The 123,510-nt window shown below is 42.9% G+C and overlaps 11 protein-coding genes, 2 long non-coding RNA genes and 1 gene segment (V, D, J or C); 5 read left to right on the top strand and 9 right to left on the bottom strand.

Annotated features, from left to right (window-relative positions):
* The first annotated feature begins 3,156 nt into the window (after nucleotides 1–3,156).
* On the top strand, nucleotides 3,157–7,443 carry LOC143103871 (uncharacterized). The gene is made up of 3 exons (XM_076267728.1): nucleotides 3,157–4,737; nucleotides 5,919–6,251; nucleotides 6,795–7,443. Exons 1-3 carry the CDS (start codon nucleotides 4,600–4,602, stop codon nucleotides 6,957–6,959), a joined length of 636 nt encoding a protein of 211 aa, XP_076123843.1. The 5' UTR covers nucleotides 3,157–4,599; the 3' UTR covers nucleotides 6,960–7,443.
* An 870-nt stretch (nucleotides 7,444–8,313) lies between these two features.
* On the top strand, nucleotides 8,314–18,112 carry serinc3 (serine incorporator 3). The gene is made up of 10 exons (XM_076268186.1): nucleotides 8,314–8,569; nucleotides 9,746–9,907; nucleotides 10,175–10,368; nucleotides 10,992–11,071; nucleotides 11,428–11,565; nucleotides 12,409–12,578; nucleotides 13,674–13,764; nucleotides 14,776–14,977; nucleotides 15,564–15,797; nucleotides 16,133–18,112. The coding sequence occupies exons 1-10, from the start codon at nucleotides 8,531–8,533 to the stop codon at nucleotides 16,275–16,277; spliced, it is 1,455 nt and encodes a 484-aa protein (XP_076124301.1). The 5' UTR covers nucleotides 8,314–8,530; the 3' UTR covers nucleotides 16,278–18,112.
* A 91-nt stretch (nucleotides 18,113–18,203) lies between these two features.
* Nucleotides 18,204–21,415, bottom strand: LOC143104217 (immunoglobulin heavy constant epsilon-like). The segment is given in 6 exon segments: nucleotides 18,204–18,704; nucleotides 19,087–19,407; nucleotides 19,718–20,110; nucleotides 20,228–20,338; nucleotides 20,530–20,850; nucleotides 21,103–21,415. Coding segments are annotated over 5 exon segments (1,302 nt in total).
* A 1,002-nt stretch (nucleotides 21,416–22,417) lies between these two features.
* On the bottom strand, nucleotides 22,418–29,087 carry tp53rk (TP53 regulating kinase). The gene is made up of 2 exons (XM_076268436.1): nucleotides 28,614–29,087; nucleotides 22,418–23,019 (listed from the first exon to the last, which is right to left on the bottom strand). The coding sequence occupies exons 1-2, from the start codon at nucleotides 28,906–28,908 to the stop codon at nucleotides 22,532–22,534; spliced, it is 783 nt and encodes a 260-aa protein (XP_076124551.1). The 5' UTR covers nucleotides 28,909–29,087; the 3' UTR covers nucleotides 22,418–22,531.
* LOC143104385 (uncharacterized) lies at nucleotides 23,864–26,642 on the top strand. Its single transcript, XR_012983062.1, has 3 exons — nucleotides 23,864–25,373; nucleotides 26,023–26,141; nucleotides 26,253–26,642. It is a non-coding gene; the product is annotated as an uncharacterized LOC143104385 (long non-coding RNA).
* A 907-nt stretch (nucleotides 29,088–29,994) lies between the features above and the next one.
* lsm3 (LSM3 homolog, U6 small nuclear RNA and mRNA degradation associated) lies at nucleotides 29,995–32,078 on the bottom strand. Its single transcript, XM_076267592.1, has 4 exons — nucleotides 32,048–32,078; nucleotides 31,472–31,582; nucleotides 31,275–31,370; nucleotides 29,995–30,339 (listed from the first exon to the last, which is right to left on the bottom strand). Exons 1-4 carry the CDS (start codon nucleotides 32,066–32,068, stop codon nucleotides 30,259–30,261), a joined length of 309 nt encoding a protein of 102 aa, XP_076123707.1. The 5' UTR covers nucleotides 32,069–32,078; the 3' UTR covers nucleotides 29,995–30,258.
* Nucleotides 32,079–32,754: 676 nt separating this feature from the next.
* Nucleotides 32,755–34,347, bottom strand: LOC143104478 (uncharacterized). The gene is made up of 3 exons (XR_012983074.1): nucleotides 34,208–34,347; nucleotides 33,412–33,928; nucleotides 32,755–33,146 (listed from the first exon to the last, which is right to left on the bottom strand). It is a non-coding gene; the product is annotated as an uncharacterized LOC143104478 (long non-coding RNA).
* Nucleotides 34,348–41,526: 7,179 nt separating this feature from the next.
* LOC143104127 (gamma-glutamyl hydrolase) lies at nucleotides 41,527–49,312 on the top strand. The gene is made up of 9 exons (XM_076268076.1): nucleotides 41,527–41,835; nucleotides 42,078–42,192; nucleotides 44,411–44,461; nucleotides 44,564–44,648; nucleotides 44,877–45,015; nucleotides 45,164–45,270; nucleotides 45,793–45,883; nucleotides 47,279–47,416; nucleotides 48,719–49,312. Exons 1-9 carry the CDS (start codon nucleotides 41,730–41,732, stop codon nucleotides 48,838–48,840), a joined length of 954 nt encoding a protein of 317 aa, XP_076124191.1. The 5' UTR covers nucleotides 41,527–41,729; the 3' UTR covers nucleotides 48,841–49,312.
* Nucleotides 49,313–52,712: 3,400 nt separating this feature from the next.
* podxl2 (podocalyxin-like 2) lies at nucleotides 52,713–71,692 on the bottom strand. Its single transcript, XM_076269244.1, has 10 exons — nucleotides 71,351–71,692; nucleotides 63,719–64,036; nucleotides 59,513–59,568; nucleotides 59,027–59,458; nucleotides 58,709–58,855; nucleotides 57,893–57,967; nucleotides 55,037–55,193; nucleotides 54,438–54,499; nucleotides 53,754–53,933; nucleotides 52,713–52,961 (listed from the first exon to the last, which is right to left on the bottom strand). Exons 1-10 carry the CDS (start codon nucleotides 71,385–71,387, stop codon nucleotides 52,713–52,715), a joined length of 1,713 nt encoding a protein of 570 aa, XP_076125359.1. The 5' UTR covers nucleotides 71,388–71,692.
* Nucleotides 71,693–72,628: 936 nt separating this feature from the next.
* mcm2 (minichromosome maintenance complex component 2) lies at nucleotides 72,629–82,713 on the bottom strand. The gene is made up of 16 exons (XM_076268203.1): nucleotides 82,614–82,713; nucleotides 81,844–82,013; nucleotides 81,375–81,544; nucleotides 80,767–81,033; nucleotides 79,823–80,042; nucleotides 79,166–79,373; nucleotides 78,743–78,877; nucleotides 78,137–78,328; nucleotides 77,420–77,513; nucleotides 76,678–76,928; nucleotides 76,214–76,340; nucleotides 75,713–75,825; nucleotides 75,218–75,460; nucleotides 74,648–74,830; nucleotides 73,636–73,791; nucleotides 72,629–72,988 (listed from the first exon to the last, which is right to left on the bottom strand). Exons 1-16 carry the CDS (start codon nucleotides 82,617–82,619, stop codon nucleotides 72,878–72,880), a joined length of 2,646 nt encoding a protein of 881 aa, XP_076124318.1. The 5' UTR covers nucleotides 82,620–82,713; the 3' UTR covers nucleotides 72,629–72,877.
* Nucleotides 82,714–83,788: 1,075 nt separating this feature from the next.
* Nucleotides 83,789–86,509, bottom strand: ccdc51 (coiled-coil domain containing 51). The gene is made up of 4 exons (XM_076269281.1): nucleotides 86,401–86,509; nucleotides 85,426–85,789; nucleotides 85,116–85,280; nucleotides 83,789–84,805 (listed from the first exon to the last, which is right to left on the bottom strand). Exons 2-4 carry the CDS (start codon nucleotides 85,741–85,743, stop codon nucleotides 83,975–83,977), a joined length of 1,314 nt encoding a protein of 437 aa, XP_076125396.1. The 5' UTR covers nucleotides 85,744–85,789; nucleotides 86,401–86,509; the 3' UTR covers nucleotides 83,789–83,974.
* Nucleotides 86,510–86,554: 45 nt separating this feature from the next.
* tma7 (translation machinery associated 7 homolog) lies at nucleotides 86,555–88,788 on the top strand. The gene is made up of 4 exons (XM_076269283.1): nucleotides 86,555–86,660; nucleotides 87,369–87,424; nucleotides 87,811–87,898; nucleotides 88,587–88,788. Exons 1-4 carry the CDS (start codon nucleotides 86,645–86,647, stop codon nucleotides 88,619–88,621), a joined length of 195 nt encoding a protein of 64 aa, XP_076125398.1. The 5' UTR covers nucleotides 86,555–86,644; the 3' UTR covers nucleotides 88,622–88,788.
* On the bottom strand, nucleotides 88,640–97,446 carry LOC143104944 (deoxyribonuclease-1-like). Its single transcript, XM_076269282.1, has 10 exons — nucleotides 97,254–97,446; nucleotides 95,377–95,512; nucleotides 95,171–95,259; nucleotides 92,900–92,986; nucleotides 92,590–92,702; nucleotides 92,035–92,147; nucleotides 90,089–90,246; nucleotides 89,773–89,869; nucleotides 89,316–89,382; nucleotides 88,640–89,078 (listed from the first exon to the last, which is right to left on the bottom strand). The coding sequence occupies exons 2-10, from the start codon at nucleotides 95,455–95,457 to the stop codon at nucleotides 88,903–88,905; spliced, it is 981 nt and encodes a 326-aa protein (XP_076125397.1). The 5' UTR covers nucleotides 95,458–95,512; nucleotides 97,254–97,446; the 3' UTR covers nucleotides 88,640–88,902.
* A 3,374-nt stretch (nucleotides 97,447–100,820) lies between these two features.
* LOC143104915 (deoxyribonuclease-1-like) lies at nucleotides 100,821–105,919 on the bottom strand. The gene is made up of 10 exons (XM_076269245.1): nucleotides 105,776–105,919; nucleotides 104,304–104,444; nucleotides 104,097–104,185; nucleotides 103,250–103,336; nucleotides 102,915–103,027; nucleotides 102,358–102,470; nucleotides 102,008–102,165; nucleotides 101,691–101,787; nucleotides 101,234–101,300; nucleotides 100,821–100,996 (listed from the first exon to the last, which is right to left on the bottom strand). Exons 2-10 carry the CDS (start codon nucleotides 104,382–104,384, stop codon nucleotides 100,821–100,823), a joined length of 981 nt encoding a protein of 326 aa, XP_076125360.1. The 5' UTR covers nucleotides 104,385–104,444; nucleotides 105,776–105,919.
* Nucleotides 105,920–123,510: the final 17,591 nt, after the last annotated feature.

The raw sequence follows: 123,510 nt of genomic DNA on the forward strand, positions 1-123,510 counted from the left end.
TTAAACATTGCTTTTTTGATTGAGGTGGTGTATGACATACAGTGATATGTAACATTTATTTGCTCATAACCAAAACCACGTAACCTTCTATTTGAGATAACTATTAGCAAGAGATACATTTTGCCAGACATACCATGGAGTGGCCTAAAATGGTGTAAAATGCTCATCATTGTGTGAATTCATGTGCCTTATTCATCCGGCCAGCCTTTGTAAGCCAGAACGACTGGGTACACGTCCCATCACACCTCAGTTCCGTATATGGCGGTAATGCACTCTGTTTACAAACTGACCCTCTCCAAAAAAACAAAAAAAAAACTCACAGAAGAAGAAGGATTCGCAGGCCTGCCAGGGTGCAGATCTTTTGTCTTTTTGTCCGTCCTCCCTCCCTTCCTTCCTTCAGGATAGGTCTCCGCTCCTTGTTTCGTCTTAATTGTTGATTAGCTGAAGACCATCTTGCTAATTACCAGGTGGCACCTGCCCCCTTATATCTAGGCAGATGACTGCATGTCTCCCAATTCTCCACCTGTTGTGGAGATCCTACTTTGTGGTAGTGGCGTGGGAGCAGCAGGCTGTTTGGGCTGGTGCTGTCCTGTTGGGTGTTTGAGGAACAATTCTGAGTATGTTTGTCTCGTGGTTCAGCAGTGGGTAATTTGCTCTGATTCGAGCTTCTGCTTAAGGCAGCCTCATATCCAATTCAGGTAGGCAACCTCACCCCGAGTGTTTGTTAATGTTTTGTTTGTGCCCCATTGTCTGCTAGCGTCCCTAATTCCCTGCTCGTTTGCCAGTGTACTGTGGCCGTGCCCCTCCTCCACACGCAGGGGACAACTCTACTTCCGCGAACCCAGAACTTGTGGTTGACCATCTTCAAACTTGCTGCTCCCATGCCACACCAAAGTGATTCTTTCTTTTTTTTTCTTTCTTTCTCTCTGCGCAGGACAGGGGCTGTTGGGCCAAAGCGGATGGCATGCTGATCTCCAGGTGGTGGTGTCCTTTCACTGTTCCTTTTAGTTGCTATGCGTCTTGTGTGTTTTCACATTTGGTGTGCTGTGCCCAGATTATTCCCCGTTCTGTCAGCCTCTTGCTGCCGTGGTAAGCCCACAGCCTGCTCCTTGTCTAGGTTATGGTAACTCTAGGCCTATAGGGCCTTGTGCAATATCTGAGTGCAGCTGTGGTTGGATGTTTGTTGAAGTGCAGTCCATGTAGTGTATATGTTATGCGTCAATAAATTATAATTATTATCTTTGTAGAACCATGTCTCTGGTCTCAGTGTTATGAACCTGTGTGCCCAATGGGGTCTAAACTGACCAAAAGGTTTCTAAATTAGTTCCTATTAGGGCCTAACCCTCACAGGTGGAGTAGTCGACTGTTTACATACGAACATCTACCTCCACCCTGCTACACTTCCTCCCTCCCTTACTTCCGCCAAAGATGGTTGATTACGAAGATACTTCATGAGAGGCCATTTCCTGTCCCTGGAAATTTATGCAAATAGGGTAGCAGTACACGCCCCCGCACATTTATGCAGTGATCGGGCTCTCTTTTTAACATTGAGGTCTATGGCAGAATCCAAGAATTTCCCAGAATTTGTCAAAGCCTTATTTTTCTGAGCAATGGATGCACATTTCGGACACGGTATCATGATCTCCAAAGCCTCCTCCCTATTTCAGTAGAATGTCGTGATAGTATGACCCTCCAGTCGGGAGAAAATCAACATTAATGAAGGTGTACACCAAGTTCATTTTGTACTCCGGCTTGTCTGGCGTGGAACTGAGGCGTTCAAACGTAAGTCATACGTCACTGACACGCCCCTGTGCAGGCGGGAACTGAACCAGAGCCCGTCTCTGACTGAACTCCACTTTGCCCTCATAGACATGAATTAGGACGACCCATCTCGCTACGCATTCATTATTTTTGCTTCCGCTCTCCTGTCGTAACCTCCCTGGACCCCTCCTTAATTATTTTTGTGAAGGAAATGAGGTAGGAATGATGGGATGATGGAGGAATGAAGAAGAGACAGATATGAGAAATGAGATGTGCATGCTCACTCATGCATCACTTTTACGAGACATCAATTGCTGATGGTACAGTACAGGAGTTTAAGTCTTTCAGAGATGAGAGGCGAATTACGTGTTTGTTCATACCACAGAGACCGTCCCCGTCATAACGCGTTTCCCCCACTGTGAGTGTTCATGCGCTTTGTCGTCAGAACGTGTGAAAAACATGGATGCCACAACAAAGGTTAAAGCATTCACCCACTAATCTTAAACAACTATTTGCTTAAAGATATGGTGTAAGAAGCTTATGAAAGAAGGATATGCAGCTTTCAAGTGACAAAAACGGCAAATTCTCAAGTTCACATTAAAATTGTTGGACATGCCTAGGGACAAGTCCACATGGACTACAAATGAACTACAATGTGACAACAAAAGTGACGAAGAGCCCCCAACTGGGCAACTCGGGGTAACAAAATCTTCCCCCAGTTTCCCACCACATGTTTATGATAAGGGATTGTTGATATGTCGAAATGGTGACACAATGAATTTAAATATTTTGCTGAATAAAAACAAAATGTGCGATAAAGTCACAAAGCATTGGCTGATTTGGCTGAAACTTAATATTATGGTAATGATGATATTCACATGTCCAAAATGCATGTCAGCACCATCATCTGGCAGCAGATAGAATGGCTAACCCCACCCCCTGCCAAGTAAGATGAAATCAATGGTTCAAATGGACAAATGATTAAATTTGGCAACAATATCATCCCTCACAGTTTCTACTCTCAGAGATTTGGCCCCAAGTGTGGCCCAGGGACTCCATAGCGCCTTCTAATGCCATTGACTCTTGTCAGCAAATAGTTTCACCCACACACACGAGGGATAAGGATATGGACCCCCCCCACCCCTGTAGTGGATAGGCTGAAAGGAGTTTTTAGGATAACTTCAATTGTTGCATTGCATATCACAAAATGTATGTCATAAATTGCTTACTTGGAAGAACATAAGTGTACCCCACATTTCTGTGGTGTAGCACCGCCTGAATATCATCGGTGTAAATTGTCACATCCAACAGGAAGTGAGTAAGTGTTTCCAATGTATAAAACGTGCAAAAACAAATGGCACACACATCAGATACGTGCATTTGATGCATGCACCACATGTGAGTGCATTGTTGTGTTCTGAAATGTCATGCGTCGCGGACCACAGGTTAATGCTTTAAGCTTTGTTGTGGCATCCATGTATTTTACACATTCTGTAGCTATTTTCACTTGTTCCTCAGCTGCTTTCATGTTTGTCACTGCTTTCCTGGTGTATAAGGTTTGTTTTTTAGGTTTTGAAACATTGTGGTGATCTGAAAACAATTGTGGGAAAAAATCTTTATTTTGAAACTTTTGCGGATGTACATGTGTGAGTTTCAACACCATACTTCAGCCACACAGCAGGGATATGGGGCCAGAATGTGGACATGTTTCGAAACTGAACTTCAAAGGTAAGAAAGGTTGAAACTCTATTTAAAAGCTTGAAATGTGTCAAAAGGATGTCCACCTGGGGGCCCAACCAGCTACACCAGCAAAGACCAGCAAGAGCTGGAAGAAAACCAGCAAAGACCAGCTAAAAGCTACCGGCATAATCTGGTAGCTGTTTTTTTTCAGCAGGGCTGTACAATGTTTTGACTGGCTGAAAAAAAATCAAATCTGCAGCACTCATTTTTACAGTGTGTCTGCAACACATTTTCAGACGTTCAAATTTGACACTGCTCTCTTGGTGCATTCACTTTTCTTCTTTGCACTTAAAACTAATACAACACCCACTCACAGCTGCAAGTTTATGGGCTCATAATGCTACTTTGAAACTAGTTTTAATCTGTCACTGTTTTATTGGTGAATTAGGTTTGTTTTTAGGTTTTGAAAACTTTTCAAACTGAAAATGTGTTGATGACACACTGAAAACAGTGTGCTGAGTTTATTTTCAGCTTATCAAAACTTTGTGTGAGGCTGTGTTTCAGTATTAACTTCTAGTTGAACAAAAACGTTTTTTATCAGGCTACATTTCAAACTTTCAAACACTGGGTTTCAACTTTTAAGATATCATCATTCTGGCCCAGGAGTAGCTACCCAGGCCTAGGTCCTCAACAGAATCAGAACTGTGCTTGGTTTACTATGCAAATTATTCTCTCTTCTTTCCATACTATTTGCTGCAGTAGTCTGTTATTGTCCTGTTTTGTGGATGCAGCAGGCTGTTATGGAAATATTATCCTACCATGGAAGAAATAGCTGTCGTGTAAGTTTCTGAAATACCCGCTAGGTGGTGTCTTTTTGTAAAAACTTTTCGTGGGTTCTTCTCAATTCATATTTTCATTATTCGAAGCTTATATTTTATTCTAACCACTTTGGTATAATTGAATATTAAACAATAACAATAATAGGCTTATTTGCTCGATTTGATTCCTAAAAACGTTATTTACTGATCAACTGGGTTTGCTAAGGGGGAGGGCGGAGTATGACTTCACACGTTCAGCTTGCGATGCTGTTGTCACTCATTGCGGTGGCGCGATGTCTCATGTCTCCTTTTAGTTTATTTACTGAGCATACTCGCAGAAATGGATGCAAATCCGGCCTTTTGCTTGTCTCTTCTGTACCGAAATGATCCTATTTACTCACTGTGTGCCTCTGATTTGATGACTGCCTCCCAGACAGTCAACAATAAATTTGTGAAAGAGCAGAGACAACTCATGAAGGTAGGTAACATTTTCACTGTTTTCCCCCCAATGACGTTAAGAGATTAAAACCCACTCACACATAAACCAACGTATTTATGTTCTTGTGATTTAGACACGGTAAAACTTGCTTATTTGTTTGTTTTGTGTGTGTGTACATAGGCCTACATGTGTGACTGTAGTGTGGTTTAGCTCGAACTGTTCCTCAAATAATAATTAGCTAGTTTGTAATTCATTAGGCTACAACCAAGGGTTCTGAATGTGAATTGTGAGGACCTCGCACCTTGACCGTTTTTGTTCATTTGTCTTTGTGCGGGAAGATGTAGTCTGAAAGATAGACAGCTATAGAAGTTTTTCACTCAGATTTTACCGTTAAGGCAGTGAAGCTGTATTATGGTATTGTAACTATACCGTTTGGAAAAAGAAGTATGCTACATGTGTATGTGTGTGTGTGTGTGTGTGTGTTTTGCTTTGTACAGCTTGCTTTCATAAGAATATTCCAATCCCTATAGCCCAAAATTAGTATTGGGAGAGTCACTTCTGTTTGGCAACCCAGTTGAAAGAATTCAGCCGGTCAGAAGCAGGCAGAGGCAACACACCATTGTATTCTAACAAAGGGTGGTGGGTGAATGGTCTTTCCAGGCTCTTGCTTTCTTCAGTGCAGCAAAGAAAGAACAGTCTGAATGCAGTTGTGACCAAAACTGTCACTTTCCTTGAAGTTCAGTTATAGGACTGCTATTCCTGCTGGTTGCCTCATCTCAAGTTGTGTGACATTAAAACATACACTCATATCCTCAATGGCCCAATTCTTGAGACCCCCCAGTGTGTGGCTGCTCTCAGTAAAGGTCAGACTGGGGTCATTTAACACTCAGCAGGGCAGGGTAATCTCTTTTTTACACCACTAGTCTTGCCCCTTGTCCCCCATTTTCTTTTTTGTGTCCTGTCATGTCATCTCTCTTCCTGTTTTTTCTTTTGTGCTGTCCATCTCCTCATGCCCTCTGAAGACCTGCCCTCATTTCCAAGACATTCCTCCACTCCTTCATCCTTTTCATGTTTTTCTTTCTCTCTGTACGTTTTTCTCAGTCTCCGGCTCTGTCTTGTGTTTGTCTAGCTCCCCTCCTCTCCATCTCTACAGTCCTCTTGACTTCTTCCATGGTCTTTATTGACATGATCTGTTTTCTGTGCTGGCGGTTGCACCCTAGACCCTGAGGCAGCTGGAACATGAACGCATCACCCAGAAGCGGCGGCTGGAGGAGGAGCAGAAACAGTTTGCGTTTGTCATGAAGAAGCGGCTGCGCCCACGGAACATCCACGCGCCGGCCAGTAGAGTCTCGTCGGCCAGCGTCTCGTCCGTTCGGCCAGCCAGATCTATCCGCTCGGCCCCGCCAGCGTTGTCCACACAGAGGCAAGGGGCCAGTGGAGGAAACAGCGAGCCAAGACGCACCACCACCTGTGGGCAGTGTGAGATGATGACCCACTTATGCCACTTGACCAGATCTCTCCACATGTACTCAGAAGACCGAGCCAAACCAGCGGTAAACAATGCAAGTCTTTCATTATATTACCCATTCTAGAATTATGAAGCTTGTGGAAGAAAATTTGAAAATCTGAGGGACACAGCCAGATCCTGAAAAATCATGCACCCACATTCTTCACATTTACCACTGCACAAAAAGCCAGAGGCATTCACAGAAATTAAATGCTTCATGTGTAAATACGTTTTTTTTTTTTTTTTAATGAGCACTTGGTGGCACTGTTTAGTCTTATTTGACTAATTATCACACTAGAATCCACCCAGTATTATCTCAGTGTATAATAGTACTCGAGTGACTGCAAATTTAGAGTAAGAGTGTCTGGTTTGAGCATCCAGTAATATAATTTCAATTGCACCATCAATCATAAAAAATGCTGGCAGAAGAAGCAAAATGCTGGCAAAAATACAATTTCTGAATTACGAACCTCATCATAAATGCTGTTGATACTTTCATTGATACTTCATTGTTCTGCTTGCATCACCTGCTGTACCATTCAAGTTATGGAAAAGTGAAAGATCCCCAATTGTATCTCCTCTTCTTTAGGTTTTGAGAGGAGGTGTTGGCAGCTCAGACGGAAGAAACCGGAAGCATGAGAGCCAACATCCACGAGGACGAAATGCCAGAAGCTGTCCCCCATCGCTACAAAGGAGGAGGGCAGAGCACACAGAACCAGTCTGCTTGCACATACACCACCAACAGACTAAATAGTGGGACTTTTTCTTATGTGATTATAAGCCACTCTAGAGAATTGTTGGACATTGTATTCTCATGGGATTAGTTCAAATAGACCAAAACCTACACCTGAAATGTTCAGTGGTAGAGGGAAAGACCAAGGATTTCAGGCATAGATTAGTTTAACTAGTTTAACTCATCAGGAAAATGTCCAAAAGACACTATGTGATCTTCTACTCTATTCGATCTCAATTCAGCGTTTGTCTCTATATAAGTATTGGACTACTCCATGACTTACTGTACATTATTTGAAATGTCACAATAGCAACTAGTAAACAAAAAGTTTAATGAATGAATGAAGGCAAAGATTAACAGAAATAAATATCTAACACAGATGGTCATTTTCCTCTACAAGACAACAATGTATTCATTTCATGTGAATTCACATTGTTTTAATCATACACTTATATAAATGAAAATGTCTCTTTATTCATAATTCTTTGGAGCCAAAGAGCTACTCACTGCCTATTAAATCAAAATATTTTGTTTCATATATCAAATGTGTATGTAAGGTCATTGTCTGTCTTTGTAGTATCTGAAAAAAAGGTATTTGAGTTTGACCACCTTTCCACTTAGAGAAACTTCAGTCATCCCAGGAACTCACCAAACCTCCCTGCGTCGAGAGTTGAGCATCTTTCATTGATTTGCAGAAATGTGCCACCCTGGACAGTAGAATTCTCTTCAATTAGAGTGGTTATTACAAAAACAACCGCTATTCTTTTGCTGACGTGTTACCTTTCATGGCTTAATCCCTTTTAATCACTGACAGGTTCAGGTAAAACTGCTCCTCCTTAGCCTACCTATCAATGTTCAGTTTAAGGTTTCCTATAAAAATAGCAAAAACTTTAAGACAGACCAAGGCAAGCAGGTAGCACTGCCCTAATGCACATTAATCTTTACAGGTACACATCTCATTCACTTCAAGAGTAAGGATGTCTGCCTCATGAACAAGTTTATAGATCTCACAACACAGATTACAAATTGAGCTAAAGTTCCAGTTTTTAAGTGGGGTTGGATGTAAGAGACCTGCTTAGTATCTCACTTCCTGACTGTATGCTTCTCATATCACTGATACACAATGTTAACTGGTCCGATTACTTGTGTCAAACGGTTCAAGAAAAGGCCACAGGAAGAAGCACTGTTAACTCCACTAGGTCATCTAGAAGGCGTGCATTGGCATTTCTAAATTTTCGCGAATGTCTCTCGCCTCGCCCTCTTTCCATTTCTTAGGAGATAACTAGTTCATTACCTTGCAGTGCCTACAATCTCCCAAACCTGAACGTGGTGACATCACCATGTATGACGCACTTGAATAAATCTTTCTCGCAAATGCCAGACAGGCTAGCGTTGCGCATGGTTTGTCAAGAGTGGGAAGTGTCCATTGTAAATCTAGAAAATATGGGTAACACGTTAAGTGGAACTAAATGAGACACTGAGCGAAACAGTTGGCAGCTAAATATTGACAACAGGAGAACTAGATCGACTCTGGTGGTATCGAAGCAATAAAAACAGACTTTGACTTGTGCGCCTTGGCGTAAAGGTGGACGATGGGAGCCGTACTAGGGGCCTTTTCTGTCGCAAGCTGGGTAAGAATTAATATCATTTTGTTTCTAATAATGAATGGTTATTTTATGAGTGTGCTGTCAAGCAGTCGATAACAACACTACATCAACGTCATCTCTGTGCAACAGGTAATGTCGGCTAGACATATCGGGTCAGCCTACTATTCAGATTTATTTAGGCTAACTATAGATTTAGTTTCCTGAGTATTTTGTAAAATGGCAGGTATTTTATTAATGCAATATATTTCGTTTGGCAGTAGGCTGTTACACCTATACCTGACAGATAGCTTCCATTTTCATGGAGAGCGCTAAACCAAAATGGTAACTATCAGTTTATTGAAGTTTTCAGAATCTACATTCAGAATCACATTTCCCTCCGCCAGTTTTAAACGACATAGCCTATTTATAACGTGTACAAGATTTGCTTTGTATTTGCGTCTAACCGTCAACAGATAGCCAAGTTGGTGTATGCTAACTGACAGTTTATTATAGTTAATTCAGAGGGTTGGTCACCAGACTTTGATACCAGCTCCCAGCGTCCTTTGGCTGTGACAGATTTACAACCATGTGACGATACCACAACATCACACCACTGTGTAACAGTTTATTCCATTTCGTGTGTGTGAGGTACCAGGAGAGTTTCATTGTTATTAGCTTGACCTGCTACAGTGTGCCTAGGCTACCTGTGGCGGATCAGACGACCTCGGATTTTATTGGTCCGTCAGGATCGGGCTCTGCCTAAACCGACCTTGTGTGTCTGACGACGGGGATTAAGTTGTTTACAATCTCTTAAAGCTCACGCATTGATTTGATGACTGAAAAAGCGCGTGTCTGTTAGCTAATTGAGTTACTGGAGAAAGACCCACTGCCCTCATTAGTTTTACCGCAGAAATAAAAGTGACATAACAGTGCTAAGCAGTGCTCGACCAGTGTTTTATAAATGACTGACAGAAAACATGTAGGCTATATTACTTGTATTAGGCTATTACACATTAATTCAGGAACATGTGCACACACACACACACACACAGAGACATACAAGACAGAGGCTATGAAGTGTTCATTAGTTGTTATTCAGAATGGCTATTGCAGATGGGATGAAGGATTTGTTGTTATACCGTCATTGTGGGAAAAGGAGAGAGTGTGACCACCTTTGTTTTTGTGATTTGTGTTTTTTTGGTTTTATCGTTGTTATTTCAGATTCCATGTTTGTGCAGTGGTGCAACGTGCCTCATGTGTAGATGTTGCCCACGTAGCAAGAACTCTATTGTGACGCGCATCATCTATGCCTCCATCCTGTTGCTAGGCACCATCGTTGCCTGCATCATGCTGTCGCCGGGGGTGGACCAGCAGCTGAAGAAGGTAGGCCTGCCGGCTGAGGGACCTTTCACTAAATTGTGCACAAGAACTGTTGTTGTGAGGGGTCTCAGCTGAAAGGAACCAGGCTACATGTCTAAAAGTAGAATTAAGTATGCACAGCAAACCGTCTCTGATGAACATCCAAGTAAATTCAAAATGGTGATATTTGTACAATTAGTGGACATGAAACTTAAACAAAACACATTCAAATGGGAATTCCGCCCAATTCTCAAGACACTCATCCTGGAAAGTTACCTTCTGTCCTAACAGATACCTGGCTTCTGTGAAGGGGGAGCTGGCTCGAGTATCCCAGGCATCCAGGCCGGTGTAAACTGTGAGATTTTTGTGGGCTATAAGGCGGTGTACCGTGTGTGCTTTGGCATGAGCATGTTCTTCCTGGCCTTCTCCCTGCTCATGATCAACGTGAAGAACAGCAGGGACCCTAGAGCGGCTGTGCATAATGGGTAAGGGGGATGGGACCCCACTGGGCTGTCAGGTTTACATGGCTTCATTGGCATCAGTTAGCATTACTGTAGTTTAAATAAGAGGGGCAGAATATTTATAAAGTAGCTTTTTTTACCAGTAAATTAAAGGTTCCTATATAAGGGTTATGGGTATAGAGGTTTCTGTACAGTATACAGTACATATATTAAAACAGCATTTACTATACCGTGCTATCATAAAATCCAGTGACATACTGTATGTGTAAATAACCAAATGGGAACTTTTGCCATTTTCCCAATGAAGTATTGTTATGTAGACTAAAACTATACTTCTCAGGCAGTGTGTCTGCTTGAGACTGGGATCATACTATCTCAGCAGTGAGCTCCCATTCCTACCACTGTCACATGATAAGCATGCTGGGTGGTTGTAACAGGAAAAAACATTTTAATCTCATAATACAATGGGTCACTAAGCATCACATCCCCAGGCGTCCTGGCTGTGAAACCATGTTCCAAGAACTGTTATGGCCTCCAACCAGTTAAAGGCCTCTGAGTAGCAGTACAGAGACAGAAGATGGGTTACAGTAAAAGTCACTGTAAAAAATCTATTTTGCATTTATTTTATATCTGGCTCTATTTTGCAGGTTCTGGTTCTTTAAGATTGCTGCTATTGTGGCGATAACTGCTGGTGCCTTCTACATTCCGGAGGTGCCTTTCACTCGCAGTAAGTGACATTTATAGACACATTTACATTTACGAAATGCCAAGTTACAGTAGACATTTAGTCAAAAGGGATGTTAGAAACTGCACAGAAATGTGAAAGCGTGCAAACCCATTACAACAACAAAAGACTACAACCATTTTACCAGAATGAATGAAAATTACCTTGAAGACTCATTATCTGTTTCAATGCAGCATTTTTTATATTAATTGCATGATGCCTGAAAATAACCAAGACTATCATGTTGCTTAATGCCAATTACATATTGTAATAATGATGTCATTACAGTATGTTGAAATGATACACCCTTGTTTGGATGTGTTTGTTGATTGTGTTTCCTGCCATGCCGTTCCCTTCAGCATGGTTTGCTGTGGGAGGCTGCGGAGCCTTCTGCTTCATCCTGATCCAGCTGGTCCTGCTTGTTGACTTCGCTCACTCCTGGAACGAGTCCTGGGTGGACAAAATGGAGAGGGAGAATGCCAGGGCCTGGTATGCGGGTAGGTAACAAACATGGTGGGGAAAAAATATTTGTTAAAGTTTAAAGCTGGTTAAAAGGTGGATAAGTATTTGGAGAAGTTTTGTCATGAATAAAAACGGCAAGAACTTGGTTATCTGACAATGGGGATCGCTGTAGAGTTCTAGGCTGCTATCGTGTGACTTTGACCTAGTGTCCCAAAGAGAGATAATGTGGAGATGGGACATAGATACCAGAGAAAAGTCCTTCTAGGCAAGTCCCTCCACTCGGCGGCCATATGGCAACGCTTTTTGGGCACTCATCGGGCATCCATCTCGGCAGAAATGCGCGTGCGCATGGCTTCACGACACCAATCTTGCTCCAGCAGCGAGATCACAACACATGATTGGCACGATGTCTTCACAACACACCACATTATTGGCTCAATGTATTCACAACACAGCACAAGATTGGCTCAATGTATTCACATGTCGACGTTTTGCCGCGGAAGGGGTGTGATATGCGTAGACAACTGCCATATTGGCGTTACAAACTAAGCCCATGCATTTCTATGGAGGATTTTTTGAGTGCTGTGTCTCCTCATTAGAAAGTAGTGAGAACAGGCGCGCTCAACTTCAAATCTCACAACAATTTCGGGTGCGAGTAAAAGGTGACAACTTAGAATAGAAAAACCGCACTCATAAGTATATTCTCTTTACTTATTTATTAATGCCATGTCCACAGACGCGTTTTGGCCTAAACCATCTACACACTGACGCGTCTGTGGACATGGCATTAATAAATAAGTAAAGAGAATATACTTGAGAGTGCGGCTTTTCTATTCTAAGTCCTCATTAGAAAGTCTCTGTTCTGTCTCAACTCCCAGCCCTGCTCTCAGTGACTGCACTCAACTACGTCCTGTCTGCTGTGGTCATCGTGCTGCTCTACGTGTTCTACACCCAGCCAGAGGCCTGTGCCCTCAACAAGTTCTTCATCAGCTTCAACATGCTGCTCTGCGTCGTGGCCTCCGCAGTGTCCATACTGCCAAAAGTGCAGGTGAGAGTGGTAGCTCTGGAATAAACATGGTGGTGACCGGGGGTAACTGTTCAGTGCACAAAAAGAGATCTGCAAAGGGCATACCACCAGACTGTTTTCAAAACAATGCTCTAGAACTTTGTGAAATAGTTGGAGAGTTGAGCTTTCACCCAAACCTTCATTTTTATGTGTACTTGGTTCCTGATGTCTTCTTGATTACAGTAATGTTTTCCATTAGCCTGGGTAAACCCAGACAAACCTGATAGCAAGTTTGAATTTGTTCTGCAGGTCTGTTTGGAAGGGATCCCAGATTTAAGACAACTTAAACTAGATGTACCACAGCGGTACAAAATATGACCGTTGCTCAGTCCTGCATATTCTCTCCACCAAAATGAATCACGCTTGTCAATTTGTCTCCATCTCCTACTCCATCCCCTACTCTTACTCTTTCAACTTTTGTGTATGTAAATAAATGTGTGTGTGTGTGTGTTTGCTTGTGAGTGTGTGTGTGGGGGTAATGGGGTGTGTGTGCATATGTGTGTGTGTGTGCGCCTGTGTGTGTGTGTGTTTATGTGTGTGTGTGTGTGCGTGCAGGTTAGTGTGTGCGTGCCTTTGTGTATGCATGTGTGTGCATGTGTGTGCGCGTGCATATGTGTGTGTGTGCATACTTTAGATAGACAATAGTAATACATCATAGGAGTGCTAGGAGTTCATGTCAAAAAATCTGTGGAGTAAGTCAACATTCAACATGTGCTGTAAACAAAGGTTTTAAATGCAGTAGTTTAAGAAAATACACATCCTTATCTGTTTAACCCTGTCACCATTAGTGCAGCCATTGGTATTGTTGAATGCACACGATTGTGATTGGGCCCTGGGTTTTTGGTGATTTGGAAATGGGCGTCAATGGGATCTTTTCCAGGCTGACCTGCAGAGCAAATTCAAATCTGCTCACAGTTTCATCTGGGTTCACCCAGGTTCTTAAAGCGCTACTGAAAGCTAGTTTACAGAAAGTCAGCATCCAACAAAATGGTTACTTTTAGGTTCAGACAGAAATGAAAGAAATCAGTACTATTAGATATGGAGTAACTTTGTTTTTCTATCGACCCGTTTCTTTAGGAATCTCAGCCGAGATCTGGACTTCTCCAGTCTTCCATCATCACCCTCTACACCAATTACCTCACGTGGTCTGCCATGACTAATGCACCAGGTGAGACGTGGATCACTGTGGGGAGGCAGGTGTTCAGGGAATCATTCATAAACAACACTTTTTCCTTTCAAGGAGTTTTAAGCTTGGTCTCTCCCTTTCTGTACACAAAACAGATACAGCCCATTACATTTGCATGCAAGTGAGTGCTTTACAATGTTAAGGGGAAACCTCCTTTCAACCCCTACCAACCCCACCCGGGTGATGCATAGCAGCCATTTTGCACCAGAGTGCTCAGCACACCCAAGCTTGAGGTACAGAGGATGATTAGGTGTCCAGATGGAATGAGCCAGTTTAGGAATTTAGCCAAGACACTGGAGAAGCCCCTACTTGCAATGTGTCTCACGGGATCTTTAATGACCTCACCCAATGAGCCAGGAGCTTAGTTTAAAATCTCATCTGAAGGATGGCATCTACAGCACAGTGGCCGTCACTGCAATGTGGCATTAAGCAGAGCCGTATAGGATATCTCTCTCTCTCTCTCTCTCTCTCTCTCTCTATATATATATATATATATATATATATATATATATATGGCTCTGCCATTAAGGAGACAAGACTGCCCCCTACTGGCCCACTAACACCTCTTCCAGCAGCAATTTGGTTTTCTGGGTTTTCTCATGAGATCTTACATCCAATACATCCAAGTACTGTACTACTAACCAAGCCTACACCTGATAAGCTTCTGTTATTCGGCAGAGATAGGGTACATGTTGGCATGACTGCTAGCAAACCATCAGATATGTCCTTGCCCCATTTCGTCCATATCCATAACCTTGCTGAAAATGTGCAAACAGACCAAACTAACACTGGATGTTCTGGGCTCTTTCTATGCCCACATCTACATTTGATATTTAGCATAAATGAGACTAGTCAGAGCAATCATTATTTTTTCCTATGACAATATATTGCTATATTAGTTTGCCTCCTTATGAGAATGCGTCATTGACAGCTTTGAATGTGAGTCACCGTCAGCCTCCCTCTTTCCCTCTCTGTCTGTCTCTCTCTGAGCAGACCGCACTTGCAACCCCAGCCTGTTGAGCATCATCCAGCAGATGGCGGCCCCCACCATCGCCCCCCTGGAGATGGAGAACCAGACTGCGGTCGTCATCATCGGCACGGAGGAGCCCGTCCCCTCCTCCCCCTACCTGCAGTGGTGGGACGCCCAGAGCATTGTGGGCCTGGCCATCTTTGTCCTCTGCATCCTGTACTCCAGGTGAGTCAGGGCAAAAAGTCTAATCCCTAACAATTGCAGTCCCTCATTTTAATTTAACCTCTGTTACGTTGTGTGATGTTAAATAGGCTTGGTTGTTGATTGGCCACTGGCAGATACCCTAACTATAGCATCAGTAACCTACCTATAGCATCTTTTCTGTGTATAACTGGAATTAGATTAATTTAAATGAATTTAGATAACATTTATGAAGAGCCTTGTATTCCCTGACCATTGCGTTTGCTGGTCTAACATTGCTCCATCACATTAATTGGTTGAAATTGATTAGTGAGTTAAATGATGAGATGCATTAATGCTTCTCAGATGTCATGGTGCTTCCGTGTTGCACTACTAATGTCATATACACACATCTTGTTGCATGTAGTTGATATCCGCAGTATATAGTCGTCCAACACTAGCCATTTGAACAAGCTGACCTAAAATATGAAACCTTTTTTAACACTTTTGTGTTGTTTTGTAGTTGATGTCATTATGTTTTCTACAATGATGGAAATTGAGGAAACAAAAAAAAAATATATATGTAAGTGTGTCCAAACTTTTGACTTGGTCTGTGTCTGCATATTCCCAGTATACGGTCATCCAACACTAGCCAGGTGAACAAGCTGACCCTGGCCTCCAACGACTCCTCCATGATGGAGGAGAGCTCCACGGGAATCCCTGAGGACCCAGAGGTGGAGAGCGGCGCTCCCCGGCGTGTGGAGGACAACGAGAGGGAGACGGTCCAGTACAGCTACTCCTTCTTCCACTTCATGCTGTTCCTGGCCTCCCTGTACATCATGATGACCCTCACCAACTGGTACAGGTGGGTTGCCTCATGTGACCCGGGAATGTAAAGGCAATTAGTAGGTGGAGGGATTTGTAGAATGAGTTAAATATAATGACATTACATTCTATTCTAAAACAGTCGGTGAGTTATTAGATAAGAATGCCTCCCCATAAAATGTCATACAAATAATGACATGGATACATTCTTGAGATTTTATTACACGGTTTCACTCAAGTTGTCCTGGCAGTCACAGCTTTGGTTAAAATGTGTGAATGAGTAAGATGGAAGCCAAACTATTGACAGTAGTTTTTATTCTTCTTTCTTCATGGCATTTACCATTTTCCTTCATTTCCTGTTCCTCTGTTGTCCAGTCCCAGTGCAGACTACAATGCCATGACCAGCAAGTGGCCCACTGTATGGGTGAAGATAACCTCCAGCTGGGTGTGTCTGGCCCTCTATATGTGGACACTAGTGGCTCCAATGATCCTCACAAACCGAGACTTTTCTCCCAGCTAACCTGTTACTTTTAGAGTTTTCTAGAATTTTCTCCCAACTGTCAGGATCACTGGATGTCACTTAATTTTGTATATACTAAGGTATAAGTAATTTATTGTGATTTTGTTGCCAAATGTGTAATAATTTCTCTGTTTATTTTTGTGAAGGACTAGACACCATTGTTTTAACTTCAGTTATGTTTTTTTTTTACCTTTGCACTGACTAATTCAGACAATATATGTGTCATGATGTTCTGGGATGAGTTTCAGAGTTGGACCAAGCTCTTAATGTAAGTTTTTCCTTAACAAAATGTAACACATTTTTGTAAAGTACTTTGAATAATGGCCTATTTGATACAAGTTCTCCTTGTACAAGCCAAATGGTTGGGTTTGTTGGTTTGTTTTTAGTAGAATTAGTAGATCCAAAGAAAGCTGCCAAAGTGCAGGTTTTTATCGTATTTCAGTCCATCACTTGAACACTGGGTCCCATTCCATTTACAATTCCTCACAGACCGTCAAATGCTCAACTTGCATCTCTTTGTGCACTTACTCCAAAGACAGTATTGGTTAAAAGTCAAAATCATACTTTATTTAATAGACTGTTATACAGTATATCTACTTGATTATTTACTTTTGAATGGTTAATGCTTTCAAATGTAATGCAGACTCATGTTGCTATCATATTTTAGCCACTGTAGTTTGCCAATATGCCTTTTTCGCCTTACCTTTGAGTGTATGCTTTATGTTGTGAATAACAAAGACATGTAAAACTAGATAATATTTATTGTAGAAAAAGTATTTTAAAACTTAAAGCTATTTGATGGTGAAATGTCTATACTTCTGCCAAAAATCTGTTGAACACTGAAACACTCTGAACTTTTTGTTGGTTTGGCACATTTGCAGTTTTTCTCAGTCGTTTTGGCCCATTTCTCAAATCCGTATACAATTTCTCAAAACGTCTTGTTTAATCTTAACATCATCTAGTCATTTGTGCACATAACAGAATTTTTGTTTTTTTTACAGTTAGCCAGAAAGTGTTAGTAAGCCTCAATGTTTCTGTCTTGTTGTAAATATTAGAAATGATAACTGCACTGAATGAGTGAAACAATCCACTGTGCCAGGTATAATTGTTCAGTAAATTATACATGCAGGGAAGCCCTGAAGAGGTCTCATTTATATCAGTCAATATAGAATGGCTATAAAGATGAATGAATGTGTGAAGGAAATAAATGAGAAGGTTCAAACAGATATACTTTGCTTATGATCATGTCTGTTCACATCTCAGTTTGTGTTGGTTACAAATGTTAAAATATAATATATCCATACAGAAAATGAATACCTGCACATTTTGGTCATTAGAATTGTGTACAAAAATCATTTATTATGTCATGTGTTATCAGCCATTCTGATGTTGTGTTAGATAATATATTCCTTCAATACTTCCATGTGAACTACTGTAAATGAACAACAACTGGACTGCAACTGTAGTCATCAGCAGTTGAGTGTGCAACACTGACTAGAGCCAAATTATCAAAATCATGTTACCATGCTTAAGCAATCCTAAAATAACTGTAAATTAGGCATTAGGTGTTTCAATCGATACAGGGGAAAAAATGCCTGATTTCAATTGGATAGAGCAATGAGAGCAACAAAACAGCCAAAAGAGCCAAAACGTCCTTCTTCCTGTTTTAGTTTCATTTTGTTTTCAATCGATTTTTAAAGTTATTGCACTGTCAGCACAACAGACATGATAACCTTTTTGTTGTAAACAAAATCAACACAAGCAAGTTTAGGTGACATGATAGACTAGGCACAGTTGTTCATCTGTCCATCATCGAATAAAGCCCGTCCAGATCATTTGATTGGTGCGAACCGCTCTGTTTTGTACATAGTTGCTTATCAATGGAGCAGACCGAATTTACACACGAAAACACACATGCAACACACACGCAACACATTCTGGGACAGACAATAAGACTATATATAAATCAGTCAAGGCACCATAAAACGCATGCATACAATATCATGCCTGAGTAGCTATCTGGCAATGTGTGAGGCTCCCTGACACCCTCATTTATTTACAACACCCTGCCCTGTGTGTAAGGGAAGTATTACTCCAGCTGTTATTCGAGTGTCATGTTAGACAAGGTGTAGCTCCTCTCCTCTGGCTGCTCCAGGGCACTGTGCCTCACCTGGCACAGGTAGACTGCGCCCAGGTCCTGCGGGGTGGGCACCAGCCTCAGGAAGGCCCACTGGCAGAAAAGGCCGCTGGGGTTCAGGCTGGCCGGGGAGTTGAAGACGCCGGTAGGCACGGGCTCTCCATTCCTGAACCAGGAGACCGAGAGCGCGTTGGGGCTGAAGTCCTCCGCACAGAGGCTCAGCGTGCACTCCTGACCCACCTGAGGCCGGGCGGGGTCACACTTGATGAACTTCAATGTTGGGGGAGTGCCTGCAGAGAAATATCATGATTTTGATGTCACTGAGGAGTGAAGAATTTAATTGTCTCAGGAGCAGAAAAAGAATGGGTAGTACAAACAGCGCTGTAGACGTTTGGTCCAACTCATGTCAGTCGACAACAACAAAAGCAGTTCCAAAGGGAAGGGTACGCACATCCAAAAAAGATTATACCAGGTGCCAGGTCTGAAGTGTCAGCAGTGAAAGGAGGATAAGAAGAAACTCACGGGTCGAAAACGTTGCTAAAATAAAGTTGCCTGGGAGCTTTTACAACAGTGTGCTTTTCAATCGTCAACAACAACACATTACATTTATATTTAAGCGCTTTTCTAGGCACCCAAAGTGCTTTACAGTGAAGAGGGGACCTCAATACCCACCTTTCAGGTTAACGCGGTAGGGAAGGTCCTGGTAGCCTGGCTCAGGAAAGCTGCTGTGGTACGCACGGCACGTGTACACTAGCCCCTCCTCCATGGTTGTGACAGTCAGCTCCGTGGTGCTCCACACGCTGTGCAGCCCCTGGTAGTCGGAGAAGGGGCCGTACTGGACCACGGGCCCCAGGAGTCGCTCCCCGCCGGGGCCCCACCATTCCAGCTGCACCTGGGCCGGGTAGAAGCGCTCCACGCGGCAGCACAGCACCAGCCGCTGTCCCAGCACCGGGATCTGGGGTGCGCTGGAGATTTGCAGGAAGGATGGCTGTGCTGCAGTCAGGACCACGGTAAGAGGAACTCAGTCATATTTAACTCTGACATGTTCAACAACAACTACTGGATGCTAAACTATCTATCTATCTGTCTATTTATCTATCTATCTGCATAAATCCTCCTCTCTGCATGAATTAAATATCTTTCTAATCTTTAGTTCTTTCTTTTTTTTATTTGTAAGCGCTGATTATTTCTTCAGAACTTGCCTATCTAGTTAACACGTATCTTGGTTTAGATGCCAGGCTGAAGATGATCAATCAGCTGTAACAGAAGTCACATGGTCGCTCTAGAGAGATCTCTCACTCACTTTTAACGCTCAGCGTCGTCTCTCTGGTGTAGGTCTGACCTTTGTAGGTCACCACACACCTGTACCTGCCTCCGTCATCGCTGACCGTTGGGCAGAGGGAGAGGATAGACACCAGGCGTGTGTCGTCCGAGTGAAGCCGCGAGTGTTCTGTTAGGTTCTCCAAAGGCAGGGTCTTTCTTTCACTAAACAGGGCCTGGCTCTCCAGGGGCTCCAGAGAGACTGTGTTCAGGGCGCCCCATGGTGGGTCATGGTTCCCTGGACCATGGGGGAGCACCATGTACCACTGCACGTTCACATACTTGGGGTTCACTCGGCTGATCGTGCATTTGATGTCTGCACGAGTGTTGGCATAGATGACAGAGGGATTGTTGATGTCAGATATGCTGGGTGGCACTGGAATGTGTAACACAACAATTTTACAAAGTCATTTTGTGTTTTTTTCTGTATTTTATTTTCAAACTCTATGACACTGGTGTAAAACTTGCAGAACTTGGATTCACATATACTCACCTTTGTGAAGGTATAAGTACCCGATCACAGCTGCTCCTAATATTAACGACACTAGGACGAGACTGGACACCACTGTTACAGCTATGAGTACAACTGGGTTCTGAGGCGTCTCTGGAACAAAAAACAAACACAGAGATGGCTGAGAAACCCTGTTGGATTTACAGGTGTCAGAACTGCAGTTTCTAGAAACAGAAACTCACGTCTAGTGTCGTTTATTGTCAACCTTTTGAACATATTGACCGCCACAACGTCAACAAAAATATAAGTTTTATGTACTGTAGACGTTCATATCATAGACTCACCAACAACGCTCAGTCGGACAGTTTTGCTTTGAGGCGTGTTGAAGGACCTGTGCTTGATCTGACAGATGTAAACAGCCCCATGGTTTTCGGTCTTGTTTCCCTGAATGGTCATATGGCTCTTCTGGCTGTAGGTGTGGTCTGGGTTGGGCATAGGGGATTCAGTGCACACGTCCACCTCCACAGGTTCATTCTTGTGGCCAAGCTGCCTCAGCCACTGGATCTCCAGGTGCTCAGGATAGAAACCTGTGATTTCACAGGACAAGGTCGTCTTCTGCCCATTAAGCACTGTGGCATGTTCTGTTAGCGACAGAGAGGGTCGAGCTGAAATCATAGAACAGTTGGGGGAGAGCATGTCAGCATGATCTTATTAAACACAAATGTATGAACACAGTTAGTGTGAATAATTGTGTAGATATAAATTCTGTAAAGGAAAAGGACACTGCCCAGGATGTTTATCCTTTATTCACATTAAATGATAACTGGCTATGATGCAGGACACAAAAAACTACAACAATTTATCCTGGTTTCATAAGATATAATGTTTTCTGATTATCAGAAAAAAATATGAATTACCTGACACATGAAGGGTGACTGTCCTCGCGTAGTCCTCTGGTTTCACCAGAACGACACAGCTGAAGCGACCCTCATCAGTCACAGCTGGACAGACCAAATGCAGTGGGGCATTTCCCTTTGGTAATTCATTCACGTTCACATCATATCCTAGTGAACGCTGAGATATATTTCCAGCCTTGAATTCAAACACTCTGCTCCCCTCAAACTGCCACAACACATCAACGTCTTCGAGCCGAGTACCACTGGGGACTGGGAAGGGACAGTCGAGAGTAATAGGCTCACCAGTCAAACAGTGCTTTTTTCCAACTGCACCTTTAAGATAAAGTCACAGTTGCACAGTAAAAGCATTGCTTTAAATCCAAATGCAATAACCATGTTGGTAGGTTAAATTTGTAGGTAAAGGTACATGAAGATCTGGATCAAAGGTAAATGCAGACTTGTTTATGCCGTTCTCTCAGCGGTGCACAAAATGAGCTTTCATTTTCATGACAGACAAGTGAGAAGATTCTTACCTGAAAGCTGCAGATGGATGAAAAGACTGATACATACTAAAACATGATTATAATTGATGAAAATCATGTCTTTTTCTCCATGAGACTATTTAATGCCATTGTCAAGAGACTTTCTCGTCATGTCCTTGCAAACTCAAAGGTCAGTTTTAATACACCTTTACGTAACACCTGGAACAATAAAGTGGGTTCAGAAAGCCTTAGATGGCATACTTTCGTATGCACAAGAACTGTGTGCATTACTTTTAGTTACAGAGCTGTATAGGAAATGTGTGAGTTCATTGTAGCTTATGATTAAAACAAACACAGCCATTCTGAGACCCCATTTCAGGATAAAGAAACATTTGTAAAATAAATATGTTTAAAAACTGGAATATTCACTAGACTAGACCTATAAAGTAGGCTTCCAATTCAAAGTGTTTCCATAATGTTCCTCTGAAAGTGAATGCTCTGTTTACGCAAACTCACATCTCTACCCGCCCTCTTATAATGATGAGCTTGAGGATGCTGTGCGTGAGTTTATCAGTGACAGAACACTATGCAGCTTTCTTTTGTCACAGGAGCACCAGTTATACATTGGATGAGTAGTTATCCATTGGAAAATAATGGATAACTACTCATCCAAAAATAATTAAATTTTCCAAAGTTATTTAAGTATTAGTTAGTTAAGTATTATTATAATATGTTTGTCGGTTAGAGAGAAGGGGGTCGCGAGACAAAAAGTTTAAGAACCACTGCTGTACTGGACCATAAAAGTCTACATGGCAAATTAGGTTTGTCTTGTGTGATTTACAACAGACACTGAATTGGGATTGCAGAAGTAGTTTATTTACATAAAATTAACCTCATGACAAAATTGAAACATAGGTTAAACACGGTGCCACAAAGCCAATGGATTTTCACAGTCCTACGGGATCCATTTACCCAACCATAGACCGCTTCCTCCCTCTTAGTCTCACTTCATCCAGTTTCTTGATGACTGCGTGGGCCCTTTTGGAGGTCTGAGTGTAACTTTTTAGAAGCCTCTGAAAAAGTTGCTCAGTGTTTGGGTGTGTGCTTAGGAAAGCTTTCTCCAGCACATACAAGTCCACTCCTTTATCCTCTGGCAAAGCCGAGGTGTAGCTCAGCCCAAAGTCGATCAGGAACAGCTCAGGTCTGGCACCTTCCGGTGACCCTTGTCGTAGTAACATGTTAGACGTGGTTAGGTCGCCATGAACGACATCCTCATCGTGCATTCTAGCCAGGATCTGGCCCATCTGCTCTGCTAAGGCATTGAGGCCCACCGGGTCTTGACTGGAGTCTTGGCTGGAGGCAATGTGGTCCCTCACCGTGATGGCACCTACAAGGTCTTCCAGGAAGATGCAGTGGGAGGTGTAGTCCACAAAGTAAACAACTGGGGTGCTAATGCCTAGACGGTGCAACATACAGAGGGTTTGTCATTGACAATCATGTTAAACTGAAGTTAGAGAAGATGCATTTCTAAACATCTCAAAATAAAAGACAACTTATTATTTTAGCACTTTGACAAACTCCATATTTACACTCAACACTCATGGGTCTGTCTTTAAAGTCTGATAGAGCACACTGCTACTGTACATTTCACATTTTATAGTAGGCCTGCACTGTGGCATAATATATATGGGCTTTCATGGAAGATTTAAACTGCCTTATCCGATCGCTTATTACTGAGAATGAATGAAGTCCACAGGCCAGAACATGAAAAAGTTTTTACAAGTCACAAATTTGGACTATTTTTCCAGTAACTAGTAACTACCTATTAATCACATACTTATGTAATTAAATTATGCATCTGTAATCAGTCTTTGAGAAAATGTTGGTCATTACAAAGGAGTTACATCCTAATTCAATCTTTTAGATAAAAAAAAGCACAACTAAAAGCGTACTGTACATGCTAAAGAATAAGCAGGCAGTCAGGAATAATTCAATTGGCAGCACTATGTTCTCATGTTTTATTTGCACCGTCATGTCAAAAAGTGCATTGCCAATCAACAAGAGACAAAAAGTGGCAGAGATGAAGTGTAATCATAGTTGCATTGGCCTACTTTTTTGGAAATAATCAAGAGTTAGGGGCTACTTACATCAGGGTATGCGCTACTTACGTACATTTCAAAACCTTCCCAACCACCGGGGAACTGGTGTACGCAAAATGCTATACAACCCCTGGCATAAATTATGGAATCACCAGTCTTGGAGGATGTTCATTAAGTTGTTTAATTTTTTAGAAAAAAGCCAGATCACAGACATGACACAAAACTAACTTCATTTCAAATGGCAACTTTCTGGCTTTAGGAAACATTAAGGAAATCAAGAAAAAAATGAGTTAGTCCATAACAGTTGCTTTTTTTAGACCAAGCAGAGGGAAAAAAATATGGAATCACTCAATTCCAAGGAAGAAATTATGGCATCACCCTGTCAATTTCCTTTCCCACCAGCACCAGATTAGATCACCAGTTAAATCTGCAGTTAAAGAGAGCTGTTGCACCAAGTGGACTGACATGCATCATGGCTCCAACACGAGAGATGTCAATTGAAACAAAGGAGAGGGCAAATCCTCACGCAATGTTGCGAAAGATGTTGGTGACCGAACTGTAAGAAATCGCCTAAAGGAAATGGGATTTACATACAGAAAAGCTAAACGAAAACCATCATTAACACCTAAACATAAAAAAACAAGGTTACAGTGGGCTAAGGAAAAGCAACCTTGGACTGTGGATGACTGGATGAAAGTCATATTCAGTGATGAATCGCGTATCTGCATTGGGCAAGGCGATGATGGAACTTTTGTTTGGTGCCGTTCCAATGAGATTTATGACAACTGCCTGAAACTTAAGACAACTGCCTGAAGAAAACATGCAAATTTCCTCAGTCATTGATGATATGGTGCTGCATGTCAGGTAAAGGCATTGGGGAGATGGCGATCGTTACATCTTCAATAAATGCACAAGTTTATATTGACATTTTGGACACTTTTCTTGTCCCATCAATTGAAAGGATGTTTGGGAATGATGACATAATTTTTCAAGATGATAATGCATCTTGTCATAGAGCAAAAACTGAAAAAAATCCTTGAAGAAAGACACATAAGGTCAATGTCATGGCCTGCAAATAGTCCGGATCTCAATCTGTGGTGGAAGTTGAAGAAAATGGTGCATCCCAAGGCTCCAACCTGCAAAACTGATCTGGCAACTGCGATCAGAGAAAGTTGGAGCCAGATTGATGAAGAGTACTGTTTGTCACTCATTCCCAGATAGCAAGCATAGTCGGCCCGATTCTGGCTGAGTGCTGGCAGTGTCGGCTGAGGTCCGAGTCGGCTGAAGCACAGTAAACACAGTCGGCCCGATCCTGGCTGAGTGCTGCCACTGTCGGCGGAGTTTCAGGTCGGCTGAGGCACTGTCCCCTTGAATGGGCCGACACTGACACGCAGTAGTTGGGCTGATTACTGAGTGTATTATTTGGCCCGATTGGGGTTTGATGGGCTACTGCCAGTTTTCGAATCAATCTCGGCAGACGGATTTCATACAGTGTGTGGCCCGATACTTCAGGAACGAACAATGATCAGTATCGCGGCTGTTGGCGGCAAAAATTAAACATTTAGCGACAGCCGGACGCTAAACGTACATGGCCCAATTCTGTAAAGTGACTGTCGGCCCATTATGTGTGGAAGAGCCACGAGCAGAGCAACTGTTCAGTTTGAAACCAGCAGGACGGCGCGAAACTGTCTCGTTTTGGACACTGCCTGTGGTAAGTAACATGCAACTTTACCTTTACCTGTTATTGCATGTAAATCATTATGAATGTACGTAGGCTTATTATTGCAGACAAAGTTTAACAAGTAGCATAACAAGAATGGGTGTTTCAACCCCCTTGACGATGACGAAGCTAGCGGTAACATACGTGGATTTCATACTTTGTTGGCCTAATTACCGTTAACGTCAGTGTTGGTAGTTAGTCAAAAACGTTCAGTGCTGTAACGTTAGCTATACTTGCATAATTATGTGGTTTTCAAAGAAAAGTGTGATCTAATCATTTTAGAAATAGCTTAACAGTTAAACAGTATTGCATGACTTAGAATATAGCGATTGGTAATTTGGCATTTCATCGTTATCTATTCCAACTTCAGGCACTAGGCAGGCAGGACTGAGACTGTATGCCTTAAGAGTGTGTGTGTGTGTGTGTGTGTGTGTGTGTGAGAGAGAGAGAGAGAGAGAGAGAGAGAGAGATGGTAGCAAGGTGGGTCCTGTCCTGGTCATGTAAAGCTCATCAAAATCTGTATTTTAAGGTCGTTCTGTATTGTGTACTGAGGGGTTGTTTATGATCATGTAATCATTTTGAACACATATACTTCCATTAACCTAACGTTACTGTGACTTTTTTTAAATGTACACCTCAGAATCCAGGCCACACTGACCAGAGACCTGCCTGCACTCCTTTGGATGAAGAAGGCTACCCGTGTATACATGTGTGAACCATTTCTTGTGTTGGAAAAACAGGAGACCTGAAGAGCTCTTGGTAAGTTGTACATTGATTTAATAGAATAAGTAATACATTTTTGTTTAGATGAGCCAAATCATAGGAATCAGCTTTCATCTAGGCCTGTGTTTTGTGATGTGTCACTTTTAGATGCTTTTGGTTTGCCTCATGCATTATGTCAGCAAAGAACAGGAGTGGGCAGGAAACATGCGCTGTTGAAAACATGGCCAACCAACTGAAGCACCCACAAGGCTCTTGTGAAGGAAGTCCACAAGCCTTTGTGCTTCAGGTCTGTATGTGTTGACAAATACGTCTTGCTCTTGGTGATTGTCATTGGTAATATATAACAATCACACAATGTCAATGTTGCCCAAAATAACTACCAGGGAGGTTTTACCAAGACAGCTGCAGAGTGGCAAGACTGGGCTTTAGTAATATTTTGTCAGACAGTAAAGGAGAAATAGTTTAATGATTTTTTTCTTTTCTTTTGAAATGACATGCTGTCCATGCATCTCAAATTGAAGGATGGATGGAAAGAACTCTTTGATCAACTCCCACAGAGAGCTGAGGTGACTATCTGTAAGTATATTTGAGTGGACAAACAGAACTTCTCTGACAGATGACATGTTGAAATCTTTCTTTAGACCTCATAATGATCTTATAATATTCTTTTATACCTAAATGCAGTTTGGAGACACCCCCGGCTGGTAGTGCTGCTGAAACTGGTGGAGGCAACAATGAAGCGGCAACAGAAAGAGAAGGCAGGTGGCAAAGGTTGCTGCTATTGAAAAATACTTTGAGAGTGAGTATGTGTGCATGTATGTAGCTGGGTAGGTCATGGTACATGGTACAAAAATACAGAATTTAAAGCACTAGCACAACACTTAACTCACAACCCACAACTACTGACAATGGAATTACTCTTTTAGAGTTAGTGAGTGAGGGAGAGAGATAGAATATTTCTGTAAATGTTTAATGTTAATTTAGAATAATTTATTTCTTTGAATCATTATACAGTTTTAAAATGTTTAATTGTTTGTGTTTTTGTTTATGAAAGATGTTGATTGTTGTAGATAAAAGTAGATTGTATATTTGAACTTGTTTAATTTCTAAAGTGTATATATGTAAAAGCTTGTATAATTTTTAAATGTTTGTTTTATTTGCAAGGTTGTGTTTGTCAAACTTGTTAATAAAAGTAGCTTGTGCTTTTAATTACTAGTTCTGGATTTGTGTTTATTTTCAAGTACTTTTGGTAGTTAATGGGCCACATGTGGCCCGGGGACCCAGCCGACATTCAGCCAACACTCAGTCAGATCAGTTTTATAGTGTGTGGGCCAGTACAGGCCCAGCCGACACTCAGCCAACACTCAGTCAGATCAGTTTTATAGTGCGTGGGCCAGTACAGGCCCAGAGGCCCAGCCGACACTCAGCCAACACTCAGTCAGATCAGTTTTATAGTGTGTGGGCCAGTACAGGCCCAGAGGCCCAGCCGACACTCAGCCAACACTCAGTTATATAGTGTGTGGGCCAGACCTGGGCCAACAGAATGCATGACAGTCATTTCACAGTGTGTGGGCCACACCTGGGCCAACAGAAACAATAAGAGTCATTTCACAGTGTGTGGGCCACACCTGGACCAACAGTTCCAATAAGAGTCATTTTACAGTGTGTGGGCCAGACCTGGGCCAACAGAAACAATGAGAGTCATTTTGCAGTGTGTGGGCCACATCTGGGCCAGAGGAAATTCTTTGTGTCAGTTATCAGTAACTGGGCCATTGTTGGGCCGGAGGCCCAGCCAGAACTGGGCCAACACTCACAAAACCCTGAGGCAAGGTAGTGGGCCAGAGGTGGGCCGGTGAAATTTTGCTATCTGGGTTAAGTCCATGCCTCAGAGACTGCAAGCTGTTATAATAGCCAGAGGTGGTGCAACAAAGTACTAGTGGTGCATTGAAGTGTTCTTTTGTCAGTTTGTTTTTCATGATTCTATAGTTTTTGCCTTGGAATTGAGTGATTCCATATTTTTTTCCCCTCTGGTTGGTCTAAAACAAGCAACTGTTACTGATATAAAAAAAAAAAATTAAATCCCTTTAATTAATGTTTCCTAAAGCCAGAAAGTTGCCATTTGAAATTAACTTAGTTTTGTGTCATGTCGGCTTTTTTCTAAAAAATTAAACAACTGAATGAACATCCTCCAAGACTGGTGATTCCATAATTTATGCCAGGGGTTGTATAAGGCTCATCATGCTGGGTTTACTCTATGGACCATGTGTATGAGGATTTGAAAATGATTCCCGTTTCGTCTGGTACTCTGTGGAATCTTGCAGAATACTACTACTGTACAATTTGAGGGGAAATGAACACCGTAACATTTTATCAAACACGGTCAGTTCAGCCGGGTATTTATCTTTGTATTTTAACTTATTAACATATCACCAACGAATAAGCAAACGTACTTGTGCTCTCCAAACAGAAAGACAAGCATAAGCAAGCTAGCTTTGATAGTTAACTCACCTGCTTTTCTGCAGCGTAGGATTGCCCGGACCTCCTGAACGGTTCTACGGTGAGTGAGTTTTTCATCCAAGACTGGATGTCGATAGTGCTTCGGGAACCGTTCTTTAATTATAGTAGGTCTACCCAAAAATGAACCCCGATAAACCCTGGCCTCCGCTCCCTGTTTAATCAAATTGCACTTGTTAAGGTATGGCATTTTATTTTTGTTGCTGTCTAACGCCATGTTTTTTACACGCGAAGTTCCAGAACTCTTCTTCTTTCTGTTTATTGGCAGGTTAAAGACAATTTCGCGCATTACCGCCACCTACAGTATGCCTTGCGTGACCTACCAGTGTGTCACCAGAGAATTGACCTCTCCAGAATAAGTCCCGCCTCCGTAACTTCCGTATCCATCCAACTTCCGGGCGTGGATTGTCTATGAGAAATAACATGGCGTTTCGAAATATCATACCGGTAAAACATCTGTAGGTAGCGAAGTTGAAAAAGCTGGTGGGCAGATTAGCCTACACACTTCTGCCATATAGTTTCCACTGGATTTTTTGATTGTCGGTGCCGTTTAAGTAGTATACTATAGACTATACTACTTAAACGGCACCGAAAATCAAAAAATCCAGTGGAAACTAGATGGCAGAAGTGTGTAGGTCAATCTGCCCAGCAGCTTTTTCTACTTTGTCACCTACAGAGTTTGACAGGTACGATCTTTCAAAACGCCATGTTATTTCCCATAGACAATTCATGCCCGGAAGTTGGATGGATACGGAAGTTAGGAGGCGGGATATATTCTGGAGAGGTCTATGTCTAATAACTTAGAAGGGCTCTGGTGTCACTAGCCTGCCTGTCATAGATATGTCTATGCCTGCCTGTGACTATTTTGGCCGGAAGTACGTAGGATGGTAACACCAGGCTAGTAAAAGGGTCGCGAGGCCACTGGGGAGTGATCCGAGTACGCAGTTTGATGACAAATCTTTAATCTCCTTGCAAATTAAATCTAGCAGGTTTGTCACCAAACCATGTACTTAGATATGTGTAAATGTTAACATCATGGTACCACATAGTCTGTTTCAGATGTCCTTGTGTTTGTGGGTGATAAGACTAAAGACGTCTGAAAAGTGGACGGACAGTTTCAACGTCACCAACAGGCTGCACTATTCTTATGAAATATTTGAATTATTTTGATTATAACAGCATTAGTGAACTAGACTTCCTGTCACAGATTTTTTTTTTTTTTTTTAAATCTTAGAAAACACTGTTCACTGAAAATATAGCACATATTAGCACATATACACATATTAAGGGCAAACATGCCTGATAGGCAAGCACATAACCAGCCTGTTTTACATTTTAAAGAAAGATGTCACGCAGGAACGATACACTCAACAGCTTGCTTTTGTCCCTGTTTATTGTAATTAGCAAATGAAATCGCTATTTAGGATTAATGCAGACTACACAACCTAAAATATAGCAACAATATACAATTCCAACATAAAAGCAAGTAAGAGAGCAACAAATAGCCATTCAGACAAAGGGACTTTAACATATGTTACAAATAAAAGGTGTTTCAAACAAAATGCTGCAAATGATGTCCACAGTTTCAGTATGTTGAAAGGAAAAGTTCTTCCATCAAGGGGGCTGAAACTTCACATACTTATCCCACTCTGAGGGGCGGAGCGACAAGGACCACACCATCACCACGAACAAATAGCATCGGAATGTTCCTTTTCGTGGACTGAGGAGGGAAGCAGGCCTTTAGTAACTTATCTGACAAACACAGAAGAGATTTTACAAACTTAACAAATTCACACCCAACCCAGGAAATTACTGGATTGTTCTACCCCTACTACCAAAGTAACTGGACAAGATTGTGTGCAGCAATATTTGCCATCTGCTTCTCTAGGGCAGTGGTTCTCAAAATGGGGTCGGCAAAATATTTTTACATTAGTATACAATTGTACTGCATATCAACAAACAATGATGTCCATTACTCTCAAACCAGGGCTCCAGACTGACGTTTTTACTGGAATCACTGGAGCCCCTTACTCAAAGTCAAAGTCAAAGTCTGCTTTATTGTCAATTTCTTCACATGTCAAGACATACAAAGAGATCGAAATTACGTTTCCCACTATACTTACGTTTCCCACTATACTTACTGAAAATCTTAGGAGCGCAAACAGAAAATAAAGGGGCCCAGCAAGATTACTGGCAAGCATTATTTGGTTTTATTAAGGCGGAACACAAAAATGTGCAACATTCCTACCTGAACAGAAAGTTGTTGGGTCTGTAATCACCTATAGAGGGCCACTCAGACAATGGCAGAAGTGCCGTTCGTCATGTTATCCAAATTATTTTGGAAACTTAAAAGTTAAGGTAAAAAAAACCTCTTAAGGGTGCCTTAACATAATAACATAATGCTTCCAAAATCATATTGATGATTTACCTCCAACCCCCCCGCTACGCTACAGGAATCCAGAGATCTCGTATTTATTACTGCAGTTCTCAACTGTTGGGGGACCCCGAGAGCAAATCTTCTTTAGTGCTGCTTTAACACTATTGTCAACTTGATCATTAAAGAAAGAAAAAAATCATCATGAAAAGTTTAGAGATGTGTGGATACAAGTTGGAAAACATTAATTTATGTATGCTTGTCATGCTGCAACAGATTACCTTATAAATTTCTTCATACGTCTCCTCGTCAATCTCAACTGTTGTTACAGTCTCCTCCACATCTCCGAGAATCATATTCAAATGCTGATCATAGGCCTACACATACACGAATAGTAGTAATTCTGTAGTTAACAAGGTGAACAGTGCGACACATAATGTGGAGACAACATTGCATGAAGGCAGATAAAGAAACTTACATGTAATCTCCCTCGCAGTTCTCGGTCATTCCGCATCTTTACGTAGATCCTCTCATCCAAACTAAGTCGGATAAGGTCAAGGGGCTCTTCGACCGTGTTGGTAGTTTGTTGCTAAAAATATAGTCACATTGTACTATTTAAGTCACATAAATTCAAATTTTCCAAATAACATCATTGTTTTCTGGTTTGACGATTTGGTTGTTGCCCCTAATTTGACAAAAGAGAATTTGACCGATTCAACTCGACTAAATGTAATACATTTCTCGTTTAATATTACTCGTCTTTTCGTCGGTCATTGGTCAATTATGCTATCCTGGGGAAGCTGTGAATTCAAGCAAGAGTTGAACACAAAGTCCCTAGCCCAATTAACGTTAATGTTATTCATTCTATAGTAGCATGCCAGCTAGCTAACGTTAAGTGTTTTGAAAACAAAATGTAGGCTAGTAGCCCACTGCAAATGGAATGTAGTTTTCCTCGGTGTCGGGATATTCATACTAAAGTACCAAATTACGCAACTGCATTTGTTAAACATTATTATAGACACAGATAATTAGTGCACATCGCTTCACTACAAACCTGCTCAACTTCGTCCGCCATGCTTGCCTGTTTACCCAGCATGCAGTTCGAATATTCGCGCTGTCACTGTAATCTCGCGACAATTTGACAGACGCGCATTTTCTTTTATGTTCAGCCAGAGCTCCTACGATCGGTTCAGCCAGAGCCATATGGCTCTGGGTTCAGCTATCGGGACCATAGACAGTAAAAGAGATCGGGACTGTATTTTACACTTTTCTATCGCCATATAGATAATGTCAGACCAGACAAAAAAGTCTGAGTCTTTAGTCCTAGTCCTTAGGGCTCACTTTGGGATTGGCCCTCTGAGCCCTTTCCCTAAATCAGCATATTTACTCAAGGGCATTACCATTAGGCTACATACATATTTGCATTCAAACCAGCTAATAGGCTAACTGAAATAAAACCATGCAATCTCTATGGTGAAGGGTATGTGATGATGTGGGGCTATTTTAATTCCAAAGGCCAGGATAATTTTATCAGGATACATAGCCTGGATCCATGAAATAACTGGCCTTTAAAAATAAAAATCTGCCTGCCTCAATGGGAATTTAACATATGGGTATGTAATGTATACTTATGAGCAACTGTATTTTAAGGAAGAACATTTATTTATTTACGATACATTATTTATTCACAGAGAAAATTGGTGTCCTTAAAGATTGGGGTTTTCCTCATTTTTTAATTAAGACATTAAGATCAATTTTCAAAAGATGATTTTTTATTCCTCTTTTTAGTCAATTTTAGCATGTGTTTGCTAAGTGTATGTAAACTTCTGGTTTCAACTGTAGTTAGATGACAGTTGTGTGTTAGATGACAAATCTGAAAAAATAACAACATAAATGTTTTTGTTTTTATTATTGTGGCGATTTTTGTGTTCTATAAAATAGAAATTCACACTGTCCTCATGCCCCCAAAAGCAAGCAGTTAGGCAACGGTGGCAAGGAAAAACTCCCAGCTGGAAGAAACCTTGGGAGGACCCAGGCTGTTGGGGGAACTCATCCTCCTTGGACTGGTGCTGGGACAGCAGATGGATGGAGGGGGAACCCATCCTCCTTGGGCTGGTGCTGCAGCAGATGGATGGAGCGGTGTTCAAGAGAAGCTGAAACAGAAAAATTCAGGCTTATTAGTTTCACAGCACGACTAATACACCAGACAAAGGGGGAAATTTGCCAGTATCCGCTCATCAAATTAAAGTTTGCTTATAGGCTATCTAACCATGGGTATATAGTTGTAGGCTAAAAGATGAGGTTAACATACAAAACAAAACCACATTTTGACAGGCAGAGGCACAATTTACAGTTGCAATGATGTCCTGTTCATACAAGTAAGACTTTAGGTTAAAACTTCATCTTTACACTTGCTACCTTTTAGTTGAGAGTTCCCGCTGGAGCGGAGAGATCTGCTTCCACCATGATTTCTCCTCGTCCTCTATTGTATGATACTCATGTTTGTGTGGTCAGGACACAGTTAGTTTGAGTCTGCTTGGAGAGAAGACATTTCTTTGATTAGCATAACTAACCTTCTTGAAAGCTGCGTACACACTGACAGCGCTCGCCTGTCACCTCACTGTTTTGCATTGCCCATGCACCATGTGATTCACCTCTAATTTCTGAATTATATCAGCATTCCATAGGCTCTGATCATTAGCCTCTTCATCTCTGGATAGCATAACAGTGCAGAAGGTCTCCTGGCATCATGCCATGCAAATTAACATCTAAATCTGTCTTACCTTGGTGACAATGTCCCGATACTTCTCATACAAACCATACAAGGAGTTTTATGATGACAGTTCCTGTGTGTTTGCAGCAGTTCCTGTGAAAATGCCCGCGCTCCCCCTGGAAACTTCCTTGTGTTCCTTCCTTCGTTTCTTCTTTTGCACCTCTAGGCACAAAATACAAGAACATTTCTAATTGTTACTCTTTGCTTGTTTCAGCCTTACAGGGAGGCTACACCACGTATGTAACTGAGGCGTTGCGTCTGCCGCAACAATTTACTTCCACTGATCATGGAACTGGTTAGACCAGACGTGTTAGCGACGCATACCTAAAACGTCTTCTAAAACTAATTTTACACTTTAGTATGTGGACCTGGTGTATAGCCTGGGTGTTACAACCTGTATGTTTATAAAGGAGATCTGTATCTACCAGCAATCTCACTGACCTTTTATCTGACCTGCTCCTTCTTGGTGTCCTGTCGTCTCTTTTTTCAGAACTGTATGTTGATGCGGCTTGCACTGCTCCTCGCTGCTGACAGCACAACCCGCATCTTGCCGCCCCATTCGTTGGCCTCCTGCTCGGCAGCATGTGCTTTCCTCCTTTCCTCCAGGCACCTCTTGTTCTCCTCCTCCGCTCGCTCCACCTCCTGCCTCTTCCTCACCCTTTCCTCATTAAGCCACTGCTCGTTGTCCTTTGCATTTTGTTGCCAGAGCTGCTGTTCATCCTGTTGCTCCTTCAGCATTTTCTCCACTCTCTTTCCATAACTGGGTTGGAAAAGCCGGAAGAAACGTCCTGGCGCAGCAGCTATTTTGTTTTTGATTTTAGTAGCTTTGTTTATTCTTTTTGTCCATCTTCTGTTGCTTTTCTGACTTCTTTTTTCACATTTAGCCTTTAGCTTTAATGTCCTGTTTTCCTCTTTCTCCCTCTTTTCCCATATTTTGCTTATCTCTTTCTTCCGTTTCTCTTTCTTATGCGCTGCCACAAACAATGCTTTTTTTATTTTTCTCTCCTCGGCAAACTCCATCTGAAGTTTTTTCTCCTCTTCCTTCTTTATTTTTTTCTCTTCCTTTGCTTTTTCCTTTTGTTGCTTTTCCAGAACCTTCTGCCTCTCCTTTTCCTTCTTTTCTTCATCTTTCAAGGCCTTTTTATACTGGTTCAAGAGAGCTTTCAGGTTGTCTGTCTCTTGTTTCAGCTCCTTATCAACCCTCTTCTGGCCTTGTTCTATTTCGACCTCTAGCACCTTCAGTTCTTCCTTAGTCCTCCTTTTCAGGTCAGACAGCATTATTCTTTTATTTTTTTGGAAGTCTTTCTTCTTCAATGCCAGCTGGTCTTTCTCCTTTTTGTAAGACGCCCTTGTATCTTTTTCCAGCTGTTTCGCCAATTCCAGTTTCTTTTCCGTTGTCAGAACCAAGTACTGTAATTCCTTCAGTCGCTGGGTTGGGTCATCTTTGTTTCCTGTGGCCTCTTCCTGGTCAATGCTGCTGTCCTCACTCTCGCTGTCTGTCATCTCATCCTCTACACTGTCCTCTTTATTATTCATGGAAGCCTGAAAAACAAATAAAACTATTTAAAAACATTATTATGGACCATTCTGCACTCATGCTAACTTTACATTAATTTCTGCCTCCTCAAAAGTAGAGGTGAGAACACATTTGTTAATAAGTCCCTAGTTGGGACCACATTACCACTTCTGAAATATATATAACTAAATTTAGAAGTCCAGTCAACATTCTCCTACCATTTCACTTTAACAAAATCTAAAAACTAAAAAACTAATCAAGGTGAACTCACTCTGGCTGGTGGTGACTGTGTTCCATTCCTCCTGGCCACAATTGCAAGACTGGTCGCACAAATCAGGGTGGAGGGTGGTTCATGCGAGTGGTCTCTGAGAGGTAGGTCTGGCACAGATATTAACTTGTGGGGGAATGTACACTTCTCTTGGAAGGAGGAGCAGTTGGAGTTTACAGAGTCAGAGTCAGAGCCTGACTGGCCTCCATGGGACCACAACGAGTTTTGAGACAGCAAATTAAATGTAGATGTGCGCTTCAAACCGCTGGACCTAGGTTGAGCGGCGACATCTTTTCCTTCATTATTTGAAGAACAAGGGCCAGAGGAAAGAGGGGGTCTTGATGCATGCTTCCAACCGTTGGGTAGAGGGCGAGCAACAGCACCACTTTTATTATGATCCCTTTCCTTCACATTTGTCAATGTACATTTGGCTTGGGTCGACTGGCTTGCTTCAGATTGATTTGGCTCATGAAGTATGACAGGTGAGGAACAGCTTAGTGATGTGCACTCTGAGCCTTGCTGTAACAGGAGAGCAGCAGCATCAGTCTTCTCCTCGTCCCTCACCCCTGCCAGGGTCTCACCCTCGGGTTTGGTCTCATCCAACTGCATTGTATCAGTTTCCCTCTGCAGCCTGTCCCTTTCCCATGCCTTGATCATGTAGTCATGGTCCCTCCTCATCTGCTTTATCTTGGCAGGAAGGCCTCTGATGTCCAGATCGAGGATTTGTAATTCAGCCAGCTTTCTTTGTCTGGTGACTATAATCAAGTCCATAAGGTTGCTTGCTCTGTCCATCTTTCTCATCTTTCTTGTTATTTCTGCAACCTGGGGATGTGGGGATTCAGGAGAGACTTCAGTTGCATTAGCGATGGCTGTATCTGAAGGGCCAGGTGCTTGCAGTGTTGGTGTTTGACTCTGGTTCCAAGGGGTCCTTGGGGCTGGCTGACACTGAGTTGACAACAGCGGAGGAAGGGCAACTTGGGATGCCGTGTGAATAGGTAGCACTTCAGGGAATCTGATCATCGTGGTGGGCCTATAGCCAAGGTCTGGATGTCCGGGGAAGAGCAGCACAATCTGCGCTTTGGGCTGAACTTTTCTTACCTGGCATCCACATATCTCATTATTTGTATTTGTGCCAGCATAAGGTCGTCTTGACTGTGTAGGTGGAGCAGCTTCAAGTGGAACGACTTTACGCGGAGCACCATTAGATGGAGCGACTTTATGTGGAGCAGCCTTAGATGGATCAGCTTTAGGTGGAGTGGCTTTAGGTGAAGCAGCTTCAAGTGGAACGCCTTTACGTGGAGTAGCATTAGGTGTAACAGCTTTACGTGGAACAGCTTTAGGTGAAACGGTCTTAGGTAGAATGGCTTTACATGGAGCAGCTTTAGGTGGAATGGCTTTAGGTGGAACGGCTTCAGCTGGAGCGGTTTTAGGTGGATACTTTGGTGTAGGCTGCAGCTCCCACACTGGCTCGAGAGTAGAACCAGAGGAGATGGAGGAACATCGGCTTTCCTCAGATGTTTCAATCTGTTTGAAGTGGGCAAAAATGGAAAATAAACTTTTCTGTGTTAAAGGAAATTCCGGTATTTAGCACTTTGAGTCCCTTTTCTGGTTTGTTTTGGATGAACTAGAGTGGTGGACACGGAAATGTTGACGATTGGTCCTGTCTCGACTTTTCTAACTCATTTTGAATTGCCTTTGACTACTCAGAGTGGCTGCCAACAGACATACTGTAGGCTACTCAAACATGTCCTAAAACAACCCTTAACATTCATTTTCAAAACTGTGCAACTCACCGAGTGTGTTAGTGGAAAAGGGACTCAAAGTGCTAAATACCGGAATTTTCCTTTAATAACTGTTAACTGGCTGAGTACAGATGCACTTTCCCCCCCTTACATACTGCAATGGATCATGTTTTCCTGCACACTGCGCCCTCTGTATATATAGGCCTCTCTACCCCTACCTCCTCTTCATTCCCCCGAGAGCTGTCCGCCCGACGACCAACCATGCGCCTTATCACCCTCAGAAGGCGAATGTCTGATTGGCTTCTCTGTACCTGCCATGCCACAAAGACTTTCTAGACCCTGTTCTGTAATGCGCCACTGTACCTGCGGCTTCAATTCATTTCTGTTTAATTCCACTACACTCAGCTTTTACAAGTCCATGCTAATTCAATTCCACTCAGTTCAATACATTATTAATGTATTCTATAAATATTGTACAGATCAGTCAAGGCATATACAACACCCACCAGATGCTTTATATTGATGTTTTGTAGTGTCATACATACCACAGAAGACCAAATTGATTCCTGACTGCTTAGATCAGACTGCAAAAAATCAGTTCAATTCAGTTACATTACATTTCATTATTCATTTCAGTTTAACACTGTTTCCCCATCTTTGTTTGGGATGAATTACTACTTCAATCAGGAAATAGCAGTGGGTCAATAACATTCAGAAGGAATGAACTATGATATATGACTTACAGGCTCAGGGTGGATTTGTGTGCGAGGCATCTTCAGTTCTGAGGAGAAGAGACTTGTCTTATATAGCAGTTACAGTATAGGCCTACTCATAAATAATAAGAGTATGATATTTTAATTAACACGCACATTGACCTTTGGATATCTTTCATTAGACTACCTTATCTTAGATCATCAAATAAAAAAACATGCCTTTGAAAAGCATTAAATGTAATAGCCAATTCTTTGTAACTTACCAGATCACCTATTATGTTGTAGTCTGATGTGGGTTTAAATGTATCTTTTACTCAGCAATAGTGTGTGTCCTTATCTAGCAGTTGCTGTGGTAAAATGAGCTTTTATTTCGTTTTAACTGGTTTTAAATACAAGGTTCTGAGTTGACGTAGTGGTCCATTATGACATCATAGTAACACTATGGTAACCCCAGTGCGCTCCAGTGTCAAAGGGTGACAAGCAAAGATTCTAGAGCAGAGCTCTGTTCTAGAATCTTTGGTGACAAGACAAGAGACACTTTCCTGCTTGCCAACACTCCGTTCCCATCGCAGAGCATGCGATCTAACAGATGGGACGTTACGTAGGCACGGAGTATAGAAAGAGTCACGTCTCACATGTGTTAGATTTGGTCTCTGCTAAGGGAACCGAGGTTAAAGTATGTGACCCAGACGTTTTTCCCGGTTTCCCGTATTTCATGATCATCTCGCGGCTAAACCCTCCCGTTTTGTTAATTGGAAAATACCGTGATTTGCATGACCATTACACTTATAAAATCACGGACCCATTCATTTTGTCTGTTAATCTGACATTTCACAGGTTGCAGGTTGTGTGTGCGAAATACACCCTAAACACAATCACTTAGGCCAGGCACGGCGCCAGGATTCCAGTTTTGGATGGGCCAGACCAATTGTGGGTGGGCCTTAAAAAAAACTTTATCAAATCACTGTTTAACCTAATAAAAATGACTGACTAATATACTATATATTATTTGTGCTTACATAATAGAGATTTGAATAGCTTGATGCTCTTTAAATAGTTTGTTGCATTGTAAAAAGGACGGACGTACCTATCCTCGATCACTGTCCTTGGTTCTGACCAAATAAGAGCGCTTTGGAATCTCCATTACGCACCATACCTGCTGGCTGTGCTTTAGCGCATCTCTCGAATAGACCTAGGCTGTAAAAGTGGGAATCTAATATTTCCCCTAAACATAGTTTAGTTCTGCTTGTATAACATGAAGTCGAATATTTCATTTGTTTTAGGTTTTCAATAATACAGATCAATCACACTGCCCGATAGTTTCAATCAATATGCAGGGCAGTTGAAAACATTCGGTGCTTAGCCCATAGAGTCTAAACGGTTTTCATAATTCCCATTTTGCCTGACTTGCTGCTCACTTTTCATAAATGAATCCACTGACTCAAGCCTCATTTGCACCACATTTATTAAATATTATGGACAATAAGATTTTGACAATTAGAGGATGTAATGACATTTAGCTATCTTGACATTTTCTGTTTGCTAGAAACGAACTATATAGCCACCTAGCAGAGTGGCTTTTAAATAGCAATATGCATTATATGGTTTGTTATGCTTAGCTTAGGGAGAAGGGAACATTGAAGACTCACTAATTCGAACTAGGCAAAGCAGGCCACCACTGTTTGGCCAGCTCGAGACTGTAGGCTAGAGGCTGATAACAAACCTGAATTTGTAGGCTAGTCTAAATGACGAGAACAGGATAACTCCACCACCATCTTGTTATTGATGACTTCATGATTTCCTTGTAACGTAGACCTATACCAAATATTAAATGCAAACAATGACATGCCCAACCTCGCGCGCGCACGTAGCCTACGTTCCAAATTATGTGTTATGGAAGGTAACGTTCATGTTAAATCTGCTGCATGAAGAAGAGTGAGTTCACCCGTGTCCGCTTGTATGTTAAATACGTCCATCTCACCTCAAAGTTTCAATGCGCGATCGGAATAATGGTTTCATATTTGTTAGTCAACTGTACAAAATACATTCGGGGCTGAAGCCCTGGCAAAATCAGCTGGCTACTAGGCCTACCCCTCGGGCACAGAACTTGTTCATTGACAACGTCATCTGTCATGTAAAACATGCTCCAAGAGAGCTCATAAAGATCAATCACACCCATTAGGCCCTTTAATGCAAATCGGATCAACGATCACAATATCAACAAGCTGCACTGCAAAAAAAAAAAACATTTCAGAAGCCATTATTAAGCCATAGAGATGTGCTAGGTGTTATGGATCTCAGCCCATCTCCTGGTTGCAGCGATACAACGAGACCGTTTGTGCACGTTTAAGGTACCTAAACAACGACTATATTAAAAGTTTTTTTTTTTTTTTTAAGAAAAGTTTTGGGTGGGCCTGTTGAAAAGTGGTGGGCCTAGGCCCATCCAGGCCCACCCGTAGCGCCGTGCCTGACTTAGGCCACTTCGTTCAATTTCAACCCTTTTATCATAAAATCGGGCAAAGTGCCGTGTGCTCACCAGTAGGCCTAGGTTACACTTTTGGAAAGCTATTCACTGATATTATTTGCCTCTACATATCAAAGGAATGTCTGCAGAAATTATTTCTATGATCATTTTACTTCAGAGTAGGCTACACCGACCCCAATTTCAGAAAAGTGGCATTAGGCTATTTGGCAACTTCATAGTTTATCTCACTACTTCAAACTCAGTCCACATTCTTTAGTGTCATTCATGTGTCAGACACCTGACTGTCACACCTGTCAAATGAAGATGGCTTATATGGGTAAGTAGGCTAAATATTGGTGTAAAACCACCCATCTTTATGACCCTGGATGAATATAGTTGGCCTATGAGGTGCAAACCGAATTTTTGCAACCCTGCTACCTATGGCCTCCTGCGCATGGGCTCGGTAGGCCCCTGGCCTGCACTGATCCAGTCTTATAGTGATGCCATACATCACTAACGTAGTCTAGGCTACTACATCACAGATACGACAGATTTGTCATTGAACATTAACATTCCAGGTTAATTTCTGCTAGCAAGTGTTGCACTTAGCTTGAGCAACATCATCACAATCGAAATAAAGGTTAAATAAACCAGTGCACGTCATCTTCTCACTTCATCTGACCTTGACAAATAGGCTATAATTCTCTAAGCCTGACACTTAACTTTAGCCCAAGTTGGTCTGTTGTGCTGGCTTAATATCCCTGTGAATAAAACATAGAAACAAAATCATTAGGCTACAATGTGCTCTGATTAAAACAAGTAGGCCTAGCCTGCAAAATTAAGAGCACATGACTACGTAAAATAATCACACGTTTTAGTAAAATGAGCGCACATAATTTCATTACGTTCTCTCATATTAATAACATCTCGCAATGTCACCTTCCGGGCTCCGTAAACAAATAACAGCAGGTGACTTGCTTTCCTGTAGCATACTAGACATTCTCTGATACTACCATAGTAGTACCCACCCTTTTTGAAATCGAATGGAACATTCCAAATTTGCAAAATTCAGGTGAACACGTTCTTCAGATTGTTAACGAGCTGAGAAGGACGTTCGCCCATCCTTTGCAAGCAGCTAGAATAAAGAGCTAGGATATTTCCGACAACCAGTCGCAGTCGATCAATAGTCAGTGCCAGCAGTATCAGTGCTAGAATCTAGATATTTTAATTTATTTTCCATTTGTTGAACATCGGAAGTGAATGTGTCGCCCGGTTTTTGTCTTTGCGGTCCTCTTGGCCGCATACCTCTCCGACCAGTTTGTTTTAACAACGTGCAGCATTGTGCAGAATTACAGACCGATTATTGGTAAGTGTTTTCAGATAGGCTGATCACAATATATATCCCTGCTGTGCTTTGAGGCTGAACGTGACTACAGTGAATTGAAATCGTGTTTGAGAATGTTCTGGAATTAACATAACCTCCCCCGACCAACACTTCCTTGATGAAGAAAGTCTTGTCTGATATTGTAACGTCACGTCTAGAGATGTCTTAACAATTTCATACGAAGTCTTATCCCAATTTTGATGGATGTCGCGTTTCTATTTAAGGTATATTGGCTCAAGAGAATTTAGAGGAAGACCTATATGCTCAAGGATCATCTTATATTGCTGCCTCATACGTTAAATACATAGAAGGAGCAGGAGGAAGAGTTGTCCCCATCAGGTAAGCTATGGTTACATTTCGGTATGGTTGTCATCATCTGTCAGTTTTCAATGGTAAAAAGTCAAACATGTAGCCTACACAAGTTATTGTTCTGGTCTGGTCTATTTAGCCCTTCATTATTTTCAAGCAGATATGTTGAATCAATAATTAGCACAATTAGGCATATTAATCACCCATATTGATTATTTTTGGAACTGCCTGGCCAATTTGTACAATATTGTAGTGGTTTTTGGGGTTACTGAGGATGCTGAATCCATTCCTGTCCATTTCAAAATTTTGAAGAGGTTTTGGGTAATTGAGAAATATTAGAGGACATTGAAATGATTTAGATCGGTGGTTCTGAAACTGTGGTACGCAGACACCTAGTGGTACTGGAGTCTCCACGATTCTTTTTTTAATAAAGATGACAATCACTTCAAATTATATCAAAATATAATCATGCAAACATGATGGATCAGAAACATTCATGCAATCATGGCTCCAAACAGGAAGTATTAGAAAGAGAAGTGTGGTAAATATGTCAAGCAGAAACTGAAGTTGGTGACAATGAGCTCAGCACATGTGACTAGTGAAGCTAATTCCATGGCACCTGCCAGCCACAAACGACGCAAAACAGTATGTACAATATAATATGTGAAATTGGCCTGCACTATTGCATATTAATGCCAGTCATAATGGTGGTACTTGGAAAGCCAATTGGTACTCTTTGTGAAAAGTTTGAGAACCACTGATTTAGATACTTCAAGTTAATTATAAATTGTTGGATTCTTCTAAACACATAGTTTTTCACAGGTCATATCTGTGGTGACTGACTTGAATATTGGGGGTACCAAAGGGAAGTGTATGGGGCGATGAAGGTGTAGTGGTTAGGGAATGTGTGGTTACTTTGTAACCTTGGTTCTTTGAATGAAGAGACTATTCCATATGTACAGGCATATGATCCCTCTGCTTGTCAAGGTCCATGGATAAATTTTAAGACACCGGCTAGCCTGGTCAAGCCCACATGGGGGCAGCCGTGGACTGGTTAGCGCTTCGGACTTGTAACCGGAGGGTTGACGGTTCGAACCCGACCAGTAGGCTCGGCTGAAGTGCCCTTGAGCAAGGCACCTAACCCCCTCACTGCTCCCCGAGCGCCGCTGTTGTTGCAGGCAGCTCACTGTGCCGGGATTAGTGTGTGCTTCAAATCACTGTGTGTTCACTGTGTGCTGAGTGCGTTTCACTAATTCACGGATTGGGATAAATGCAGAGACCAAATTTCCCTCACGGGATCAAAAGAGTATATATACTTATACTTCACAACTGCAAACGAAAATGTCGCATTCTGCTTGACAGCAGCTCTTGGAGTCCCACAAGCCAGTTGTGATGCCGCTGGAACAGGGCCTAATAATCTGTGCAACCTTATCATCTTCTACTTAAAGCACCTATGCTGGTGTGAAATCTCTGATAGTTTGATCGGAACATGTTTCAGAGCAGCCTAGAGACAGTAGATACAGTCTCTTCACTTAGAGAACCAAGGTTACAAATTAACCACACATTCTCTATAGTCTCAAGACTATCTCTCTACTCTGACGTGTATGGTGCAGCCCATAATCCCGAACACCATAGTGCCCCAAACAAACTATTTACAAATATGCGCTCTGTACATGGCAACCAGAATCGAGGCCCCACAAGACGCAAAGACCAAGCCCCCGAGGACGCAAGGGCCAGAACTGTAACGGAGAGGCCACCCCGGTCAACCTGCAAGATGCTAAGCCAACTAAGGGAGACATGAATTCAGACAGGACAGTCATGTTAGGGCGGAGAACTACCCTCAACCCATCCAGCAAAAACCTTTAGCAGTCATTGTGAACCAACAGTAACAGGTCAGTTTAGATCAGCATCGCCAAGAGGCCCAAAGGGCAGAAGTAGATATATAAATGTCCATTTTTACATTTTGAAAATGTCAGAAATGGATTCAGCAACCCCTTAAACCACTCCAGTATTGTACAAATTGGACAGTTTCTGATATTGTCCTATAGGAGATAATGCTAATTATGGCAATTATGCAAATTGCCCAACATCTGCAAGTTAGCATCCACCAGTTTCTATATGCTGGGGATCCATACTATACATTTCTAACATAAACTTTGGCGTACTCAAAATGTCTGGGTCCACAATGGGGCTCTTTGGGCTGGCAAGTGGACTAATAGGCTAACTAGTCCTCACCTTCTTTTACCAGAATAAACCAAACAAGTGAGGAGTATGTGAAAATATTCAACTCGATCAATGGGTAAGTTGCCTGAGTCAATGTTTAAATCCATTCACCTTTGTCCTAAGAATGAGATTTATGGAGGTCATTTTTTTTTGTTTCTTTGTATTTGCTGGTGAACAGATTATTGTTGCCAGGCGGAGATGTAGATCTACAAAAGTCAGCGTTCAGTAGAGCAGCCAAGATTTTCTATGATCTGGCAATAAAGGTACATTTCTTACTTCATCTGTCGTATGTTACAACCACCCAGCCGGCCACACAGCAGCAGTGGTCTCACACAGGGCTTGATGTTCTCAGCCTCAGTGCCTGAATTCATGCGTAGGCCAGGCTTTTAAGCTTCTAAAATAGATTATTAAATATAATGACGTTGAACGTTTCTGTTTGCGTCAACTTTATACATTTCCTGGTTCTTTTGTTTCCTGTTTGTAACCCCCAGGCCAATGACGTCTCAGATTATTTCCCCATATGGGGAACTTGTCAGGGCATGCAGCAGCTCACTGTTCTGACCAGCAACAAGAACCTTCTGACCCTGACCAACACCAAAGCTGTGGCTCTCCCCCTGACATTCACCCAAGGTCTGCATCCTTCTAGACTTTAAGAACAGAGATTCATGCTCTTCTGTTGAAGAAATGTCACATATATTTATTAATTGGATCTTGTTTGAATAATGTAACTTAATGTTATCAAAACAGTTTTGATGTATTTAATGGATTTGTCAACCAGGAGCTCAAAACAGCAGGTTGTTCAATAATTTCCCAAAGGACCTGCTGCAATCTCTTGAAGTGGAGAACATCACCTCCAACTACCATAGCTGGAGTCTGTCCTTACAGGTACTTGCTTGTGTGTACATGGTGTTAAGAGATTCAAGGGATTTTATTTGATTACATTGACAGTACAATAGATAGATAGAACAATCGATTTAACAGTGCCATGTGACAATGGGTGCCTGGATTGTTGTACTACAAAACTGTAATATGTTGAATCTGTAATGTGTTTTTACATATTACTTTGCACTGCTGTGTAGAAGAGGTCTGGAGTTTTCACTCACTCTATGCATGTCTTCACAGAACTACTCTCGAAATAGATAGATAGATAGATAGATAGATAGATAGATAGATAGATAGATAGATAGATACTTTATTGATCCCAAGGGGAAATTCAAGAAATGATTTTATAAGATAGGTGTAGTTTTTCCGAATGTACTGTATGCACCGTTTTCATGTCTAGTGTAGGTACTTCCATTGATTACGATGGAAGCTAATTGTTGCAGCATATATGCTCTGTGAATGGAGTGCATCAGTTGCGTGCCTGGTGTAGGCTGCCTGTGACTGTATGTACGCATGTCTTCACAGAACTACTCTCAAAATGTCAAGCTGAAGAGGTTCTACAAAGTCCTGACCACCAATTCTGATGGAAGGAAAGAGTTCATTTCAACCATGGAGGGTGTGTCTGTGTGTCTGTGTGTCTGTGTCTGTGTCTGTGTGTGTGTGTGTGTGTGTGTGTGTGTGTGTGTGTGTGTGTGTGTGTGTGTGAGTGAGAGAGAGAAAAAGAGATCACAAGAGGGCAGTATCACTGTAAAGGGGTTAGAGGGTCATAAGATATTTTGTCAGCTGTTTCAAATTGATTTTACACTCTCAGCTGATTTCAATGAAATGACTCTGGTCATGATGCACATAATTTTGTAGCATTTGTACAACCAGCATTTCTCTGCACCATGCCCCTTTTTCAGGGAAAGCAAGCAAGCTGGATGCAGCTCCATAGGTTTCCAATCCAAGCGGTCTGCTTTCTCCGAAAAGGGGGTGGGGATGTGCAACAAATTCCTGGATGTGCCGGTCTAGCTTATCGAAACCGTTGGAAAACCAAACAGTCATGATGTATTGAGTTCATAGGGTGTTTGGAGATTGAAACTAGACATGGTTAGCGCACAAACAATGGAATTGGTATTTATTTTAATTGTTTACCCAAGCATTCACAAAGCTGTAACACTGTGCCTCATACCACCACACCCACACACGCCAACAGCTGAGGGAGATAAGGGATGAGATTAAATAGATCCTGGAACTTAGCCTGGTCTGGAGCAGGCTTACTCCACAGAATAAATCGCCATGGTAACTTATACCATAACATATCCTGCTGCCCCCTATCCCGCTTTTGTGCAACTGGATCACAGATAAATTGAGCCAGGATTACCAAGTTATCCCGGCTTAATCCCTTATCCTAGTTTTGTGCAATAGGCCCCTAGGCATACCTTTGGGTAGATCATTTTATTCCAATTGACTTGTACAGTACAGTACAGTAAATGCAGTACAGCGAAATGCAGTACAGCGGAAGGTATTGAAAGCAAAGATCCATGATGTCCTTGAGAACAACTGTTCCACAGTGGTGCAGACACCTTAATGGTGCAGTCCTTGATCCCGAGCTCAGTAGCCAATTCAATACACCCTGTCTTTCCCTCTCTCTTGGTGCTGAACTAACATTGTTGATAAGATGGCATAATGTATACAGTATCTCGGCCTGAGCCACTATTTCCCATTTATAGGAAAACTGTGAAAGAAAACTTAAAACAAGCATACCGTAATTTCCCAACTATTAACCGCAGCTTATACATTGATTTTGCAAAATGTCTTCAGCTATGAGGTTAATACACGGGGGCAGTTAATATGGCATTAATATGGTTTTGTTTCTTTTAACTTGCACGAAACACTTACACACAATGAAGCTAATACACAGGAAATGACTACACATCTGCTGGAACACTGATAAAAGAGTACATTTCCTGATTCCCGTTTTAAGTGTTTTGAAACATTGCTTAGCTGGTATCCTCTATTGTGCCCGCAGCATACCACTACCCATTCTACGCCGTGCAGTGGCATCCAGAGAAGAGCCCGTTCGAGTGGATAGACAAACCTGGCATGATCCACACTGACTCTGCCATCCGGGCGTCCTTCTATACCTCCCTCTTCTTCATCTCCGAAGGTGAGTCAGAGGAGTATGCTACTGAGTGTAGAGAGTGAGGAGGAAGGTGAGTCAGAGGAGTATGCTACTGTGTGTAGAGAGTGAGGAGGAAGGTGAGTCAGAGGAGTATGCTACTGCAGTGTTTCCCAAACTTTTTTTCTGGGGACCCACTTTTTAAAAATGACAGACCATCGTGACCCATTTCACTTCAGATCTAACATGCAACCACCAATATTGTTTATTGTCAAACTTTTATAGGCCCCCCCTAATCATTCTACACTGCCATATGTATACATAATAGCGCCTAGGTCTGGCCTACTACCACTACTATTACAGGGATTGGTGATGCACTGACTCAGTTTCCCACAACTCTGCAATCTCAATTACACATGAAACAATGTTAAATATTTTCAAAGCTATAAAATTCTCAGTCAGTTTTGTACAAACACACAACCTCAGGCTTTCCTCATCCTGCTTTGAACACAGTTGTGTTGCATTTTGAGCACCATCAGCGTGGAAAGTTACCTAAAAGATAATGTTTTAATGCGCATCCGAGAGTTTGGGGATATTCTTGCATTCTACGCAATCGTCACTCTTCAACACAGTAAGCTGTTCCTGTATATCTAAAGAGAGATGTTGTAGGCTACTTTGCGTTGCAGAAAAATGGATCAGTGAATGAACAGCGTTAATTCTGACGTAAACATAGCAAATAACTCAAGTCGTTATATTGTAGCCTATTCTGGAGGTTTCTTTGGAAAGTTGAATCCGCATTGAATCCGCAAGTTAAACGTTTGCTTGTTTGTAGGCCTTATACTAAGGCTGTGTATTGATGTTGTGACAAGCTATGTTGTAAGAATGTGAAATGAATAAATATCAGAACAAGAGGCTTTTGCGCAATAGCCAAAAGATAATAGGGCCGTCACTGTGGTAAACAAACTATATCCCAATAGAAAACTGATAGCTTTCCTGGTTAAATGGTATAAGCTAGGCCTATTTCACAACATAAATTGTGCTGGCGACCCAAATAAAATCTCCTGCGACCCACCCTTTGGGAACCAATGTGCTACTGTGTGTAGAGAGTGAGGAGGAAGGTGATCCAGAGGAGTATGCTACTGTGTGTAGAGAGTGAGGAGGGAGGACAGTGCTGTATGCAAGAATTGATTTCAAAACATTTAAAAAGGATTTAAAATCTTGCATTGCATTGTCTGTTACAGATCCAGATTAACATTTTAAAATGTAAAAAGTGTCACATGGTGCAGTATGACGCACCAGCTATCTAGATGAAAAAGTGAATTGATTAACTGTGTGTGTGCTTATTTGTAGCCATGAAAAGCCAGCACAGTTTCCCTTTGCCCAGTGAGGAGGAGAAAGCCCTGATCTATAACTACTCTCCTGTCTTCTGCGGACTGGATAGCATATTCATCCAGAACTACTACTTTGACTGAAACACACACACACACACACACACACACGCACCTTACCCAACCACCTGCATCAAAAGCTCATGGTACTGTGTCTCTGCTTTTGGTGATGTTAAACTCATCGATGACTTGTGCTCTTCAGGGTTTTAGCTGCATTTTACAGCATTTTATTCAGTCAGGCCAGAGATAAATGTTTTTAATATTTTTTTGTTCACTCTAGAGTTTAGTATATTTTAGTGCAATGTCCTGGTATGTGGAAACGTATGTGTAACTTGTGGTGCCTGTTGTTTGTTATTTTATTGAACAGTGTTTTGTGTCTGTGAGGACCGCACAGTCAGTAGCAGGTATCAGGGTCAATGAAGTATCAGGATATGCTTCCAGTGTTTCATTACAGCAAAATATCCATCCACACAATGACGGCAGTATTTGTAAACAGTGCCACCAAATACCCATAGATTGTGATTTGGTGTAAATGGATTAAAAACTATTTTATTCATTTCACTGTGGTATTTTTTTGTTTTTTTTTTAAATCTTTTTTTAAATTGATTTTTTATCAAATTGAATTTTTGGGGGCAGCCGTGGCCTACTGGTTAGCACTTCGGACTTGTAACGGGAGGGTTGCTGGTTCGAACCCTGACCAGTAGGCACGGCTGAAGTGCCTGAGCAAGGCACCTAACCCCTCACTGCTCCCCGAGCGCCGCTGTTGTTGCAGGCAGCTCACTGCGCTGGGATTAGTGTGTGCTTCACCTCAATGTGTGTTCACTGTGTGCTGACTGTGTTTCACTAATTCACGGATTGGGATAAATGCAGAGACCAAATTTCCCTCACGGGATCAAAAGAGTATATATACTTATACTATACTTAAATCTTTCATCAACATCAACTGGTAAAATACCAGTTAGGTGTTGATGATTGACTTATTTCATATCAACTAGGTGATTATTATAGTATCAAGGAAGTGAAAGTAATAACAGGCTATTCGTTTTTTTACTTCCATTATTTTTAGTGCAGCTTCCTGTTTGTCTGTAGCTGTTAAAGTTTATGTTTTGTACACTAGATGGGGCTGTTGTATTGCAGTAACGCTACTGTGAGGTTTCGTCACATTGTAATAGGCAACCTTACCTTCAACCACAACCTTACAGCATACTTGTTTTGAGTAGTGTATAGATTATGGTACAGAGATACAGAGAGAAGTTATGGTTTCTCCAAACATTTATTGTCTATGCCTTCAGAGTAATTTTGACTCTATGTTACATACTTAAACATTAAAAGCAAATGTGGTAAGAGTAAATGGTTGTAAAGATTTTGTACAAACTCAAAAATAGTTGAAGTAAAAAAGATAAATAAAATGTGCAATTTGCAGTCAGTTCTCAACATGAGCTTCCTAAACCTAACATGTCAGTACTACAATCTTCACAGTCTCAGATGGACCACCCCTTTGCAATCTTCACAGTCTCAGATGGACCACCCCTTTGCAATCTTCACAGTCTCAGATGGACCACCCCTTTGCAATCTTCACAGTCTCAGATGGACCACCCCTTTGCAATCTTCACAGTCTCAGATGGACCACCCCTTTGCAATCTTCACAGTCTCAGATGGACCACCCCTTTGCAATCTTCACAGTCTCAGATGGACCACCCCTTTGCAATCTTCACAGTCTCAGATGGACCACCCCTTTGCAATCTTCACAGTCTCAGATGGACCACCCCTTTGCAATCTTCACAGTCTCAGATGGACCACCCCTTTGCAAGCTACTGGAGAGATGGTGGTGTACAAATGAAAAGTAGATCAAGAAAAAGAGCGGGAAAGTTCTGATTATCATATCACAAAAAAAAAAAAACACATCATCTTGATGTGGGTCTAAATCTTCAAATATCTATGTAGCTATTTGAACAGTCACAACCTGGTTTGTCATATTACAACAATGGCAGTCCATATTATGGGCTAAAAGAGTTATAATGATTCTGTAGACATTTGAAAACCCAGGTCTTGTGTTCTATGATCACCATTATGGACAGGGCAGCAGCACTACACATCATTCTGAATACACATTTATATTCTCTCTCTTTGAAAAAGTAATGACAGAATAACTGGACACATTTTTTGAAATCCTAAGTAAGCTAGGACAAGTAAGTGTTAAAGAGTTAATAAAGAACGGCTGTGCTTTGTTATGCAGGTCTCATTCCCAACTAAGTAATGATATGGTTGACTTTCACTCTAGCGCCATGACAAAGTGAACATAGTCCAACTGGATTCTTATTTACAGGCTCACTGGTGCAGTAATAGCCAAAATTATTGTCTGCAGCATGTAGTTACTTCTTAAGAGTACAATGGAATATATCCATATTGAATACAATATGAAACCAAGTGGCACACCTACAGCCATTCAAACATTTAATAAGGAGCAAGGCATGTGTGATTCAATCAAGCATTCAACACATTAAAATGCAAAAAGCCAGGTCCAATAATATACGCTACTTTTATCATTACATAATAAAAAAATCAATAGATTTAAGCTGAGTATTGTGCAGTCCTGACATTCTGATATGTCTCTGGAAATGTGTCAGAAACTCTGTACACTTGACAATGCTCGGATTTTCATGTAGTTTAGTTTTCAGTACGTACCACTAAAACAATTGCCTGCATCACATCTGATCTAGCCCTAACCCAGGAATTAAGGCATAGTTAATGCACAAACCACAACAGTAACAATAATGACTATTATTAATAGTAATAGACTTTGGACGTGAGCATCAAAGGCAGCCAAACAATGTCCAATTCAGCTTGAGCGAAAGGAATAATCACTTTCAGCAGCGGTGCCAATGAATAAAATGTCATTGAACCCAAGAAGGCCATGTTTCAACTTAAATTCAAGGGTAATTTCAATAATAAGTGCCAGAGAGTTTGGGGTCTGGTTTCCAGCCATATCCCAACGTCATTTAGATCAGTGTTTCTCAAAGTGTGGTCCGGGGACCACTGGTGGTCTGCAATCTACCCCAAGTGGTCCGCGAGCAGACATGATAAAATATAATATCTTGCAAGGTTAAACCAACTTGTATGCAAATCCAAACAGTTCTGCAACATGCCTATGTAAGCTACGCCAGTTTAAATCATATGAATCCTCTGACACAAAAAGGAAGCTGGGAGACCTATTGTGTAATATACTGTTAAAGTAGCTTTACTCTTTCTTTTAGCTAGTGGTCCGTGAGGTTCTTTTTATTGGTTAAGTGGTCCTTGGTCTGAAAAAGTTTGAGAAACACTGATTTAGATATACCTTATTATGCACAGCCCATGATACAGGGTTAATATACCACCATGACCAGTGTGTACTGGGTAACAAAGAGTGAGAACACACTTGATAGTTTCTAAGCACATGAAACTAAAGACAGCAACTGCATTAGGATCACGGAAATACAAACTATCAAAGTGCTGTGACACACTGATCATAGAAGTGCAGTTGGATGTTTTTTGTTGGGGAAAAAAAAAGAAAAATGTCTCTGGATGTGTAATGGTTACATAGCTCTAAAAGCATACTACTGAGAACTGCACACTCCTCGTTTCTCTGTGTCAGCCCTTTTCATGCATTTGTACGGGCCCTTTACATAATCAACAAATGCATAAAAACACCGTAAAAGTGTTAACGTGTGCAGGGGACAGAGGAACAACATTCAACTATTAACCTTCAGATCACGTCATTAGTGTAAGCAGCCTATAGAGGCATTTTCATTTTTTCACAACAAAAAACACATACTGCATCTTTATTATTAGTTACTGTGTAGCAGGGGCTGTGTTGAAGTGTTGGTGGTGAATTCCTGTGTGTGTGTGTGTGTGTGTATCTGGAGGGGGGGGGGGGGGGGGGGGGGGGGGGGGTGCTGCTACTGCCCCTTAGTGTCAGGTTAGAGGTGTGTATCCTCCTCCATGTTGTCCACCTCCTCTTTGCCAGGTTTGTTGACCAGGATCTGCCAGCCTCCACCTCCTACTCCTCCACCACCTCCTACTCCACCTCCCCCTCCACCACCTCCTACTGGTACCCCGTTGGCACTCGACTTCTTCTCCTGCAGCTCCGAATGGCTGTCGCTTGTTACATCCAAAGTGGGGTTGTCATGGCAGCCGTTCTCCACGAAATGGAGCTCCTCTCCACGTGACTTTTTAAGGGAACACACACACACACACACACAGAGATTAAAGATGGGATGACACCACCCCAGGAGAGGTGGGGGGAGTGAAGGGGTTTGAAAGGGTAGCCTTAACAATGGCCGAAGTTGCGGTAGATTGAACCAACAAGGATTACTTTAAGTAGAATTTAGAGCTTACGGTGGATTTGCTCATCTGTCTGCTTAAGAACATAGTAGTGGAATGCTGATTTTCATGTGGGTTTGTTGTTTTTATTGTTTCAGAATGCATTTTGATTTGTGTTCATAGCAGACAACACCGTTTTACCTGGCTCTTTTGCACCTGCACCTGCATCTGCAGCAGCAGTAAGTGTAGGTCAGATAATTTAGCTCAGAGTGCTTGATTTTGTCACTATGCATTTTCAATGAAATGAGAAACTAATACAATTTAGTCATTACTCTTATAGGGCCAAGCACAGAATATGCACTGTAACCAAAGAGTATAGAAGTAACTTCTATACTCTGCTGTAACTCATGCACAGACCCCTGTATAGTTTCAGGCTGGTTGGTATACTTTTATCCTTTTAACTTTTTATGGTGAAATATGGAGATCTGTGCTTTACTTATTAACCAGACAAATGGCCTGTGGTTTTGTCCTTGTAGCTTTAACAAACTGGCTCTTATCCTGTTATGTTGCTATAGTGCTCTACATACTGTATAGTGAGAACCACAACCATCAGACATGACCAACATGTGCATGCACCAATAGATTGTGAGGAAAGCAAAGTGTGTGAGTGAGTGTGTGTGTGTGTGTGTGTGTCTCACCATGTTTTTCATCTTGGGGAGACGGCGCTGCCAGCAGATGTAGATGAGACCCGAGGCGATGATGACCACACACACTGACCCGATGATGACCAGAACCACGAAGAGTTTGCCGTAGTCGCTACGCGTCTGACTGGGCCGGGCGTGACAGCTGGTCGCGCTGCTGTAGTTCTGGATGCCAATCTGGAGAAATTACATTCATATTTATATTATCTTAAAGTAAAGCCTCTGGTATAACAAATGCCAAGTGACACAGACTCTCAAGTGCAGGGTCGGGATTTGAACCTGTGTATGTTATATTATCTTATATTATATTATATTATATTATGTTTTATTTTAAATGATGGGAAGGAGTTACATTTTACGGTTACAAAAAAAACAGACATGGCTAAGATCAGGCAAAGAAAATGGTGAATCTCATCTCACCAAACAAATAGTCTCTAAATAGAATCATTCACTAACTCATACATACATAAAGCAGATGCCAAGGGTCTCTATGCAGATACCATGTGTATATGTGAATGATACAGATCAAAATTGTGTATGATATGTCAGAGGGGGTACATACTATATGCATGCAAGAGAAAGCATTTTAAGCCTGATTTTATTTTGTAACCTTTGCAAGGCTATGAGATTCTGAGATGGGTTTTGTAAAATAAACCACTGATAAAGTATCAGATGTCTTACCTCTCGCAGCCCTCTGCGAATTTCTCCCAACATGGAGAGCACATCCTTAGTTGCAATAACACCTGAAGAAACAAAATGGCTCTAGTGAAGAGACCGTATACTAGTCATAATAATATAAATATTACATATTATATAGTACATATTACACAAAATGATCCAGTTGAAGTGGGCTGACAGGGCTTTGCAAGACAGCTCTTGGAATCACTGGAACATCTAAGAGGGGGGTCATGCGTTCAATCACGGAAGCTGCAGAGAAAGCCATTTGTTGGCTTTGGATAAAGAGGGCGAGCTTGTGGCTTTTGGCTACTCGGGTGCAATCAGGGACCTGATCAATCCCGGCTGGGTCACCTGGGCGACCAGGTCTGATGTTGAAAAAGCCGATGACCCCAGGAACCTCATGCTGCCATACAGTAGTTACGGTCACATTTGGACTTGGTGATAAGGACTTGGGATAGAACTCTAGACAGACACTGACTCAAGGGAAGTGTGTGTGGTGTGTGTGTGTGTGTAGGTTGTGTATAACTTTTTTTGTTCTTTTAATGTTTTTATTTCACCCCCCCCCCCCCCCCCAATACACACACACACACACAGTACCGTACCCTGCTCGCTGGCGAGGGTCATGAGGAGCTCGTGGTCATGGCGCGTGGGCTTGCTGAGGGAGATCAGCCAGGAGCCCTGTGGGCTGTTCATCTTCCGAGAGAACGCCGTCTCCAGCATCTCCAGCAGCCTCTCGCCGCTCTCCAAGCGAAACTCGTCCTGCGGGGACGCACAACACCACACGACAGGACACAACACGACCTGACACAACACGTAATCACAGCACGGTTCACACTCTCTCCACAGAGCCACTACCAGGTATGGAGGCTGCCTGTTAACAGACAAGTGGTAAGAGGAGTAACTGACGATGGGCTGATGTGCTGTCGTGCTGTCAATCTGCTGTTAAAGTAATTTCCAAAGAGAGGATCTGCGCCTTTGACGGTGGCTGGTCGATCTGCTGTTAAAACTCTCGGAGTTTGTTAATACACCATATATAACCAATGAACTTCACTGCATAGAAAGTGCTTCTGAAGAGAGGACTGTATTTTCTGAGTAAGTGTACAGTTGTAGTTGCTGTCATGTCAGTGCATGTTAATGCAGTGTCTTTGTGAACCTCTATGGGTGCACAGATAAGGTAATATAACATTGAAACAGTTCTCAAAGAGTTAGCTGTAAAAAAAAGAAATGCTGTTTAGTCAATGTCAGTCGGTGACGGTGAAAAAGTTTAGCAACCCCAGCGCTGCTGCAGTGAGTGACAGTGGTTGGTCACCAGCTGCCCCTCACTAGGATGTTTCCTGAAACAGGCAAACACCGTCTTACATCTGCAGATTCAGCTCAGCTAAATATAGGGCTGGATGTTGGAGGGGGCTGCTGCCTTTTCCCGCATCTCTTCTGCAGCAGACTTTATTACACACACACACACACACACACACACACACACACACAAACACACACACCTGCAGACCATTGCACTCAAACAAGCTTGTATCTGTATGTGTATTTGTATTTGTGTGTGTGTATGTGGTGGTGTGTGAGTGTACACCTGCAGATCAGTACGCTCTGAGCTGTGTGTGTGTGTGTGTGTGTGTGTGTGTGTGTGTGTGTGTGGATATGAGCAGAAAAAGTGAAATCTATCCACCTGTATTATTTCTTGTAAGTAATCGTGTCCAAAGTGCTGTGCTGGCTCCTCTCCAGGTGAACACAGCAGAAGGTCTAATCTACAACACAGCTCTGTGTTTGCACTTGATTTGCTCGCAACACACGTTTGCATTTGATTTGTTTATTTGGATTAGATGTCAGCATATGCTTAGTTAATAACCTGATATCTATCAATCTAATTAGGATTAGGCATAATGCTGCACCTCAAAAGCATATCCAGCATCATATACACTCACACACACACACACACACACACACACACACACACACACACACACACACACACACACACACACACACAGTGCTGTGTGCTGTATACTGCAGTGTGGTGGTTATGACTCACCGCTCTTCATTAAATAGCACGAAGATGTTTTAGACAGAAAATTTAGTGGAGTCTGCTTCTCTCCAAAGTTGCTGCAATTCATCAAACTCCACAATTCCGCCAGGGCCTGTGTGTCTGTCTGTCTGCCTGTCTCTCCTCTATATGGAGAGTTTAGGGCTGTTCCGTTCGCATCTGTCTGTCTGTCCCCTCTATGAGCCTAGTATACAACTGCTCTGGTCTGTCTGTCTGTCTGTCTGTCTCTCTAAATGATCTCAGCAGAGTTTAGGGCTATTCCGATCGGATCTGTCTCTCTGTCTCCTCTACAATGTCTAAGGAACTTCCTTTGTCTCTCTTTTGGGTTGTTTGTCTGCCAGAGACGCTGAACGTGTTGATGCTTAGATGGGAATTCAAAAGGTCACTCATCAAAATGGCATGCTTTTGCAGAGATTGTGTGTGTGTGTGTGTGTGTGTGTGTGTGTGTGTGTAGTGATCAGCGGCAGTGATATCAACTGTGACACCCCAATTACGTAGAGCAGAAAGTGCATAAGCAGGTAATGGAGTGGGCATTTGTTTGACATTTGTCTGTGCTTCTTCACTTTCACGTGGATAAGAACATAAAGTTGTGTGTAAGTATGTTTGTGTGTGTGTGTGTGTTTGCCAAGGAAGTTTGTTTATGAAAGTGACAGCTTATATTAGTGATAGTGTGGTCTACAGAACCATTGCTCAGTGTTGAATTGATTCAATGCAGCTGACTTGCAATTCACTTTTGTGCAGATCAATTTTCCAAGACGATAGATGGAATACAATTGCAAAGGAGGACATCAAACACACACACAGCTCTGAGAGCTCTGCAGCAGGACCTGCAGTGAGTGAGACAGCTGGCTCCTGCTGAACATTAGTCATGATGCAGCAGCTCTGCTTACAGGCCTCTTCAAGACAGGCAGACACACACACACACACACACACACACACACACACACACACACACACACACACAGCTGGAGAAGGAGATAGGAGACGGTGATAGGCCTGCAGTGAGCAGTGAATGAGAGCTAACTCTGAGACAGCTGGCTACTTCCGAACATTAGTCATGATGCAGCAGCTCTGCTCTTCGAGTCGCGCACACACACACACACACACACACACACACACACACACACACACACACACACACACACACACACACACACACACACACACACACACACACACACACACACACACACACACACACACACACACACACACACACACACACACACACACACACACACAAAATCTTATTCACAAAGTCACAGCAGCTAACTAAAGAATTGGGTGCCTGGCAGGCAGCCTTTGCAACAGAAAATTGCAGTAAAAGTGGAGCAAAGATGCTCACCCTTTACACAACAACAACACCTGGGAGAATATTCAGCGTTGCGTCAGGACAGGTACTCACGCAGTCCAAGTTGTCTGTCATGTTGAGGATGACGTAGCCCTGTCCCGCCAGCTTGCTCCATTCCACACAGATCACCTGAGGGGGGGACAGTAGAGGACAAGGACAAGTGAGTCACCACGGGCATCTGTATGGCTCCTCTCTGCTCTCACATCAACCACACCTACACACATCTCCTCCAATTCCATCTGTGTGTGTGTGTGTGTGTGTGTGTGTGTGTGTGTGTGTAACAAGCAGAGAGGCTAATCTCAGAAAACGGGCCAGTCATGTCAATTGAATAGTCCTGAAAACAAAGTGTGACAGATTAGATTGATCTCCTAGGGTGCAGGTCACGAGTTCATTGAAATGTAACCATGTGGTAGTGCTTGTAAGAACTGTGTTGAAAGACCTTCAGCTAGCTAGAGTAGGCTTTAGGCAGACCAGGCTGCTTACACAAATGATGAGAGCACTGTTTGCTAAGTCTAGATCGTGACTGACAGTGAAGCAGGTCTGGCTCAGATCTAAGCCGAGTCTGTTTCACAAACGGCCAATTTCTACAATTGCATTTATATTGCCATTTACATTTACACATAGAGGCTTTTATCCAAAGCAATTTTCATTTTTTTCATTGACGTACAAGCTAATATCATCGCCAAAGGGAAAAAACATATTTTTCTCATTTTGTGGGACTTAAGAGGTAGCCTGGCCTCTGACTGCCTACGTACTTCCGCTCGATTTCTTTTCCCTGGTTTCCAGGCTACTTAAGAGGCAGATAAAAAATAGAGTGGAAAATGTTCTGCTTCAATCAAAGCCTTTTGTCGTGTTTGTGCATGACCTCACCTGCACGGCCTCCTGGGATAGCTGTGGGTTGAGGAGGTCTGAGTCGGTCATGTAGTCGGTGCTGCTACGCCTCAACTCCTGCTCGCGCTCCTCTTGGGCGTCGGCGTCGGCGTCAGCGTCGCCGGGGCCCAGGTGTTGCCATGGCACCTGGGTGAAGACCACGGCGGGGACGACGGAGGACGACGGCACGGTGGTGAGGGGCGTGTGGTGCAGCGTCCGCTCCCTGCTCTCCAGCCACTCCCTGTCCTCCCCGTCCATCTCCTCTCCCCTCTCCTCCTCCTCCTCCTCCTCCTCCTCCGCCTCCTCCTCACCTCCGACAGGAGCAAGCATCATCCTGTCCTCTTCCTCTTCCTCTTCCTCCTCCTCCTCCTTCCCCACCACCTCTTGCCCCGTGCCATGGTGCTCCGAAACCTCCGGCTGCAGAGGGGCCCCTGTGGGCATGGGTCCCATCTCGGCGACGGTGGGCAGCTGGATGGGCACGTCACTCTCTCTGCCCAGGCTCCTCTCCTCCTCCACCATGGCCCCCTGCTGTTCCTCTGAGAAGGCCCCGTCAGGAGCAGCTGTCCCTGGGCCGCCCCTCCAGGCTTGCTCGCCCCGGTGTCCCAGCAGCGGTCCACTGTCGTCTGAGCTGTCCCTGACAGTGGACTGGGCCACCGGCGTGGCGTCTGTCGGGGACAGGCTGCCGTACGCGGGCTCAGACAGGACCCCACTGGACTCGCTGTCCATCTCCCAGAGGTCAGAGTCCACAGACTCAGACAGCGACGGGGAGGGAGAGGAGGAGGAGGAGGAGGAGGAGGAGGAGGATGGGGGAACAGGTGGAGGAGAGGAAGAGTTGGAATGGAGAGGAGAAACGCTGTACCCTGCAATGAAGACAACAAAATAGCACAATAAAAAGGACTTTTAAAAGGAGGCATTTTGTTTACACCACCTTTTTTTTATGCATCCTTGGGTACCTCGGTGATGAAATAGTACAGTGCTCCTCTTGTAAATGGCCGTGCTGCCACAATAGGTGCTAATGGATTGGGTGGGTTTGGGGTTTATGATTACTTGTAGTATAATTTAGAGATGTACTTTTATAATAGAGGTAAATTGTATTGAACCCCTAAATACATTTCTTGGTGATGTGACAACACTGCACACAAAGCTAAGTGCTTGTTGGCTTCAGTGATGAACACATATCATCCTGATCCCGACAGCTGCTGCTGCTGACTCTGGGAAAGATGCGGACCCCTCTGGCACAGGCCCGACTGGATCCGGGCCAGAGCCGGCCCGGTTGTGCGTCTCAGCCCTGTGCCATCTGGTCCGGCTCTCTGCAAGGAGCGGTTCCACTGCCTGATGGCACGGTCATTATTAACGGCGGTCCTCTCAGAGGTTGATTTGTGACGGTGAGGGCTGAGGGCTGCAGGGCTGCAGCAGGGTTGAGGGGTTGGCTTGGGAGGGCTGGACTGGGCGTGTTTGGCTGGCTGGGCTCCAGCTCTTTGCCTGCTCAGCACAGCTCACAGACCGCTGGAGCAGGACCGATGGCTAGCTACACTCTGCTGAGCATACACCACCTCAAAACACACACACACACACACACACACACACACACACACACACACACACACACACACACTCTCTCTCTCTCTCTCTCTCTCTCTCTCCCCCTCTCTCTACCTCTATATCTCTCTCTCTCTCACACACACACACACACATATATATATGAGAGTGGACCTAATGACCTAATAGAATGTTTCCACCACTACTGCAGTCAAAACAAAATAGCTAGACTACTGCAGTGGATATGAAAAGAAAGAAAGAAAGAAAGAAAGAAAGAAAGAAAAAAGAATCAACCCTACATTTCAAAATCTATTCCAGTATATGGACGTTAACTCATGGAACAGAGTCTTACTTCTCAGTGTGAACATACAACAAGCTTACAGAAAAGAGTCAGCAAGTAGCAAAAAGAAACCCATACTAACTCCCATTATTTCTGTGCCAGTGCATCGATTTAAGCAATGGTAGCACAGTGTTCAGCATTGTCATGCTAGTAACAAACGACCCCCTGCTACAGACTGTCTTTAACCTGTCACAAGATGTTAGATGTTAATGAGTCTGGTTCTGTTGGCGCCGTGGTGCTGGACTTGGGCACAGCTCCACATCAGAGGGCACATTCCTGGCCTGATCTGTTGATGCCTTGCTATGTGCCCAGTGCTTGACCCGGCCCCCGGCGCCCGGCCCCCGGCCCCCGGCGCCACGACCACCTGCCCCTGCCATCTGTGTCCCCAGACGGGTCTGTCTGGCATCGTCATCCACCAGCGCTAAACGGCGCTGCAGACCAGGCCTCAGGCGAGGAATAACAAGAACAGGAATGGTCTCCATACACACTGTGAATGGCCTTAGGTCTGTTCTGGCGTCCAGTATGGCTGAAATAGTGTGCATTAATAAACATGGGGGCATACTGTTATATTATATACGTTTTGTGGCCCACACTATGGGTCTAATATATTTTGGGGCCTACATTTTCTTCAAGAAAGAAAAGATAATAAACCATACAATGTTCATGGGTTGAATCCATGTGTGGCTCGGAACAATATACAATATCTAAGCTGAAGGTTGGCCTTTCAACATCCTGATCCTTTTTTCATGTTCACTCTCATTTCAACTCCATGTACTGCAGCATACTGTCTAAAGAACAAAACAAAGCTCTTTTCTTATTCCAAATATCTACTGCAGTCTAGGTGGGGTCTCCTGCCGAATCTGGCCATTCTTGCAGGGACGCATGCAGCCCTGTTTTTTTATGAAGTGCACACAAACACACACACACACAAACACAGTGATTTAGGTTAGATTACACAAGGGCTGAGCATCGCGGCTGGAATTGATGAAGTGACCCCAGGCTGTCAGGCGGTGCCTGATGAACAGGGTGAGGCTAATCACCGTCTCCAGGGAAACATCCCTGAGAAACGCACAGAAAGGGCAGGACACAGGGCACAGCATCCACACACCAACACAAAGACACGCTCAGAGAAACCTGCGGAAAAGGGCAGCACAAAGGCACAGCATCCACATCAACAACACAACACACACACAGACACACCCACAGAGAGACCCACAGAAAGGGCAGTACACACAGCACATCAACTACACAACAAACACACAAGCCCTGGGTGATGAGCAGTCTACCCTGCTCCTTCTGAAACTGAAGTGCGTGAAACCCTGGGCAAAAGGCTTGAAACCTGCCATTAACTGTTCATTAGCTAACCCACTGCTCCACAGAAAATGTTTGTATATGCAGTATATGAGAAGAAATGCGAGCAAAATTGTATCTTCTATTAATTAACTATCATTCTTATCATATTAATGATCAACTTTTTGGGTAGGTGCAGGATAATACCACCCGTCACCAAATATACTGTTTCCAAATGTTGCATTTCTATTCGCTGAATGGGCAGAAAAGTCCTTTACTTTTCTCCTTCTCTTGCCTCATCTATTTTTTGCCTGAAGAACAGAGAAAAAGCTAAGACTCAGAAAGTCTTGAGTGTGCCAATGCTTTCAGACAAGCTTCTAAATCCAATTATCAGCAACCAGCATCCACTGCAGGGATAATTAAAGCCTGGGGGAAATTCCACCCCTATATTTTATACTGATTTGGGTCTTGTTGGTGCACAGTGGAATAGTAAAATAAGTCTGGTACGCCAATATCAGAGCTATCCAGGAGAACATTCGCCAGTCTAACTTTCAATCTAATAATCAAACATGTATCATAAGATGTGACTATTATGGACTTTTGGGGATGGAAAGAGCTTCTCTTAGTTGTGCTCTTGTCAGTCAGAAGTCAGCAAACATCAACAGTTTTGGTTTGGATGATGAAAGATATCAATATGTCCTTCTTGGCATTAGCAGAGACTACTGATAACTCCAGCCAGGTGCAAACAGGAGACTAGACTCACCAGAAATTCTGTTTTAGACACAAGAACCCTACAACGGAACAGAGTCCAGTCCCGTCATAATTAAAGCTTGTTTACAACATTTTCAGACACACGACACGCCACACACAGGACTCAGTTATCACTCCTCTCAGCAATATCCATCTCTCCTTCTCTCTCCCTCTGCTTCTCTCTCCGTCTCCTTCTCTCTCTCTCCCTCTCCTTCTCTCTCTCTCCCTCTCCTTCTCTCTCCGTCTCCTTCTCTCTCTCTCCCTCTCCTTCTCTCTCTCTCCCTCTCCTTCTCTCTCTATCACATACACTTGGCCTTCTTGGTAAGACAGAATGTGCAGTAAAAAATGACATTCACATTATTCCCACTGTCAGTGCACAAATGTTATCTGACCACCTTCAATAATTAGTGTCTTTTCCCCTTTCGTTGCTGTGTAGATAAGTGGCTCAATCATTTTAGGGGACATCCACATTCATAACCTCGGGTGAGTTTCTTATCCACGATCAGCAGCGTTTAGAAAAACTGCATTAAAATAAATGTGCCCGTACCCTTCTAAAAGCTTGCGGAGTCATGGCCCTCGACAGACATCTGTGATTGGATTTGATTTGTAAAATGCCACAGAAACAGACAAAGCCAAGAAGAGATCTTTGTTGGGAGGGGGAGCGGGGATGGAGGTGAATACAGGCAGTGGCTAATGAGCACAGAGAGCCTCTTCAATCACTCCTTTTCGGTCTGTAATTGGTGCTTTGCCCCTTCAATCACCGCATCTCTGTCTGTAATTGGTGCGTTGACATTCAGGCAGCACTCTTGGGGAGAAATCTGTCATGCCAATGGTGGCACGGCGCCTGTGTCTCATGAACTCTTATGAATAATCAGCCTGGGTGATTCAGCCTTTCACTGGAGGTATTACTTTAGAAATAGGGGCTGGAAGAGACTGCCTAGAAGATGTCACTCATTGTGTGTGTGTGTGTGTGTGTGTGTGTGTGTGTGTGTGTGTGTGTGTGTGTGTGTGTGTGTGTAAAGGTTAAAAACAGTTCGAGTAAGAATGTAAACAAAGTAAACAGAGTAAATAATAAACATTGAGATGCCCACCTATGAGTGACTCTGAGTCCAGGCCGGTGGAGTTGTCCCAGAGATGCACAGACGTTTGGGAGGGCTTGTTCTCCTCGCTGTCCTCGCTGTAGAAGCCCGACTCCTGCGAGCTCTCCAGGAAGCCGGGGACGTGCTTGGGGTCACGGTCTGCTGGCAGGAGCTCAGCCTGGTCGTCAGGGGTGAGGGCGGCAGCCGAGGATGAGGAGGAGGATGGGGGGTGGTGATAGGGGTGGACGGGGGGCTGGTGGTCGGGGAAGAGCTGGAGACTGGAGGACTCCCTCAAACTCCCAGACCGCACCAGCAGCAGGAACAGAGAGCCTGAGAGAGAGAGAGAGAGAGAGAGTGTGTGTGTGAGAGAGAGAGAGAAAGAGAGAGAGAAAGAGAGAGTGTGTGTGTGTGAGAGAGAGATAAGAGAGAAAAGGAGAGAGAGAGAAACAAAGGGAAGGAGAGAAAAAAAGTCAGGTGAGAAAGAAGACATGACAGGGAAGGGGAACAGAGGTCACAGACTGCAGTAAAGCATTGTGGGAGCAGGAAAAAACAGCTGCATGGGAACATTATGGGATGGGCAGAAATCTAACGTTCAAAAGAAACTTAATGTCTTAGGTTTAAAGAATTAAAACTCTTTTCTGGCCATTTTCTTTCTGGTCATTTATAGCAATTCAAATCTTGCCATCATAACTAGCATTCATGTGTTTTCATTCTACTATTGTGCTTCCACATAGCATCATACAAATGTTCACGTGCTACGCAATAGAATAGCTGTCTCACTGCACAAGTACATTTGATGTGCATCACACGTAGAGAGAACGAATACATCAAAATTATGCTGGAGAAACTGGGCAGGTTCAATCTCAGTCGGAGGTCTGCAGGAAATAAGACTTAGACAGATGGGTGTAGGATAAGCACTTCCTGCCAAGCGAGGAGCCTAACCTGCTCAAAGACGTCTGCCCCCCCCCAACCCCCTGCTTTGTCTTAGTCACAGATGGCTGAATAAAACCAGATTAATCCACCCCCCCCCCCCATCTAAAACCCCCCATACACTAGGGGGTCCGCCCGGTATATAATCTCCAGCCACCACACACACGGACATGTATGCATAAGAGTATTCCTTTCAAAATCAAGACAGATGAATATACATATCATGTTCTTTTAGATATCTTCCTCTCTCTCTCTCTCTCTGGCCAGACATACATGTGGAGATGCCTCTCTCCAGACAGACACACACACAGCTCTGACCTCTGCTCTGGCAGCGGCTGGTTTCTGTTGAGTCACCGGACTGCCTCCTGCAGCCAAAGACGATGCTACAGCCAGACCTGCGGCGGCCGGCTGACCGTCAAACTGTCTTCAGCTAAAACCCAATCACTCTCCCTACTGGGGGATCCCCTGGAGTGCAGGGGGAGGGGGGGCACACAGTTTGTGCCTCCCTGGTTCCTTATGGGATGGGGAGTGTTGTACCCCATATATGGGAGTAGAAGGGGACTATGGCTGATGTCACACAACTAACTAGCTACTGATAAATGTCTGGACAGTGCTGTTCAAAATAATCACTATTCTGTGCAACTAACTTCAGCTTCAATGAATCATTCTTCCTTCCGGAGAGGAGCCTGGGGATCAGTGTGTGTTGAGGTGGCCTCATGAGTCATAAAAGTGGTGAGAACAATTCCATGTAATTATTTGTTGCTTGACTGTCAATGCAGAACAAACCATTAATAACACAACACAAGCGTATTTTCTCTTCTTTGATGGCCCTGTTACACATAGAGACCTAAAGTGTTGCGTAGTGTGTCATCAGACTGAGGGATTAGAGAATCTACAGAGTGATCCCCTTCGTGATGTAGTGATGTCCTGCAGTAATACTAAACCTCACGGATGAATCTCCGAGTCCCATTCATCCCAGAGATCACGGTGACCTGCCGGGTGAGAGAAACGTATCCACTCCCATCTTCCTCATCATCATCATCATCACCATCAACTGTCACAGTACATGCAGTACGCAGCTCTGGAAGACGCTTTTCTTTTCAAGGCTACATGTAAGTGAGGCACCATATGAGCTCTAATAGCTGATCAACGAGGAGATAGCAAGTGACAAGTTCTTTGAAACCACGCCTCAGTTTTATGCCACAGAAGTGCCTGACATCTGAGGAGGTTGAAGGGAGCGCAGGAGAGTCAGTCAGAGATGAATGAAAGAGTTAGAAGAAGAAGACATCTCGATATTATAAATGTCACCTATGTGAGAGGACCCTCTACAGCAGGGGTCTCCCACCTGTTTTCCTCTGAGCTACATGGACAAAATGGACATGGCTGAGAGCATGCCATGTAATTTCACCCATAGCAAAACCACTGAATAAGATTTGCATGCTTTTTAAAGGTTCCTTTCAACTCATTTACCTTCTCTCTTTGTAGACTGTGAATTTGATTTCATAGGAATGTTGCTGGGTTATCAGATTTATGAACATCTTCCTCAAACCTTTTGAAGAGCTACTTAGAAACAGGTGGGGAGCTACTGGCAGCTCACGAGCTACCCGTTGGAGACCCCTGCCCTACAGAATGCTCTCACTCTGGATACCTCCCTCCTGAAGTCATGTTTTTTTTCTTAAGATTGAAAAGAGGACATACTCACTGAATGGATCCAAGGGGAAATTTGAAGCAGTATGGCATCCTTTTTTTTTCATATGTTGAACAGATGAAAATGCCCTTTAGCTCGGGATAACAGGTATTATTTACCTGGGTAATGACTCTATGGACACCTCTGTTGTTTGCTTGTTTGTTTGTTTGTTTTAATGTGGTGGTGTTCTTTGATTTCCATTTCATTTGTTATGGTCTGTCTTCCGTGTCTGCTGTTTTTGTGCTTTGTGTATGGTTGAAACCTTATTTAAAAAAACACTCTTAACCTCTGCCTTATCCACCCTCCAGATACAGTAAACAGTAGATTGCGTGCTTGTCCAGGAAAGGAGATGGCAAAGGTGGACAGTGCATCCTTGAGTGTGATTCTAAAAATAGCCCGAGAATGGCAGTGCTGTCATGTGTTAACGTGAGGACATCCCTCAGCATCTCTGATCTGCATGAGTGAGCCCTTCCCGCCAGGATGACCTGCTTTAGCGTGGCAGCCCAACACACCCATCAGGCATGGCTGGGAAAGGCGCTGACAGGCTCTGCTCTACTCTGCTCTGCACTCTCCGCCATCAAGGGCAAACTAACTCCAGACGGACAGCCTGCGTGACGAGACACACTACTGACACACTAACCAAGCTGTCTGTCTCACACTACTGACACACTAACCAAGCTGTCTGTCTGCCAGTGATTACTCAGAACATCAGAGACACACTACTGACACACAAACCAAGCTGTCTGTGTCACACTACAAACTAACCAAGCTGTCTGTCTCACACTACTGACACACTAACCAAGCTGTCTGTCTCACACTACTGACACACTAACCAAGCTGTCTGTCTGCCCGTGATTACTGACATCAGAGGCTGGAGAGGACGGGCATCTGATGTGTGCAGATCAACCACCAGCTCCATTAGAGTAGAAGCGTCTCAGTGCTGTTGCTTTCTCCACCGATCTGACCAGTCTCAGAGGGTTCTGGGGATGGTGGGTGGTAGCTTAGCGGTCCACTACAGATCTCCCACCTGATCCATTAAGGTGGTGGTTTTCCATCCTGTTCCTAATGAGTGTATCTGTGTTTTCCATCTTTCCCTATTCTGTGTACCTCATCAGGAGCAGGGATATGTTGTATAGACTAAATATAGTGATTGGCGAGTGCTGGAACGGGACTTATAAGCCCCTGTGTTCAAATCAAAAGCTCTCATGAGCAGGACTGGGAGCATGATTTTGTTTACATTAAAGGAGAATTCTGGCAATTTTTCACATAGATCTCTGTTTCTTGAGGTCACCGAGTCCTGTCAGTATGGAAAAAAAACGAAAACAATCGGTTCTACCTAGCTCGAGTTGCTTTACCCAACAGCTAGAGCTGCCAGGCAGCTACAATGCTACACTATGGGGGTAGGTTCCCCAGAGTGTAGCTCTGGCCAGACCAGCTGCCTTGATTAGAGTTGGGTGAGTGACTGGGATGGTGTGTAGCGGAGAGAAAAGAGAGGTGGTTATTCGCTGGGCTGTCTCTAGGGTCACTCATCTGGCTTCAGAGCTGCTGGGGATCATGGACTTGGTTTTGCACAGCATTTCATCATTCATGCCGTCGCATAGGAATTCAGCAAACGGAGAATAAGCCCATGCACAATTTCCTTAGGCACAAAATCTAGTGTAAACAGCATTTTAAATACCTTTACAATGAATACCCATTTTACCCCATGACAACATTTTAACAGAGTTAATATAAAGACAAGACCGTTTAGTGGGTAGAACTAAATGTACTCATCTTCTCTGTCAAGGATGATACAGCGAAACAGACTGTGCCATTTTAGAATGGGAACTAATAGAGAACAGGCATTCACACCATCCTCCAAAATAATCCATCTCTCTTCACAGACTCAGGTTCCTTATCATCAGATACAGCCCTCGACAGCTGCTCCACCTGCTTGCATAAGAGAACTCTGAGCCAGAGCCAGACAAGATGTCTCCCTCAATGGGCTTTAATCTGTGCAGGCCGACCAATTCATTTCCTTTGCAAGGAAGGGAAGTGCCTCTTAATAATAACTCATCCAATCGGATGATTAATTAACAGACAAGACAATTCTGTCGATGCAGACAAGATACTTCTGTCAACTGTGCAAACATAAACAAAGGTAAACAGGAGGTGAACAAGGTAAACAAGACATACTGCATATTTCAAACAGCCATTTATCCAAAGGTGGGTCATTTTTCCCTATGGGTGGTTCCTGTTAAACCGTTAAAAAAGTCAACAACAAATCAGCCTAAAGAAACAGGTGGTAGTGGTACTTTGCATCACTGCAATACTACTGCAGACACACACACACACACACGCACAGCTCTCATATTGATCCAATGAATCTTTTTTCCCCTCTGTTTTTTCTATCTCCATCTTTCCCTACCTCTCGGTCACAGCCTGTTTAAAATTGATCTGTGTCCAGCTGGGAGCAGACCCTGGACAGCTCGGACTGGGGGCCGGCTGATGAATGGACATTCTGCCTGAGCTGAATAAAGCTGTACGCTGCTGCAGGGCCGCAAAGCAAAGCAAAGCAAAGCAAAGCAAAGCAAGCCAAGCCAAGCCAAGGCTATAGTCTAGCTTAGGCAAGTTTATCTAAACATAATGGTAATTCTAATTCAAAATACTTTACAAATAACCTGTCTAACACCAGACCAATTCTTTCTCAATTGAGATTAAATAAGCTCTCAGATAGTCTGGTTACAAAATGAGCTGATAAAAGAACAGAGAAAACTAAGTGATGTTTTAAATGTAACTGAAGTGCTAAAGAGACCAAATACAGCTGTTAAAAGAGCAAAAAAAGTAGTGTGCATTCCATCAACTGTAGGCTGCTGAGTGGTGGGCTCTGAGCCCTGAACTGGCCTGGTCAGAGATGACTGCTCTGGGCTACCTGCCGGTCCTGCAGCATGGGCTCTGGCTTAGGGAGATGAGAGGGGAGATTTACAGCGCCTGGCTGGCAGCACTGCACTGGTTTGACTGCAGAAGCAGTGGCACACACATGTGTGAATCGCAGGGCTGTGGAGTGTGTGTGAGTGTGGAAGGCATCCCTATACATTAACTAGAGGAGGCGTGGAGTGTGTATAAGTATAAGTATAAGTATATATACTCTTTTGATCCCGTGAGGGAAATTTGGTCTCTGCATTTATCCCAACCTGTAATTAGTGAAACACACACATAGCACACAGTGTACACACAGTGAGGTGAAGCACACACTAATGCCAGCGCAGTGAGCTGCCTGCATCAACAGCGGCGCTTGGGGAGCAGTGAGGGGTTAGGTGCCTTGCCGTGCCTACTGGTCGGGGTTCGAACCGGCAACTCTCCGGTTACAGTTCCGAAGTGCTAACCAGTAGGCCACAGCTGCCCTCAATGTGTGAGTGTGTGAGTGTGGAAGGCATCCCTATACATTAACTAGGAGGCTGGTTGAATAAACACTGCAAATCCCTGCATGGGAAAAGCCAAAGGGAGTCTAAGTTAGCAAACCCCAAATGAGATACGGTTCAACGATACACCTTAACACGATTTCCTTTCCTTTTTGTGCATATTCTGCATGATGATGTGCAAAATGGTTTGCTTATAGAGAGGAAATGATCCGGCCCCCTCTAGTAAGCTGGCTCCATCCCAAGAAGGATGAGAGAAGTCGAAACCAAAAGTGGCAGCTCTGAATCCTCATCTCCATATCAAATCTCACAGGCTAAAACCAGCATGCAGCTTTGGCTGCAAAGCACATCTGACTCCCATACACACACTATGGCAAATCGTTTCCACGATGTGTACTCCGAGACTGCATGATAAGCTGATTAAGTTGAACAGTTTAACATAAAAATAGTTAGTCTGACGTTGCTGTCCAATATCTCACATTAAATAATTATTGATTGAACAACTTGACAACGTGTGCTCTGCTCCCATAGCAGTCAATCCCCTTCATAGACTGTCTAGCTGAGTTTCTGTATCGGATGGACGCAGGGCCTGCGTTGCGCTCTGGTGGGGGTCTGGGCTAAAAGCCGCCGCAGAAGCAGCAGTGAGGTGTGCAGCATCTCTGCTTGAACTGGGCTCTGCGCAACTGCAGATGTAGGTCAGCAAAAAACAACACAATGGACCGGCAGGCAGCAGCTGACACCGAGCCGAGTCAGAACTGATTTGGTCTAGATCCGTTTGAGACTCACGTGGCCTGGCCATTTGAATCATTTTCACTTCTCGAGGGAGCAGAACAGCTGTGTCCAATAAGGCTAGGGCGCGTCTTGGCTTGATCAAAGATGCGAGATGCGCTGCACTGTGCTTTGTGAATATCACGTTTTGAGAAATGCAATAAATAAAGATTAGGAGTCACAGACAGAAAGGAGTATGTTGATGTATATTTTTTCTTGATCTCTTTCTCTGTCGAATACATGCCTAAAGTTTTTAATAGTTTACTGAAAACAAATAGGCCTAATAAAAACAGCAAAAACAATGAGTAACTGGTAGTTGCTCAGGAAATGTGAGCACTGAAGACATGCATAGCTTCAGGACATGTCTTCTAAACAAACAAAAAAACAGGCTATAGCCTACGGAGACAAACATAAAACGTCACTGCACAAAAACACGCCGATAGTCCGCCAATCATGCTGTGCATGATTCATTGACACCCCTGTCAAACATATTCAGTATAGCCTGCAGTTACATGCTACACATGACACCGGTCAATACAGAATACTGATCCGTTTAAAAATATGACTGCACATCTTGCCAAACTGCATGAAAAAGAGCATTGTGTTTGGTGTCTCGCTGAATGAGCCCTTCATAACGGATTCACCTCATTTACATGAAATGCAGGCTAGCCTACATTTCCAATAACAGACACACTCTCAAGATCAAATAAATAAACATTGAATTATCCACTCTCTGTTGGTAGCCTACTCGCCTATAGACTACAGACGCGCAGTAGCAAAAAGGCAACGTTTGAGAAATCATCAGCAAATCAGCATGACTAAGAGAACTGCAATTAACAAAATATAAGTTAGGCTACTTACCGATCAAGAGCTTGTAGATGGAGTAAACACCAGCCATGCTTGCAGATGATTATATTTTGAAAATCAGTCACACATAAATTAATTACAAAATCGGGCTAATTGGAGGCGTCCGTTACTGTCAGCTATTAAAACAGTGTGTGATGCCCCGGAGAAACTCATATCTGGCACGTTTACGACTGTATGGGTTCCACCAGCTTACTGAACAAGTCGCTGCGCGTTGTGAATGGCGGTAGGCTACTGGCAGTGCTAACGTTGTGCATCTCAGTTGCGCTCGGAGTTGGTGACCTTATATATCAAGGATGTCAGCCTGTCAGTGCCAAGCACTTCAATCTAAACTACACAAATGACTTCTTCCTCCGTGGATAAATCGATCAGCCATACATAGATACACGGGAAGCGGACCTTAAGCTTAGCCTATTCTCTCAAAATCTAAATATGTGCGATTTTGAGATTATAAGGAATTGGGTAAAAGGGGAAGAAAACACCCCGTCATCAGTGTCCCTTAATTAAGTAGAAGGCTAGGCTACTCTAAAGCGCCAAGGATTTGACAGCGTAGGTCTGGAGTACACTTCAATCCTTGCGCAGTGTCTGCAGGCAGACTGCACACTGCAACGCAGCAGAAAACGATTCAGGGTCCTAACTACAGTCCGTGTGAGTGCTGTGCGACAGAGGAATATCACGTATGCCTGAGTCGCAGAGGCGAACCGAAAGACCAAAGAACAATATTAAAAATGTATTACATTCATAAACATTTTGCAAGGCTCAAATTATTGTAATGGCTTCTCAATAAGCAACTGTGTAGTTATGGATATAGCTAACCAATCGTGGTCAAATTAAAGGTCTTCTCTTCTTGACCGCAGTCACATGCCATTATATCATCTAATTAGTTATTTGCAGGGAATTTACCGGTAAGCTTATTAGATCTGATAACAATGCCAAATTAATCCTGCCAATGACTAATGAAATAATGTTTTGGGACCTCACTTCAGCCTTAAACAAAGGAGAAATCCACCCTCCCACCCAAGGGTCAAATACAGGCTCTAGGGGAGAGCCACTCTAAAACATACAAAGTTTACTAAGGTCCTCCTGCTACATCACTACATTACAAAAGACAATGTGCCACACATACTTTTAGAGACATATTTTGCCATACACAGCTCTTAAGTAATACTGGTAAATGGCCTGCTTGGAGCAATTTTATTATTCTATAAATAATATTCTATAAAGATAAATATAAAAGTAGTCTGTAATTTAAGCAACAGATCTACATTCTGCATATATTTTTATGCTTTTTTATTTATTTATTTAACATTAATTCATGAACACAACAGTTGCATAAAAAAACTACATAAGGCTTCAAAACATTTTTTTTCTCCTCTCCATAGTCATGATGATCATTTTGGGCATGTGAGAACTTTGCCTTTCTTCAAGAGGCATTTCTGTCCATATCAGAGCTTGAGTGTTCTCACGCCAGCAGGTGGCATTATACACAATATACACATCCTTGAATTCCCCAGAGATGGCCATTTAGAACTGCTGAACAATCAGCTTCTTCTTGGTGTCGTGGGAGAACTTGTTGCTTCTGAAGTGCTCACTGTCGTAGAAGGCAGACATGTTGTGGATGTTTATCTGTCTCGCCTAAATCGTGTCAGACCAAAAAAAAAAGATCAATCATCATCATAATAATCACCAAAACACAGAACAGTCAAAGCTTAAGCCCTAGCCTCAGATGACCAGACACTAATTAACCAATGGAAACAGCAATCAGTCAATGTGAGTGGGAATGCCTTAAAGGTGCTCTAACCGATGCTGGGTAACATCACTTCTGTTGACTTTCAAACAAAACAGAGAGCTAGCTCGCTACTTCCTCCCCCACCCTCCAGTGCTGCTCCCGTGCAATTAAAACTCTCCTAAACACGCATCTGATCTGTGATTTGCTAGAGTCTGGGCCACAGAGATCGCGTTTTTTTACAGTGTATTCAGGACACAGACAGCTAGCGGTTGGTTAGGTGATGATTGCAGTAAGAGACATAAAATCTTTTAGCCTAAAAAACGTGTGGAATCGCTTAGAGCACCTTTAATAACCAGCACTTTTGAACGGCCATTTAAGCAAGTCTGTTGTGGGGTGTTAAGCTACATTCAGACAAGAAGAGACTAGCAGTGATGTAGTGATGAGCCGCCATGGAATGTTAATCAAATTTGAGAGGTCCCGCAATAAAGCCTAACTTCTCAGCTTTTGAGGCAACAAGCGAATGGGGCATGTCTGTGCCATGCTTTAGGCGCACCTTGTCGACCAGGTCCTTCTCTGGGATCTCGATGGTGTCCTGCTGGGCTCCGTAGCGGTTCCGCTGATAGGCCACCTGCTCAGCCACCAGCTGCTTGAGGATGAAGAGCAGCAGCTCGTTGTTGTCCCGCTTGAAGGCCAGGTAGCGCGCAAATGTCTGTCAAAGGAGCAGAGACACGAGAGATGCTCAATACAATGTAGTGTCATTCAGACCATCATCTGTCCTACTACAAGCATGGACACGAAACTATGGTGATATGAAATCAGTAACTTATTAAACACTGCGACACTAAGACACTGGATTGTCCATGGCCCTTAAAACTGCACACTGATATATGCCAGTGGTAGTCGCACAGTTGGATAGTTAGTTCTAGATTATTCCACTGCTTGGTTGAATTTCCCTTTTGTCCTACGTAATTTAGAACGACCATTAACCATATGTTATCTGCACACCTATGAAGTAGATCCATTTTTTTGGCCGTATCACACTTGTATATTAATTCGCCCAACTCGTTGAAGTTTAAATGAACAGTCACGTTGCATCCGAGCTGTAAAATCCAAACGGACAGCAGGCTAAGTAAAATAGCGATGTTTCAAAGCTAAAGTTCATCAGAATCTTGGGATACGCCCGCTTGACACCGGGAGAGATAGAACCAACAAATGGCCTTTGGCCGTAGCAACCATCCATTTAGAACTAGTAACAGCAGTTTGTCCTGCAAGTTGAGAAATTAGTTGATATGTGTTGGAAGAAAGTAGTTCTACAAACAAGACAAGTTTTAGCGATTAAAACGTTTAAATTGTAACAGGAAATGAACACAAGTGGCAACAGTGGAATAAGCGGGATAATGGACTCCACGGTGGTCTGTTCACAGAAGTTAATGCACTTACGAGATTCTTACTCCGCTTCGCGTTGGGGCCGTTTTACAACCTCGACCGTGCATTAACTTCTGTGAACAGACCACCGTGTCGTCCATTATCCCTTACTTAGCAGAGGGCTTGTCTGAGCAGCTCACCTTCCTCATGCTCCTCATGATGCTGAACTTCTGCGTGTCGATGAAGCTCTCCAGCATGACGCGGATGGCCATGTTCACGTCGTCCTCCAGCACGTAGTCGCGCAGGTGCATGCGCGCGTGGGCCTCCGCCATGCGGATCATCGACTCGATGTGACGCACCGTGATGGGGATGCTGCCGGTGGCCTGAGGGACACAGGGGGAGGAAGAGTGAGACGAGCGCATCGTGTTCAAACAAAACAAGAGAGACTGAAATCGGTCAACCCCCTGCCCTCGCACCCAGGTCTACAGGTCCCCAACCCTGCAGCTTGGCCTCCATTCCAAAGAGGAAGGTTTACTGATATGGCAGTCAGCGTGAATATTTAACCAGTACTCCATCACAAAGATGAACAGGAATATTTATTTTAGGGAAGCGTTTAGCTTTGGAATAGACTTCACACTGCCAACACTTTATTATCGCCAGGAATGCCATGGTAAAAATTGCTATTGATATTATGATGGTAGGGGGTGGGGTGGGTCATGTTTACCATCAATCAACAAAAAGAAACATTTAGTAAGGCAGAGGCTCCATACCATGGACTCTCTGCGGAGGTCACTGTAGATGCGGGCCACCTTGTCCTGGTCCATCTGGTTGAGTTTGGGGTGGATGCGCTCCTTGGCGTAGATGAGGTACTTGCGGAGCAGCTCCTGGGGGATGGGGGGCACGTCGGACGTGTTGGGCAGCACAATCTCCTCCAGACCTGCCACACCGCCCTCCTTGTTGCTGGGGTGGTGCTTGATGTGAGATCCCACCACAAAACGTGCCAACATCTCATCCTGAGGGAGAAAGAGTGGAAATATGGGGCCCAGGATCAGAGAACCGGATGAGGACTCAGCCATACGACACTAGTGGTGGTCTTCCAGTAATACTGCAGAGGGACTTTAACTAAGGACTTTCCACAGTCCTTTACAAATAGGGATACAGCCTATTTCCTGTGGAATGATTAGGGGTACCTATCTTTGGGGGGGATAAACAGGTCTGGGTCCACTGTCTGATAATTTAATTACATTTTGGCTTGACTGTCTCACCTGAACTGGATCCACCGAGTCCCTAACGACACACAGGATGTCAAAACGGGAGATGATGGGCTCAGTCAGGTCCACATTCTCCGAGAAGGTCAGAGACGGGTCATACCGCCCACCTGCAGAGGAAGGAGGGGAAAGAAGTGATCAGAAGCATGAATAAAGGAATGTTGGGAAATGAACGTTCTAAAGAATATTTGGGTTCATTGAATTCAACATAGAATTTTAGAACCTTCAATTGTTGCGGAACTTAGAATGTTCAAAAACCTACACAAAGAGGTATTAGCACAAGACTAACTGAAAAACCCCTGAAATGACATTCGGAGAGATTTGAAATCCAAGCAAACAAGATGCAACCAACAGGAGCAGAAGCTGCCCAATTCATCACTGGGCTGAATTCAATTTCAAAGGGTTGGTGTGCGCTAAGGACCAAGCTCACAAGGCAGAACGTGGTTCTGTGAGTGATCATGTGTACGTAGGCACATGTAGTAGTGGACTGAGACTAACCAATGGGGTTGGAAGCAGCAATGACTGTGCAGCGAGCCTGCAGAGATGTGACGATGCCAGCCTTGGAGATGGAGATACTCTGCTGCTCCATGGCCTCATGGATACTGGTCCTGTCTTGATCATTCATCTACACACACAGAGAGATTCACGTGTATTTATAGCCTGGAAATCAACTTGACAGACTACCTTAGATTCTGGTACAGCTATATTTAACACAGCTTGAACTCAGGTAAATTTTTAATGCATGCTATATATACACACACACGTTGCATTGCTCATGAATGTACGATTGTGAGTTTTACATACACTTGCACTTGTGCTGTGCCAGACTATTTCACCAGTAAATAGTACTTGTCCACCCTGTGAACCTGTGTGGTCATTTCACCCAGTTAATGGCCGCGTCACTATTCTACTTTGTCAACATCTGTGCTGACCAATGCTGTGCTGAGCTGTCTCCGTCTCACCTTGTCAAACTCGTCGATCAGGCACACTCCTCGGTCAGCCAGCACCAGAGCTCCAGCCTCCAGGGTCCACTCGCGGGTGACCGGGTGGCGCTGGACGTAGGCAGTCAAACCCACAGCGGAGGCACCCTGGCCGGTGGTGAAGACCGCTCGGCTGGCCACCTTCTCCACGTACTTGAGGAACTGGGACTTGGCAGTGCCGGGGTCTCCACACAGCAGGATGTTGATGTCGCCACGCACCTTGTGCTTGCCACCTGTGGGGGCACATACACACACACACACACACAAGGAACGTAGCACCAAGGTTAGAGGTCAGAATGACCCTTTGTAGGTGGAGAGTTCTGAGAATGATCCGGAGAATCATGGCCAGGTCATACCCAGGTCCCCTCCAAAACAAATGCTAAGATTTGTCCTGTAAGGACATTTCGTCCCAGATATACAAGCTTCCTGAAAATCATGCAGCACAAAATAGAACTAATGCAATTGTGCAAGGCAGCATGCCTTCCCTGACACACACACACACAGCCCTTCAGCTTCTTAGGCAGTCCCCAGAAGGCAAAGCCAGTCTATTATTAACTAACACCCCCCCCCCCCACCCGTCTTGGTGGGAACAAAGAGGCAGCCTCTCCGAAAGCACAGAAGAGAGGGAGACAGAAAGAGAGGGAGAGAAGGAAAGAAAGAGAGAAAGAGAGAGAAAGAGAGAGAAACAGAGAGAAAGAGGCAGCAGTGTTTTAAATATGCCCACCTGGATTCTTTGGCTCTCCCCCAAACAGAGCCAGAGCGAGACCTCTCTTTATGTCCTCGTGCCCATAGATAGAGGGGCCGATGCTGGCAAAGATCTAGAGGAGAGGAAAAACACAATGAGTTGGGGCAGTACAATGCATTTTACTGCATTTTAAAACACTTTGCAACAGTCCTAATCCAAGCTGTTGAGTTTTCATGCCTTCGTCTACCACCAACAAGTCTCCCCAGCACTGTGCTTTAAGAGTGGTCAAGGCTCACAGTCTTAATAATAGACAGTGACATCCTGCCAGACTAGTGTGTGTGTGGCCCAAAACGCCATATTGTGCGATGACCCATCAGAAAATGATTGATGCCCTTATTTGTTCTCCCTGTTTGATGGCCATTGCAAAATCAACACATTCCTGTGTTATGTGGATGTTACAAGGTAAGAAACACGATTTAAAACGAGTTTCTTGTTTCTCACTTCTCTTTCCAGGACGGTAAGTCTCAATGTTGCAAGATGTCGCCTGGGGACGCTAGGCACAGCGGGGAAAGTCACCATTTTCACCGGAACAGGTCATTTAACCATCCGAATGATTTCTAAACGGGTTTATTACGTTGAAATAGTTGCCAAGTTCCCCTTTAATCTCCCTTTGAGAATGCTGGTGGACTTCCATTTCGTTAGAACAGAAAGGACTTTTGTCTATTATCTGCCGTGTGTATTTGTATGCATCCTCACCCTCTCTCCGATGCGTTCGTCCTTGGACAGAGCCACGATGGCCTTGACGTCCTCGTCCGTGAGCTCGGCCACGGCCACCCGCGCGTCCTTGCAGGCGATATGATTGGCCATGATGACCGTTGCGAACACGGGGAAGCCGTTTGCCATGTTCAAGGAGCCGTCATAGTTGTTGTGGTAGATTCCTGTCAGCTCCTGGGACGAGACGAGACACAGAAAGGCACCTTGAGCCCAACAAACCTCCACAAAGGCTGTGCGCACACAGAACGGTTGAGGAGCAAGTCCAAAAATAAATGAATAAACGACTGCCAAAGCTTCAACTGATCTACTGTTTTAAGTACAGACCATTTATCTCAGAGTGAAGGTCAGTATTTGATCCGCAAATACCATGCAGAACAAAAAGAAACCTCTTCTCTATGACATCTCTGTAACTTCTCAATTTTCAAGCATTTATCTGGCTAATCCTTTTTACAGTATCTCAAAGCTGCTCAGAGTACAGGCTAAGTATTTTCGTTCAGTACCTGCATCATGACAAAATGATATATGTATATGTATATGCTCTGTGTGTGGGACTGTGAAGGTGACTTATGATTAGTTTAGGTTACTTACGATCTCGTCTCCAGGCTTGCAGGTGTCCACCAGGTCAGCCAGGAGGATGGCATCTTTGGAACGGGGCAGACGACCAGCGGCCACCTTCCCTGGACTCTCCTGGATGGTGATGCGCTGGTAGTTCTGATACACTGTCTATAGAACACACACACACACACAAACACACAGTTAGCATCTAAGAACCAGTCATCCCCTCAGTCGATGAAGGGCTGGAGACTCATCCATGAGTTATCCTAAATACTGAAAATACAAACTGAGAATGATACTGTAGCATGTTCTTTTGTATATACTCATACATTCTACATTAGCTTCCATTCACCAAATTACACTAATACTGACCGGGAACAGATGACATGCATTGTGTAAGACAGACAGACAAACATATATACATTTTATTATTTAATTATTTATCCCAAAACTGACCTGCTCCATGTTGATCTCGAAGGGCCCCAGGGACTGACACTCTGGGCAGGAGCCCGGCTTGACCTCCTGGTTCTGGGACTGGAAGAAGGGCCCGAGGATGAAGTTACACTTGTTACAGTTGTACTTGACCATGCCCAGCTGGGGCAGCACCCCGGTGCAGCTGGTCACCACGCCGCTGGTGCGGATCAGCTGGTTCAGGTGCAGCTGCCTACGCAGGGAGGAGGAAGAGGAGGAAGACGGAGGGAATGTGTTGAGATATGAGCGGGCAGTTCAGTTGAGGTCACTCTGAATGTGTCCATTTAAGCGTGTACGGCATTCCCAGGTATATGTAAACCTTTATTATTACCATGGGTCTTAAACATGACACTGCAAAGCATGATGCACGTTGGGCTACATTAAGTCGAGTACAAAAAGACAGGAGGACTGGGCCTAAGTGCTCTCAATTTCACACCTCACATGACGAGTTCTGCAGCAAGAGGCACTCTAGCAGCCCATGGCACAAAGACAGTGGGAAGTGCCAAATAATGAGCATTCAGACACAAATGTGATTAACGTCGCCCCCTACTGGACAAGCTCCATAGGAACACAGTGTACAAAAAAGGGCCATTCCTATGGCAGTGCATTAGAGCAAGGATGGTCACTGGGCTGTGTAGATACCTGAGGGAGCGGAGTTCCTCCACCAGGGGCAGGTTGCCGATGCGCACGTGGATCTCGTGGGCGATGCGCTCGTACTTGGGGTACATGGCCAGCACCACCTCCTTGGCCGCCTCGTCGAAGATCTTCAGCATCTCCGTCGGCGCCTCGGGCAGGAAGTAGGCCAACACGTGCTCTCTGGACGCCAAGTCCTCGTAGCTCACCAGCAAACTCTCCTTGTTCTCTGCAACGGTTTAGAAATTAATCAGCGAGGACTCATTACACAAAAAACATCTCTCTTTCTAACATGTCTTTCTAACATGTCTAACAATTGCTGGCTTCCCACTCTTTCTTCAACATCAAATTCAGTAACTTTTCCAGGTCCTCTACCCACAGATTCAAGTAATAGGACACGCACCATTGTGACCATAGCAGCCAGGCAGCTACAGTGCCGCACTCTGGGGGCATGAACATAGGGGCTGATGAACATGCTCCCACATTGTAGCACTGTAGCTGCCTGGAAGCTCTAGCTGTTGGCTGCAGCAACTCCAGCTAGGTAGAACCGATTGTTTTCAGGGTTTTTTCGTACAGACAGTACTCGGTAAAAACATAGAAACAGATCTATGTGAAAAATCGCCGGAAATCTAATAAGCTTTGCTGACTTCCGAACAAATGACTCAGGTCCCATTCTCAGTCTTCCCAGAGTTCAAGGATTTCCTTTTGTGTTTAATGGTCTGGAATGGGAGATCACTCACCTTTCTAATTTAGACTGTCAAGACTGTGTCCCAAACCTCAAGGTTTTTGTTTTTACACACTGGATACATTTGACAAGTGTATTGGATTAGAATCATAAACTACATCTTTTTAAAAGTCATAAAAGAAAAATAGACTGCGAACACTGTAGCCAGAGCAGGAAGTGTTCCGTGGGGCCAAGCCGGTTTCTACACAGGCTACTGAGAGAACTGTACCTTTGCACATGTCGCTGATCCTCTCCTTGAACACGTTGTGTCCGTGCTCGTCTACGTGTGTGCGCAGGAAGTTCTTGAAGCGGTGGTAGATCTCCAAGCGTGGCGCTGCCATGGAAACCCACTCGCGCACGGTGTGGCCCTTCATGTCCTCCAGGTTCTCGATGCTCTCGATCATCTCCTCGTCCTCGCCATCCCCAGCGCCCTCTGCAGCCCGCTCCGCCAGACGCCTCTTCCTCGCTGGCCGCTCCTCATCTTCATCTTCGCTGTCTGTGGGGACATACGAGGACCATGTTCAGTGACTATGCAACAGCACCACAATTCACATGCTTTGTTTAGTGCATAACTCAAAGGTATATACACATGCCAGAGGGGAGAAGTACATATTATAAAAGGGTGCCTAATATACTCATATTTCAAGACATTTACAAGATTATCTCCAAATTCTACACACAATTTACACATTGAAAATCTCACATTTTTACATATTGCATCAAATTGCAGTGATACACAGCGTCAGCTTTCTAGACTTGATTACATACACACTACTCAAGACTGTGTTGTGGTACTGTATAGCTGGCCCAGGGGCCCTTCAGATAGACCCATCTTACCGTAGAGCAGGCCCCTCCTCATGCGGCCACTGATGCCCTGCTCCCGGTCCCTGCGCCTCATCTCCTCCTCGGCTGCGGCACGGGCCCCAGGGGACAGCTCTGACAGGTCCTCGTCCTCATCCAGCCCCTCGGCTTCGTACCGGTCCAGCTCCGGGATTACACGGTAGTCCCTGCAGAGGAAAAAACAGTGACTCAGCAGTGTACCCCACTAAACGATAGGAGTCTGAATCTGTACCATAAACAAACATTACTGAGGAACCACAGTGTACATTCAATGCCATAACCAACTGCAAGCTAGTGTACACAGTTCCATATATATTATGTGGACACTGCAACATAGCTCAAAGACTGTAAAAAATGATGACCAAAGATGACTACAATCCAACCTGTTCTAACTTCATACAAGTTAAACAGCGAAGTTTCTTTAAAAAAATCAAAAAATGCAGTCAGACATCACAGCGTAACTTACCGTTCCATCCCGTCACCGATCAGCTCCTCCCCATCGCCTTCCTCCTCGTTGGGCAGAGTCTCGCCCAGGATCCCCTCCGACTCGTCCTCAAACGGTGGCAGGTCCCTGCCTGGGCTGGACGTGAGCCCGCGGCTGGGGCTGGTGGCCATGTGGTACGACTCTGATGAATCCTGGCCGCAGAACGACAAAATTGAACGGCAGTGAGATGGCGTCAAGCAATTGTGTTACATTCATCAAATGTCAGTCAATGTTGTGTCCACCATGCGCTGAAATGTCTATTATTAAGTTGATGCATTTCGACTTTATGTCGATAAAAAATCTTAACCTGACCCTTAAATCTGATCAAGTGACGTTACTCTGCCTGCTAACGAACCTCATGTTAACAAAGCAGGTTAGCCAAATAGGTTTGCTAACCAACTTAGCCAAACAAAGAAAACATACTGACCATTGTTAGCCAAATCATTTAAGATTATTAACAAAAGTCATCAATATACAACATTGCATCGATTATTTTAGTAAACGCCATTGGAGCTACACTGACAAGAACTCCATACATATGTAGCAGCTATAGCATACAATTAACGTACAGAACAGTCATCATCTGCACGCTTTAACCGTAGCTATGACCATTCAATAAAAAAGGACCGATATTGTTGGTCATTTTGCAAGAAACAGGTCAAGAGCTATTACTGAATGTCATTTAAGTATACATCCAAATAGTAGCTGTATGTTTACAAGTCTATATCACATTATATTAGGTAAATACGTACCGCCATTCTTCTAGTCGTCTGCACTGCTGTTCCGATGACTTTCTACTGCATGGACTAACTTTTCGCGCGAATTTTCCACGTGACACCAAAGCGCGCGAAATATCATGAATATGTAATGAGAAAGCCGTTCTCTCCAAAAGTGATTGGTGCATTAATCCAGGGGGGTTGGACCTAATCCTTCCCAACCGCCTACAGTGAAAACACAATACGTTCTTCCTTTTAAAAACATTGACATGACTTTCACTCTTTTCACAAACTCGTCCTTCACTTGTTAAAAATATGTTTTATGTGTCATGTTATATCATGTAAATTTACCCAGATAATGTTTAGTCCATGTGTTTGACACCTTGTCGATCATCAAAGTAGGGTCCATCCATAACTTGATGGTTGGAGTAGTAGGCTAAAGTCTACAGGATTTGTTGATTGTGTGTCATACAAGTAATCAGTGGCGGACATCATTTGAGTACATTTACTCAAGTCATTTTTTCATGTATCTGTACTTTACTTTTACTCCAGTACATTTCTAGGCCAAATATATTACTTTTTACTCCACTACACTTTGTGACAGCTGAAGTTCCTTTTGGAAAAATACTATCCAAATATATGTGTACTTACATTTTCTATGAAGCGAGCTAGGCTAATAGTGTTGCCTATTTACTGTATCTTTGTTGACCCCTTTTCACAATATTGATGTTACCATAACTAGCCTTATGACACCATCGAACAAATGATGATAGACAGTGATAGACAATGATAGATACAATGATAGACACTATCAGACACTATCAAACACAAAAGGGAACGTCTTGATTTGGTCCGAAAGTGTATAAGCATTCAACAAAGCAAAAAGTGTTTACTTTGAAGTATCTCAGATAAGATATAAAATTAGTTTGTTTTTAGTTCTACATAAAACAATTCTTAGTTGATTTTGTCCTTGAATTAAGGAGAAAGGCTCAATGAATGCCTATGTCTGTGCCGAATCATTTCAACAATAGTAAATGCAACTGTATTAGTCATAATAGATTTCAGGACTTTTACTGTCCATACTTAAGTACATTTGAAGGCAAGTACTTTTGTACTTTCACTCAAGTGGAAATGTAAAAGGAGGACTTCTACTTTTACTGGAGTAACATTTAACCATGTGTATCTCTACTTTAAAATAAAATAAAACTGGCAAATTTCAAATGACACAAATATTGATGTCAATTTATTAGGTTGACATTTTCATATCTCTCGTTACAACACTTTAGCAGTGCATGATTCCCTGATCATAAGTAAAGTTAAACACAATTTTAACTACTGAACTATCAGTGTTTACCATTCTTGATTATGTTCACATATATGGCCCCTCAAATGAACAATTAAGTGCTTCTGAAGATAAAGTACAGAGCAGGAACAGTCAGTGCAAATGCGGTGTAAGTCAACACGGTATTGTAAAGCGTTGCCCGGTTGATCTGGATCTCCAGCCTCCTCTGGGCCTGGTCCAGGCCTTGCATGACGATCTCCGTGTCGCACACCAGCATCTGCTCCTGCGTCTGTATCACTGGCCTCTCCACCACCACGGGCGGCGGAGGCGGCATTTCCACAGTCTTCCGCACCTCCTTCAGCTCCGCGGCTACGCTCCCCACACTCTGGCTCATCTGCTCCAGCTGGGCCTTGACGCCCTCCAGTAGGACCTGGCTGTTCTGGGAGCAGAACAGGAGCTCTTTGAGAGCAGCCTCTGAGGCACTGGGTTCAGCACGAGGAGCCAGCGGCAGGGGCTGGGGCTGGGGCTTGGGCTGAGGTGGAGGTAGAGCTGGTGCTCGCACTGGAGTAGGCTGGGGTGCACTGGCCTTCTCTGACAGATCGGTCAGCATGGTCTTAAGACTGCCTATAAGACTCTGCAGCTCATCCTCTAAGGACTTGTGCATGCTGGCCTGGTCCTTGATGACCTCTTGTAAACTGGCTGGACCCTTTTGAGCCTCCTCCAGCAGGCTCTTTAGCTCCTGCAGGCGTACCCTGTTGATGTAGGTGGACCCCATAACGCCGATCACCGCGCCCAGGATCGAGCCAATGACGGACCAGTTCTTAGTGCGTTCAGCCCGGGCACGCTCTTTCTCATGACTCGCACGCACACCGGCTGAAAATAGGGCAAATTTCTCTCGCTCCGATCCCTCTGCATTCTCATAAGTTGTCCGTAAACGTCGCTCCTCCTGTACATGATAAGAGAAGAGAGTGACTAAAATGACAACTTCAATCCTCAAGCTGAGGTTATTATTAGCAAGCCTATATGCAAGAACATAAAATGCCAATGTCTGCGTGTAGGGTTGTATGACTTAAACATGAGAAATACATAGACCTGAGAATATGCTGCAGGATACAAGGCAAAGAAATATGTTTCAAATGATGTATGTAACACTTTGATCTACACGAATACATGACATTTATTCAGTCATTTTATCTTACTAATCAGAAAATGGTGACCATGTCACTATCACTACACTGTAGTCAGAGTGGTTCTACCTGCAGTAGCTTGTGTTCCAGGGTTGCCAGTTCCAGATAGTGAACTTCCTCTCGAGACACGCGGTCCAGCCGGTCTCTGACCTCTTTTAGTCGTACCTGATTAGCCTCCAAGCTTATATGAGCCTCGCGCACCATGCCTCTGGCCACCATAAAGGCCTGCTCTGCCTAAATGAGACAAGGAATTAAGATTAGAAGGTGACAATTTATACAGATCAACAGACCTCAGTGCAATATCAATAAACAAGACAGTGTCTTCCAGTGTTATAGGTAGTGTCTACAATTTGTGTGCAAAGTCTTTCTAAGAACTTACCTCTGTGACCTTTAACTGTGCATCTCGGACCTCGTTTAGGCCGACAAATTCTTCATATCTCTCCCACCAGTAGTTTACAGTAGCTGTCGCAGTTTGCTTTGAATTTTGGCCCCATTGCATCCCGAGTTCTGTCAGGCTCTTCAAGGTGGCAAGTGTGCGCTGTCCAACAGACTCCATCTTGGATGGGCCATCTTGTGGTTTCTGATGCAAACAGTATGCCCTGCTGATGAACACCTCTTGCCTGAGGCGGCTGCTGCCATTGTGCAGACTAACATACGTGCCAAAGGTCCGTGGAATGCCGCTCAGCCTGTACCTCATTGAGCAGTTTAGCTAACAGCCAAGGCACATGGGCACATCCACCAGCCTGCATCAGATAACAGTTGACTTAGAAAAGGATGAACTGAACAGTATGATGCTGCCAAAGTGACAATTCAATCTTTAAGTATGACCTCTGGTGGTGTCACATGGATAACGTTAACCCTAAGGAATACTCATAGACAGCAAAAGATAGGTAATACTCCTGTTTTCAGTTATTCCATGTCCTACTTGACCCCTACAACACTGTTACAACAAAGAGATTGCTGTCAAGTGGAAACCCAAATGGTCTATCTATGATGATTAAGTTGTACACCTATTTGTGTCCATTTACCACCAAAACCAGAAAACAATGAAGGTCCTGTGACTCGAGAATTGCTGTTGCGTTTGTTAGGACATTACACAATGACAGGTGATCGTTTATTTTATTTTTTGTCCGCCCATCAGAACAATACGCATAAACACAGGTGTTTAGTCTTCGATTAAAATGTGACAGACTACAACTGAACACTGGTTGACACTTGCCCGGCATACTTTCACTATCGTCTTTGCTAGCGAGCACACTAGCTTACTGTTACCTAAAGGCTGTTGTTAAAAGTCAGATATTTATGGGCTGTAAACTTATAATTTTCCATTGATAACAAAGCAAAGTATACATACCAATTACCTACACACGTCCCGTTATACAATTCATTAAAAATTACTTAATTAACAGCATTGACAAGGTTACAGAATAAACCCGGTAAAGACTAACCTACAAAAAATTATTCAGGGATTTTGACGGGATACCTACATCCGGTTAAGGGCTGGGGTCCTCATAGCGCGGTGTGTGCACAGACAGTAAAAGAAGTCGCGGTTAAGTTGAGACGCCGAGTTAGCTGGTGAAAAATCTAATATTTTCAACATGTCTGGAAGAGAAGGTGAGATATCTAATTAATGTTACGACTTACAATAACATTGTATCTGCATGTATAGCAGGAATCATTAATAATTTAACCGTTGTTTTTTCTAAAGGAGGCGCAGGCTAACTCACACTGCTACTAGCCTAGCTTGGATAACATTAGCTTCTGCTGTCTGCAGCATTTTAAGATAAAACACATGGCTGGGTTTTTGGCTCGCTGAAGCTTTACTACATATTACTATAACATTAAACAATACTCTGAATCATGTAACGTTATTTATCAGATTATCAAAGAGTCAAAGAGCCCAGACAGCCAAATCAACGTTAAGTTACCAAGCCAATCTCAATTGTAGGTTTAATGTTAACAATAACTGGCTAAGTCTGGACCAGTAACGTTAAGTCTACATTTAAAACAAATGAGGCAATGTTCTATTTCCTCAGATGAACAGTAACTGGAACACTTTAACCAAAGATTGTTAAGGCTCCACCTTAACAATCTTTGCTTTAACTTATCTCTGGTCTCGCCTGTCGTTACGTTAACGTGACGCATTTTAGCTAGCTGCTAGCCAGGATAACGTTAAGCTTGTTTGTGAATTCAACTTGTCACGTTTAGAGTCTGAAGTTGGCAAATTGAAGAAAATAACGTCATACTGTTCAATATTATATGATACTATTAATGCACTTTTGTCTTAAAGTGGTGAATGACAAAACGTTACCTCACTTACAGGAGGAAAAAAGAAGCCTCTGAAGGCACCCAAGAAAAATGCGAAAGAGATGGATGATGTAAGTCGCTGCAGTATTCCAAGTTATGAATGTCTAAATGAAAGTGTGACATTTTAGCAGTTATTAAAAATGAAGAAGGTCCCTTGATGGTGTTAAAGGCTTTAATTGAATTGCAGTGAGTAAACCGAAATGAACGTTGCCTTCTACTTTTCCCTTCTTTTTGTCCTTCCTGTGGTGTTAGTATAAACGGTCCTCTGTTTCAGCGCACTGTAGTTTCACTGCTGTTCCATGTTGCCTCTAAACGAGTTGTTAGTTCCTAATGACAACAATACAATTGGAAATAGCATAATATGCTTTATTCATCTAAGCCTGTGAACACCCTAACAAACCCTAAGAAGTTTTGAAATGTATGTAGCATTGGTGCCAACTTTGCACATCATTTGCAGGATGACATGGCCTTCAAGCAGAAACAGAAGGATGAACAGAAGGCTATGGAGGCCTTGAAGGCCAAGGCTTCAGGAAAAGGACCTTTAAGTGAGTTCAAGAATTATTGTGTCTGTAAATATCTGTGGCAGGTGCGTGTTGGCAATGGATTGTGGTCACGTCTTTATCTGTCTCAAGGAGGACATTATAATTTATGAGCGGTGTAAGCCTCTTAGTGATGAATTTAACTTACCCTGTGCAGTGCTACCCTAGAGCTGCTGCTTGCACTTCTCAATGGTGCCACTAGATGGCAGCTTTAGACTAGTTGTGTCATGTAGAGAGGAGTTTGGTAACATGGAGTATCATTAAAGCATAACTCTCGCCAAAATTTAACTGCTTAAGTGAGTTGTTCTTTTTAGTAAATTCTGTGTACACAAACAATGTTCTCAATGCTCAAGTTCATGTGTAGAGACCCTGGTGATACTTTGTGCAAAGTTTCATGTTGTGTCGAGCCTTCTTGGTGTTTTAAAAATAGCGATTTTGATGCGATCATAGTAGTGCCCTATAGCACTCCCATTCAAAAGGCCATTTAACCCAAAAACGGCAATGCAGTCAATCTTAAAAGTGGCACTTCTGTCCTAATTATGCTTTTAAACGAAAGTTTGGCTCGGGTATATTCACAAAAAGACCCTAGGTTGCATTTTGGCGAGAGTTACGCTTTAAATTGTGTGTGAAATGTATATTTTCCCAGGTCATTGAAATACTAACATAAATTTATTTCTGCTATTGTTATCAACAGCTGGTGGAGGAATCAAAAAGTCTGGGAAGAAATGAAGCACTGTAAAGACCTCGTTACAAACCTGGGGAATACCTCAGAAATGTCCCCCTTTTTATTTGGGTCCAGATTTGGAATATTTTTAATACACATAACAGGATGACTTCATGTCTCTTGTGAAGAGAGAAAATTAAAAATAAATGTCTTGGCATCTAGTAAAACTTCACATTTGTAAAGTAGTGTGACTGATTGTACAAAATGTTGTCTATTAATAGCATGGGTCTAGCACTGTACTTGCACTACATGATGTAACCGCAGTGGACCACAGAGCGCTCTGTGTCTAATGGGCGTCCTGGTGCCCCAGCTTGGCCATTTTAAGCCTCAGCGTGTCTATCTCCAAGTTCAGCTTCTCGCGCTCAAGCAGATGGTTCCCCTTCTTTATGTCCTGTAGGTCGTCTCTACACCCTGCAAAGTCCAACAGTTGGGTCTCGTCAACAGCTTTCTGTTCCCCGGTACCTGGGGGGAAAAAAACAAGAATGACACTTCATTTTTGTTTTATCCAAATGCCCAAATCTCAAAAAGAATTTACTCATATATTATTACTTAATCTTGATGCCTGTGTACTGAAATTCATTGTATAGATGTGCATTTTGTTGCTTATGTGTTTTTTTTTGTTGAATGTCGAGGGTATGGAAGTAGAATGGACTGGGTGAAGGGGAATGTCTGAGAATAAACTACAGTCATGCTGCTTACTCTGGCGTGTGGTTGTGCTCCTTTTCAGCTCCACTTCCACTGGGTAGTGGTCACTCACTTTCAGGGCCTGTAGTAGACATTGCTTATACAGTTAACTTAACCCTTCAATGGTTATGTCTGAAATAACAAGAGTTAAGGCTTTCAGGTAATGTTTACCTATGGGTCAATTAGATTGTTAAAAGAGAAAAGTGTTGCAATGAATATGTAAAAAAACAAGGCAGAAGCAATAAAAGGGATAATTATTCAATATAAGATATCCTGGTTAAAACCTATACACCATCAGCATTTTACAGCCAAAACATCTTGTGGTAGATTTGACAAAACATCTTCTACTGCAGACATTGTGCATATGAAAAGGTCAGTTCATGTTTGAAAGTTCAATTCTACACCTTTCTGTCCAGACCCAATAGGTAATAACGAATGTTGCATTTCAATGAGAAATATTATCAAAAATCACCTGCTCAGTCGAAAGTCCATAAGCTGCTTGGAAATTGAATGGTTTGGCAGAGTTTGGGACCACAGCTTCCAGCATGTCATTTCCATACACCACAATCCTATCAATTATAAATGATCTAATTTTTCTTGTCAATTACACATAAATAAATGTTATTTTAGTTAAATACATACAAACTTCATTAGACAAGTAAGAAACACATTGATGAGAAAAAGTATGATCTGTGTCAAGGTTAGGAAACATAGGGGAGAAGAGATTGTGAGACAGAGAGATTTTATACAAAAATCATAATCTCCATAAGTGATTATGTGTGACTCACCTGTCATAGGTGTTATCATTGCCATTGTTTACTGTAGTGTCCACATCATCGCTTATGAGCCAGTGAAAGTTCTTATCACTGCGAATGCGGATTTGCTTCATGTCTTTTTTGGATACATAAGATCCATCTGCATTGAAGTCACCTAATATCATGACATTCTGATATCAAGAGAACGAGTCACTTGCACATATATAACATTTTACTAAATCTTAATCATGTTTTTCTCACTAATACATCACAATTGTTTTTTTTTACAAATAGTGCACTGAAACAACTAGATGTACCGCAGAGCGGTACAAAATATGACCGCCGCCCAGTCCAGCACATTTTTTCCACAAAAATAAATCACGCTGAACGGCCTATATGATTCTAACTGTCTCACTAAATTGCATTATCCACACGTACTCAATTCTCACTGATATCTGCTAGACAACAAGTACCAAAACATGATTAGTTCATAGATTTCACATGTAAAATTCATTTTATACAACCCCACCTCCATCTTGCCTGTTCATAATTCTGAGAAATTCTTGAATTGTGTGCATGTGTGCATGTTCATGTTTATGTTGTGTGTGTGTGTGTGTGTGTGTGTGCGTGTGCGTGCGTGCGTGTGCGTGCGTGCGTGTGTGTGCCTGCGTATGTGCCTGTGCAAGCGTACATATGTCTACTGTGTGAGTATGTGTCATACGTATGATTACTGTGAATGTATGTGTGTGTGTGTGTATCTGTTTGTGCACATGTGTGTACATGAAATGGGTTAACATGACCCCTGGAGGCAAACATACGGAAAAAAATGGTCATCCTAGTCCCTACAGTTCTCAAAATATTCACAGAGAACTGTGTCTGCCCTACCCTCCTTTCGGGGGTCCAGTCCAGCGGGGGGGCTACAGATCAAAACGAAAAACGACGGTTCCATGCTATCCATGTGGGGTTACATGCCCACCAAGTTTTGTGTACCCCGGTCTTTCAGTGTCCTGGGAATCATTGTTGGTGTACGTCACTAAATGTACACATAAATTATTTTATTGTAAGGCCCCCCATGAACGAAAGTACACAAAACTTGGCATGCATTCGGAGGGTGTCATAATGATCCTACACTTTTAATTTCGTGCAGTTTTGACCTTGTCAGCCAGAGATATTGTGATGAAAACACCTAATATTTTGCTTTTTATTTTTTAACTAGGTGGCGCTATACATGAAATAAGTGGTAATGGGATGGGTTGACATACCCCGTTAAGACCAACATACATAAAAAAGGTGGACCTCCTAGGCCCTACGGTTCTCGAGATATTCACAGAAAACTGTCTCCGGCCACCTACAGGCCAGTTGGTGTATAGTAACATAAATTAATTTATTGTGTGGCCCCCCATGAACGGAATTCCACAAAATTTGGCGTGCATACAGAGGGTGTCATAATGATCATACACTTCCAATTTCGTGCAGTTTTGACTATGTTAGGTCACAGATACCTTCAATTACAACACCTCATTTTTACTTTTTTGTGTTTAACTAGGTGGCGCTATACATGAAATGAGTGGTTATGGAATGGGTTGACATGGCCCCTTGAGATCAACATACAAAAAAAAAATGGTCCTCCTAAACCCTACGGTTCTCGAGATATTCACAGAAAACTGTGTCTGCCCTACCCTCCTTTCGGGGGGTCCAGTCCAGCGGGGGGGGGGCTACAGATCAAAACGAAAAACGATGGTTCCATGCTATCCATGTGGGGTTACATGCCCACCAAGTTTCGTGTACCCCGGTCTTTCAGTGTCCCGGGACTCATTGACGGAAATTTGGGCATGCGAAAAAAAAAAAAAAAAAAAATCTGACTAAACCTATATGACCGCCGCTTCGCTGCGCGGCGGTCATAATAATGACCACATGTAGGCCAATGTGTGCATAGCAAAGGTGATCCATAACAGCAAAAATACAACGAAAACACTTACATCTGTGCTCCATTTCTTCTTAATATCCAGAAAAACATCATAGATCTCATCCAACTCCTTCTCTGAATCTTCTGGCTTGGTGTGTACAGGGATCATAACTAGGTCTTTAAGCACTACAGAAAACAACATAAATAATGAAACAGATTAAGTATGTGTGTGTATGTCTACATTTGTGTGTGTGTATGTGTGTATCTACATTGTGTGTGTCTGTGTGTGCACAAGTTCACAAAAATGTAACCAGAGGAGTGTAGATGTGATAGGTGTGTGTGCACCAATGGGAGAAGAGGCAGAGACTAATACGTTGTTTTCCTCCATTTAAGACATTATAGTGAGTATATGGAGATAGATAACAATGTTTTGTTTATCTTGAAGTATTAGTTTCATGTTTCCGCTTGTTGGCTATAGAAATATGTGATCCATGCAAATCTGTCACCACATCACTGATTCTTTCCAAAGACTTTACATCTTGGTTTGGTGCTTTTGGAAGCGTGTGTTTGAGTGTGTGTGTGTGTGTGTGGTGTGTGCGGGGGTGGGATTGTTGAGTGAATCTCCTACCAGTATTGAGGCAGCGGAAGCGTAGAATGTAGGGTTCCCGCTCAAACGCGTCCTCATCTCCAGGCTGCTTGTCTGCATACTGGTATGATTTCACTAAATCCACCAGATCGTCCCTAAACATGACATTCAAATTAACACACCAAATACTACAAACGGCCACACCTGGCTCAAAGTAGGGATCATAATTAGGCCTAACATTAAATCTAAAGGTATTATATTATATCTAATATAATTAAGCCTAACATATCATTTTTGTTTTCATAAAATGATGCAAGGTTTGTAAGAGTAAGAGATCATATTCAGTTCTCACCTGTATAAAAACATAAACTGCTCCTTATAGCGGCTTCTTCCCAGGCGACTGCTGATTTTTAAGGTGTAATGATGTTTCTTATTCGCCCTACAAATGAACAGAGGCGCAGCTTGTCAATAGGCAAACCAAGCAACTGCTTGGAGCCCCGAGCCGCTAGGGGGCCCCCGACCTGGTCTCAGTGCGTTTGCCGGTGGGTCAAGCGAGAATTTCGTCCATAGTGATTGAATGATGGATTTTGCGTGCTCCTACCCTATTGTACAAACAGTACGTGCATATGTAGGCCCTATGCTATGGCCTTATGAACAGCGGATCTGTGTTCAAAAAAGTTCAAAGAATCCGCACATATTTAGGCAACTGTGGTAAACGTCAATCGAGGGTGCAGTGATGACGGATCATCGGATTTTGGCATTTAGCCTACTCAATGAAGTTATAGTAGGCTAATGTTAATTGGCAGAAAGATTGAACATGGTTTGCTAAATCTATACGACAGTAGGCCTAAACTTCAGCTAGCTAGCGGCAGTTACAACTAGTCAAGCAAGGAGCCGATTGACAAAGTGCGTCAAAAACACACACCCTTTCTTCTTTGTTACATTGCTCCGGAACTGTTCATTGCAGCGAGATAAATGTGCATTGCGTGACAGAGCAGAAGTGGGGCTTTCCAACAAGACTACGCACTTGTCTGTACGACCAAGTATGAAAAGAAAATCATGAAATTAAATCAAATAGCATCATATTTACAGTCTATACTTCTCTTCTACGTTCACCTGCACACCCTACTCTCGTTTGAATTACTCGCAAACCCGTGATCGCATAGATATGGCAAGCATATCAGATGAAAGAGGAGACACAGGGCTATCCATTGGTACCATCCTCGATCCTTGGTATCGATCCTTTTGGCTTATAAAAACAGACGAAGTGACTGCAAAATAATAACGTCATGTACACAAACCAACGCTGCACACCCATTAGGCTACTCTCGTTTGAATTACTCGCGGACCCGTGATCGGATAGATATGCCACGCACGTCAGATGAAAGAGGAGACACAGAGCTATCATTTGATATCAAGTAGGCTTACATCCTTCTGGGTTATAAAACAGACGAAGTTACAGCAAAATAATAACTTCATATAGCTGGACTTACCCCACGTTTACGATTTTTTGTCTGTTTTTGTGGCAAAGCATGTTTATAATCCAACGCTTTCGTGTGTTTCTCTATGGCAAAGCATGTTCATAATCCGGTTTTGAGATCCTAGCAAATTCCTGCATGGCATCCAATTCAAGGCTCACATTGCATCCCAATTTGTTCAACAAAGAAACCCCTTTTTTGCCTCTACTTTGTTCATGGCAATGCAGTAAAAATATGTTGTAGAGAATCATTATGAGTGCATACACCAAAAATATTTTAGAGATACATACACAAAATATAAGAATTTTTATAATACGCTTTTTGTATTTTTATTATTTAACATAATAACCTAATGGTGATATAACATAATGGTGATAACACTTGTCGGTAGGGCCCCCTTGGAATTTTTGCTTGGGGCCCCCACAGACTCTAGAATCGCCTCTGCAAATGAAAGTCACACATAAGCAACATTGAATGACTTAAAGGTGTATAATGTAAGAACGATGACTAGTGTTTAAAACGGGCATTACAGTCCAACATCAAAACATTTGAGAGCATTAAGTGGGCTAATCTGTCAATCCTGATTGGTAAATTGGCCGAGGGTGGCGCAGCAGGCCAAAACACAAACTCAAAACATTGAATTGTGAATATCCTGGCATCCAGACAGATGGCTAAATTCTGTGAATTACCTTCCATTTTCAGGAACAGTCAGTATAACATTACAAAAGCATATATGTTAAACCTTTAAAAGTCTAATGCTGTTTGCAGGCATAATGCATAAAATCCCTGTTCTTTCAGGGCAATGACCTCCCTGAGACATCTGAACCTCTTTCATCTAGGCTACAGCTCATAGATCTCTATACTGCCTGTCTGACGGGGCGTGGCCCCTTTCCTCCATCTGCTCCCAGAATTTGTCAGGATCCCATCCCATCAGGAATGTGTCAGGAACCCTTGCTGTCCTGCATTCTATCACTCTACAAGTGAACTTCAAAGGCAAAGGTATGTTAATCCTCAAAATCTACTCTGCAGTGCTTTCCCATTTTGACTCTCAAAATGCTTTTGTTTGGTTATGAAAAAATGTCTACTTATTCCTAGTCTCTCTGTGAAAAGTAGTGATTCAATGAAGACTGCTGATGGATATTTACTTGTTAAGCGCCTCCATGAAGGTGCCCACTGAATCTCCAGATGCATCAACCACCTCCAAAATCAGAACGACATCGTAACGTGAAACAATCTGGATTTTTTTTCAACAAAAGGGTATATGGTGATTATTGGGAGATCCAAATTTGTTCACTAAACTGAAGAAAAATGTATGATTATTTCATTCATAATTCATGATTATTCTCTTCACCTTAACAAGAATGCTGAGTACGTCTGGATTAGAGAGCTTGGTTCTCCCAAATTTTTGAACGTTGAATGATGCCACCTTCATGATGTCTGCGTGGTCAAAAGCTGTTGCTGGATGCTCGCTGATAACTGCTTGCCCTCTGGTGGTGACAGGTGAGATGGCAAGCACATATTTATCTTAAAATTCAAATATCTTGTCCCCCACCCACCCCATTGTTTCTTAACATGTCCCAAGCATGTTTAACAGGCAAAACCCCCCAGTGTAAGACCCTGACCCAGATCTTGTGTGGACTTGATCCTGCTCATTATGATATGACAGGCGAGGCCCACCTAACACACATCATGGTCATTCCACGTCAATTCAACCAGGGTCCACGCACTTAGGTCTCAAAAAATTCCGAAAAAATTACCAGGTGTACCTATGTTACCCAGGAGACACACTGTAAAATTACTCTTATGTAAGATCAATACTTTCCAAGATACAGACAGTTTTACGGGGGAGGGGGTGTCGATTTTGTTCGGGCTCTTTTTGTCAGTTTTTGGCTGGGCTCTGTTTAAGCCTTCAGAAGACATATTTTTACTCAACATAGGCTCTTGATTTATTTTCCTTACTGAGATAAGTAGAAACACTCTCACAAAAAACAATGAACAGAAAATAAATTCCTTCAGGGTCTGAACAGCAGACCTTAGAAGTCTAAAAAATCATTTTGGTTCTCATTTTCAGAGCATCCAAAGAAAATATACAAAGATTGTTCACATGTCATTCTTAATGATAGGACATTCACATCTAGTGTTGTCCAACTTGTCCAATACCAAACTTTGTACCTTTGGTACAATACCATGCTTAAGTATCTGAAATGACAACGGCAAAAACCTTAAACATCAGTAATAGATTTGATAGTACTGGCCTACAGGAGAGAATGTGGAACATTTGAATCTTTTTTAACCTGATAACAAATCCATTTTTTAAACCTGATTAAAACACCAATTGTAATTGGTCAAGTATCAACATTTCATGGGTATTGATACCTTTCTTCATTCTTTATTGATACCTTTCTAGCATTGTGCAACACTATTCGCATCACTTAGCCACTACTTCACTTTCTGATTGAAAATCTGATTGACGAAATCTTTTAACATTTTTATAATTAAAATTTCAAGGGTGAAAGTGATACATCCTAGAGTGTTGGAAAGCTTATTGAAAATGTCATGTACTCAATACCGTGTTTGTTTGCATAATGACATATTGTAAAGCATAATGACATATAGCTGATACAGACATTTTCTTAGAATAAAGAAAAGCAAAAGCAATATGTTAGCTTAAAGTCATTATTGTAATAATTTGTGTGTACAGTGTATGGGCTACCAAAATCCTACCTTTACTAGTCTGTACTAGTCAGGTTTGGTTGAAATCAGCTAAAACTCAAACAGAAGCAAAAAGAAAAGCTTGTAAAAGATCAGATTCCATAATAATACTATGCTGTCGTCCCTACTCCAGTTCAGACACGACACGTTTGGGGACCACTCTCCCTTCTCTCAAAGCATTCAAAAGAGTGGAAGCAGGTAAGAGGCCTTGGAATTTTCCAAGTAGGTGTCCCAGCATCATGGACTTCAACTGCTTGACTTTAAACTGCTTTCAGGCGGGCAAAAGTGACCATTTCTAAAACAATGCCATGACTGAACGCATGCTTGTATGCACTCTCCTGTTCTGGGTTTTGCTTTTCACAATTACATCCAAAAACTACCTGAGTTACCACTGCACAGACTAAATAACACACTGGTCTAAAATGATAGAACATTTGATGGAAACATAAACACAATAAACATGCATCAAATGAATGAGTTAAAGAAACAAGTTTCTGTATCTGAGGCTTCACTCACCTTAAGATGAGGAAATGATGGACAGCAGATAAGGAAACCAGCTTGGTCTCTCAGGGAACAAACTACAATGGCACTCTTGCTGTGGAACTTTATTTGTTGAGGTTACAGCATCTGTGATCTGATTGGCTGTTGCCTGATCTTCTGTCCAGCCCTGTCTGGTCTTGGCGCAGACCCAGCATGGCTCCACTCTTCAAAAGGACCTCAGCGTGGTCTCGGTTGAGCCCCACCAGGGAAAATAACAGGAGAAACAGGAAAGGGAGAGTATATGGTCCTCATTAAGAGTTGCTTAAAGGCCTCAGATAACACCCTGCACTGGCTGCCTTGAGCCATGTGACCATATGACCCAAGCAGCATTGCGTCCCCCCCCCCCACACACACACACACCCACCACCAAGCAGGGTAAACTCTATTTCTGAAATTTCAGAGGTCGGTTAACTGCGTTTACTTGTGTTTAGCCTCCACTACATCCCTGATCACCTGTGTATGTGGGAGTTGGCTGATTTGCTCTTGAGCAACAGTGACATGGCGCAACATCTCTAGCAGCGTCACCTCACGTGGGGGCTTTTTAGCTTCATTCATAAACATTCTCAAGAACAGATGAAAACATGAGGGCCCCTCCTCCCTTAAAGTATGCCCCAGATGCTGTGGCACCAAATGTCTCATTTGAGTGGCTTTGCCCATTTGCATGTTCAGACACCCCAACCACAGTCATGTAGAGGGTGGAGGCGTATGGCCCATTCCTTGGAAAAGCCAAACCCTCCCAGGGCCAAGCTAAACATACAAAAAAAAAAAGCAGGACAACAGAGATCATGTGTTTAAATTTGGCATGACATTTACTATTTTATTGCGTTATTGTATACATTATACTAATGTTATGTAATTTAAATCTTCGAGCCACAACTATACTATTTGAATGTTGCTGGTAGAAATATGATCATAAGTCAAGCTATTGTGGCAACAGTAGGAATTATTCAAAAACTTGTTTGTTTAAAGGGGTGCACACACCGGCGCCGACATGTGAGTGGTGCACTCCGCTTTTGTCATTCGATTACTTATCGAATCAATTTGGATTATCCCATTATTCTCAAAACAACCTCGCACACCAGCATCAAACTCTGAGGCCACCTCCAGGTATATCTATTTTTGTCGGCACCACTCAAGAAAATCCATGTCGGTGCCAATGTATGCAGACTCTCCTCTCCTCTCCTCCTCTCCATGTCGGTGCCAATGTATGCAGACTCTCCTCTCCTCTCCTCCTCTCCATGTCGGTGCCAATGTATGCAGACTCTCCTCTCCTCTCCTCCTCTCCATGTCGGTGCCAATGTATGCAGACTCTCCTCTCCTCTCCTCCTCTCCATGTCGGTGCCAATGTATGCACACCTTGTGTAGCAGAATCACAACCTTAATTAATGTCATTAGTAACACCTGGGCCTGTCATATATTTCACGTCAAAATGTCTGCTGTGAAAAAGGTCCATTAAGGCACTGGCAGAATTGTAAAAGGTAGTGATACTATGGTAATGACCCACTATTGATTGACCCATTGATACCTGATACAATCATTTACATGTTCAAACACCATAATGGCCCACCATATACTGTAATCTGCACAGTAAGCAAACAGTCCCTTGATCATTCATCTAAATAGCACCTAGGTCATCGTGTAAAGGAACTGTTATGTGAGAATATCCTTGATCATTCATCTAAATAGCACCTAGGTCATCGTGTAAAGGAACTGTTATGTGAGAATATGTGATGAAAGTAATGATGAAAAGACAGATGGCATTGTTATTGACGTAAAATAGCATTATGTAAAAAAAATTGATTAAAAGTTAAATAATGTAAATAATGAATAAATATGAACAATTATGACGTACCATGTCTTGTCTGCAGAGGCAGTAGAAGAGGGGTTTAGTAGATTATGTGGCAAGGGCTGCATAAGAAAGGTGGGGGAGGATTGGGATTGGGGGGAGGGGGCACCAAGGAGCACCCAAGAGCAACAGGGGCAAGGAAGAAACCTTACTAAGGAAGAAACCTTGGGCAGATCCACGGCTCAAGGGGCTAACCCAACTGCCAGGGGTCTTGGTGTGTGTGTTGGGGGGATGACAAGGGATATTATGAATGTCTAAATGAAAGTGACGTTTTAGTAGTTCTTCAAAATGAAGAATGTCCCTTGATGGTGTTAAAGTCTTTAATTGAATTGCAGTGAGTAAACCGAAATGAATGTTGCCTTCTACTTTTCCCTTCTTTTTGTCCTTCCTGTGGTGTTAGTATAAACGGTCCTCTGTTTCAGCGCACTGTAGGTTCACTGCTGTTCCATGTTGCCTCTAAACGAGTTGTTAGTTCCTAATGACAACAATACAATTGGAAATAGCATAATATGCTTTATTCATCTAGGCCTGTGAACACCCTAACAAACCCTAAGAAGTTTTGAAATGTATGTAGCATTGGTGCCAACTTTCCACATCATTTGCAGGATGACATGGCCTTCAAGCAGAAACAGAAGGATGAACAGAAGGCTATGGAGGCCTTGAAGGCCAAGGCTTCAGGAAAAGGACCTTTAAGTGAGTTCAAGAATTATTGTGTCTGTAAATATCTGTGGCAGGTGCGTGTTGGCAATGGATTGTGGTCACGTCTTTATCTGTCTCAAGGAGGACATTATAATTTATGAGCGGTGTAAGCCTCTTAGTGATGAATTTAACTTACCCTGTGCAGTGCTACCCTAGAGCTGCTGCTTGCACTTCTCAATGGTGCCACTAGATGGCAGCTTTAGACTAGTTGTGTCATGTAGAGAGGAGTTTGGTAACATGGAGTATCATTAAAGCATAACTCTCGCCAAAATTTAACTGCTTAAGTGAGTTGTTCTTTTTAGTAAATTCTGTGTACACAAACAATGTTCTCAATGCTCAAGTTCATGTGTAGAGACCCTGGTGATACTTTGTGCAAAGTTTCATGTTGTGTCGAGCCTTCTTGGTGTTTTAAAAATAGCGATTTTGATGCGATCATAGTAGTGCCCTATAGCACTCCCATTCAAAAGGCCATTTAACCCAAAAACGGCAATGCAGTCAATCTTAAAAGTGGCACTTCTGTCCTAATTATGCTTTTAAACGAAAGTTTGGCTCGGGTACATTCACAAAAAGACCCTAGGTTGCATTTTGGCGAGAGTTACGCTTTAAATTGTGTGTGAAATGTATATTTTCCCAGGTCATTGAAATACTAACATGAATATATTTCTGCTATTGTTATCAACAGCTGGTGGAGGAATCAAAAAGTCTGGGAAGAAATGAAGCACTGTAAAGACCTCGTTACAAACCTGGGGAATACCTCAGAAATGTCCCCCTTTTTATTTGGGTCCAGATTTGGAATATTTTTAATACACATAACAGGATGACTTCATGTCTCTTGTGAAGAGAGAAAATTAAAAATAAATGTCTTGGCATCTAGTGAAACTTCACATTTGTAAAGTAGTGTGACTGATTGTACAAAATGTTGTCTATTAATAGCATGGGTCTAGCACTGTACTTGCACTACATGATGTAACCGCAGTGGACCACAGAGCGGTCTGTGTCTAATGGGCGTCCTGGTGCCCCAGCTTGGCCATTTTAAGCCTCAGCGTGTCTATCTCCAAGTTCAGCTTCTCGCGCTCAAGCAGAAGGTTCCCCTTCTTTTTGTCCTGTAGGTCGTCTCTACACCCTGCAAAGTCCAACAGTTGGGTCTTGTCAACAGCTTTCTGTTCCCCGGTACCTGGGGGGGAAAAAACAAGAATGACTCTTCATTTTTGTTTTATCCAAATGCCCAAATCTCAAAAAGAATTCACTCATATATTATTACTTAATCTTGATGCCTGTGTACTGAAATTCATTGTATAGATGTGCATTTTGTTGCTTATGTGTTTTTTTTTGTTGAATGTCGAGGGTATGGAAGTAGAATGGACTGGGTGAAGGGGAATGTCTGAGAATAAACTACAGTCATGCTGCTTACTCTGGCGTGTGGTTGTGCTCATTTTCAGCTCCACTTCCACTGGGTAGTGGTCACTCACTTTCAGGGCCTGTAGTAGACATTGCTTATACAGTTAACTTAACCCTTCAATGGTTATGTCTGAAATAACAAGAGTTAAGGCTTTCAGGTAATGTTTACCTATGGGTCAATTAGATTGTTAAAAGAGAAAAGTGTTGCAATGAATATGTAAAAAAACAAGGCAGAAGCAATAAAAGGGATAATTATTCAATATAAGATATCCTGGTTAAAACCTATACACCATCAGCATTTTACAGCCAAAACATCTTGTGGTAGATTTGACAAAACATCTTCTACTGCAGACATTGTGCATATGAAAAGGTCAGTTCATGTTTGAAAGTTCAATTCTACACCTTTCTGTCCAGACCCAATAGGTAATAACGAATGTTGCATTTCAATGAGAAATATTATCAAAAATCACCTGCTCAGTCGAAAGTCCATAAGCTGCTTGGAAATTGAATGGTTTGGCAGAGTTTGGGACCACAGCTTCCAGCATGTCATTTCCATACACCACAATCCTATCAATTATAAATGATCTAATTTTTACTTGTCAATTACACATAAATAAATGTTATTTTAGTTAAATACATACAAACTTCATTAGACAAGTAAGAAACACATTGATGAGAAAAAGTATGATCTGTGTCAAGGTTAGGAAACATAGGGGAGAAGAGATTGTGAGACAGAGAGATTTTATACAAAAATCATAATCTCCATAAGTGATTATGTGTGACTCACCTGTCATAGGTGTTATCATTGCCATTGTTTACTGTAGTGTCCACATCATCGCTTATGAGCCAGTGAAAGTTCTTATCACTGCGAATGCGGATTTGCTTCATGTCTTTTTTGGATACATAAGATCCGTCTGCATTGAAGTCACCTAATATCATGACATTCTGATATCAAGAGAACGAGTCACTTGCACATATATAACATTTTACTAAATCTTAATCATGTTTTTCTCACTAATACATCACAATTGTTTTTTTTTTACAAATAGTGCACTGAAACAATAATGACCACATGTAGGCCAATGTGTGCACAGCAAAGGTGATCCATAACAGCAAAAATACAACGAAAACACTTACATCTGTGCTCCATTTCTTCTTAATATCCAGAAAAACATCATAGATCTCATCCAACTCCTTCTCTGAATCTTCTGGCTTGGTGTGTACAGGGATCATAACTAGGTCTTTAAGCACTACAGAAAACAACATAAATAATGAAACAGATTAAGTATGTGTGTGTATGTCTACATTTGTGTGTGTGTGTGTGTGTATGTGTGTCTACATTGTGTGTGTCTGTGTGTGCACAAGTTCACAAAAATGTAACCAGAGGAGTGTAGATGTGATAGGTGTGTGTGCACCAATGGGAGAAGAGGCAAAGAGACTAATACGTTGTTTTCCTCCATTTAAGACATTATAGTGAGTATATGGAGATAGATAACAATGTTTTGTTTATCTTGAAGTATTAGTTTCATGTTTCCGCTTGTTGGCTATAGAAATATGTGATCCATGCAAATCTGTCACCACATCACTGATTCTTTCCAAAGACTTTACATCTTGGTTTGGTGCTTTTGGAAGCGTGTGTGTGAGTGTGTGTGTGTGGTGTGTGCGGGGGTGGGATTGTTGAGTGAATCTCCTACCAGTATTGAGGCAGCGGAAGCGTAGAATGTAGGGTTCCCGCTCAAACGCGTCCTCATCTCCAGGCTGCTTGTCTGCATACTGGTATGATTCCACTAAATCCACCAGATCGTCCCTAAACATGACATTCAAATTAACACACCAAATACTACAAATGGCCACACCTGGCTCAAAGTAGGGATCATAAATAAATGCATAATTAGGCCTAACATTGAATCTATTACTGATGTTTAAAGGTATTATATTATATCTAATATAATTAAGCCTAACATATCATTATTGTTTTCATAAAAAAATGCAAGGTTTGTAAGAGTAAGAGATCATATTCTTTTCTCACCTGTATAAAAACATAAACTGCTCCTTATAGCGGCTTCTTCCCAGGCGACTGCTGATTTTTAAGGTGTAATGATGTTTCTTATTCGCCCTACAAATGAAAGTCACACATAAGCAACATTGAATGACTTAAAGATGTATAATGCAAGAACGATGACTAGTGTTTAAAACGGGCATTACAGTCCAACATCAAAACATTTGAGAGCATTAAGTGGGCTAATCTGTCAATCCAAAGGTTGAAATGCTACTAGCTGTGTGATTGGTAAATTGGCCGAGGGTGGTGCAGCAGGCCAAAACACAAACTCAAAACATTAACAGTATTTGCAGGCTGCAAATGAAAGTTTGAATTGTGAATATCCTGGCATCCAGACAGATGGCTAAATTCTGTGAATTACTTTCCATTTTCAGGAACAGTTAGTATAACATTACAAAAGCATATATGTTAAACCTTTAAAAGTCTAATGCTGTTTGCAGGCATAATGCATAAAATCCCTGTTCTTTCAGGGCAATGACCTCCCTGAGACATCTGAACCTCTTTCATCTAGGCTACAGCTCATAGATCTCTATACTGCCTGTCTGACGGGGCGTGGCCCCTTTCCTCCATCTGCTCCCAGAATTTGTCAGGATCCCATCCCATCAGGAATGTGTCAGGAACCCTTGCTGTCCTGCATTCTATCACTGTACAAGTGAACTTCAAAGGCAAAGGTATGTTAATCCTCAAAATCTACTCTGCAGTGCTTTCCCATTTTGACTCTCAAAATGCTTTTGTTTGGTTATGAAAAAATGTCTGCTTATTCCTAGTCTCTCTGTGAAAAGTAGTGATTCAATGAAGACTGCTGATGGATATTTACTTGTTAAGCGCCTCCATGAAGGTGCCCACTGCATCTCCAGATGCATCAACCACCTCCAGAATCAGAACGACATCATAACGTGAAACAATCTGGATTTTTTTTTCAACAAAAGGGTATATGGTGATTATTGGGAGATCCAAATTTGTTCACTAAACTGAAGAAAAATTGATGATTATTTCATTCATAATTCATGATTATTCTATTCACCTTGACAAGAATGCTGAGTACGTCTGGATTAGAGAGCTTGGTTCTCCCAAATTTTTGAATGTTGAATGATGCCACCTTCATGATGTCTGCGTATTAAGGTCAAAAGCTGTTGCTGGATGCTTGCTGATAACTGCTTGCCCTCTGGTGGTGACAGGTGAGATGGCAAGCACATATTTATCTTAAAATGCAAATATCTTGTCCCCCACCCACCCCATTGTTTCTTAACATGTCCCAAACATGTCTAACAGGCAAAACCCCCCAGTGTAAGACCCTGACCCAGATCTTGTGTGGACTTGATCCTGCTCATTATGATATGACAGGGGAGGCCCACCTAACACACATCAACATGTTCACAGTTGTCATTCTTAATGATAGGACATTCACATCTAGTGTTGTCCAACTTGTCCAATACCAAACTTTGTACCTTTGGTACAATAACATGCTTAAGTATCTGAAATGACAACGGCAAAAACCTTAAACATCAGTAATAGATTTGATAGTACTGGCCTACAGGAGAGAATGTGGAACATTTAAATCTTTTTTAACCTGATAACAAATCCATTTTTTAAACCTGATTAAAACACCAATTGTAAGTGGTCAAGAATCAACATTTCATGGGTATTGATACCTTTCTTCATTCTTTATTGATACCTTTCTAGCATTGTGCAACACTATTCGCATCACTTAGCCACTACTTCACTTTCTGATTGAAAATCTGATTGACAAAATCTTTCAACATTTTTATAATTAAAATTTCAAGGGTGAAAGTGATACATCCTAGAGTGTTGGAAAGCTTATTGAAAATGTAATGTACTCAATACCGTGTTTGTTTGCATAATGACATATTGTAAAGCATAATGACATATAGCTGATACAGACATTTTCTTAGAATAAAGAAAAGCACAAGCAATATGTTAGCTTAAAGTCATTATTGTAATAATTTGTGTGTACAGTGTATGGGTTACCAAAATCCTACCTTTACTAGTCTGTACTAGTCAGGTTTGGTTGAAATCAGCTAAAACTCAAACAGAAGCAAAAAGAAAAGCTTGTAAAAGATCAGATTCCATAATAATATGCTGTCGTCCCTACTCCAGTTCAGACACGTTTGGGGACCACTCTCCCTTCTCTCGAAGCATTCAAAAGAGTGGAAGCAGGTAAGAGGCCGTGGAATTTTCCAAGTAGGTGTCCCAGCATCATGGACTTCAACTGCTTGACTTTAAACTGCTTTCAGGCGGGCAAAAGTGACCATTTCTAAAACAATGCCATGACTGAACGCATGCTTGTATGCACTCTCCTGTTCTGGGTTTTGCTTTTCACAATTACATCCAAAAACTACCTGAGTTACCACTGCACAGACTAAATAACACACTGGTCTAAAATGATAGAACATTTGATGGAAACATAAACACAATAAACATGCATCAAATGAATGAGTTAAAGAAACAAGTTTCTGTATCTGAGGCTTCACTCACCTTGAGATGAGGAAACGATGGACAGCAGATAAGGAAACCAGCTTGGTCTCTCAGGGAACAAACTACAATGGCACTCTTGCTGTGGAACTTTATTTGTTGAGGTTACAGCATCTGTGATCTGATTGGCTGTTGCCTGATCTTCTGTCCAGCCCTGTCTGGTCTTGGCGCAGACCCAGCATGGCTCCACTCTTCAAAAGGACCTCAGCGTGGTCTCGGTTGAGCCCCTCCAGGGAAAATAACAGGAGAAACAGGAAAGGGAGAGTATATGGTCCTCATTAAGAGTTGCTTAAAGGCCTCAGATAACACCCTGCACTGGCTGCCTTGAGCCATGTGACCATATGACCCAAGCAGGATTGCGTCCCCCCCCCCCCCCCCCACACACACACACCCACCACCAAGCAGGATAAACTCTATTTCTGAAATTTCAGAGGTCGGTTAACTGCGTTTACTTGTGTTTAGCCTCCACTACATCCCTGATCACCTGTGTATGTGGGAGTTGGCTGATTTGCTCTTGAAAACACTACTTTTGTTTACATACCCCGACTAGTCTTACAGAAATAGCATGCCTGACACGCCTAGCAACAGTGACATGGCGCAACATCTCTAGCAGCGTCACCTCACGTGGGGGCTTTTTAGCTTCATTCATAAACATTCTCAAGAAAAGATGAAAACATGAGGGCCCCTCCTCCCTTAAAGTATGCCCCAGATGCTGTGCCACCAAATGTCTCCTTTGAGTGGCTTTGCCCATTTACAATAATGTTATGTAATTAAATCTTCGAGCCACAACTTTACTATTTGAATGTTGCTGGTAGAAATATGATCATAAGTCGAGCTATTGTGGCAACAGTAGGAATTATTCAGTGGTGCACTCCGCTTTCGTCATTCGATTACTTAGATCCCATTATTCTCAAAACAACCAGCACACCAGCATCAAACTCTGAGGCCACCTCCTTGTATGTCTATTTTTGTTGGCACCCCTCAAGAAAATCCATGTCGGTGCCAATGTATGCAGACTCTCCTCTCCTCTCCTCTCCTCCTCTCCTCTCCATGTCGGTGCCAATTTATGCACACCTTGTGTAGCAGAATCACAACCTTAATTAATGTCATTAGTAACACCTGGGCCTGTCATATATTTCATGTCAAAATGGCTGCTGTGAAAAAGGTCCATTAAGGCACTGCCAGAATTGTAAAAGGTAGTGATACTATGGTAATGACCCACTATTGATTGACCCATTGATACTGATACAATCATTTACATGTTCAGACACCATAATGGCCCACTATTGATGGGTAGATTAGTGATAGATAATATGTTCAATTTAAACAACAGTCATTTCTTACAGTACTTTCTTCATGATGCAAAGATTTTGGTCTTTTGGTCGTTGGTTCCTCTTTATTATTTGTCACATATTTGAGCTAGACCAAGCAGAAATGTTCTCATCACTCATACTCGTTCCTCTTTTCTCACGCCATATACTGTAATCTGCACAGTAAGCAAACAGTCCCTTGATCATTCATCTAAATAGCACCTAGGTCATCGTGTAAAGGAACTGTTATGTGAGAATATCCTTGATCATTCATCTAAATAGCACCTAGGTCATCGTGTAAAGGAACTGTTATGTGAGAATATCCTTGATCATTCATCTAAATAGCACCTAGGTCATCGTGTAAAGGAACTGTTATGTGAGAATATGTGATGAAAGTAATGATGAAAAGACAGATGGCATTGTTATTGAGGTAAAATAGCATTATGTAAAAAAATGGATTAAATGTTAAATAATGTAAATAATGAATAAATATGAACAATTATGACGTACCATGTCTTGTCTGCAGAGACAGTTTATGTCTCTGTATGTAAAATATAAGGCCAGATTTGGTACAAATCATTTTATAAGACTGAAATATACTTAACAGACAATTCTCATTCTTTCCCATGCAAATGTGGAGGTTATTTTGCCATGACTGTGAATGCTGCTCTAGTAAATAACCCAACAACCCTGGGGTTCCTCTGTCCCAACAACCCCCGGGGTTCCTCTCTCACTTTATAAATAAAATGTTGATGTCATGAGCAGTGACATAGCACGACTCAAATCTCGAAGAAGACCAGTAGTATTCACTAGGTCTATAACTAGCCTATAACTAGCTAACACTAAAAAAACACCATGTCCTTATTCAAGTTCACCTGCTGCTGTGACCCTGCCACACCAACGCTGTCTGATAAAGGGAGCGGCTGGGTTGCTTTTTCTGTCATCTGTTTTGCATTTATGTTCTATCTCCAGCACGTCAAGCCCATATAAATGCATTTGTTTTCACTGACATCCTCGTGCCATTTTCATTCATTTTAGCAAACATTGCATTGCTGGTTAAACGCATGCATTTCCTTTCCTTAGTAACTATTGTCATACACAAATCTGCTAGCGCAATATAGTTGAACTAGCTGGTATTTGGTTGATTCCAACGTCCATTTAATAGGCTATACACATATAGCACTGTCAACTAAATGTGTGGCCTACCAAAAAACGAATTTTCTGGCATTCATAACTAGTGCATAATATTATGACTTAGGGCTACACTTTGTTTCTTGAAATAACTTCTGATGTCCTCCACCTTTCTTTTCATGCCCGACATCCTCGAATCGACAGCCAAGCAAAGATTATAGAGCTAAGATTTTTGCAGCCAAGTGTGCCAAAAACGTCTAATCGACAGCATTATAGTCTACAGGGAGCTAAGCCAATCAAAAAACAGATCTGTCTCAAAGACGTATTTTGGGTGGTGGTACTGAAGTGGGAAATTATTTAACCTTTTGTGTACCGCATGAGGCGCTTTTTTCCCCGTTTCAACATGAATATTGGTGGGGACATTTCAGTCATTATTTGATATTGGTGTGGACACGTCCTTCGGACCCCACGCAAATCTACGCCCATGCCTGTTTCCCACAGGGCATGTGCAGTTGAGGACATTATCTGTCATTATCCAATTTATGGGTAATGAAGGCACTGCAGTTACGGTATTTCAAAATATTTACTAAAACTTGGGAGTGTTAACCTCTTAATGGTGTTAACTCCGTCAAAAGTGATAAAGTGATAGAAAAGTCAATTTTTAAATCAATACCTTAAGATTAAGGTTCACTTTATTTGTCATTTCTCTACTCATGTACACAGAAGAAACAAAATATTGTTTCTCGTCAGTTTCAGGCAGTGCGTTTAAAGTAATAAATAGGTACTTAGAAATTAACAAACTCACAGACACACACACACACACACTCATTTCATACTAGCACACTCACACAAAACAAAGTGCAATGCTTGTGAAGTGCTTGGGTTTTTTTTCAGTTCAGTATGGAGTCAGTAAATCTTGTATGTGTGTATGTGTGCATGCATGTGCTTGTTTATGGGGAGGGGGCGCAGTCCGTTCACAAGCCTATAACTGCTTGATGGAAGAAGCTGTTCACATCCTGCTGGTCTTCCAGCTGATGTCTCGGTACCTCTTCCTGGCATGAAGGAAAAGACATGGTGTGAGGGGTGGTTGAGGTCCTTGATGATGGTGGTTCTATGGACACAGCGCTGGTGGATCTCCCCCAGGAAGGGGAAGGGGAAACGCACAATCTTGCTTGCTGTCTTCACTATCCTGGGGCACGTTTCCCAAAACCATAGTTGCTAACTAAGTTGTTGGTTGCAATGCAATTTCCCATTGCCAACCAAGTTGTTAACAGGTTAGCAACTGGTTTTAGGAAACTGTTCAGATGATGCCCCTGTTCAGATGATTTTTCTCCTGTGCACTACAGCCCCAAAACCAGGAAGTGAAGCCGTAGCTCAGGACACTTTCGATGGTGCCCCTGTAGAATGTGTGGTGAGATGAGTAGTATAGTATAGACCAGAGCCATATAAAGGTAGAGTTGCGACAACTCCATTGACGCTAATGTTCCATTTTTTCCCAACAATGGCAGCTAATGGAAGCCTCAAATAGTTCCCGGAACTTAACAATTAATAATAGCCTAGCAGCAGTGCAGTTACAGCAGTATAGACTGTTTGTAGCCAACATTTCAGACTCATATTTACATTCCTTTGCCTCATACCGCATAGCGGTACAAAATATGACCGCCGCTCAGTCCTGTAGGCCTACATCCGTTCCGCGAAAATAAATCACACTTCAATTTGTCTCCATATTTTACTCCACCCCCCACTCTTGAAACTTTTGTGTATGCTTGTTTGGCATGCCTGAGTGTGTGTGTGCGGCTGCACAGAGAGTAGCCTACTGGTGCTGAAAAGGTGAATAGATTGTAGAATAGCCAAAGAAGATGTAGCATTGTTATAAAACCTTTAACATCTCTGAACAATCACAAGTAGGGCAGTTCATCACAGTTCATCCATTGCAACTGGATTGATGAAAGGTCACTTATACACCTGTAGGCTACATTGTATTTGGGAAAAGCAAAAGGTATCAGCATAATGTTATTTATTTATTTATTTATTTATAAACAAAAACATCTCTGTCAGTTCCATGCCGTTTTCAACAGCTATCAAAAACAAAGGTCATTTTTGGATGGATGGATTTTTTGTGAATGTTTCTTCTTCTAGCCTACATAAGATTTTAGTCATCTTTAGTTCATGTAATACTTGTCAATGTGTCAATTACAATACTTGTAATGTGTCAATGCACAAATTAAGTAACAGTAGTCTGAAACGAAATGCTGTTTTACATCTAGTGGAAATAACTGACATGTCCAAATGGGCCTTGATGAAATGCGTCGCTAGATCATACACATTTTAGCGGGCCAAAGTTGAAGAGCTGTTGTCCGTTATTGTTCGTGCAAATATAGGCTGATTCATGTTCCCTTGCATTGTGTAACTGAGGTCCATGGCTAGTCTGGCTTTCACCAGACCAACCTCAATCTTTTAAGAAATCAAAAAATAAATAGCGGGCAGATCAGGCTGGGTTCACCAAGTCTAGTCCATAGGCACCCGATATTGTTCACGCTCTATTCTAAATGCAAAAATGCATCAGGGAGTTATGACAAAACTGTAACTAACAAACTAAATCCTAATAGAAAGCTGTTAGCTTCCCTAAGCTACAGGTAGGCTTATAAGGTAGGCCTATTTACAACATAAATTGTCAATAGGCTATGCTGTCGACACAAATAAAATCTCATTTGAAAACCAATGGCTTACGCCTTACAGTATCAAGCGGACTTAAACTGCCATATCGTGGCGAAAAGTTGTAATAAAATTCACGCAGCTCCATGAGTCAAGGAAAGCGCGAATGAAGTAGCCACTTCTAAATGGGACCCACTACACAGTAGCTTAAGGTGTGTTGCTAAAGCAGCCATAATGAAATGGTGTCATTGTTTGGATACTTCACACACACGTGCTTTTTAATTTCACAGACTACAACTACCAAGCTGGAATCAAAGCACATCGATTCCCCTCTCACACCCTGCACGCACTTATACACAAAATAAACAGGCGTCTCAGTCTCACGCATGTATAGGCAAAACTGTATCAGACCGGTGTAACTTGGTAAATCTTCCATTGCACAGAATGATTTTTGTAGCACATGCAACAAATGACAGTCGAAAGATACAATTACAGTGCTGCTATCAATTTGCTTGGTATAACCGCATTTATAGTTTTCTACAAATGCAATCAATCAAATTGGCCTCCATCACTCAACCAACGCTAACGGTAACATTACCTAGGTCCTTATTGATATTATAAGATTAACATACCTGCAGTAAAAACCAAGCATGTCGAAACATCCTCAGATTTATTTCGGCTTCAAGAAGAAATGGGAATTACATTTCATGTGAACATCATCCTATCCTTATTAGACGTTCTCTGCGGTAAACTATAGTCCTTGTAGGAAGCTTCCATTGTTATTCCAACCCACGTTTAACTTCCAACAAAATTACGTCTCACTGCAACGATGCGCCATCTAGTGGACAAATGACTACTTATCGCCAATACTGGAAATGCAGCCATGATGATGATGATGAATATATATTTTGGCTTTCTTTTAATCCTACTGAATTTGTAATTATGTATCGGCCGTTCTAATACCTATAGTATGTGGGTGCCTGTGTGTGTGTGCATGTGTATATGTGTGCACCGCCATCTACAGGCCAATGAGTGTACAGTCACTAAATGTACACATAATCTATTTTTTTTAAGACCCCCCCCCCCCAGAGAATGCCAGGTCAATCACACAAATAAAATTTGGTGCAGTTCTGAACATCTTAACTGAAGATAGGGGCGATTAAAGCAGAATAATATTGCATTTTCATTTTTTACCGGGGGGGGTGCAAATCACAAATGAGTGATTATGGGCCAGATTGATGTGGGCCCTTGAGACCAACATACCATAAAAGATTCTTCATCCTCGGTGCCACGGTTCAGGTAGTTATTTAGGAAAAACTGCTTTTTTTGCGGTTCGGGGGGCCCAGCACGGGGGGGGGAGTGGACCCCGGGGACGAAACGAAATGTTTCCGTAAAAATCTAGTGGGGCTACATACCCACCAAATTTCATGTGTCCCGGTGGTTCGGTGTCCCGGGTATCGTTGACCAAAAATTCAGGAAGTAGATGACGAAAAAAATAAAATAAAAAAAAAACTTTGACAATCCCTATATGACCGCTTCGCTAGCTTCGCTAGCGGCGGTCATAATAATAATAACAGTAGTTGAGACACTTTTTGCCCACACAAAATCAAACAAAAAATAGATACTGAAAAGTGATTTCCCACACAATATTCCACATGCCATTTCCTTAGCTTGTAGACTAAAATATTATAAATCAATAATACCCATAAGTAGTTTATATTTTCCACAATTGGCTCATAAACATAAGGTGCATTTTTTGTCTTGACTGTGTCTCAACTGTACCCTATAGAGTACAGTTGAGACACCTACCTGCAGTTGAGACACCCATCTTTAATTATGTATAGTTAACTAACCGTTAGTTGGAAAGTTGAATAGATAAAAACATAGCAATTGCAAAGTGTTTGTAGTTAAAATTCATTAATTTCATTTAAATTAGCTTTGGTTAAAAGGAATACATCATGAACAAAATGTGACACAGGAACAGATAGCGAACAGTAGCCTACAAATGGAATGTTCAAGTAGCCTAACACAATCCAATGTGTGTCTCAATTGTCCCCCGCTGACCACCTCACACATTTCTCTAGATTTTGCAACGACAATGCCATATCAAATATGCCAGTTTTTAGGACACATAATAATGTTTGTAATGATACCAGTTACGTTTAACAGTAACATAAGTGTAATGAGCTATTCATTGTCGAAGGTGCATGGTAAAGTGAAATTCTTACTTTGGAAAAAAAACATTGCCGATATCCTTGGATGGGATACTTGTGTCGTTCAAATTTTCCATGATCAAAGAGGGCACTGCATGTGCATTACAAAAATCACAACTTGGGCTTGCTGTGCAAGCAAGATATTTAAGGTGTCTCAACTGTACACATGTCTCAACTTTACTCAGTCTACCCTACTAGCTAAAGTAATAGTAGGCTACCAATAGCCTAATTATAATAATAAACGATTTATGTATCGACTATGACTTTTCTGCTGCTCAGTCTTTATCAGTTCCTCATCAAATAAATTAAAAGAGGCTAAAAGCCCAATAAATGTGCCGAATAGCCGAATATAAGATAACCCTTGCCTATCCCATTTCAATTAGGCAGCACTACACCACCACGAACAAGCTGTCATTAAGTTTTTGCGTTTAGTATAGGCCTACATCTTTTATGACGTCACGTTTCTTGGGCATTTAGCTTCACCATCACGTAACGTATGCGCAATGCTCATCTAGGCTATGGATTTAAGTGGCTTAAAGGAACCATATGTAAGATTGTGGCCAAAACTGGTACTGCAATCAGTTTCAAATTACTGTAGAGCGGTGTATCCCTTCCCCCTCCCCGTTGACTCGAGGTTGTCAACCCGGATGCCGAAACACTACTGACTTTATGATTACTAGATAGGTGGAGGGTAGCGCGTCAGGCCAAAACACAACATGACATGACAAAACACATCAACATCAGTTGAGGGCTGCAACTTCACTTTTTAAATGACAATATCCTGGCCAGACTACTGTTGTCAGTGATATGAGTATTTGAAATGAACATGATTTCTTAATGTCTAGTGACATATCAGGGCCATTTTATGATTAATTGAAATACATTTCTTACATACGGTTCCTTTAAATGCAGCAAAAGTGGGATATAGTGCAAGTGCTTCCCCAAAACAATTCCTCCATAACTGTGTATTTAATCGTTTGATATGTGGATAACTTTCAGTGGACTAAACAAAAGGTAGATTTTGTTATCACAAGGCTAGCTGGTTCGTATGGTGAAGCATATAGCCAACTTCGTTTGCAGGAGTGAAGCTGAGTTTGTTGTTAACATTGTTGGTAACTGTCAGGGAAATTAACCCCAACATATAGATACAAGAACCACAACACGTAGTATGGCTTTGCCCACAAACTCTGGTACCAAGAGGAGAGCCTGCTAATGTAAGGAAGAATTCCTCACACCATCAGTCTCTGACTCTGCAGCCCAGCTGTGTCTTTTATTGTACAGATGCACACAGAAAATAGGAAGCAAGACATAGCGACTTCATTGTGACATACTCTATCTCACCCATACACATACACAGACAGGGTGCAGTTCCTGTCTGTCTGGGTGCACACTTGTACTCTCTGTTCTTAGAACTCAGCACAACAACATTTAACTTGAACTCTCTGTTCTTAGAACTCAGCACAACAATATTTCTGCTTACACAAATGGTTATACAATGATAATAATAATTTCCTTACAGTAATGTAAACGTTTCTTCAGTTAGGAGCAGTAACCTACTGTTTTTTTTTATGTTGCATTCATTTTCATTGGCAAAAGCTAGCCTAATATGCATGAGAACCTATATATATATAGATATATATATATTTTTATTATTATGAATTAACATTGGTACATCAACAAACACAGTACAAGTTAAAAATCACGATGGTACCATGAAAGATTCAACATTACATAGATAAAGACAAAAAAACATGTATGCAATTCAGACGCCAGGGAAGGTTATAAGAGATCACAAAGCTTATCCAAAACAAAATGAACAGGCTACTACTGTAACAGTTCGTATTGCTTTAGGGTTATGACAGAATTGAAGTTGATTAATGTACTGTTTAAGCTCATTCTTATAGGCCATAAAAGAGGGCTTGCTACCGATAAACTTACATTTATGAATGTGAAATTTAGCTAAGAGGATACAAGGATACAAGGAAGTTTATTGTCACATGCATATAGTTACTGGAAGTAAGAAATGCAGTGAAATTATGTCTGGTGTCAGCCTATTTGTGCATTAATGGGGGGGGGGGGGGTAAAAAGTGCAGTAGAAGAGGGGTTTAGTAGATTAAGTGTGTCAAGGGCTGCATAAAAAAGGTGGGGGAGGATTGGGATTGGGTGGGGGGCACCAACAAGGAGCACCCAAGAGCAACAGGGGCAAGGAAAAACTCCCTTACCAAGGAAGAAACCTTGGGCAGATCCACGGCTCAGGGGGCTAACCCAACTGCCAGGGGTCTTGGTGTGTGTGTTGGGGGGATGACAGGGGAGATGGGATAGTGTGCTGTGTATGTGGGGAGAGGGCAGTGTGCAATATGTGTGTTGGAGAAGCTTCCTCATGAGACAATGTGCTGTGTATGTAGGGGCGAGGGGGGGGGGGCAGGGACTTACTATTGCAAGCAGAGTACTGTATGTATGATGTATGTGAGTGATGACAGTGAAGATGTGTGTGTGGGCGGGAGGGGAGTGGAGCAGTGACTGTGTGTGTGTGTGTGTAGTGTGTGTGTTGGCAGTGTGCTGTAAGTATGTTGGGGATGTGTGTTGGAGAAGCTTCCTGATGAAATAATGTGCTGTGTATGTGTGTGTGTGTGTGTGTGTGGGGGGGGGGGGGGGGGCAGGGACTTCCTCTTGCAAGCAGAGTACTGTATGTATGATGTATGTGAGTGATGACAGTGAAGATGTGTGTGTGGGCGGGAGGGGAGTGGAGCAGTGACTGTGTGTGTGTGTGTGTAGTGTGTGTGTGGGTAGGTGGGGGCAGTGTGCTGTAAGTATGTAGAGGATGTGTGTTGGAGAAGATCGATCCTGAAGACAATGTGCTGTATATGTAGGGGGGGGGGGCAGTGTGCAGCAAGTATGTAGAGGAGGCTTACTGTAGCAAGCAGTGTGCTGTATGTATGTGAAGTGATGACAGTGATGATGTAAGTGTGTGTGTTGGGGATGGGGGTGGGGGGGGCAGAAAGGCTAGGCAATCAAGGACATGGGTATATGGAGGAGAAATCAAAAATAATAAATAAAAAGTTCTATGGAGATGTGCAAAAGTTGGAGAAAGTCAGATATGTGTGTGTGTGTGTGTGTGTGTGTGTGTGTGTGTGTGTTTTGACGTGTGATGAAATAAGAAAATAAATAAAAGGTCTGTAGCATAGGGAGAGGGATGTAAAAGTGCTAAAAGTCTTGTAGGTGTGTGTGTGTGTGTGTGGGGGGGGGGGTCATGAGTGCTGAGTAGTGAATGAGTGCAAAGTCAGTATAGTGTAAGTTCAGAGTTGGGAAATGTTTGAGAGTGCTGAGGAGTGAATGTGTGCAAAGTCAGTATAGTGTGAGTTCAGAGTTCGGATGGCCTGGGGATAAAAACTTCTCCTGAGTCTCTCAGTTCTGGCTTTGTGACTACATAGGCGTCTTCTTGATTTCAGCGGTAGGAATAATCCATTGTTAGGATGAGAAGAGTCCTTCAGAATCTTTTGGGCTCTTAGGAGTACTCTTCTGGAATAGATATCTTGTAGAGCAGGGAGTTGAGTTCTTATAGTACGTTCAGCTGAGCGCACTACTCTCTGCAGAGTACTACAATCTCTAACTGTGGAGTTCCCATACCAGGTGATGATGCTAGAACACTCTCAACCACTGAAGTGTAGAAGGCCTTCATGATGGATGTAGAAACTTTGAATTTCCTTAGCTGACGAAGGAAGTAGAGAATAAATAGATGAATTATGTATGTGTGTGCATTTTCTTTGGAATCAACTTCTGACAAGCCAAACAATATACATTTCCAAAACAGCACAACATTTTCACCAATATTTTCTGAAATAAAAATACAAAAATCCTGCCAGAATTTGCGGGTGAAGGGGCAGTGCCAAAATAAATGTACAGAACTTTCCGGACAGGTGTGACAGAAGCTACAATTCATATCAATATCTAGTTTGTATCTCTTTACAATATACGACTTAGCTGGGTAAATTCTATGAATGAGTTTAAATGAGACTTCCTTAACATTATTCGTAATACAGTATTTGTTAGGAAGAACCCAAACCCTCCACCTAACCCCATCCACAAGCTGATTCCAACACGACACTGCAGAAGGAGCAGCAGCCACGTCCCTCATGAGTAGAGCTCTCATTAGTCTGCTGACACCAAATTCATTTGACAAACATGCTCTGCCCACTGCAGTGTGTGTTGGAGAGAGTAAGATGATTTGTTCATAACTAATTCTTGGTTGGGACCTAAATAGCATACACACACCAGATAGCCTATAGATTTGAGGGAGCTGCAGCATAGCATCAGCACGGTCATATTAACACAGCAGGCACTAGCCCAGTGAAGGATCGTGTAAACCCCATCCCCAGAAACCAGTTTCAAACCAAGCTTGCGCTGATATGATGCATGATCACTGATCAAATTGCTATTTTCTGACAGGCTGAGCACAACCATGCAGGTCTCTGAATATCAAGCTCTTTAGCCTAGCATCTTAATGTAATCCACAGCACGGTGAATGACAAACGGTGACAAAATGCTGTTGTTTATGAGTTCATAGCCTGGTTATTTATCAAGGACTATATCACGTTTTAGCCTATATGTTATTATGATCACTCGCATCGCATTACCATGGGGTTACTGTGTAGGTAATGCTCAGTGTTGTATAGTAAAGTACTAGAAAGCAATACTTGAGTAAAAGTACAAGTATCGTACTAAAAAAAGACTTTGGTAGAAGTTACCTTTTAAAATATTACTTAAGTAAAAGTCTTAAAGTATCTGATATATACTGTACTTAAGTATCAAAAGTAATTTTCTGATATTTAATGTACTTAAGTATTTGAAATAAAAGTAAAAAGTAAAAAGCAAGCGGTTTTATTTTGAACTTTTATTGTGAACTTTATTTTGGCTTTCTTATAGCAAAGCATAAAGCATATTCAGGGTTCCCATATCTTCTTAATCTCACTCATCAAATCAAAATCGCATTCTTTTCTAGGACTTTTCAGGCACAATTCTCTTAAGTTCAAAGAACAAACAGCATATTTTTAGAGCTGACATCAAAGAAAAAAAAACAGAAACAGAAATGTCACTTTTGTATGAACTTTGGGTAAAAATGAAAAATAAATAACTTATTTCTTTAAATAAAAATGACCTGAACATTTTGGTCATGTGGTATGAGCATTTCTAGGGCTTACTCACCATCTCACTCTCACACACACACACACATGCCACCTATGTCCAGCAGCTACTAATATGCCAGTCATTAGTTGAAACTGAAAAAGGTGTCTGTTCATCTTCAAAAGAAGCTGGTTTTCAAAGTTGCCAGAATTCAGTGCCCGGGAGTTTCAGGCCCAAGACCGGCCCACGTTTTCCATAGTGGTGGAAATTGGATAAATGAAGCAACATTTCAGCTCTTACTATCCTGTAGTTTTTATTAGTACCATGGTTCAACAAATGTGTAAAGGTTATGTAATAATTCACTTCAACTGAGAAGTTAAAAAAAAATATTCCACTATTCCACAAGTTAACAAAAACAGAAAGAAAGAAAGAATGAAAGCCTTTGAAATGTAGCCTATCCCACGCTTCCACAAAGAAGCATATTGAACTAATGTTTAGGCTACATGTTTTTTGCATGGGTAGGCTATATTGTTGTTTGGTGATTTAGCCTACTCTTTTAGCCTACTACACCCTCTTCTGAGCAAACAAGGCATATAGGTTTATCATGTAGGGTAATTGCTCTTTCTTACATTAAATAACTTTAATTTATCCTCTCTACTTGTCCCTGTAGTCATGGCCTCCTCATCACTAATTTCGGGCTCATCATTTTCAGTGGTCGACTGGTTGATCTGCTGCTCAGTCTCACCTGGCCTCTTTCTACCATCCATCCTTCCTGACGCTTGTGTCTACTGTAGGGCCGGCTCGGCTATCCGTATCTGAGAAAGCTTTTTGGAAAAAACGGGCTATGGACCCAACCAATTCTTTTTGGGAGGGGAGAACTCCCTCACGTAGGCTACAACCCATGCAGAGTCATTGCATTGGTGTCATGCACAGAATGCGGAAAGTGTCCTACTTTAAGAAAAGATAGACGTGACCAATGTCAATATTTTTTTCCTCGACCGGCCCAAAAGTGAAGGGGCCCACCGTGAATTCTCCCGATTACCCACCCCTTACCCACCCCTTACCCAAACCTTCCTTATTGCTGTCGCACACATTTCTTCTAATTTTATGTTTTAGTAACGAGTAACGAAGATGCTTAGTGGAAATATAACGGAGTAAAAGTATACATTTTATCTAGGAAATGTAGTGGAGTAAAAGTGAAAGTTGACATAAATTTAAATAGCGAAGTAAAGTACAGATACGTGAAATTTCTACTTAAGTACAGTAACGAAGTATTTGTACTCCGTTACATTACAACACTGCCCAAGGCAAATGATCCACCCAGCTGACGTCACGGAGGCTCGCCCGCAACGCGGCTTTCAGTGAGCGGTGAAAACGCTCACACAGTCCATTGCCTTGCGGGTGATAAGCTGTGGTGCGGTGCATTCGCGCTCTAAGGCTGTTGGCAACGGCCATCCATAATTCCGATGTGCACTGCGAGCCGCGGTCCGATGTGATGTCAGAAGGGACGCCGAAACGGGCGACCCACGTGCCTAGGAATGCCCACGCGACATCTGCAGTGGAGATGGACTGCAGTGGAATGGCCTCAGGCCAACGAGTGGTGCGGTCAACCACGGTGAGCAGGTAAGTGAAACCGTGGGAGGGCGGCAAAGGTCCCACTAGGTCCACGTGCACGTGGTCGAAACGTTTCTCAGGGACGTGAAAAGTTTCCAGAGGGGCTTTGGAGTGACGGTGCACCTTGGCCCGCTGATATTCAAGGCAGGCGGCGGCCCAGTCACGGACATCCTTTTTGAGGCCATGCCAAACAAATTTTGCTGCCACCAGCTTCTGTGACGCTCTCCTACCGGGGTGAGAAAGGCCATGAACAGCATCAAAGACTTGCTTGCGCCAACTGCTAGGGACAAGTATAAGTATATAAGTATATATACTTTTTTGATCCCGTGAGGGAAATTTGGTCTCTGCATTTAACCCAATCAGTGAATTAGTGAAACACAAACAGCACACAGTGAACACACAGTGAAGTGAAGCACACACAAATCCCGGCGCAGTGAGCTGCCTGCTACAACGGCGGCGCTCGGGGAGCAGTGAGGGGTTAGGTGCCTTGCTCAAGGGCACTTCAGCCGCGGCCCACTGGTCGGGGCTCGAACCGGCAACCCTCCGGTTACAAGTCCAGAGTGCTAACCTGTGGGCCACGGCTGCCCACAATGGGCCGGGCCTGACCTGTGGAAACACCACACAGCAAAGAGACACCCGCGCCGCTGAAAGGAAGGTCCGCCAAACGCAGTCCACTGATGGCAGTCCTGTACGCCTGAACGTCAGCGTCATGGACCTGGTCCGCCGCCATACGTGCATAATCCACTCCAAGATGCACTGCCCCCGCAAAACGACGAGAAAGACAGTCTGCCACATGACGAATATCCGTTGTGAACTCTGAAATAAAAGAAAGCTGACGCTGCTGCTGGGCAGACCATGGCTCCGAAACCTTGGCCATGACAAAGGTTAAAGGCTTGTGGTCCACAAAGGCAGTGAACGATCGGCCTTCCAGCAGGAAATGGAAGTGTCGTATGGCCAGGAAAAGGCCTAGCAGCTCCCGGTCAAACGTGCTGTACTTCCTCTCAGTTGGGCGCAACTGCCGGCTGAAAAAGGCCAGCGGCTGCCAAGCACCATCAACTAGCTGCTCGTGGACGGCACCTACCGCATAGTCAGAGGCGTCAGTTGTGATGGCGATGGGTGCATCTGAGGATGGGTGGGCAAGCATGGTGGCATTGGCCAAGGCCGCTTTGGTGTCCATGAACGCCTGAGTTCTTTCCCCTGTCCAGTCGATGGTGTGTTTAGCAGCCTTACCCTTAAGTGCCTCGTAGAGGGGACGCATGAGGTGAGCTGCATGTGGAACGAAGCGGTGGTAGAAAGTCACCATGCCTAAAAATTCCTGTAGGGCCCTGACCGTGGCTGGTAGCGGGAACTGGCCAATGGCCTCCACCTTAGCTGCTAGCGGAGCCGCCCCCCCGGTCGTGACATGGTGGGCAAGGAAGTCAATGGCAGATAAACCGAAATGGCACTTCGCTGTGTTGATGATCAGTCCGTGATCGTCCAGACGCTGAAACAGAACCCTGAGGTGCGCCAAGTGTTCAACTTTGGAAGTACTAGCTACGAGGATGTCGTCCAAGTACACAAAAAAGAACAGCAAGTCACGCAGAACACTGTCCATGAGTCGCTAGAACGTCTGGGCGGCGTTTTTTAATCCAAATGGCATGCGGAGGAATTCAAACAAGCCAAAAGGAGTGATGACAGCAGTCTTGGGCATGTCCTGTGGATGCAGCGGCACCTGGTGATAACCGCGGATGAGGTCCACCTTTGAAAAAACGACCTTACCAGCCAAGCGAGCAGAAAAGTCCTGAATATGGGGAACAGGGTAGCGGTCAGGTGTAGTGGCCTCATTCAAGCGACGGTAGTCACCGCATGGACGCCAGCCACCGCCAGGCTTCTGAACCATATGTAGTGAACCATGTAGTGGTGAAGCCCAAGGGCTGTTAGAACCATATGTAGTGGTGAAGCCCAAGGGCTGTTAGAACCATATGTAGTGGTGAAGCCCAAGGGCTGTTAGAACCATATGTAGTGGTGAAGCCCAAGGGCTGTTAGAACCATGTGTAGTGGTGAAGCCCAAGGGCTGTTAGAACCATGTGCAGTGGTGAAGCCCAAGGGCTGTTAGAACGCTGCACAATGCCGATGCGCTCCAGCGTCTCGAACTCTGCCTTGGCAATGGCGAGCTTTGCAGGATCCAAACGCCTAGCGCGTGCATAAACCGGAGGACCCACTGTTGCGATGTGATGCTCCACACCATGTCTGACCACGCCGGATGAAAAAGTAGGTTGGGTGAGGGCAGGGAATTCGGCCAGGAGGCGTGAAAACTCATCAGCCGCAAAGGTGCTAGACAGACGGGACGAACTGGAACTGCTGCGCTTGCAAGGGAGTGAGGTAAAGGTCTCAGCGTTGACCAGGCGTCGGTTTTTGACATCCACCAGAAGGCCATGAGCACAAAGAAAATCTGCCCCTAGTAGGGACGTGGACACTCTCGCCACCACGAAGTTCCAGGTAAACTGCTGTCCACCAAAACACACCACGGCACTGCGCTCACCGAAAGTCTGGATGGAGCTACCGTTCGCAGCCTCCAAGACGGGACCTGGTTTACCCTGTTGAATGTCCAAGTCTGTAGCAGGCAAAACGCTTACCTGCGCACCTGTGTCACAGAGGAAACGACGTCCGGAAACAGCATCGGTGACGAACAGCAAACCGCCTGTATGGCCGACACTCATTGCTGTAAATGAGCGCCGGCCCTCCCGTTTCCCGATGCTTTGAAACGGCAGGGTGGGCGGCACTTTGTAGCCTTAGGTCCGAAACGAGCATGGTAGAAACACAGGCCTTGCTTCCCCTGCTGTGCTGCAGCAACGAGAGTTCCCTCTGGTGGCGATGATTTTGCAGTGCAGTGGTGCACTGCTGCCCTGCAGTGCTGCATGACAGAAAAAAACTTATCTGCCTCTTTAGCCAGGTCGCGGAAGTCCTTGATGTGAGAACCAGCAAGAGCAGACCTCAACTCTCCTGGCAGCTGCTGAAGAAAGAGCTCTCTGAATATGAAACATGGCCTATGGCCTACTCCATCCTGTATGCAGACTCGCTGTTGTTGTTGATGAGGCCTACCACTGTCATGTTATCAGCAACATCATTGGGGCAGCCGTGGCCTACTGGTTAGCGCTTCGGACTTGTAACGGAGGGTTGCCGGTTTGAACCCCGACCAGTAGACTGAAGTGCCCTTGAGCAAGGCACCTAACCCCTCACTGCTCCCCGAGCGCCGCTGTTGTTGAAGGCAGCTCACTGCGCCGGGATTAGTGTGTGCTTCACCTCACTGTGTGCTGAGTGTGTTTCACTAATTCACAGATTGGGATAAATGCAGAGACTAAATTTCCTTCACAGGATCAAAAGAGTATATATACTTATACTTATACTATACATCAGCAAACTTAATGATGTGGTAATTGCTGGCCGTGTGGCAGTGCAGTCGTGGGTGAGCAGGCTGAAGAGCAAGGGGCTGAGAACGCAGCCTTGGGGGGAGCCCCTGACCACTGTGATGGCACTTGATGTTCTGCTGTTCACCCTGACTATGTGCTGCCGCTGCGTCAGGAAGTTGAGGACCCAGTTGCAGATGCCAGTGTCCACCTTCAACACTTGCAGCTTCTCCACCGGCTGCCAAGGGATACTAGTGTTGAAGGCTAGAGCTAAAGTCTATAAAGAGAACCCTGACACAGGTGCTCTT

This window comes from Alosa pseudoharengus, unplaced genomic scaffold, assembly GCF_046254945.1.
Source record: "Alosa pseudoharengus isolate Yale_2024_CS ecotype anadromous, Long Island Sound unplaced genomic scaffold, YU_APseudo_1.1 YU_APseudo_1.1_scf_5, whole genome shotgun sequence".
Classification (NCBI taxonomy): domain Eukaryota; kingdom Metazoa; phylum Chordata; class Actinopteri; order Clupeiformes; family Clupeidae; genus Alosa; species Alosa pseudoharengus.

Excerpts from the sequence above, each read along its gene's own strand:
- LOC143103871 (XM_076267728.1), top strand. The coding sequence starts at position 4,600 with ATGGATGCAAATCCGGCCTTTTGCTTGTCTCTTCTGTACCGAAATGAT. Across the intron at positions 4,738-5,918 it reads AGCAGAGACAACTCATGAAG|ACCCTGAGGCAGCTGGAACA; the intron begins GTAGGTAACATT and ends GTTGCACCCTAG. Across the intron at positions 6,252-6,794 it reads AAGACCGAGCCAAACCAGCG|GTTTTGAGAGGAGGTGTTGG; the intron begins GTAAACAATGCA and ends CCTCTTCTTTAG.
- serinc3 (XM_076268186.1), top strand. The coding sequence starts at position 8,531 with ATGGGAGCCGTACTAGGGGCCTTTTCTGTCGCAAGCTGG. Across the intron at positions 11,566-12,408 it reads TGCCAGGGCCTGGTATGCGG|CCCTGCTCTCAGTGACTGCA; the intron begins GTAGGTAACAAA and ends CTCAACTCCCAG. Across the intron at positions 13,765-14,775 it reads TGCCATGACTAATGCACCAG|ACCGCACTTGCAACCCCAGC; the intron begins GTGAGACGTGGA and ends CTCTCTGAGCAG.
- tp53rk (XM_076268436.1), bottom strand. The coding sequence starts at position 28,908 with ATGCGCGAAATTGTCTTTAACCTGCCAATAAACAGAAAGAAGAAGAGT. Across the intron at positions 23,020-28,613 it reads CCTACGCTGCAGAAAAGCAG|GCATTAGCACCCCAGTTGTT; the intron begins GTGAGTTAACTA and ends TGCACCGTCTAG.
- lsm3 (XM_076267592.1), bottom strand. The coding sequence starts at position 32,068 with ATGGCGGACGAAGTTGAGCAG. Across the intron at positions 31,371-31,471 it reads AACTGCGAGGGAGATTACAT|GCCTATGATCAGCATTTGAA; the intron begins GTAAGTTTCTTT and ends GTGTATGTGTAG. Across the intron at positions 30,340-31,274 it reads CGTATGAAGAAATTTATAAG|TCCACGAAAAGGAACATTCC; the intron begins GTAATCTGTTGC and ends TTCCCTCCTCAG.
- LOC143104127 (XM_076268076.1), top strand. The coding sequence starts at position 41,730 with ATGTGTCGCCCGGTTTTTGTCTTTGCGGTCCTCTTGGCCGCATACCTC. Across the intron at positions 41,836-42,077 it reads GAATTACAGACCGATTATTG|GTATATTGGCTCAAGAGAAT; the intron begins GTAAGTGTTTTC and ends TTTCTATTTAAG. Across the intron at positions 42,193-44,410 it reads GGAAGAGTTGTCCCCATCAG|AATAAACCAAACAAGTGAGG; the intron begins GTAAGCTATGGT and ends TTCTTTTACCAG.
- podxl2 (XM_076269244.1), bottom strand. The coding sequence starts at position 71,387 with ATGGCTGGTGTTTACTCCATCTACAAGCTCTTGATCG. Across the intron at positions 59,569-63,718 it reads GGACTCAGAGTCACTCATAG|GGTACAGCGTTTCTCCTCTC; the intron begins GTGGGCATCTCA and ends TCTTCATTGCAG. Across the intron at positions 57,968-58,708 it reads TATCCCAGGAGGCCGTGCAG|GTGATCTGTGTGGAATGGAG; the intron begins GTGAGGTCATGC and ends TCCCCCCCTCAG.
- mcm2 (XM_076268203.1), bottom strand. Across the intron at positions 80,043-80,766 it reads GATCAGCGACATGTGCAAAG|AGAACAAGGAGAGTTTGCTG; the intron begins GTACAGTTCTCT and ends AAACCGTTGCAG. Across the intron at positions 78,329-78,742 it reads GCAAGCCTGGAGACGAGATC|GAGCTGACAGGAATCTACCA; the intron begins GTAAGTAACCTA and ends GTCTCGTCCCAG.
- ccdc51 (XM_076269281.1), bottom strand. The coding sequence starts at position 85,743 with ATGAGGTACAGGCTGAGCGGCATTCCACGGACCTTTGGCACGTATGTT. Across the intron at positions 85,281-85,425 it reads CACAGTTAAAGGTCACAGAG|GCAGAGCAGGCCTTTATGGT; the intron begins GTAAGTTCTTAG and ends TGTCTCATTTAG. Across the intron at positions 84,806-85,115 it reads TGGAACACAAGCTACTGCAG|GAGGAGCGACGTTTACGGAC; the intron begins GTAGAACCACTC and ends TATCATGTACAG.
- tma7 (XM_076269283.1), top strand. Across the intron at positions 87,425-87,810 it reads ATGCGAAAGAGATGGATGAT|GATGACATGGCCTTCAAGCA; the intron begins GTAAGTCGCTGC and ends CATCATTTGCAG. Across the intron at positions 87,899-88,586 it reads TTCAGGAAAAGGACCTTTAA|CTGGTGGAGGAATCAAAAAG; the intron begins GTGAGTTCAAGA and ends TGTTATCAACAG.
- LOC143104944 (XM_076269282.1), bottom strand. The coding sequence starts at position 95,457 with ATGAAGGTGGCATCATTCAACGTTCAAAAATTTGGGAGAACCAAGCTC. Across the intron at positions 90,247-92,034 it reads AGAAGAAATGGAGCACAGAT|AATGTCATGATATTAGGTGA; the intron begins GTAAGTGTTTTC and ends TCTTGATATCAG. Across the intron at positions 89,079-89,315 it reads GAGCACAACCACACGCCAGA|GTACCGGGGAACAGAAAGCT; the intron begins GTAAGCAGCATG and ends TTTTCCCCCCAG.
- LOC143104915 (XM_076269245.1), bottom strand. The coding sequence starts at position 104,384 with ATGAAGGTGGCATCATTCAACATTCAAAAATTTGGGAGAACCAAGCTC. Across the intron at positions 103,337-104,096 it reads TTCATGGAGGCGCTTAACAA|GGCGAATAAGAAACATCATT; the intron begins GTAAATATCCAT and ends TTTCATTTGTAG. Across the intron at positions 102,166-102,357 it reads AGAAGAAATGGAGCACAGAT|AATGTCATGATATTAGGTGA; the intron begins GTAAGTGTTTTC and ends TCTTGATATCAG.